Source organism: Musca domestica, unplaced genomic scaffold (genome assembly GCF_030504385.1).
Source record: "Musca domestica strain aabys unplaced genomic scaffold, Musca_domestica.polishedcontigs.V.1.1 34, whole genome shotgun sequence".
Lineage (NCBI taxonomy): Eukaryota > Metazoa > Arthropoda > Insecta > Diptera > Muscidae > Musca > Musca domestica.
Genome location: NW_026712313.1, coordinates 8,128,626 through 8,254,277, shown reverse-complemented (window position 1 = coordinate 8,254,277; position 125,652 = coordinate 8,128,626). Strand labels below are relative to the sequence as shown.

The 125,652-nt window shown below is 36.4% G+C and overlaps 4 protein-coding genes across 7 annotated transcripts; 2 read left to right on the top strand and 2 right to left on the bottom strand.

Annotated features, from left to right (window-relative positions):
- Window positions 1–5,876: 5,876 nt before the first annotated feature.
- Window positions 5,877–113,256, bottom strand: LOC101891848 (serine/threonine-protein kinase grp). 3 transcript variants are annotated; one of them, XM_059125614.1, is made up of 8 exons: window positions 112,974–113,256; window positions 74,086–74,109; window positions 45,098–46,694; window positions 37,565–37,788; window positions 17,492–17,669; window positions 16,980–17,122; window positions 11,181–11,390; window positions 5,877–9,390 (listed from the first exon to the last, which is right to left on the bottom strand). In XM_059125614.1, exons 3-8 carry the CDS (start codon window positions 45,259–45,261, stop codon window positions 8,726–8,728), a joined length of 1,584 nt encoding a protein of 527 aa, XP_058981597.1. In that variant the 5' UTR covers window positions 45,262–46,694; window positions 74,086–74,109; window positions 112,974–113,256; the 3' UTR covers window positions 5,877–8,725. The 3 variants fall into 3 exon arrangements, with proteins under 3 accessions (XP_058981597.1, XP_058981599.1, XP_058981600.1); XM_059125616.1 differs by lacking the exon at window positions 112,974–113,256 and adding an exon at window positions 78,339–79,099; XM_059125617.1 differs by lacking the exons at window positions 37,565–37,788; window positions 45,098–46,694; window positions 74,086–74,109; window positions 112,974–113,256 and adding an exon at window positions 23,557–23,786.
- LOC131803826 (uncharacterized) lies at window positions 56,416–69,181 on the top strand. Its single transcript, XM_059125547.1, has 3 exons — window positions 56,416–61,852; window positions 62,081–62,749; window positions 68,943–69,181. Exons 1-3 carry the CDS (start codon window positions 56,416–56,418, stop codon window positions 69,179–69,181), a joined length of 6,345 nt encoding a protein of 2,114 aa, XP_058981530.1.
- LOC131800335 (putative uncharacterized protein DDB_G0282133) lies at window positions 108,080–111,449 on the bottom strand. Of its 2 annotated transcripts, XM_059125618.1 has the most exons (3): window positions 111,147–111,233; window positions 110,933–111,089; window positions 108,080–109,652 (listed from the first exon to the last, which is right to left on the bottom strand). In XM_059125618.1, exon 3 carries the CDS (start codon window positions 109,573–109,575, stop codon window positions 108,268–108,270), a length of 1,308 nt encoding a protein of 435 aa, XP_058981601.1. In that variant the 5' UTR covers window positions 109,576–109,652; window positions 110,933–111,089; window positions 111,147–111,233; the 3' UTR covers window positions 108,080–108,267. The 2 variants fall into 2 exon arrangements, with proteins under 2 accessions (XP_058981601.1, XP_058981602.1); XM_059125619.1 differs by lacking the exons at window positions 110,933–111,089; window positions 111,147–111,233 and adding an exon at window positions 111,344–111,449.
- Window positions 113,257–114,970: 1,714 nt separating the features above from the next.
- Window positions 114,971–117,449, top strand: LOC131803851 (WW domain-binding protein 11-like). The gene is made up of 5 exons (XM_059125621.1): window positions 114,971–115,155; window positions 115,253–115,378; window positions 115,444–115,541; window positions 115,601–116,763; window positions 117,186–117,449. The coding sequence occupies exons 1-5, from the start codon at window positions 115,092–115,094 to the stop codon at window positions 117,373–117,375; spliced, it is 1,641 nt and encodes a 546-aa protein (XP_058981604.1). The 5' UTR covers window positions 114,971–115,091; the 3' UTR covers window positions 117,376–117,449.
- The last annotated feature ends 8,203 nt before the right edge of the window (window positions 117,450–125,652 follow it).

Below are 125,652 nucleotides of genomic sequence, written 5' to 3'. Positions count from 1 at the left end.
TCAATCAGTGCGCCTAATTCGTATTTTACGCCAAAAGCAACAAACTTACAAAATCAGTTAAAAAATTACAGTTTGAGAGAAAGGAAGGAAGGAGCCCAGCTATTTTATTTATTAACCCTTTCAGTGTTTTTGTCAAATATATTTGACATTTAAAAGTACTCTCTTTCTTTGCCATTTTTTGTTTTTCTTACGAACCGTTATTTTTGATATTTTTTAATAACAGACACGTTCGCTATTTAAAAATATTGCAGTTCTATTCTATTAGTTTCGTTTTCGAATTTCTGAGCACATTTTAGTAAATTAGTACGGAATTTCAGATTTTTATCTCGACAAAAATTTTCATTGACACTGAAAGGGTTAACGAAACAACGACGGAGTAAACTTCAATGTAATAGGCATACAGAATTTTAGAAATGGGTATAAACCCTAAAAATCTTCTCATACAATCTTGCGAACCTATGACAGTGGTGGCTTAATCTATAACTCAGTATGATATATAAAAACATACTTGGTAAAGTAAGTGTTGTTGTTTCTTGTGGTACCAATGTGTTAGCCCCATAGACTAGGTACCTGTAATGAGGAGATAATTAAAAATTATCAGGAGCACAGAAAAATTCTAATGAACAAGTAAGCAGTTGTAAATTGGCATTTTCCTCATTCTGCTGACCTAGTAATTCGCCTGAATTTCTCAATGCGAATATAAATTATTAGAGAGAGGTTTAGTTTAATTTGTTTAATGTCAGTAAATCTTAATTATTTTTTGTCCCTCTATTAGGTATTTAGATTTCTTAAATAATTTCCAAAAATTAATGAAAATGGCCGTTTTGAGGGAACACAAACAGCATTTACAACAAAGCGAGCAAGTGATAGATACAACATCAATGTAATAGGGCCACAGAACTTACAATGTACTAAACCTAAGAAGCTTCTAATTCACAATGCTGTACTCCTGTTACAAAAGGGGTTTAACAAATAAATTAGTAGAGGGATGGATGGAGATGAAGGATACATACATACATCAAAAAGTCATGAAAGATCAATATGAGTAGCACAGGTGTCGTTGTTTCTTCTGGTGCCGATCTTAGCCGTAACGGCTAGGTGATCATAATAAAGAAAGATTGAAAATGATACACAGAAAAAGTCAAGTGAAGAAACAAGTACACCTTTATACCATTTGCTTTTTTCTGCGACCCTGGTATTTCACTTCCAGTTTTCACTAGGAATAATTTGGTGTAAAAACATATCTATTTTGTTGTGGCGTTATCTGGAAATTGGCCAAGTTTCAACTTTCTAAAACCAAAAAAAACTTTCTAACTTATTCTGTATCCCTATTACGTTTTTAGATTTAAAAAGAAAAACCGTCCAAAATATGGAGAAGAAGTCGTTCGTGTACCACCAAATCGGATCCGATTTTTTTTGTAACGTAACAGGAATACACAACTGCCAGACAGTTGCTACAATGAATGAATAAATAAATTCTTAATACCATTCATTAATTCTGATCACCAAACAAAACAAACAACCAAGTGTGCCGATGGTGGAACAGGGTCACAGAATTTTCAAAATAGTAATAACAACAAATAAGCCTCTTACTCGCAATCCTGCGTTCCTAATACAGGACGGACTAACGAATTCACTTTTAAAACAGTAAGAGAGGAAAGAATGAGGATATGTATGTATCAACCAATCAATCAATGTTTGTGGGAAGTGTAAAAATAGCTTTTTGCTAATTCTGGGCGCCGGATGTTTTGATAAGATCTTATGATTTTTTGGGCCTTATGCCTACAAAGGGTTAAATAAATATAATTTAATACGACCAAAAGTGCCTCATCGCTAACGATTTTTGTTTGTCACTCAAAAATCAATCAGTATTTGAAAATTTTTATTGATAAATATTCATTAAACAACCCATGGCACAAAAATCGAAAACTGAATATATTTTTTAATACAAAATTATTACGCTTTTTACGAATTCAAATCTTGGCAACACTGATTGAGACCCCTAAAACCATAACAAACACATAAAAACACTGCCAACATCCATATTTTTCTGAATGCCTATTATTATAATGGCAACATAATCAAATTCAAGTTTATTTAAAAAATCTCAATCAATGTTTGCGGGAAGTGTAAAGAAATTGTCTTTTGCTAATTCTGGACGCCTGTTATATTTATAAGATTTTAAGATCTTTTAGGTCTGCCTGCCTACAAAGGGTTAAATATTATTTGATATGACCCAAAGTGCCTCAACGTTAACAAGGATTTTTGTCAAATTCTCCAAATTAGACTTTAAGAGCACCAGGCGTGCAGAATTTTAAAGGAGATTTGATTTGCAACTAAGCACCGCAATTGACTTGAACTACAATTGACTTGGGCTCCGAGCAATGCTTGTGCGAGGTGAGTGGAAAATGGACGAATCAAATGTTTTTTTAAGAACAAAAGATTTATTTTGGGCGCCTGGTAATATTCACAAATATTTCATAAACAAACCATGAGTGTGACTCAAAAAATCGAAAATCAGTAAGTAAGTAACTAAGAATATTTTTCACTCCAATTATTACGATCTTACAAAACAAAATATTGGCAACACTGTTTTAGGCTCCCAAAGAGCATAACAAACACATACAAACATTTTGGCAATATTCATATTTTTCTGAATGCCTATTATAATAGCAAAAAAGTCAAATGCCATCTATACATTTTTTATTCAAATTATCGTCAATGAACAATCAATCTTTTGCTAATTCTGGGCTCCTGGTATATTTATAAAATTGTATGATTTTTTGGGCCTTATTTATGCCTACCTGGCGTACAGAAAGTTAAAGGAAATTCGATTTAATTTCTGAACTCCTAGCAATTCGTGGCTCAAAAAATCGAGCCGTCGCTCAAAAAATCGAAAACTGAAAATATTGTTTCATACAATTATGACGCTTTTTACGATGTCAAAAATTGGCAACACTGATTGAGACCCCTAAAAGCATAACGAACACATAAAAAACACTTTGCCAACATCCATATTTTTCTGAATGCCTATTATTATAATAGCAACATAATCGAATTCAAGTTTATTAAAATAATCTCAATCTTTGCGGGCGCCTGGTATTTTCATAAGATTTTAAGATTTGTAAGGTATTATGCCTACAAATGTTAATTTAAAATATCATTTGATACGACTGAAAAGTGCCTCATCGTCAACGATTTTTGTCGGTAACTCAAAAAATAAGTTAGAGGTACAACAGGTATCTTCGGACGAAATCCGTCTCAGAACATTGGCAGTCGACCGTACAGTGATTATACAATTTGTTCCAAACTTGGTATATCTCAATATTTTTTACAAAAATTATATTAGATTTAGAGATGGGCAATATCGGTCCACTCCTTCTGTTACCTTCCCCTAGAAAAGTTGGAAATTTTGAATTAATACAAATGTTATACTGGGGGATGGAATAATAGACAACATTAGTCCACTTATACTTGTACGCTTCCCTCAAAAGGTGAACCAACGTTCGGAGTAAGTATAACTCCCTTAACCCCATTCATTCAGGCATGTCACAGAATGTAAAATCGTTCAAGAGTGAAAACGAAAACGGTTTTAGCTTCTCTAAAAAACGGAAAACGCAAAAATTTTGCGTTTTGATATCACTTTCAAAAAGCAGGGTGAAATTGAAATGTTTAGTGATTTTAATGTAAAAAATAAACAGAAGACTCATACATTTAACAGAAAATATTGTATTAACCAAATTCTCTTAGAATGAACATGTTTTTGGAATTTATTTTACAAAAAATTTATTATTTTTCTAATCCATGATGAAAAATAATAAAAAGGACTTGGGAGGAACTGGTGGTGGTGATATCAATCAATATGTTTTCAGTGAACACGAGAACAGTTTAATCAGAATTTGCGGATTGTATAAAAGTGTCGATGGAGTTGGTGGTGCAGTAAGCTTTGCGGATTTTGTAAGTGAATTAGACCTTAGTTGTTCTGAAAAAGAAAACTTTGATTCGTCATCATCTACACATATTCCAAGAACTCGAAAATCAAGTCAATTAGTTTTAAGTGAATCTGAAAACGAAGAGCTTAATTTTTCACCCTCAACTTCAAAGCAGACCACTTCGATTTTAAATAAAAAAGATAGACCAAGATCATGCATTCCAGCTGCTTTTAAAAATGTTTCTACATTGGCAATTGATCCAAGAACACCAACATTGGAAGAAAACCGTTCGCGAACACCTATTCAAAAACGACTTAGAAATAAAAGCTTATCGTGTTCTCCGCCATCTACACCAATAAGACAAGTGTCGGGCAGCCTAACAAAAGCAAAACCCACGCCTGCAGTAAAAAGACCCCGGGCAAGAACTCCCTCAAAGCAAGATCTAAATGCGCTTTTAGTTGAGGAAAATTCTCATTTACAAAACTTGGAAAAAATTTGTAAAATTCTAGAAGATAACAGTAAGGAAATGAAAAAACAAACTGAAAAGTTGGACAGACTTTGTAACATCCTGGAAAAAAAGTATGTGGAAGAGCAGTTACATAATATTGAAATGCAAAAGAGAATGCGTGAACGGAACGAAATGAAACTCAAAATAGTTGAACTTGAAACTCTTAAATATGCTGTAGAACAGGAAAAAGCAAATACGACTCGTTCTTAACTTTACATTATTTTACACAATGGACTAAAAATGGTGGATCCTTACTCTGCATTTGAGTGAGATAAAGGATCTGATGCGTTCCTCAATGTCCGGGGACGAATTTTTTCAGTAGACCGCTGATTTATTTCTTCATCCATTACAGCAAGTATTGAAGCTCCAGGCATTTTTACTTTTGGTGTTTATATTATAAAAAACTATTTAAACTCCTTTTTTAATTGTCAATAATTTGTTTACGACTTTTTTTTTTCATGGAGTTACCATATTTTTATTTCAAAAATGTGAAATGATTTTTTTTCCGGATTAGTCAAAACGTACGAGTGCTGAAGAAGCAAAATCAAATCGTAACGATTTGGAAAAGGTGAAATAAATCGATTTCGTAAAACTTCTGTGACATGCCTGATTGAAATGGCATTATCTTTCGATTTTTATCACGTTCCACGACCTCACGATTTTGGCCTGCTGATTGAAAGTGGTAACATATCGGACCGTCGTAGCAATTGTATAATTGTGGGAAATAAATGTCCTATTTTCTTCCATTTTTTAACAAACCTATTCTTTTGTGACTGTTAGAGCAAGCGTTCAAACGATAAATAATTTTGGACCTTTCTCCAAAAATTTAAAAAAAAATTACTATTGGCTCCCTATCTTACACCATAATTTCTCTGGGAAATTTGTAAAAAAAATGTGAGAAGGTATTGCAAGAGGAAAATCTACCCCTTCTTGATATCCTAAAATGTGGTGATAGCCCTTTCGTTTGAAAATATATTTAGTCCTCAGAAGATCTAAAATTTACCCACATTAATTGCAGAACAAAGATAGGAAACCCTTATTTTAATCTAGGCTTATAGTAGTAGTCTTTCTCATAACGATATGTGGGGATTATTCGAAAACATGTACAGCTATATCCCGCTCTAATACCTAACATCCTATTTGTAATTTAAATGTCTGTAAAGCTATAGCTTAAATATTTAAAACACTTTTGGGATTTCAATTGCTGGTCCCAGAGACAAATAACAAAAATGTCTACGTAAATCAAAATATATACATTATTGGGTTTTCGAAGAATATTTTGAGGATTTACAAACAGGATGATAAAATGAATTAGTACATAAAATTATTAAATAAATAAAATTACGTTGATTGCACTTCTATTCTAAGTGAACGACTTACCTCCACCTAACAATTGTTTATAAATAATAAAATGGTATAGCTTTATTTATTTATAAAAAAATACATTTTTTATTTGTTCACAGTTCACTATATAAATAAGATTCGTACACGACAAAAAAACAACGAGTCTACATTTAAGGCATTTCTGTAGTTCAGATACATTTAGGGGCAAAGGACATAAATATTAAAGGAAATATAAGTAAAGAATTTATCGGTTATAAGAAATTGCCCTTAATCAACATTACATAATATAATATAGGAGAGAATTATACGGCAATATTCGCATTTGAAGCTAACAAATAATTGTCTCTTATATTCAAGCAGAACCAATTGGTTGTGACATTAAACCAATCAATAAATAATAGAAATATAAAATGAAAACCACAAAGAATAACATTGAAGCATTGTGAAAGACAGTAGACTATAACCTAAATCTATTTCAGAACAATGATGAATAAATAAAACGGGGTTTACAGAATTAAAAACAAATTACTTCAAGAGTGGACTATCGGACAACTAATTGATCCATCGTAAAGATAAGTTCTCGATTTCTAATCGTCTATGCATGTAATATTCTTGACTGGCTCCTTTGAACTCGACTTGCACCCTGTCAATCACAAATAATTTTACAAAGATGATTCTGGACGACATATTTTATGCATATTTAGACTTTTTTGATTTTCTTTTTGTTTAAGGATCGTGCCTCAAAAACTTTCTTTTGGTATCAGTCGTTTATAAAAAATGTTGAGCTTCTGTTCAAATAATCGTTGGCCATCTTTTTTTTGTCTAAAAAAATTCTGGACGACATATTTTATGCATATTTAGACTTTTTTGATTTTCTTTTTTTTTAAGGATCGTGCCTCAAGACTTTCTTTTGGTATCAGTCGTTTATAAAAAATATTAAGCTTCTGTTCAAATAATCGTTGGCCATCTTTTTTGGTCTAAAACTCCTATTATAATTCGCCTAAAAACTCCCTAGCTCTAGTTGTATACAAAGACACCCTTCGCATATGTTTCAGGATTTCTTGTTGGTCTATGTAGACTCCATCTGTTGGTCTACAAGACTTCTTCTGGTCGTCTATAAACCGAAAATAAAGGGAAAAAAAGCATCACTTCTATCTGATTTAACAAAATTGGAAACAGACATAGATTTTTTTCTTTTTCTTTCGCATTCTTGTTTTTCGAAAATAATATTAGAGCCCCTTAAACTTCCCTCAGAGGTTTTCTGTAAAGACTCCTCTTCTCCATTCTGAAAACACTTCTTTCAAGTTGCTTATAAAGATACCATTGAGGTCTTTTTAAAATATGCTTTTTTGATAGTCTATAAAGACGCTTTTCTGATCGGCTCTAAGGACACCTTTCTGAATAGAATTTTTTTGGTGGATGTTAAATAAAACTTCATGGCCGACTTCAGTGATCAAGTCGAAATAACTTTCGGAGCTCTCTTCTGGGTGTTTGCAAAGTCATTGGGACCCTGTAAAGACGACTTTCTTTAGTGTCACTTCTATGTGATTTAAAAAAATTGGAAAAAAAAAAAAAACATAGATTTTTTTTCTATTTCTTTCACATTCTTGCTTTTCGAAAAGAATATTACAGCCCCTTAAACTTTCCTCAGACGTTTTCTTTAAAGACTCCTCTTCTTCCTTCTGAAAATACTTTTTTCAAGTTGCTCATAAAGATACCATGGAGGTCTTTTTAAAATATGTAATTTTGATTGTCTATAAAGACACTCTTCTGATCGTCTCTAAGGATACCTTTCTGAATAAAATTGTTTTTGGTGGATGTTAAATAAAACTTCATGGCCGACTTCAGTGATCAAGGCGAAATAACTTTCGGAGCTCTCTTCGGGATGTTCGTAAAGTTATTTGGGATCCTGTAAAGACGACCTTCTTCAGCGTCACTTCTATGCGATTTAAAAAAATGGGAAACAAACATAGAATTTTTTTCTTTTCCTTTCACATTCTTATTTTTCGAAAATAATATTACAGCCCCTTCAACATCCCTCAGATGTTTTCTGTAAAGACTCCTCTTCTCCCTTCTGAAAATACTTCTTTCAAGTTGCTTACAAAGATACCATTGAGGTCTTTTTAAAAAATGCCATTTTGATAGTCTATAAAGACGCTTTTCTGATCGGCTCTAAGGACACCTTTCTGAATAGAATTTTTTTGGTGGATGTTAAATAAAACTTCATGGCCGACTTCAGTGATCAAGTCGAAATAACTTTCGGAGCTCTCTTCTGGGAGTTTGCAAAGTCATTGGGATCCTGTAAAGACGACTTTCTTTAGCGTCACTTCTATGTGATTTTAAAAAATGGGAAACAGACATAGATTTTTTTTCTTTTTCTTTCACATTCTTGTTTTTCGAAAATAATATTACAGCCCTGTGAAGGCTCCTATTTTCCCTTCTGAAAATACTTCTTTCAAGTTACTTATAAAGATACCATTGAGGTCTTTTTAAAATATGCCATTTTGAAAATCTATAAAGACGCTCTTCTGATCTAAGGACACCTTTCTGAATAGACAATTTTTTGGTGCCTATTAAATAAAACCTCATGACCGACTTCAGCGATCAGGTCGAAACAACTTTCGGAACTCTCTTCGGGATCTTTTGGAAAGTTATTGGGATCCTGTAAATATGACTTCCTTGACGTCTATAAAGTCCATATTTTAAACTTTATTAGTTGACAGTCACTTAAAAATTATCATAAATCGTAGTCCACTCTGCAAGTAATTTTCTCTGAACCTCCTATTTAAGACAGACTTTAAGGAAATATAGAATATATGAATACAAAATTTTCTTTAAAAATTAATAGAAAAGAGAGAAAACAAAAAAACGTTTAAATCTAGACATTACATTCTTCTTAGCATAAAACGAAAAAAAAACCTTATTTTTCTCCTTCCCTCATCTAGGGCACACAATTCGTTGCAATGGCTATGGGCCATGTCACTGGACCCTTTTGCACAATATCCTCCATAAGCTGTTTGATTCGTATGAAACGCCGTTTAAATTCCAAACCACAACCCTTCGAGAGACGGAAATCTAACAGGATTTTACCATCCATTTCAATGAGATGAGCCTTAAATACTAAATTCAATTTCGACTTATCAATCGTACTGATGGTCACAACCAGATTATCTTCACAAATTTTATAGGTATAGCCCAGCTTTTCGATGATGGCCACCAAACGTTTGAGCGTATCATCGTGTCGCGTCGAAACAAAGAATCGTGTCATGCGTCGCACCAAACGTTGGAAGAGATTCTGTGATGCGGATTGAGTTTGATTCATTTGGGTGCATAGCAGTAGATCATCCAACATGGCTGGTTGTGAGAAACAGAAACCCAAACGATGTTCACGTGCTGCGGCGGGGAGGTTATCAACTTCTTGAGGATTAGCAGGAGCTTCAAAATCATTGCGGAACACTGGCAGGGGTTGTGAGCAATAGTTGCGTGATATGGAATCGTCGAGATTGTTACTGCCACTGTGATTACTTGACATTTGCCGGGGCCTCTTGGCCTTGGGTGAACGTATCTCTAAGGCTGCTGCGGAATCGACCAAATCACGAGCACGATCTGTAGGATAGACAAGTGGATGGAAGTTAGTTTCGAAATTGTAGTTCTTTTTGAAAGAGAGATTATTTTTAAAAAATTTAAAAAACGAAACAAAATTGCTGAACATAAAACGCAAAAATCATTTGGTTTTTGGTAATAAAGCTCTATGGAATCTGAAACGCACCATACAGCTAAAATCACCAAAGATCAAATAACATGCAAACTCAAAATAAAAAGCAAAAACACAGGCACACAAAAGCTAAATTATAAAATGCAAGACAATATTTAATAAAAAAAACCAAAACTAAAACAGTTGGAATTTAAAATTAAAAATCTTGAAAACGCCCTTCATAGAGACGCCTTTTCCAGGACGTCTATAGAGACGCCCTTCACAGAACGTCTATAGAGACGCCCTTCAGGACGTCTATAGAGACGCCTTTCACAGGACGTCTATAGAGACGCCTTTCACAAGACGTCTATAAAGACGCCTTTCACAGGATGTCTATAGGACACCTTTCTTAGGACTGCTATAGAGACGTCTTTCACGGAACATCTATAGAGACGCCTTTCACAGGACGTCTATAAAGACGCCCCTCAGGACGTCTATAGAGAAGCCCTTCACAGGACGTCTATAGAGACGCCTTTCAAAGGACGTCTATAGAGACAGTCTTCAGACATCTTCAGGACTTCTATAGAGACGCCTTTTAAGTCGTCTATAGAGACGCCTTTCATGACGTCTATAGGACGCCTTTCAAGACGTCCATAGAGAAGCCTTTCAAGACGTCTATAGAGACGCCTTTCAAGACGTCTGTAGAGACGCCTTTCAAGACGTCTGTAGAGCGCCTTTCAGGACGTCAATATAAACGCCTTTCATAGGACGTCTATAGAGACGCCTTAAGAACGCCTACAGAGATGCCTTTCAGAACGTCTACAGAGACGCCCTTCAGGACGACTATAGAGACAGCCTTCAGACATCTTCAGGACTTCTATGAAGACGCCTTTTAAGTCGTCTATAGAGATGCTCTTTAGGACGTATATAGACACGCCCTTTATGTTGTCTATAGAGACACCCTATCAGACGTCTATAGCGACGCCTTTAAAGCGTATATAGTTGAGAAGTTATAGAGTCCCTTTTCAAGGCGCCTATAGGGACTCCCTTTAGGAGCTCAATACACATGCCTCTCACGTCTATAGGACGCCTTTCCGAACGTCTATAGAGATGTCTTTCAAGTCGTCCTCTTTCAGAGGTCTTTCAAGGCACCTACACATACGACTTTGAAGCCTTAAGTAAAGAATCCTCCCAAGAGTGCTCCCTTCAAATCGTTGTCAAATGTGTGTTTTTTTTTTTATTTTTTTCCGGCTGTTTCAGCGCATTTTCAATGCTTTGGTAATCTAGCTTTATGAAGGTATCAAATCTATCATACAGCTAAAGCGCCAAAGCTATGATAAGATGCGCATATCTGTAGAGAATTTGGTTTCTACTCACGTTCATGAAAAGATTTCACAATTATTTTCAAATTTAATTTGAGTTCTGGGAAAACGTTAGGCAAGGTACAAAGTGAACCCCAGATTTTTGGAAAATAACATTGAGAGTCACTAAGTACCTGAACAAAAGTTTTCCGATCAGATGAAAGAAAATCAAGTTTCGATAGGACATCCCATACATGTTTTCGATATAGAACTTCAAAATCCTCTATTACAACAATAAATATTTCACATCACAAATATTGTTATTAATTTTTCAATAATTTTACACTTCACTTTTAAATTAAAAAAGTAGAATTTTGAAAATTCCCTCCCACATATCTTACCATTATCGGCGAATTCCATGTGACACCATTTGTGGGCCATAATTTTGTCCAGGGTCAGACGATGGCTGGGATTAGTGGCCAGCACTTTGCGCAGCAGGGAAATAGCTAATGTATCCAATTTACTCCAGGGTGTTTGGGTGGACCAACGATCATTATCCTTCCAATTGATAAACTCCTGGCACTGGACAGAGGGTTCATCCCACGGCAATTCTAAATTGAAAATAAAAAACAATTATTACTATATGAGTTTAAAATCCATAACAAATACATTTTTTTTAATAATTTGATGAGCGGTGATATGCGGGGTTTGCAACGAGAGGTGTTATTTCTCCGGTATGAAAATTAACATATAATAATTTATCTGAAGAATTTATATTTTTTTAAATACCAAAATAACACCCCTTATTGAAAATATTATTATCATATTATGATGCTGATTGCATTGCAATTGCTGGGTGAGAAGGGTGATGACGTCCATGGTGGTTAAGATTTTCAATTTTATTGATATTTTTGTTATTATTAAATATTTTTTTTTTAATTTCATTTGATGGTGCAGTAGTAGTTTAGTTGGTGGTGGTTGGCAAGCAATTTAAGCTGGAGCTTTGGTATAAAAGCTTTAGATGATATTTAAAAATTATTTTCCAAACAAGAAAATCTACAGCTAGAATACCAAAGAAACAGCAAAAATGAACGATTTTGTGAATAGAACCAAACAATAATTTATAAAAAACATAAATGTTAATGGTGATTTATTTATTTATTTTTTTTTTTTTTTGCATTACTTTCTTTTAAGTCATATTTTTTGCTTTGATTTAGCTAGTGATTCTTTTTTTTATTTGGCCATATAACAGTGATGAACGACAATGGTGACACACACAATGATAACATATAATAAGTATAATATATATAAAATGTATTGAAATAAAAATAACACAAGTTTAACGATTTTTGAAACTAAAAATTGTAAAATTATGTTGGCATTGATTTTAATATATTAAGAGCACAAAACTAAACAATCTTTACGCAAATGAGATCAGGGAACCCCTATGCACAAATTTAACACTCCCTGGGGACAATTTTTTTCGGCATGGACTGAAAATGTGTCTGACACAACCTGCAAGAATCTATCATTACTACAATTTTATTTTGGTCAAACCTTTAATATTCCAAATCTAAATATAAAGTGTGTTTAGGACGTTCAAAAACTAATTTTATTTTCAGTTTCAATTCCTAACGCTGTAAATTTCAAGACGGGACGTGTATTAAAATCGTAGGGGAATTTGGCATCCACTACGAAAATATGAATCTAAACTACAGATTATGAGGATAGAAATTGTACCTGAAACCCTATACGAGAGCCTATCGAGATGCTAGAGCTTTATATAGGGAAATATTCCTACATAAATAGTTATGTTCTCTTATTAAGGAATAAATTCTAACTATAAAAATAATACATGTGAGTACCAGGGGGCTGCAATGAGTATGATTGAGTAGGATCAAACTTAGTAAAAAGACAATCAAACTAAGTCAGCCAGTGAGATATAACAAGTTTATTCAAGTTGAGCAATTCGAATAAACATTTTGCATCTGATCCGCGAAACGAAAAATGCGTGAACAAACTGATCAAAGCAGCTTACATAGGTGATTTATTTACGAATTATTTTGAAAAAAAAAAAAAAAAAGATTTACTTAAAAAAAAAATTAAAATATCTATTAAAAAATTCAGGACTCGACACCACATTTAAAAAAATATATATTTTTAGAAAATTTTCGTTTTTGAGCCTTAAGGAATTCAAAAATGTACATTTAAAGAATGTAAGATTCTGGTGTTTTGGAGTCTTTGGACCAAATATTTGTGAAAAATATACGTTCCTGACTTTTAAAAATGTTCCAAAGATTTTCCAAAGACATCTACAAAGGTGTCTTTCAGGACGCCTATAAGGACGTCTATATATAAGCATTTCTAGAGACGCCTTCCAAGATCAGGACTTCTATAGAAACGCCATTCAGTACGCCAAAAACATTTAATTATGTCTATAAAAACATTTTTAGGGACGTCTATCAGGAGCTAATTTAAAAAAAAGCCAATTTTTTGTAATTTTTAGAACATTTTAGATTTTTAGGACAAATTAACATGGACAGACGGACATACATAGCTAGATCGACTCAGCTCGGCGAGATAGGAAGATCCATATATAGTTTCCTATGACGGAGACCAATATTTGGAGGTGTTACATAATTGTTGGTCCAATCAAACTTATAATACCTTCAAGATATAGTGTTGTAGGGTATAAAAATCATGCTAGTCTTCAAAAAATAATTTAAGAAAATATCCGTTTCCGATCTCAAAAATCTATATTTAAAGAATCCAAGATTCTGGTCTTTTGGTGTCTTTTATAAAAATTATACGTTTCTGACTTTGGCCTTCGATTATGACCCCTTAAGCCCATTCAGGACGTCTATTGAGACACCTTCCAGGACGTCTATTGGGACAGCTTTCAGGACGTCTATAGACCACGTTGATTCTGGGTCTTAAGTTGAAAAAAAAAAACAATTTTTTTTTGTATTTTTTTTTTATTTTAGTACTTTAAGGCATTTAGGACTTTATTTTCTAAAAAATCTGCGAAAACAAGTTTATAAAACCGTGTGTATTGAGCCTATTTAAAAAATATATAATTTTCTTCTTATTCGAATATATATTTTTGTTGTTTCAAAAATATTTGTAAAAAATATATTCCTACTTTATATGTATATTTTTTGAAAATTAACGATACCAAAAAAAATAGATTTTTGACTTTAAAGTTTTAAACACTAATAAAACATTTTAAAAAGATCGACGATTGCTATGACGTAGAGTATAAAATTGTAAATAGGGGCTAAATTAATTATGCTATTTACTTTAAATTTTCGTTCATATTTTGGCTTAACGTAAAAATACATTTCCCGTTAAAGCTTCCTCAAGTTTGTCAACTTGTGTAAATGTAATAGAGCATGGCATAATATTATACACACATACATTTATTTATATTTTATTTGTAGCAATACCCAAAAAAGTGCTTCCGGCACAGATAAATGAAGAAGAAGACTATAGACAGACACATCGTTGCAACTATCTTTAAAACTGATGGAGGAAGTTAAAGAGATGTGGCACAAAAACAGCATATGAAGATGGAGATGGAAAAGGGGGTTGATATATTTTTAGATTAATAAAAATTGCACTTTTATAGATTTTCTGGCCAGTACTTTGTAGTTTAATATTAAGTTCTTTACAATAACACATTTATGATGTAAGATCTTATTTTGTATACAAATGGTGGAAGACATGCAAAGTGCTATGTTATTTTTGAAGGACTTTTTTTTAATGCAATAAATATAAAAGATAATTTAAACAAAATTTTAATTGGATTTGGAAAGTAAATTATTAAAATAAGAGGTGTTTATTGGTGCACAATAAACCTGTTATCGGATAATTAAATATATATGGGAGCTATATTTGATCCGACCTCGATTAAATTTGACAGAGGTATTTTTGAGCTCCATAAGTTGTCTGATACCGAATATCATTCTTGTGGGGTGCATATTGCAAACGTGAGGAACTTAAAACCCCAAATCGGATGAAACATATATATGGGAGCTATAGCTGTATCTGAACCAATTTTCACCAAGTTTTTAGTATTTGTTTCTAGGATGAATTCAGTCGGATGTGACAAAATTCAGGTCATTTGGGCTGATATTGGTCTTTTGGAGCACATTTAACCCGAAATCGCTTAAATATATATATATATATATATATATATATATATATATATACATATATATATATATATATATATATATATATATATATATATATATATATATATATATATATATATATATTTAACCGATTTCGGGTTAATTGTGTGGGTTATGGGAGCTATATCTAAATTTGAATCGGTCTTCACCTTGTCCTTGGAAATTTTTGTGAGTGTACCGTACCTGCCAAATTTAACAGAAACAAAAAACCTCAAACAAATAATTAAAAGTACAACAACAATGATAGCACACAAATCCAATCAAACAATGCAAGAGATTTTCAAACGCACAAAAACAAAAGAAGACAAACAAAAACAACACAACGTTGTATATGAAATTACATGCAAAGGCAATGAGAAAGAGAAATGCGGGAAAGTTTATGTGGGCACAACAAAAAGAATGCTTGGTGTAAGAATAGGAGAACATCAAAATGATATCAATAAAGGATTAGCAAAAACAGCACTGTCACAACACACAACGGAGAGTGGCCACACAGCTGATCTAACAAATGTCAAAATTTTAGATAGGGAAAATAAGGAGAACAAAAGATATACATTGGAAAGCCTACGAATACAGCAAAGGATTGCCAGATCAATAAATACCAAAGAAGACAAAGATAATACTAAACTACAGTATTCTATTGCGATTATTTAGAAACGGTTCTGTGATTTAGCTTAAGTTTAACTGTGATTCTTATTTTATTGATTATTTATTTTTACTTTATATTAATTAAATGTTGTGGAGTCCCGTTTTATTAATATTAATAAGAAATAAATAATGCATAATTATTGATGTAAGTTAAATTTAAAGTGCAATATGTCACAAAACAAAATTCTAATAATGAAATATGTTTCTCATTTATAAACAGAATTCAATAAAAAACGCTCTTGAAAAAGTTGGAAACAAGCCAACGAAACGTTGAGCAAAATATGAAATAAATTCGTTTATTTTCATTTGATTAACTTGACCATAAAAGCCCAATAAAACCCATATTGAATAATCTCAACATTGGTCAACAAAATACATTCCCAAATAAATATTGTTTGAAAAATTTCATCTATATCGGATAATAAACGCGATCTGCATTTTGTTCACAAAAATACATGGCCAGACGACTCAGAAAGTGATTCTATGGAGATCCTCATTAGTAACTATGGGTCTATCACGCTTCCTTCTCCATGTTACAAACAAATGCATAAAGACATAATACCCTTACCACTATGTGGTCTAGGGTATAAAAATTAGAAGTTTCCTTTTAGTTTGAAAATCAATGTGGGCGCCTACAAGTATGCTATAAAAATGCTAAGATAATGGTTGAAAATACCACCTTACTAATGTCTCTAATCTGGCCTTTTTAATGACGCGATTATTTGCCTCAGTCCTTTGGGTAAAAACATTTTTTTTTCAGAAAAGTTTTCTAAGTTTTCTTAAAACATCCTTAAACTCTTCTATAACCATTATTCTATTTTTCCAAATATTTCTGGTACTCGATGAAATTTTAATTAAAATTTAAACATTTAACCTCAAAATGCCATAAACTATGTCCCTAGAAAAACAAAGTTAAACAAAATTCCTTAAAATAAGCCACTCTGTGAAAACAAATACACAAAAACAAAAAAAAAAAACAATTAGAAATCCAAAAAAAAAAAAACAAACTTGACAAAGAAATAAAACACAACACTTGAAGTTTTCTCCATAGAACGATGGATGTTAAAATGATGATAATGATGATACGACGCACTTCTATTTTTTAAATGCCATGCTGGAAAGTTGATTGCTCAAGTTGGTGTGGTGTGGTGGTGAGCCAATCAACTAGTTTTCCACATCCAACCGAGCCGAAACAACAAAACATCAGTAGTGCGGATAAGTGCAAGTAAGTAAGGAAGGAAAACATGAAGAAAATTAATGGAAACTGAAAAGTTAAGATGAGAGCCGCAAGCAAGCAGCTAATGAAGATAATGCCAAGTAAGAGAAGAAGATAACGAAGAAGTCATACAAACTTACCACCAGCCAACATTGTAACCAGGATAATGCCACACGACCAAATATCTGCTGGCTGGGCATGATAGGGCTTTAGCAGGACCTCAGGGGCCACATACGGTAGGGTGCCACAGCGTTTGTCCAACAACCGCTCTTTGCCTTTGCATCTAAAAAAGGAGAAATAAAAACAATTAATTAAATTTGTTTAAAGGAAAAACAATTTGAAATATACGATAAGAGAAACTATCGATTACGGCAAGGGAATATAGATTGTGCATAAAAATATTGCGTATTTTAATATAAAATGAAAACCATAAATATTAACAGAGTTATCGATTATTTAAAATATTGAAAAAGTTTAGTGATTTGTAACATAAATTGAAAATATTTTGAATTGTCCGTGTCAATTCAATATTTTCTTTTCAGCCGTAATCGATATTTTTCCCTTACTCCTTTGATATTCGTATTTAAATATTTTCTAACTTTTAATTCTTCTATTTTCTTCTTAGGTGATAATTTGTAGTGTACCTAAATACCTAAACATGGTGGCCATTCCAAAATCGGATATCTTGATATTGTCATGTTCGTCCAGTAAAAGGTTTTCCGGTTTCAAATCACGATGTGTAATGCCACGTTGATGCAGATACTGGACACCGGACAGGAGCTGTGTGAAATACCGCTGAGCTTCGTGTTGCGGCATCCCGACATCGGGTTCTGTAAAAAAATAAAAAAAACAAAATTAATTAATTGTAGGTAAGAGTGGATTTCTTCACGATTGTTCCTGAGGGACCCATTTTTTAGAATTGTTACTGGAGACTAACCTGGATTTTTTAGGATTTTTGTTTTTGTGGGACTACCAGTGCTCAAAACGCGGACTTTTTATCAGGGAATAATCGTTGATTTTCATGATTTTCTTCTAAGGGACTATTAGCGCTCTAAACGTGGATTTTTCCAGGATTTTCCTAAAAGGGTCTATCAAGACTATAAGCGTGGTTTTTTTTAGGAATTTTTCTCAGGGAATAAGCGTTGATTTTTATGATTTTCTTCTAAGGGATTATTAGCGCTGTAAGAGGGGATTTTTATGATTTTCTGTTAAGGGATTATTAGCGCTGTAAGCGTGGAATCATCCACGTTTAGAGAGCTGATAGTCTCTGCGAAGAAGTCCTAAAAAATCCACGCTTATAGTCCTGATAGACCCTTGAAGGAAAATCCCTGCGAAGGGACGATCAGCGCTCTAAACGTGGATTTTTAGGATTTTCCTTCAAGGGTCTATCAGGACTATAAGCGTGGATTTTTTAGGACTTCTTCGCAGAGACTATCAGCTCTCTAAACGTGGATTTTTCAGGATTTTCTTCTGAGGAATATCAGCGTTCTTAGCGTGAATTTTTTAGGATTTTCCTCTAAGGGTCTAACAGGACTGTAAGCGTGGATTTTTTTAAGATTTCCCTCCAAGGGTCTATCAGGACTATAAGCGTGGATTTTTTAGGACTTTTTCGCAGAGACTATCAGCGCTCTAAGCGTGGATTTTTCAGGATTTTCATCTGAGGGGCTATCGGCGTTTTTAGCGTGAATTTTTAGCATTTTCCACTGAGGGACAATCAGAACTCTAATAGTGGATTTTTTAGGATTTTTTTCTAAAGGGGTCTTCGGATTTTTTTCTAAGAGCTAAGCCTGGATTTTTATGGATTTCAGGAGGAATTAAGCGTGGAATTTTCAAGTTTTTTTGTTTTTGTTTTAGTTTTTTTTTTTTTTTTTTTTTTTTTTGAACGAAATTTTTTTCTGACGAACTAAGCGAGGACTCAAGTTTTTTTGTGGATTTTTAAGATATTATTCTGAAAACAATTGGCGTTCTATGGCTTTTTCGATAGTCTACAAGTGTTCTAAGAGGGCATTTTAAATTTCTTTTTTATAGATTTTTTTTTTTGGATTTTTAAGATTTTTTGCCTTTCCCAAAAATCATAAAAATATTGTAAAGCTACCTAATTTTTTTTAATCGTTATATTTTATTTTTTTTCTAAAGGAATTTTTTAACGATTTTTCTAGGGAACTAAGAGTGGATTTTAATTTTTTTCCTGATGAAATATTCATGATTATTATTATTATTTATTTTTTTTTCGAGAAGCTATTAAAATTGTGTTAATATATTTTGAAAAGTTTGGTTGTGATTGTAAAAAATTGAAAACCAAACGCCAACTTCAAACTCAAACAAAACATTATCAATATCCTGTCGTTGTTGGAGATGTGTTGTGGTGAGCAAACTTTTTTCCGAACAGGAAACCAAAGCTGAAAAAACGTTTATTAGTTTGCTGCGCGTGTTGTCATGTTTGTACAAAGGATATTTTATGCCAATACAAAATCATGCAATAACAAGGACGCACAAGGACTCGTCGACAAAACGTTAAAAATGTAATTTTTTCGCAAATAGCCAGCAGTAGTAGTAGTAGTTTTAACGACTTGTAACATAACCAGCCAAATAACCAACCAGTCAATGGTCATTTTCGGGGAAGGGTAATAGTTAGTAGATGACTAGGTATTAGGGATGTTGATGGGGAATTTTAAAATGATGGGAAAAATAACTTCCAGATTTGTTTTCTTTATATTTTTTAAATTAAAAAATAAAAAAATTTTATAAAATTGAGCTCGAGGTTATTAAACTTACATTGGAATAACTTAAAATAAAGGTCGAATAAAATAACTAAAAATCAGAAAAATATATATTCAACCTTTTTTATTTTAAAAGGCAATTCTGGGCAACATATATATAAAAAACATATATATAAAAAAGCCTCATAAGAAATCCACAATTTTTTTCGATATTTGGACAAGGCAAATTTGGGAAATCTTTAAATTTATCAAAGGAATTCAAAACCCTTCAAATGTTTACAAAATTTTACAAAAGTTCTATAATATTTTTTTAATATTTTAAGAAAATGCTAAAATTAAATTTTTATTTTAAATAGTTGTAAATTTCATATCGACAACCCTATCAACCATTCACACACACACACATGATCCATACCAACAAAAAAGTAATTCGCCGAAAATTTAATATAATTTTTAATTTGTTTGCTGCGTGATATTACACAAAATAGAATTTGGAGAAGGTCATCATATGATGAAACCCTAACTGGCAACCCATAACATTTCGAGCAGCAGATGTGATGAGATTTGAGATGAGAGAAACAACAACAATTGCTTTAATTATTTTTTTCGAAAATATCAAATGTTTTAAACACACATGACCATAATTTAATAAAAATTGGTTGATAAGTTTCATTATCATGTTTCGTCGTTTAGATTGTGCCGTGTCCTTTTTAATGAGGATATTATTTTTAGAAATTTTTCAATTTTCCAAATTGATACAGTAAAGGAAAATGTTAATTTTTGGAATGGAATCTAGTGGAAAATATAAAGAGCCTTATCGATGGGTTATTACGTGTAATAATACATGATATTTTTAATATATTACGAATACAAAATCCGTAAATAAAGTCTAAAAGTCAGGCGGGACCGACTTTATGATACCCATGCATATTTAGTAGAGCTTAATATAACAAATAAAAAATTAAAAATATAACAAATCGGATGAACAATGTATATGGCAGCTATAGCTATATCTGAACCGATTTAAATTGAACATACTTCTTTCTAGGCTCAATTTGGTCGTAAGTGCCAAATTCCATCCCATTTGGTCGAATATTACATCATTGGTGCGTAATAAAATACAAATCGGAAGGCATATATGGGAGTTATCTCCCAATTTTCTCCAATTTCAATAGGTCGTCCTTGGGTCAAACAAATGACTTGTGCAATATTTCATCTTGATAAGGCAGTAAATGTGACCTGTACTTTGTTTACAAAAGTACATGGACAGATGGAGGGACATGCATAAATCGATCATCAAAAGGAACTATGGGTCTATCTCGTTTACTTTTGCCTGTTACAAACAAATGTACAAAGACATAATACCCTGACTATCTTGTGGTGTAGGGTATAAAGACTTGGTCAGTCTTTCAAAATGGAAAATAATTCAGATATCAAAATATCAAATCATGGCCTTTGTGTCTTGAACATTTTCCGAGGATTTTGAAAACACCTAAATACATCGCTATAAAAGGACACACTGTGTATTTTTCCGGCTAAATCCCCCATTTCTTTTTACATAAAAATCACCCACGCTATAAACAAAGAGGGACTTTCAGCACCATTTTTAAGAATTTTTTCTGAAAGGCCATCGGGAATTCAGTTTGGTGGATATGTCAATTTTTAATTTTTTTTCAATTTTTAAAAATTTTCAAAGGTTTAAAAAAATTGGGGAACTCAGCGTAGAATATTAAAAGGAGAAAATAAATGACGAGTATTTTTATACCCTCAACCACATGGCTTGATACAGCCAAAACGAATCTCATCGCAATAACGGTTTTAGACCCTACGGCGCTTTGGACCAAATCCGTTTCAGAACATTTGGAGTCGATCTTGCGATGTCCGTCCATCTGTCTGTCTGTTTGGCAGGTGCGCACGATAACTCTCGAAGGGAGTATCCGATTTGATCAAAACTTCGTACATCGTAATATTATCGTCAAACTTAGATCGAGTTCGGAGATGGCCAATATCGGTTCACTCCTTCTGGTGCCTCTCCCACAATAAAAAAAAAAATAATTTACTGCACAGAAAGAGAAAAGATAATCCGATTTTGTCCCAACTTTGCAAATCCTAATATCTGCATGAGTGCTAGGTCAGGTGCCAAAATGGACAATATCGGTCCACTCCATCAAGTACCTCCCCCACAAAGGGTCAAAATTTCGAATAACTGTGACTCTTATAAAATGTGATGTATGTGCCCGATTGTCATCAAATTACACAAAGCACAATTTTTTTATTGACCCAAAGTCTGGTGTGAAGATGGAATATATCGGTCCACTCCTTCTGGCTTCTTCCCCACATAGGGTCAAAATTGTGAATATCCACGAAGCTCATATAAAGCGAAATTAATATCCGATTTCATTAATACTTTGCGCATCTCAATATTTCCATCAACATAAGATCTGTTATAAAAATGGTAGATATCGGACCATTTGTTCAGGTACCTCCCCGACAAAGGGTTCTGAATAATCAAAATGATTGTAAAATCCGAAATAATCATCCGGTTCTCTTCTAATTTCTCCCACATTCCATTTGTTCTACTTGCACAAGATTTGCTGTGTGAAGATGGAATATCTTGGTCCACCCCTTTTGGTACCTCCTCCACAAAGGGCCAAAATTTTGAATATCCATGAAGATCATAAAACGCGAAATAAACATCCGATTCCCTTCAGACTTGGTACACCACAATATTATATTAAATTGTCTGAATTTTGACTTATCCGACCGAATTCAGTCTAAAAGCAAGTATAGCAAATTTGGTGAAAATCGGTTCAGATATAGCTGTAGCTTCCATTTATATATTTCATCCGATATCAGTTTTAAATCTCTCGCATGCTCCACAACAATGATCTTTGATACTAGATATCAGAAATAAGTATTTAAAATTTTATCAAGATCGGTTCAGATTTGGATATAGCTCCTATATATATATATATATATATATATATATATATATATATTTGGGCCATTTGGTGTACAATAAACCTGAAATCGGACAGATATATATATATATATATATATATATATATATATATATATATATATATATATATATATATATATATATATATATATATATATATATATATATATATATCTGTCCGATTTCAGGTTTATTGTACACCAAATGGCCCAAATGGACTGAATTTTGGCACATCCGAGGGAATTCAATCTAAAAGCAAGTACATCAAATTTGGTGAAAATCGGTTCAGATAGAGCTATAGCTCCCAAAAATATGTTTGGGGTTTTAAGTACCTCACATGCGTAATATACACTCCACAACAATGATATTTGATACCGGACATCAGATACGGTTAAAAAATACCTCTGCCAAATTTTATCGATATCGGTTCAGATTTTATATACCTTCGATATACATCTTCATTCGATTTTACGATTATCGCTCACCATAAATGTAATATCAACCCAAATGGAGTACATTTTTTCATATTCCACCGAATTTTACCATTTGATGAAACTTCGGTCCGATATATCTATTGCCGCAATAAAGATTTTTTAATATATTCCTTATCGAAGTCATATTATGCGCTATACAGCAATGTTATTTGGTACTAGAGGGATAACAAAAGCCTCCGTCAAATTTGTTGAAAATCGATTCAGAGTTGAATATAGTTCCCAAATTGTACGCAATCAAATAAGGTTCATAGTTGGTACGATCTACTTCACATAAATGCCCAATATCAACTTTTTTTGTTACGGGAGTTCTACTAAATACGCATGGTGGCATAGGGCGTCATAAAGTCGGTCCGGCCCGACTTTTGACCTTTTATGCTGCTTTCATTTTATATATGCTTTTTTAGCCTTTCGACTAATTGCCTGCCAAGCTCACATGTTCCACTGTACTCTCACATCATCTAATCACAAACAGAAGGTATCGACTGAAAAACGGCCATCCAAAATGTAAAAGAATAAATCTTGAAAATAAAAAAATACAAACCATTTTATGGATAATTTATTAACGTCATACACAGAGAGGGCAATGGACGGACATATTCCCACCCCATCTCCAAATGGCTGGCAGTAAAGGATGCCACACATGGGGGGATGACAAACATGCTGCTGATGGTGGGATTTTGTTAAATAATTTCAACACTTATTTCCAAGATTTATTAACCCTTTTGTTGTTGTTATACAATTCAAACCAATTAACCTGAAGTGTCAGCTTTTTTTTTACTCCACATTTTAAGGAAGCTCTTCTTGGGTCAAAAAAATTGCCCAAAGGGCACTTCCGGATGCTGGATTAACACAAAATAATTTGTTGGCAAATTCAACACACATTCCGTTACAAATTAACACCGTTCCGAAACACTAAATAAATTCCGATTTATTGCTGGGCAGAGAATCCGCTTAAAATGACAGTTGAACAGAAACTAAATCGGTTGCTGTGATTCGAGCACTAAAATGAAGAGAATTAAAATTCGGCAAAAAAAAGAACAGGAATATCCAAGGCGAAGGAAGACCGACCGACCGGTGAACAAGGTCATCACAATCATCATCAGCAGCAGAAGCAGCATCGTAAAAAGGATCAAAAAAGCAGGTAAAACAAAGGGACAGACGATAAACCGGCTTAACAAAAAAGGATGATTTCGAAATGATTATACAATGAGTGAGCATCCCCTACAAAGGCACTTGCTACTCTGTACCGGTACTACCACTACCAATACTATTACGCACACACACAGAGACACAGTGGCAAGAATATCCTGTGCCTGTCTAAACACAAAACCTGTTTTACAACGCAAAATTAAAAGAAAATATTTCTTTGTGTTGTTGCACAGGTTCAAAATGGACCTAAATAATAAAAAAACAACAACAATAATTATTATGGTAAAATAACACACACACATTGTTGCATGAAGACCAGCTGATAGGAGATAGGGTATTTTTCTAAAATTTTATGATTTTCTCAGCTTTGTTGTAATTATAGATTTTAAATAGTAGTTACCCCTAAAAAAAAGATGTGTGGGCATTTTGAGAATTTCCTGGCCAAAACAAGTTTGTATGTTAAAGCGGAAAAATTTGAAATGGTCTCTTTAATTGTTAGTATGTCCTTAAGAGGAGAGGAACCTATAAAAAATCAAAAAGGATGTTATGTTCGGTCTAGTCCAAATTTGATACGGTCAAAAAGTGCCTCATCGAAATAACGGTTTTGGACCCTATGCATCTTTGGCACAAATCCGTTTCCGGACATTTTGAGAGGATATAGTGATGTCCGTAGGTGCGTCGGTCTGTCCGTGTGACTGGCTGCCTGGTGCACACAATAACTCTCGAAGGGAGTATCCGGTTTGATCCAAACTTGGTACATCGTAATATTATAGTCAAACTTAGATCGAGTTCGGAGATGGGCAATATCTGTCCACTCCTCCTGGTAACTCCTCCACAAAGTTTCGACATTTTTAAAGAAAATATTTTACTGCACAGAAATGATAATCCGACTTTACTCCAACTTTGCACATCCTAAAATTTGCATCACTTCTAGGCCATGGAAGACCTGTGGAAGGTCTTCAACATAGAACAAATATATGGGAGGTCTGGATTCTATGGAAGATTGATATTTGGATTTCTAAACATAGATGATCATTGAAAGGTATTGGAAACATCAAAGAGTTGTGAATGGTTTTCATTTTATAGAAGGTCTGCCAAAAATCTTCCATCCACAAAAGACCTGCAAAATTTCTCATACCCGTAAAAGACATCTTAAGAGTCCTTTATCAATAAAACACTTTTAACCATAGACGATCCGAGGAAGGTATTTTTCATCAATAGAAGGATTAATTTCGATACATAGGCTTGCCTTTATTTTACAGAAGACCTGCAAAAGGTCTTCTTTGCATGGGAGGCCTGATGCATAGAAAATCTGTGGGAAATCCGTGGAAGAACATTTTCCATATATGGATAATGGGATATTTTCTTTTCTTAGAATATGCTTGGAGGCTGAAGCTTACCAAAGATAAGTGAAGTATATCTATCCGTGGAAGGACCTGCGAAAAATCTTCCATCAGGGGATGACTTATGACAGGCCTACTATCCTATTAATCAAGGTCTTTGGAAAAACTTCAATACGTGAGAAACCTGTGGAAGGTCTCATGTCTACAGAAGACCTGTCCTGCATGGAGGATCTGTAAAATGTCCTCATATATTGAAAATCTGTGGAAAATCCGTAAAAGAACATTTTCCATAGAAGTATAGTTTTCATAGTCTTTTCACAGAAAATGTTTGGAAGCTGAAGCTTGCCGAATATCAGTGAAGAAATTATCTCCATGAAGGGACTTGCAGTAAGTCTTCAATCAGAGGAAGACTTGTGACAGGCCTTCCATCCAAAGAACTCCACTGAAAGGTCTTTTATCAATAGAATTCCTGTGGAAGGACTTCTATCTATGGAATTCCGGTATCTGGCCATAGAATACCTGCAGATTGTGTTTTCTTTACAGAAGGCCTATGAAAGATTTTCTGATTATAGAATACCTGTAGGACGTTTCTTTTTTTTTTTGCAGAATCTATGAAATATCAATATATAGAACACCTATGAAAAATATGTTCTCTAGAGACCCTTGGAAGGTCATTTGGACATATACGATCAGTCGTAGGTCTCCTCTCTTTAGAAGAAACGTTTAAGCCTTTTATCCTCAAGTAATCTGTGAAAGGTATTCTGTCCATATAAGATATGTGGAATATCTCCTAACCATAGATAATCTACGAAAAGCCTTACAGGATGTTACTCAATGAATGGAAGACGATTACCAGGTCTTCCCTTATATTTTTAGAAGACCTATGACAGTATTTGATCTATATAAGGAAGACCTATCAAGGATTTTCTTTTAAAAGAAAATTCTTATACCAATGAGATGTTATACCTCAATTTAGAAAAAGTTTGGAAAAATCTTGTGTTTATAAAAGACCTGTGAAGGATATCCTATCAATAAATAGATTACGTTTCTATTTTTAAAGCCTTTCCTCAAATTGAAGGTTGTTTTCTTCTATGGATCCAATTGTAGACTTATCTCTGTGTCCTTCCTTCATTTGCATCCATTATGTGATTGAATAATGACGTTGATTCGATCCGATTTAACATGTTTCCCTCCCAAAAAAGGACAAATTGCAATGCATTGCAAATTCACTTCTCAGATTGTCTCACATTCGCATATCTAATGAAGATGTTTATCCTGTCACAAAGGGTGATTGGAGGAGCTGAGCATTTGTACCTTTGACTGACAGTGATAAGTTCATAGGAGAAATGGCAGCCAAAAATAGTTTCAGCTTCGTCTTGTTGAATAGTGTTAAGGTTTTAAGGTGGGTGGGTGAAGATGAGTTGCTGCAGGCAGAAAAAATCTTCAAATTCTTTAAGATTTAATTTTCAATTTTAATTAGTAATGCAAGAATTTCAATTTTTCACCAAAAAATTTAAAAAGTCTTAACCTTTTTCTCTGGTTTGGATATTGATTGTTCAATATTTCATCAAAATTTAAATATCGAAGAAGATTTTTCAATATTTCCGTTCCAAAAATCTAACATATTTATTGCCCTTCCTACTCCGTTTTTCCTACAACAGCACACCTCTCTTATTTCACATGTTCTCTTCATGCTTTCTTTTCTCTCTCACAAAGAATGTATAAACTCAAAAGTCATCTGTAATGACTAGAAATTCCATTACCAAATCACAGGTACCACACAGTTGTCCCAATAAATAACAACAACCACAACACCTATCCTCCTGCAAATGGACACCATAAAATACACCACCACCACCTCCCATAGACCGAAGATAACCAACCAAAAATTTATTTTTGCACAGTCACCATGGCCGTCCAAAAAATCTCCAGTCATGCTAGACCTTTTTGAATCCCTCCCTGTGAACTAGGGTGGCATGTTATTTTTATTACATCCCACATGGTCATCCTTCTAGCTTCAGATTTCATTAGGTAGGTGCAACTAGCTAGCTAGCCAGCTACCTACCTGTATGCGTGTGTTACACACTCACGCAAAACAATACTAACCCTCCTTCGACAGCAGCCGGAGTTAGTCACTAATGAAAATTAACAATGACTTGGAACAAAAAAAAAAAAAAAAACAACAAAATACGATTACTAAATCTTACTGAGGTCCGGTGTGTGGTATTAAATTTAGTGTTGTTATGGCGCATTGCTCCTGTGGTCCATGTAAATGGGAATCACTATTTAGTACCGGCCATAGGCAACTTGTTTTCTCTCTCTGTGCGTTTGTGTGTGTGTGTGTGTGTGGAAACATAAATAATTTATGATTGCACCTTTTACAAAATTTTCGTTAATGGTATTCCTTGAAACCCTTGTTCAAAAAATATCATTATCCTTTCTCCATCCCTCTCTCACTCTTTTCATCACTAATTATGAACAGGAATATACATCTAGCTACAAATTTTAATGGTCTTATACAAATATAGACCTCCAAATAAATAAACGACTTTATGACCACCATAAATTCTTGTGGAAGATTTGAAAATCTCTTCTGGGCCGTAAGGAAAAATTTGAAAACTTTTTAAAATCCTATAAATTTCTTTATGGTACCCACCCTTCAATTCTTTGATTTTTTTCAGAACTTTTCAATATTCAATACCTCTTTTAAATCATTTAATCTCTGTAGATGGAAATGCTTTCCTAAGCCGTATTGCTGAGGATTTACTGTATGTCGTCTTTGAGAAGAAGACTCTTGAAAGGACTTTTTTATGGTCAGAGGGCCTTGGACTTGAATTCTTTGGAGGCAAGGCTGCACAGGTGTTTTCTTTCGATACAAAAATTTCTACAAGGTTTGAAAACCTCTTCTGTGCCATAGGGAAAACTTCAAAACATTTTTAAAATCCTATAAACTTTTTTATGGTATCCACCAGTTCTTTGAATTTTTCAGACTTTTTCGAATATTCAACATCCCTTTTAAATCCTTTAAGCTTCCGTAGATTGAAATTATTTCCAAGACCGTCCTGCTTTCTGTAGGTTATCTTTGAGAAGAAGTCCCTTGAAAGGACTTTTTTATGGCCAGAATTTGAGTTCTATGAAGGCAAGGCCTTTCACAGGTCTTTTATGGATAGGGAACTTTCCACAAGTCTTGTGTGGATGGAAGACCGACCATTGGTCTAATGTACATTTGTGGAAAAATACGCCTATGGTCTCTTTCGATACCAGAGCTTTCAAAGGCTTCCACAAAAACAATTTAAAAAGTATAAGTCAGTGAAATTTGAAGAGAGTTGGATGCTTAAATCACTTTCTTTGAGCGTTTTGTTCTTCAAAATCTTGAACCCTGTGTGGGGGAGGTACCAGAAGAAATCGGCCGATCTCTACCATCTTTACAACAGATCATGTGATGATGGAAATATTGAGATTTACCAAGTCTTAATGGAATCGAATGTTAATTTCGCGTTCTATGAGCTTCGTGGATATTCAAAATTTTGACCTTTTGTGGGGGAGGTACCAGAAGGAGTGCACCGATATATTCCATTTTCACAGCAGCTCCTGTGCTAATAAAAATCATGGGATATATGAAATACGAAGAGAACCGGAAAAATTATATGTAAGGTCTGGATTCTATGGAAAATTTCTAAACATAGAAAATTATTGAATGGTACTGAAAGCATCGAAGAGTTGCGACAGGTATTCAGTTTCTAGAAGGCCTGCCAAAAATCTTTCATCCATAGGAACCTGTAGAAGACGTGTGAAGAATCGTCTATAAATAAATGGATAGTCTCTCATTCATAGAAGACTTTAAAGGCCCTTGAAAGATCTTAGAAGGTCAAAGTCCATAGCAGAGCTGTGAAAAGTATAATTAGAATGTCTTAGAAGACCTGTAAAAAGCTTTGAGTTTATAGAGAACTTGTGCAAGATCTTGAATCCATAATATACTTGTAAAAAATTTCCTGTCCATAGACGTTTGGATGTATTTTTAACCATGGAAAATCCGAGGAATGTATTTTTTGTCAATCGAAGGAAGAATTTCGATACATAGGCCCATATTTATTTTATAGAAGACCCGTAAAAGGTTATCTTTACATGAAAGACCTGTAATATATTTATAGAAATTCTGTTAAAAATATGTGGAAGAACATTTTCCTTATATGAGTAGTGGGATTTGTTCTTTTCACAGAAGATGTTTGGAAGTAGGAGCTTACCGAAGATCAGTGAAGAAATTCTAACCATGGAAGGAAGGAATAGTAGTCTATCGCAGGTCCTTCCATGTCCTTCTATCCTATTTATCAAGGTCTTTGAAAAAACGCCGATACGTGGGAAGCATGTGGAAGGTCTTATGTCTACAGAAGAACTGTCCTGCATGGAAGATTTGAAAAAGGTCCTCATGTATAGAAAATCTGTGGAAAGTCCGTAGAAGATCATTTTTCATACAAAGATAGTGGAGGGTTTTCTTCGCACAGAAGATGTTTGGAAGCTGAAGCTTACCAAAGATCAGTGAAGGAATTCTAACCGTGAAAGGACCTGCAGAAAGTCTTCAATCAGGCGAAGACTTGTGACAGGCCTTCTATTCATAGAACTCCTCTGAAAGGTCTTTTATAAATAGAATTCCTGTGGTAGGATGGTCTTCCGATCTCTACCAGCTTTATAGAAGATAATGTGTTGATGGAAATATTGAGATGTGCCAAGTCTGACTGAAATCGAATGTTAATTTCGTGTTTTATTTGCTTCATGGATATTCTAAATTTTGACCCCTTGCGGGGCAGTTACCAGAAGGAGTGGGCTGATATACCTCATCTTCACAGCAGATCTTGTGTTAGTAGAAATAATAGGATGTGTGAAGTATAAAGAGAATTGGATACTAATTTCCGATTTTATGATCGTTTTGGTTATTCAAAACTTTGACCCTTTATGGGCGAAGTACCAGAAGAAATGTTCCGATCTCTATTATCTTTATAACATATCTTGCATTGATGGAAATATTGAGCTGTACCAAGTCTGAATAGAATCGAATGTTAATTTCACGTTTTATGAGATTTATGTATATTCAAAATGTTTACGCTTTGTGGGGGAGGTACCAGAAAGAGTGGACCGATACATTGCATCTTCTCACAAGACCTTGGGTTAGTAAAAATAGCATGATGTGTGTAATTTAAAGACAATCGGACTCTTACTTCATATTTTATAAGAGTTATAATTATTCAAAATTTTGACCCTTTATGGTGGAGGTACTTGATGGAGTGAACCGATCTTGTCTATTTTCATACCTGAGCTAACACTGATGCAAATATTACGATTTGCAAAGTTGGATCAAAATCGGATTATCCCTCTTCTTTCTGTGCAGTAAAATACTTTTTTTGGAAAATGTCGAACTTATGTGGGGGAGGTAAAAGGAGTGGATCGATATTACCCATCTCGAACTCGAAGTTTGGACCTAATCGGTAACTACCTTCGAGAGTTATCGTACGCCCCATCGCTAGATCGGTCCTGAAACGGAGTTGGTCCAAAGAGACCTAGGGTCTAAAACCGTTATTTCGATGAGGCACGTTTTGGCCGTATCAAATGATATATACCCTCTCTAGCCATATGGCTAAGGCTATAATAATTCGGGCCTAAAATACATTTGAGTAAAATTTTTATGAACCTCCTTAATTTCTTTCGAAAGCCACATTAATATCCATGGATAAGCCTAAATTTTATGTTGAACAAGAATATATTTACTTTGTGGGGTACAAAATTCTTTTGAGGTGTTACAAACGGAATGAAAACTTAATATACCGTCCTCCATATTACGGTAGAGAGTATAGCAAAAGCGAAAAAAGAAATCTCCAATTGTTTACAATATCTCAGGATAAAAACCAATCACCTTGTTTTTATTTCACCCCCCTTCTTTTAATGTTGACAACTTAAAAGGATATGAAAAAGGGAATCATAAAAAAGGGGAAAAAAAAGATAAATGCAACCAAAAAACGCAGGGAATTTCTGAAGCCAGCCAGCTTAGCAGCAATATGCCAGTTCAAATCGTGTACACAACCTAATAAGTGCCAGCAATTGGCTGATATTTATGATCCTGGGGACTTTTGAGGCACAGATGCGCTTCGCATACTTGACAGCAGTAGCAGCAGAGGCAACAGGAATCAAGTAAGAGTGCCACTTTTCAATGTTATTGTTGCTGTTTCTGTTGCTTTTTTCTGTGAAATATTATAGCTCATAACTTTGATAAACCACATTCGTAAGCGCTAGTGCGCTAAGAGGAGTAGTACTTCATCTTGTACTCCATCGTCTACTCTTTTTTTCATTCTTGCTTTTTCACATTAAATCCTTTGGCAAAAATAAACAACAACAACAACCACCGCAAAAAGTAAATATGTTTACCTTTAAAGGAACGGAAAAAAGGTGTGAGTGATAAGTGGGTGGTGGCTTGGGTGGTAAATGTAGGTTCTCCATGGCTCCCACAAGCAACAAATGTTTTATGTCAGTATTACGACGGCTGTCGTCTCTCTTCACCTCCTTTCTTATGCTCTTCGTTTTTTTATTTTCTTAGCAGGAAATGCATTTCTTTCGATAGAAAGCCATGATTCATCAAGTCTTCCACCCACCCACATCGTCCACCACCATATCCTTGTCTACTTCCCAATTGTCTTCTTCCCCTTTCCCCCTCTTAAATAAGTGGAAATGGTACTACCATGTGTTGCAAAATATATTTAATGGAAATTTTAGTTTCATTTAAAGTTGTCCGTTTTTGTCGAGGCGTTAAAAGGGAAGTTCCATCAAATTACATTATCATAATGAAAACTTCAAGAAGAAAGAGATAATGGGCCAGAGTCCTTAATGGAGTACATTTTTTGTTCATTTTTAATCTGTAAAATTATTTTAAGGCAGTGAGTCTTTATGATGTGATTTGGAACGAAAAATTCGGAGAAGGATATAATCTACACTGTGCAAATTGGGTAAGCACATATGCTATAATTTGCATTACAAGTAATGACAACTGCATGCCCTATTCATTACCAGTAAGCTAAAATACACAAATTCAACTCTAGTACTATTGGTGACAATATGGTAAGTACTTACTTTCTATCATAGGCCAAAATGTAATAATTTAATTCATTATTCAGATTTTTTGCATTGATAGGTTTCGATTGATCGAATTTCTGGACTTTCGGATATGAAAGTCCAGTTTGAGTTTTAATTTTGAGATGACAGATTTGTGTTGATTTTTATACCACCAAACAAATGCATAAGGACTCATATGTTTTAAGCTATAATTTTCTATTCTTTTAACAACTTCCATCGAAAGGTCTAAAAAAATGATCTTCAGGGATATGCAGTCGAAAAAAGTCGACTTATATACTTTTCGGACTTTTGACAATAATTACGAGTTTTTGGATTCTGTCCGACTTTCGTAATCGATTTTAAATTCTAAGTTTATAGTTAGCAATTTTTGAAGATTTAATCTGTTAAGGACATGTAGATGCATTCTATTAATAAAAGACCAGTAGAAGACCTATGGTAGATATTTGAAGTTTATAAAGGGTGTTTTTTAAGCATGGATAGAACTTTAAATTGTAAAAAGTAACACAAAAAATTAAATTTTGATGAAACTTTTTTTATTTGTTTCAGTATACTCTGACAAATCATCATGAATAGATTCACTTGAACAACGCTACGAAATTATCCAAATTTACTTTGAAAATCAGGCTCAAGAGTTTGGCAAATGCAAATGACCCGTTGTTTTATCGCAAAATTGTGTTCAGCGATTAGGCGCATTTTTTGGCTTAACGGGTTTGTTAATAAGCAAAATTGCCGCACATGGAGTGAGACCAATCCACAAGAGACCCTACAGACTGTGCACTAATGCATGGTGCGGTTTTCACGCTTGTGGCATCATTGGACCTTATTTCTTCAAAAATGAGGCCGGAGCTCGCGTTACGGTCAATGGAGATCGTTACCGCACCATGATCAATGATTTTTTGTTTAAAAATATGGATGACATTGATCCGGAGGAGATGTGGTTTCAACAGGATGGCGCTACGTGCCATACGGCGAACGCAACCATCTACTTATTGAAATAAAAATTTGTCGATAAGTTGATTTCAAGAAGTGGACCTGTCGATTGGCCTCCAAGGTCGTGCGATTTGACACCTCTCGATTATTTCCTGTGGGGCTACGTGAAGTCACTGGTTTATGCTGATAAACCAGCAACAATTGACACCTTGGTGGCCAGCATTGTTCTTGCTATTCGTAACAAACGGCTAGCAGTGCTCGAAAAAGTGGCTAAAAATTGGACGTCCAGAATGCACTTCGCCAAGAACAGCCGCGGTGCCCATATGCCCGAAATCATTTTCAAATGTTAATGTCACATTGATCTTTCGAATAAAAAAAATTTTGATTAAAATTTAATTTTTTGCGTTATGTTTTATAATTTCAAGTTCTATCGGGCTTAAAAAACATCCGATAAAATCAGTTTGAGGTCTTCCACGTTTAGAAATCCTGTGGAAACTCTTCTGTCTTGAGAACAACTTTAAATAGTCTTTAATCTAAGAAATGCTATGACAGACCTTTTATCGATAGAAAATCTTTAAAATCTGAAGATTGAAAGAGGTATTTATGTATCGAAAAACGGTTGAAGCCCTCGTCTTCGAAAAGCTCATAAAAACCATTCCATTTAAGGCAGTTTTTTTAGAATATTTTTTTACCCTCTGCAATAGTATGGAGGGTATAATGTTTGTCATTCCGATCCTTTTTTATACCCTCAGCCATATGGCTAGAGAGGGTATATATCATTTGATACGGCCAAACAGCCCTTATCGAAATAAAGGTTTTAGGGTCGTAGTCCTGGACCAAATACGTTTCAGGACATTTGGAGTCGATATAGCGATGTTCGTCCCTCCGTCTGTCTGGCTGCTGCGCACGATAACTCTTGAAGGGAGTATCCGATTTGGTCCAAACTTGGTACATCGTGATATTATTATCAAACTTAGATCGAGTTCGGAGATGGGCAATATAGGTCCACTTCTTCTGGTACCTACCCAAAAAAATGTCAACATTCTCAATAAAAAAATTACCGCACAGAAACAGAAAGGATAATCCGGTTTTGCTCCAACTTTGCAAATCATAATATTTGCATCAGTGCTAGGTCAGATGCGAAAATGGACTATATCGGTCCACAGTACCTCCCCCACAAATGGTGAATAATTATAACTCTTATAAAATATGGCATAAGAGTTCGATTGTCTTCAACTTTCACACATCCCAATAATTTTATTAACCCAAGATCTGCAGTTAAAATGGAATGTAAAGGTCCACTCCTTCCTGGTACCTCCCCCACAAAAGGTAGAAATTTGAAATATATAGTAAGCTTTTAAAACGCGAAATGAACATCCGATTCTATTTAATTAACATTCGATTCCATTCCTTGGCACATCTGAATATTTCAATTAACATAGGATCTGTCATAAAAAAAATAGAGATCGGACCATTCCTTTTGGTACCTCTCCACAAAGAATCAAAGTTTTGAATAATCAAAACTTTTATAAAATTCGAAATAAGCATCAGGTTCTCTTTTTATATCAGACATCCCTTTATTTCCACTACGTCTCCCGCAAAGGGTCAAAATTTTGAGTATCCATGAAATTAAAATCCGATTCCATTCAGACTTGGTACATCTCAACATTTCCATCAACACAAGATCTATTATAAAGATGGTAGAGATCGGACCATTCCTTCTGGTACCTCCCCCACAAAGGGTTAAAGTTTTGAAAAACCAAAACTATCATAAAATCGGAAATAGGCATCCGGTTCTCTTCAAATTACACACATCACAATATTTTTATTAACCCAAAATCAGCTGTGAAGATGGGATTCATCGGCCGACTCCTTCTGGTACCTTCCCTACAAAGGGTCAACATTTTGAATATCCATGAAGCTCATAAAACTTTAAATAAACATCCAACTCCATTCAGACTTGGTACTTATCAATATTTCCCTCAACACAAGATCGGTTATTAAGATGGTAGAGATCGAGTCATTCCTTCTGGTACTTCCCCCACAAAGGGTCAAAGTTTTAAATGACCAAAACGATAATAAAATCCCAAATAAGCAACGGACAATTACTTTCCATCAACGCAATTTCCATCAACGCAAGATCTGTTATAAAAATGATCATGACCATTTCTTCTGATACCTCCTTCACACAGGGTTCAAGATTTTGAAAAACAAAACGCTCCAAGAAAGCGAAATAAGCATCCAAATCCATCCATCCATCTTCTCAAATTTCAGAAACACACAAACATTTTTGCTAACACAAGATCTGCTGTGAAGATGATGTACATCTGCCAACCCCTTCTGGTACCTCACCCACAAAGGGTCACAATTTCCAAAGTTTATATCTGTCATAACTTGCGAAAAAAGTAGGCGATTTTTTACAACTTGCTATATCTAAACATTTCTCTTAACCGGAAATCTGATATGAATATGTACTTTATCGAAGTTTTTGATTTCGCATAAAATTTGATATAAATGTTTGATTTCCTTCAAATTTTGCACATACCAATAATTTTATCTGCATTCGATGAAGTCTGAAAATGGAGTACTTTGGGCCGATATATGTGTTACCTCTCGCATATTTCCTCATTTTCCAAAAATTTGCAAATATTTCATATAAAGTATAGAAAGTACTCGATATAGTCCAAATCTGGCACTTTGTAATATTTAGGTAAGATATGAATTGGTCAATATTGGCCAAGTGCTTCGGAACCTCCCCCATATAAAGGGTCAATAGTTTGAATAATCATAACTCAAGGCTGGGAGTATACATCTGTCGGCAAAACCCACTGATACTATTTTACTTGGTTCAGATATATTTGGGATGGAGGTTTGAAATTTGATAGAGAGCTTTGTATTGTTTTAAGAATCATAGGTTTAGTAAATAGGTCATGTAGGTCCACTTTTTGGTGGAGTATATATATAAAGGAAAGCCTCGATTTCAAGACTGGGGTTTTTTCGTATAGAGGACCTGTAGAATAAACGAAAAGAATATCTCTTCTCCCCAAATTGTCTTTTTCCTAATCCAAATTGATTTCCACCCAATAGTTATTTCCGCTCAAAGTTATTTCAACCATTTAGTTTATATAAGTTTCCACAAAAGAAACCTCTCTTCTTGTGTTTAGATAATTATTCAAAGTTTTAATGCGATTTGCATTGCATATTCTATTCAAAATCAAACACTTCAAAAGCAATAACAATTGGGAAATAATGATTGAACGGCGAATGAAAAATGTCGATGATTCGATAATGAACCACAAAGCTCATTACAAACAAACAACAACAACAACAACGACAAAAAGAGAGGAAAAAACTTAGTCAAATGAATTTTCCATTGATTTCAACTTTATGATGGCTTCATTAAGCAGCCGTAGCAGTTAGTTTAGAGGAGGATGTGGGGCAGGGCAAAAACAACTACGGCGACTGCACAGAACGAATACATTAAACAAACAATTGAAAAACCTGTTATAATTGGTGGGAGGTGGGAGGAGGAGGAAGAATAATGATGATGCTGCCAATGCTGCTATTGACGCTGTTGATGGTGATGATGATGATGGCGATGGCGATGAATGTATCAATCAATCCAATCCAAACAAATAAACAATTGAAATCAATACCCTGCTAGTTAGGATTGATTGGATAGATGAACGGAGAGACCGGGGAAGGATGTGAGCTGGATGCTGGGCTCACTCTACGTAGTTAGCAATTGCTTGCCATAATTTATTGTGGGGAGAACTTAGGGGGACAAATTTCCAAGGGATTTGAATTAAAATATGCTGTAGATACACATACACACTTACACACAAACACACACTTTCATCAAACACCGGTTGAAGATTACAAACTTTGAAAGGATTTCAAACACTTTTGCAAATCAACACGTCCTTTGTTAAAAGTTTTCATATTTTTTCCACTACATTTTCTTTTATTTTTAGTTTTAGAAATTATCTTAGCTTAACTTCACAAACTTACCGATTCGATCGAACAGCTCGCCACCGGCTGCATATTCCAGAAATATGTATTCAATATGACCATGTGAACGATTACCGAAAAATCTCAGGATGTGCTGGTCCTGTAACATTTTCTGTATGCAAATTTCTTTACGCACCGACATGATGGCATCCGAATGTTTTTTCAAATCGACCATTTTCATAGCAACAGCTTCACCGGTTTGACGATTAATCAACAATTTTACTCTGTAATGAGAAAGAGCGAGAGAGGGAGAACGTGACAAGAGAGATGTTGAAATAACAAAAGCATTGTTGCAATAAACTTGAGGGAAACTTGTGATACTATACAGCAGTGTAGCGAGAGAGAGAGCGAGTTCATGTAACAAAACTCTCTTCAATGTTGTTACAACAACTCTGACGATTATTTAATTCAATTCAAAAACGTGGGCGTTCTATTGAAACAGTTCTCAAACTAAAACACGTTGTGTGTGGTGTATCCTTTAGGAGCAGAGTTACCATTGCAGATTTTTTTTATAAATTTTTTGAAGGGAAAGTTTTTGAAAACACCAGAAAAATAAAACAAAAAATAATGTATTTCAGCCTGCTGAAGATGAGGACGCACTAATTTTGATATAACCTTTCCGACTTTTCGAAATAGATTTTTGATTCTTGGATCATATATTCGTTGTATTATTATTTTTAATTTCCATACGATCCAAAAAGTATGCAACGATTAAAGTACTTTTAGTATTCTACTCTCTTAATGCTAAATTAAGGTCCCATTACACATGATGTTACATTCAGATATAAAGGGACTATTTCACATTTTTATAACCTCAGCCATATGGCTACCCCCAGCCTTGAGTTATAAATGTGACAGATTTGGACTATATCGACTATTTCTTTACTTTAATTGAGATGTGTGCACATTTTCGGAAAATGGAAATATGTGTCAGGTAACAGATATAGCGGACCGCAGTATTCCATTTTAATACTTCATGTAATACAGATAAAAAATATTGGTATGTGCAATATTTGAAGGAAAGCGAACATTTGTATTCAATTTTTATGCGAAATCATAGATTCCGACAAATTACATACTCATATCAGAATACTGGTTAAGAGAAATATTTAGATATAGCAAGTTGTAAAGAATCGCCGACTTGTTTCGCAAGTTTTGACAGATATAAGTATTGGAAATTGTGACCCTTTGTGGCTGAGGTACCAGAGAGGGTTGGCAGGTGTATATCATCTTCACAACAGATCTTGTGTTAGCAATAATGTTTGTATGTGGGAAATTTGAGGAGATGGATGGATGCATTTAGATGCTTCTTTCGAATTCTTCGAGCGTTTTTTTCTTGTTTAAATGTTGAACCCTATGTGGGGAGGCACCAGAAGAAATGGTCCGATCTCTTTATCTTTATAACAGATCTTGTGTTGATGAAAATATTGAGATACACCAAGTCTGAATGGAATCGGATGTTAATTTAAATTGATATTCAAAATTTCGACCATTTGTGGGAAGGTACTTGATGGACTGGACCGATATTATCCATTTTTGCACCTGACCTAGAACTGACGTAAATATCAGGTTTTTCAAAGTTGGAACAAAATCGAATTAACTATTCTCTTTCTGAGCAGAAAAAAAAATTCTTTTGAAAATTTCGACCGATTGTGGGCGAGGTACCAAAAGGAGTGGACCGATATATTCCATTCCGAGATGTGAACCAATCGGACTCTTATATCACATTTTATTAGAGTTGTAATTATTCAAAATGTTGGCCATTTGTGGGGGAGGTACTTGATGGAGTGGACCGATATTGTCCATTTTCACACCTGACCTAGCACTAACGCAAAAATTTAGATTTGCAAAGTTGGAGCAAAATCGGATTATTGTTTCTCTTTCTGTGCAAAAAAATAAAGTTTTTGATAATTTCGACCTATTGTGGGGGAGATACCAGAAGGAGTGCACCGATATTACCCATCTCCGAACTTGATCTAAGTTTGACAAAAATATTACAATGTACCAACTTTTGATCAATTCGGATACTCCCTTCGAGAGTTATCGTGCGCACCAGCCAGGCAGACAGACAGACGGACGGACATCGCTAGATCGACTCCAAATGTTCTGATACGGATTTGGTCCAAAGAGACCTAGGGTCTAAAACCGTTATTTCGACTAGGCACGTTTTGACCGTATCAAATGATATATACCTGTAGCCATATGGCTGAGGATATAAAAAAAAATATTTTACTCCACAGAAACAGAAAGGATAATCCAATTTTGCTCCAACTTTGGAAGTCCTAATATTTGCACTAGTGTTAGCTCAGGTGCGGTGTACTCCAAAAGTACTTCCCGCACAAAGGGTCGAAATTTTGAATAATTCTAACTCGTATAAAATGTGATGTCTGATTGTCTTCAAATTACACATAACCCAATATTTTTAAGATCAATAAGATCTGGTGTCAAGATGAAATATACCGGTCTACTCCCTCTGGTACCTCCCCTCACAAAGGGTCAAAATTTTGAACATTCATTCAGACTTAGCACATCTCAATAATTCCATCAACACAAGATCTGCCATAAAGATGGTAGGGATCGGATCATTCCTTCTGAAACCTCCCCCACATAGGGTTCAATTTTCAAACATCCAAATATTTTTGCTAACGCAATATCTGTTGTGATGATGATATATATCTGCAAATCCCTTCTGGTACCTCACCCACAAAGGGTCACAATTTCCAATACTTGTATCTGTCAAAACTTGCGAAACAAGTCGGCGATTCTTAACAACTGGCTATATCTAAATATTTCTCTTAACCAGAAACCTGAGATGAATATGTAATTTATCGAAATTTGATTTCGCATAAAATCGGTTTCCTTCAAATTCTACAAAAATTATTACATATCTCATATAACGTGAAGGAAGTAGTCGATATAGTCCAAATCTTTGACGTTGTCACATAAGTGTTAATTTAATATTTATATAAGTCTTAATTGTTATAGAAGAGTTCAGAATGGTCTTCAGTATGGAGAGAAGTTATCCTATCTACCAAACATCTTAGAAGTATCTTCGTTTTATAAGTGATCAAAAGGGTCTACACTATATCGAAGACCTCAGGAAGGAATCTCATCCTTAAGAAATCTTATAATGGTTTTAAGACTAAAAAAACGTCAATAGAGTCTTCTATCTATCTTCTATTGAAGGTTCTGTATCCATAGAAAAATTTAAAACTGCTTTCTGTCTATAGAAAACTTTAGAAGGGTATTTTATCTATCAACAGATATATCTCTATATGCAGATATGTCTCTATCTATAGATATATCTCTATCTACAGATATATATCTACAGATATACTCTATCAATAGAATAGACGTTTACCTATTGTAGTCCTCAAAAGAATTTTCTAATTATAACAACCCATATAGAAAGCTTCAAGAGATAATTATTTTTAGGGAAGACCTCAAACGATAATTTTCTCTACAGAAGACATCAGAAGATGGTTCTCTCTATAAAATACCCATGAAAGGAATCCCATAACTACAGAAATTCTTATAAAATCAGACATTTGAAGAACACCAAATGTACAAAGAAATATTCTCTGCAATAATAATATTGTAAGTCTGCAGAAAAGCTCACAAAAATATTCCGTCTATGGAAAGGTGTAAAAGACCCCGGGATAATTTTGGACAAAGGCATTTGAAGAGTATATCCATAGAAGGACTCAAAAAAATCTGACCAAACCCCCCAAATCCGACAACTCTATTCTCTATACAAATCATCAATACACGTTGAAGATGAGTTCAATAAAACCATGCATTGCTCTCTCCCATCAAACATGCTCTATCACAACAACACGAAATGCGACAACACAAAACACCTCTAAGGTTTCATTGTTAAAATCCAATACAACTTTCTCTCCATTTATCTCTCTTTTGTGTGGTATCACATCTTATCACAACTCTAAACTACTGACCTGCGCACTTTTATTCTATGATAGAGACACATTTTCTTGTTTGACACAGAGAGAGATGGGGAGAGATATAGTCGCCCTCCCACACTCCTACACATCACACAAACACTCTTCATGTCCGTCCGTCTGAGATATTGGACAAAAGATGAGCACAGAAAAAAATGGTTTTGAAATGCCGGAAGGAAGTTGTTCATAGGTTTCCGGTTTATTGACTTGATTGTGTGAGTGTGTGTGCGAGTCTGTTTATTTTTGCATTTTGTCATTTGTTCCTCCTCCTTTGTGCTGAAATAGAATTCCGTTAAAAGTTTTCAATTCAGGCGTTTAGTTCAAATGACAACAACAACTAATAGTTTTGTAGAATTTAATATTTAATTTTGTAATGCAAAAAACAAAAATTAGTGCGGCTAAATATTGGCACCACAGATAATAATATTTAATACCACCTGAAGAATAAAAGAAGAAATAAAGAAGAACAAAAATACAAACAAATCCTAAAGCACGAATAAAAGTTCACAAATTTTTGAATAAAAAAATTCTAAATGTTTCAATATTTGATATCAATATATGGTGAACGTTTTCTGTTTCACAGCATATCTTTGTGTCTTGAAATAAAAAGGACATAAAAAATCTGAAAATCGATATCAGAAGGTGGAAGAACTTCCGAGGTGGGAAATTTTGGAAGACCTGGTACTGCGCAAATTTCTTAATTTAAAAAAAATCGTAGTTAATTTGAAACAAGTTAAAAAATATCAGTTGGTTTTGTCGACAGATGTATACCCTCAGCCAATGTTAGATTATTTAAATATATTTTGTTGACTTCTGTTATGATTATTCAAATTGTTGAACCTCAATGAAGTAGGTTCCGAAGAAATGGAAATTCGAACTTTGTATCGGACCAAAATAAACATGGCATTAATATTGCGATGTGTCAGGTTTGGACTATATTTGTTACTTCCTTCACTGTATATGAGATATGCAATAATTTTCAGAAAATGTTAAAATGAGCGTAAGATGCCAGATAGAGTAGACCGAAGTATTGCATTTTCAAACTTCATCTAATACAGATAAAAATATTGGTATGGAAAAAATTACAAGAAAATCGAACATTTATATTCAATTTTACACGAAATCATAAATTTCATACTTGCAAAAAGAGTTGGATGCTTATCCCGCTTTCTTTAAGCGTTTTGTTTTCAAAAATCTTGAACCCTATGTGCGGTCCGATCTCTACCATCTTTATAACAGATCTTGTGCTAATGGAAATATTGAGATGTACTAAGCTGAAAAGAATCGGATGTTAATTTCCCGTTTTATGAACTTCATGGATATTCAAAATTTTGACCCTTTGTGGGGGAGGTACCGAAGGAATTGTCCGATCTATACCATATCTTTTATTAATGGAAATATTGAGATGTACCTAGTCTGTATGGGATCGGATGTGAATTTCCCGTTTTATGAGCTTCATGGATATTCAAAATTGTAACCCTTTGTTGGGGAGGTACCAGAAGGTGTGGGCCGTGTTAATACAAATATTGTGATGTGTGTAATTTGAATAAGACCGGATGTCTCTTTTATGGTCATTTTTCTTATCTAAAACTTTGACCCTTTGTGGGTGAGACATCAGAAGGAATGGTCCGATCTCTACCATCTTTATAACAGATCTTGTGTTGATGAAAATATTGAGATGTGCCAAGTCAGAATGGAATCGGATGTTAATTACGTTTTTTATGAGCTTCATGAATATTCAAAATGTTGACCCTTTGTAGAGGAGGTACCAGAAGGAATCGTCTGATCTCTATCAGCTTTATAACAGATCTTGTGTTAGTAGAAATAATGGGATATATGAAATATGAAGAGAACCGGATGTCTATTTCGGATTTTATGATCATTTTTGTTATTCAAAACTTTGACCCTTTGTGGGGGAGACATCAGAAGGAATGGACCGATCTCGATCTGATAGAAATATTGAGATGGGCTTAGTCTGAATGAAAGCGGATGTTTTTTAGCGTTTTATGAGCTTCATGAATATTCAAAATTGTTACCCTTTGTGGGCGAGGTACCAGAAAGAATGAACCGATTTATCCCATCTTCTTACCAGACCTTGGGTTGATAAAAATATTGCGATCTGTGAAATATGAAGACAATCGGACTCTTACATCACATTTTATAAGAGTTGTAATTATTCAAAATTTTGTGGAGAGGTACCAGAAGGAATGGACCGATCTCGATCTGATAGAAATATTGAGATGTGCTTAGGCTGAATGAAATCGGATGCTTATTTCGCGTTTTATGAGCTTCATGAATATTCAAAACTTCTACCCTTTGTGGGGGAGGTACCAGAAGGAATGAACCGATATATCTCATCTTCTCACCAGACCTTGGGTTGATACAAATATTGGGATCTGTGAAATATGAAGACAATCGGACTCTTACATCACATTTTATTAGAGTTGTAATTATTCAAAATTTTGATCCTTTGTGGGGAAGGTACTTGATGGAGTGGACCGATATTGTCCATTTTCCCATATGGCGTAGCACTGACGCAAATATTAGGATTTGCAAAGTTGGAACAAAATCGGATTATCCTTTCTCTTTCTGTGCAAAAGGAGTGGACCGATATTGCCCATCTCCGAACTCGATCTAAGTTTGACAATAATATTACGTTGTACAAAGTTTGGACCAAATCGGATACTCCCTTCGAGAGTTATTGTGCGCACCAGCCAGACAGACGGACGAACATCGCTATAACGACAATAAATGTCCTGAAACAATTTTGGTCCAATGAGACCTAGGGTCTAAAACAAGAATCAAAGCCGAACGACATAACGCAACGCAGAATTTTTGGTGAAACAGTATCTAAGGAAATTGTTCAAAGTGCCACTTTTTATTTATTGAAAAACTGAAGCTCATTTTTGGTTCAACAGGTACGTAAGCAGAATTGTGGATTTGGGAATGAAAATCAGGCAATAGCATTACAAAAGGTACCAATTCATCCAGATGTCACAGTTTCGTGTGGTTAATGGGCTGGTACTTCTTCAAAGTTGCGGCGAATTGTAACGCAACTGTGAATGGTGATCGCAATCGTGAAATAATATCCAAATTTTCCCCTGGATGGGATTCGTGAACATTTCATTTCCAGTTCGGGACCGAACTATTGACCTCCAAGACCGTGCCATTTAACACCTTTAGACTAATTTGTGGGACAATGTTAAAGCCCATTTTTATACAGACAAGTCCCCTTCAATCCACGCATTGAAAGAAAACATTTATTCGTGAGATACCGACCGAAATGTTGGAAAGAGTATGTCAGAAATGTACTAAGCGGAAGGACCATTTTTGCTGCAGTTGCGGTCAACATTTGCATGAGATATTCTTCAAACATTAAATTATAAGGATATAGGTAGGAGATCATTTGCCCATGCACATCCTGGAATTTCTATCCTAGAACTGAACCAGGTTTCATCAAATTTCGACCTTAATCCCGTTTCAAGTTCCTCACAACACGCTCTTTAAAACAAAACATACACAATTAAACACATTCTAATACAACTAATTTCCATGTGGACTATTAAATACTTACTCGCCATAGGCACCTTCACCCAGTGTCTGAGCCAATGTCCAACCTTCGACAAATTCACGATTAGATGATGATGGAGGCGGAGGATTATGATTATCGGTGGTGTTGCCACTGCCACCATTGCCATTAGAGGATGATGATAAGGCGGCTAATATTGAGGTAGACATATTTTTGCTTTGAGCTTTGCTCTCACACTCAGTGCTAGGGCGAACGACGAACGAAACGTGTTAAAAGTTTGCCGGTCGTGACCACAAAAAAGCAGCACAGGACACTCGTTGTCGTCGTCGTCGTCGTTTTGTTAATGACCAAAGTTTGGACAAAGATGCTGCTGCTGCCGAATGAATATTTGGGCAGTGGTGAAACTTGTTTTATGTCGTTTTCGTTGTTTCCTTTTATGGAAAATGGTGGTGGTGGTGCTGGTCTCCTCTCCTCTCTTCTTTATTTTTTTGGCAAATATCCAATGACGTCGATGATAACAAGTTTTGCTGAGTTGGGAACGAATGGGGGAAGACAGGCAGGGGAGAGCCGGTAGGTAGCCTGTTGTGTCTCTGTGTGTATTGGCTCTGGCTGGCTAGCTGCTCCAAAGGAAAGTTGAATTTTTGTTCGTGTGGTGTTGTTTCGGCTTTTGAAGTTATATGGAAATGAAATGATTGTCGAGAGAAGATATGTTAAGTTTTTGGCTTTTCTGGTTGATTTTTGTTGTTTTCCTGGTAAATGACCGGCTTGCTGGGTTGTTGTTTGGTGGTTCACTTGGCTAGGTTACTACTGCTGCTGCTGTTGGCTGGTTGGTTGGTGATGATGGTTGAATAATGTGTCTGGCCTTCAAGTCATAACGTCGTACGTTAATAAAGCAACACCAACAACCTCAAAAAAATTACCATATACAGATGGTTGGCTGATGGATGGATGGTTGGTTGGGTTGGCTGTTTGGTCTGTCGGTCGGTCTGGTTGGCTTGGCTGATTGCTACTATGGCTATGGCTTTTCGAGTTGCTGCTGTTGCTGGTTGCTCGGACTCATGTGTTGTTGCTGGCTGGCTGGCTAACTTGATTGAATGCTGTTTGCTGTTGTTGCTGCTACTCCTCTGCGAGGACGAGTTGGGTTTAGGGCTATTTATATTTGTATATTTCTCTGTTGATTTGGTTTCCTTTTTGTTTTTTGCGTTTTCTTTTGACTTCGAGTTTGGTTGCCAGGCTTGAATTTTGAGGTAGGTTGTATGGGTTCGAGTGTGTGTTGGAATTACTTGGCTTGTCGGCGTTTTTTTTTTTTTTTTTGTTTATTTAAACAAACAAAGGACAATACGTGTTGCTATTTATGACCCCCAAAAAAAAACGTGAACGACAAGTATCCGTTGTTCTTGTTCTGCTTAGCTATGCATTTCTGGCTTTGATTGTTTCATAATTTATTACTGGATGTGCCACCACCGCCACACAACACCAACGACCACGATTGATGTTGACATTCGTTTATATCCTCCTCATATCCTTTTTTTTCTCCGTGTTGTTATCTTCTCTTCTGATTCGTCTCTATCAGCATTAATTTGTGTGTTTCCACGGCCACCTTTTTTGTTGTTATCCTCCTCCTCCTGATTAGCTGCTAAATCTACAATAAACGGGAAAAAAGAGGATGAAAAAAGTTATCATGGCATGAAATTGAATTTGTTTTGAAATGAATGAGGCTGCTGCCTCGCCTTGTTATTATATTAAAGGATAAATTGGCCTCAATGCAAGAATATCCATCCATCCTAATCAAATAGAATGTTAATTAATTGTTAGTCAAATATCCGGCCAAAATAAAAAAACAAGAAATTTCTGTTCATTTTTTTTGTCCACGTAATTTATTTAAATGTAATCTATTTGAATTAAGGACAGCAAAAGGAAGTAAGGAAGAATTATGTCAGGTTTTTTCTAACCCCCTTCCCCTCCCTCCAGGAAAATAACAAAAAACAATCCCAATAAGCAATTTAAAGACAGATTTCGCAATATCGGGTATATTTAGATAGTTTCAATTTGATATCATCGTTTTAAGGCGAATTGAATTATAGAATGGATTTAGAATAATTTTCGCTGTATGATCTGAAAAAAAATACATTTTCTTATAAAGGACATTCTTTAAAAAACAATTGCGTTATTGAATTTTTACTTTAAGAAGAAGTCAATAATTTTCTTTACTTATGTCGATTTTGTGCTGTTTTAAATCTACTTATTAAAGAAGTTTTCAATACGAAGAGACCTATAGAAGTAGATGTTCGAAGCATCCTTCCACCAGACGAAATAGTGTCAACTTGCCTTCCGATTAAGAAAAGACTTCCTACAAACCGCTATAGTAAAGGGAAAGAGAAAACGCCTCACTGGACCTCAAAGTTCTAAAGAGGAGTTCAGTTTTGATACTTTTTTAAGAGAGTGCGAGTTTCTATGAGGGTTACTTCTGTTTGAGAAATTAAAATGTGAATCGAAATGCTCGAAATAGAGTGAGAGTTTACTTTTAGTGTGAAGACCTGAAGATCTTCTCAAAAAAGGTCTCCTCAGCTAAAGATCTTCTCATACAAGACCAGAAGGTCTCCCGATAGAAGACCACAAGGTCTTCTCATAGAAGACCTAAAGATCTCCTCACAGAAGACCTAAAGATCACCTCAAGAAGACCTAAAGATCTCCTCAAAAAAGATCTCACCATAGAAGACAACAAGGTCTTCTCATAGAAAACTTAAAAATCTCCTCATAGAAAACCAGAAGGTCGACTGATAGAAGACCACAAGGTCTTCTCAAAGAAGAACTAAAGATCTCCTCAAAAAAGGACTCATCATATATAACCATGAGGTCTTCTCATAGAAGACCTAAAGAACTTTTCATAGAAGACCACAGGGTATTCTCATAGAATACCTAAAGATCTCCTCAGAAAAGGTCTCATCATAGAAGACCACATAGTCTTCTCATAGAAAACCCAAAGATCTCCTCATGTCTCCTGATAGAAGGACACAAGGTGATCTCCTAATAGAAGACCACAAGGCCTTCTCATAGAAACCCTAAAGATCCCCTCATAGAAGACCAAAATGTCTCCTGATAGAAGAAGGACACAAGGTGATCTCCTAATAGAAGACCACATGATCTTCTCATAAAAAAAACCCAAAGATCTCCTCATAGAAGACCACAATGTCTTCAGATATAAGAAGACAAGGTGTTCTCATAGAAGACCTAAATATCTCCTCATAGAAGACCACAAGGCCTTCTCATAGAAAACCTAAAGATCTCCTCATAGAAAACCAGAAGGTCTTCTCATAGAAGGCAAAGTCTTCTCTTGGAAGACATTAAGGCCTCCTTTTAGAAGACAGGAAGGTCTTCTCTAGGAGGACTGGAAGGTCTTCTCCTAAAAGGCAGGAGGATCTTCTCTTGTTGATATAGATCTACACTGTGGGTTGAGAAAATACACATACATACAAAAAAATACAACGAGGGTATGATAAAAACTGATAGAGTACTCGGCAGAGACCAGAATTCGGTCGATTTCAAGGGAATTTAAGTTCCATTCGAAAAGGAGAAAAACATGGTCTCTCTCTCTCTGTCGTTGGAGTGACATTGAAAAGACCTAAAGATCTCCTCATAGAAGACATAAAGATCTCCTCAAAAAAGACGAGAAAGTCTTCTCATAGAAGGCACAGTGTTCTCTTAGAAGACATGAATGACTTCTCTTAGAATACAGGAAGGTCTTCTCTTGGAAGACTGAAAGATCTTCTCTTAGAGGACTGGAAGGTATTCTCCTAAAAGGAAGGAAGGTCTTCTCATGGAAGAAGAGAAGGTCTGGTTGATATAGATTTACGACAATACTCTTCAAAGTGTTTGGCCTAAAAGGCAGGAAGGTCTTCTAATGGAGGAAGAGAATGTCTTGTTGGTATAGATTTACGACAATACTCTTTAAAGTGTTTGGTTCTGCTTCCTTTGCAGCTTTGGGTTGAGAAAATACGCATACTAACAAATAAATACAACGATGGTTTGATAAAAACTAATAGAGTACTCGGCAATGACCAGAATTCGGTCGATTTTAAGGGAATTTAAGTTTTACTCGAAAAGGACCAAAACACGCACCCTCTGAAAATAAAAATACCCTCTGACATTGAAAAATAGAGTATATTCGGTTTTTTGTTCTACTTCCGGAGAGGTTCCCACTCGAATTCGAGTAGAGACTGAAACTCTCTCAATCCAATTATGGTCGGGGAAGTAGTAGTATCCCAAAAATCGAATACTACGTGGTTAATGACAATCTGTACATTCAAAGCCACAAAATATCCGCACCTTGCAACCTTTAGTTTTCTCCGTTTCTCGGCAGAATACCAACGGTCTTGGCGATTTTGGTCAGATATGGATTTTGGTAATCTAAAAAAGCAGACCTTCTTTTCTAAGAGAGAAGACTATACTCTGTTCTATGAAAGAATTCAAGATTACACGAGGAACACCTTCTGGTATGCTATCTCAGGTGAAAGTATACCTTCAGGTTTTTTATGGAAAAATATATTCTGTTCTTCCATGAAAATACCTTCTGTTCTTTAACGAAAAAAGGCCTTCTGAAAAAATACCTTGTCTTGTATGAGTGGACTCTCTTGTCTTCAATAAGAGAAGTTGTTACGGAAGAAGAACTTCCGCTCTTCTATGGAATATAATACGACCTACTAGTCTTTGAGTAGAGATGATCTCAGGTCCTATAAAGCAGATGAAGTAGATCTTCTTGTCTTTTATGGAAGAGGAAGAAGACCTTAAGGTCTTATGTGGAAGAACCTGTTCTGTTATTCAATAATAAGGCGTTAGAGACCACAAAGTATATTATTTTAAATTTCGTATTTGCACTTCGTAATAGGTACTACAGCCTATGACATAAAATTGTCTGTGCAGGTCCACGACTTCGTGCAGCCCCCCATATTGGTACCTCCCTATATTCGGGATTATGATGATTTTAGCTACATTCTTCACTGGAATCGTTTCAAATTTCGTGTTGGGAGATCTTAATGGTTACTACAACCTATGGAAAAAAACGTATGCACGTCCACGTCTTCGTATAGCCCCTATATTCGGTCTTTTTATGGTTTTAGCAACATTATTTACCGGAATTATTTCAAATTTACAGCCTATGACAAACATTTTTGTATGCAGGTCCACATCTTTGTACAGCCCCCATATGACGGTACCTCTCAAGACACTGTATTTTTATGATTTGTGTGACATTATTCACCGGAATTGTAACAAAATTCGTATTTAAAGTTCGTAATGGGTACTACAGCCTATGACAAAAAATCGGTTAACGTTTTGTATTTTGATTATTTTATCGACATTATTCACTGGAATTGTTTCAAATTTGGTATTTGAAGTTCGTAATAGGTACCTATGAGAAAAAATTTCGTAAGTAGGTCCACGTCTTTGGAAATTTGACATTTTTCAAGTTCCTTCCAAATGGTGGAAGGTATTAAAAGTTCGGCCCGGCCAATCTTAGCTGCTTTTTACTTGTTTTCCCCCGTTCTTCCTTTCATATTTCTTAATTTCTTCTTTCTTCATTTTTTCCTTACTTTATTTATGTATTTATTACTTCCTTCCGTCTTTTCAGTCTTCCGTCCGCTCTTCTTTTTACCCTTTCATTCTTTATTATTCCATTATTTGTCTTTCGTTTTCTCCTTTATATATTTCCTTGTTTCATCTTTATGTCCTTCTTCCTTCTGTCCCTTTCGACCTTTCTTTCATTGTTCATTCTTTTCTTTTTCTTTACTGCAATCGTTCGTACTTTTCTGCTCTATGGAAAACAACATCCTGCTCTGCTGGAAGAAGGCTATGGAAGACAAATATCGGTCTTACACAAAAAAGTTTCGGACCTCCTACTACAGATTTTCATGGCTTCTATGGAAATCGACATCTGCGTAGCTTCTGGCCTTCTACTGAAGGTAAGGCGTTTTTCAGTAGAAGACCTTTTGATCTTCTTTGAAAGATGGCCGTTTAGTCTTTTTTTTTTTTTTTGAAAGAAGAAGGCTTTCATGAAGAATTCAGGACCTTCTGATATTCTACGAGAGAAGATCTGTTTCCTTTTCTAAAAGAAGATCTCCTGGTACTGTACGATAGAAGACTTTCTGGCCTTTTAAGAAAAAATAACTTGCCCTCTAAGAAGATGGTTTCTATGAAAGAAGGCTTTGCATTCTCCTATAAAAGAAGACTTACTAGTATTCTGACATGATTGGATAAGACTTCAGAGTCTTCCATCAAATATTCCCTTCTATTGTTCTGTCAGGAAAGACTTTCTCCTATAAAAAATATTCTTTTCGTTCTCTATAAAGCATTATGTTCCGGTCTTCTATGAAAACGATTATCTGATTTTCTACAAATAAATCCTGCCTAGTCTTCTATTAAAGAAGACCACGTTGTCTTCTAAGAAAGAAGGCCTCATTCGGAGTCTTCTGAGAAAATAAAAACCATCTGGTCTTTTGTGAGTTATTATTATTATTAAGGAGCCTGTATTGGTCTTCTGTGAAAAAATACTTATTAATCTTAAAGTCTCTCTTTCTCTTCTCTCTTTAGAGAAAAGGACCTAATGGAACCTACACCAAATATTTAGTACAACCATTAGATAGCAACAATTTTCTCCCAAAAATTTTTTGTTAATTTTTGTGATTGATGCTGCTGCAACCATTTACTTCTTCTTTTTTGGTATTTAAGGGATGCTGTTGTGAGGGTGTGGCATCTATGAAAAAAAAAAACATGGCTTAAGACGAAGATGAAAACAAAAATAGATATGAATACCAAAGATATGAAATTCATTATCTACAGAGATTCCGTTTTTGTTTTGTATATCCACCACATTGCATTGGATTGATGCTAAATGAGGGAACATTTAGTAACAAATCATGTCAGGGGATTCCGCAGGACAAGAGCGCGAGGGGGGGAGGTGGGGGGAGAAGTTCAAAGTTTTCTTCTTTGTCAAACAACAACAGAAAAAAAAAAGAAAGAAGTTCCCATTTTCCGGTGTTTATGTTAGGAAAATTGTGAAATGATACGTTTATGTTATGTATACGACCGAACGACCGACCTCACAGAGCAGGTTGTTTAGTTACAAATATACACCCTCTGGAAGGTATGTCACACTATATACCCCACCATTTCGAAAAAATAAACTTCCATTTTTGCCACAGCTTGATTTGATGGTGTTCTGTTGACTTCTAGGCGCTTGGTTTTTTTCCTCATCAATTGCATGGGGAGGGGGTCTGAAGTTTTGCAATAGGAGGAGGTGTCCCCTAACTTCCATCCCTATAGTTTTGCTGACCCCCTGCATTCCCATTTTAGTCCTCTAACTCCAGTATTCACCAAACTCTCTTCATATCCCAGTATCCCCCACTTCCCAAAAATTCGCAAGGATATTTTGCGCATGACCTTCTATCGTTTCGGTGGCTTCCCTTTGGGAGAGTTGTAGGAAAATGCGTAAAAAACGCCACAATGTTTTACTATGGAAGAGTCATGACGATTTGGAAAAACCATGACCATGCCAAAACCGGGAATTATTGCGAGAAGAAAACATGTCGGGAAAAACAAGCACTGCGCGCCTCTCCCGGTGAGGTTCTCTCATTTCGTTCGGTTCATGATGAAATGTTGCCCTTTGCAAATATTTGCTTAGAGTTTTGGGTGTTGGAGGGGATTTGGAGGTCCTGATGAATATGGAGTCTTGTTGCAAAATACAACACACCGACCAGGGGGGTTGTTCATGAGCGAGCATGTTTTGTAAATGACCCGTAATACTCTTTACTCCAACATTGCCGTATCGTTTTTGCGTTTGCGGCTTTATGGTATACACATAGCTTTGCAAGCGTTTACCGTACTTGTTACATCGTACACATTTGTTTTGGCTTTGTTTGCACTCCTCTCGGCCACCCCCTACCCTATCTGGGGGGGTGAAAAAGAAATAATTTAAAGAAGGCAACAAAAAAGGAGATTTCTATAAAAAAGAAACTGTAATGGCCTCCTAGGTTCAGGGACCAACAAATAGTCTTCCTTTGAAAGTCGATCTAGTAGCCGACCTTTAATGAAGACGAGGATCCATTGGCCGACCAACCTTCTAAGAGCCGAAGAGGTCCTCCTAATGATTCAGGCAGAAGTCCAAACATTTGGTGATGAGGTACAATTCCGAATCGGCTTTTATGGAGATTTTACGTAACTAGACCAGAAGACACGTCTTGAATATTTGCAAGACTACAAATCTGGAAAGGCGTACTAAAATTATAACACAGATGACCAGAAGGTCCTTTTATTCCTCCATAGAAGGCCAGATGGTCTTCTTCGCCTTTCATAGAAGAGCAGAAGGCACTCTTAACATTGCATAGAGGAAGAGGTCTTTTCTCTCTTTCGACGGCAGGACTTAACATTTGCGAGGCTGTATATTTGGAAAAGCGTACTAAACAGTACTAAAACGTACTAAAATTATATAAATAAACGTTTACTTATTTAAATCTACAAATCTGAAAAGTGTTATAACAAACAATCCGGTATATGAAAATTCGTACCGAAAAGGGTACGAAAAGTACCAAATAAAAAAAGAAAGAAGTCCAAAAACCTCTAATGAAGTACTTTTCCCAATGATTTACAATGGGGATGATGAGAAACTAGACCCGAATACACGGCTTAAATATTTGCAAACTTTGAAATGCGTATTAAAATATAAAAATGTACTTAAAATCTACCTAAGGACCCATATTCGAAAACAAAACTAGGAAAATGTTTACATTTTTTCATTTTCTAGTTTATCGAGAAGGATAATAGTAAAGCAATTGCACAATCCAAAACTATTTCAACATCTCCACATGTAAACCCTGGAAACCAACAGTGACCTCTATCCCTTTATCTTTTACCCAATACAAAATTTAGTTATTTTCGTACAGTTAAAGTTATAAAAATCCCCATAACTCATCATCTGATACCAACAGAGACCATAATGTCAAATTTCAGGATTTTTGCTCTTTAATCCAATTACCAAATTTAGTACCATTTAGTACGCATATCCGAAACCAGCTCCTTCTCTCAACAACAGACACCAACAGAGACACCCGCTAATTTCATGATTCCAGCTCTGTCCCTTAACAAAATAACTAATTTAGTACCACTTAGTACTTTTCGAACAATTATAGTACACATTTCCAAAACCACCACACCAAATTTCAATTTCAGGATTTCAGCTTTTCCATCACGCGGTACAAAATTTAGTACTATTTAGTACTTTTCGTACAGTTATAGTACAAATTTCCGAAACCAACTCCATATCTGAATTCCAGATACCAACAGAAACATCAATATCAAATTTGAGGATTACAGCACTATCCCTTCACCCAATACCAAATTTATTACCATTTAGTACTTTTCGTACCAATGTAGAACACCTTTTTAAACCACCATTAAATCTCAAAACACAAATACCACAAGTAATCTAAATATCAAATTTCAGAATTTTATCCTTATACCTTCACCCAATACCAAGTATAGTACCATTCCGTACTTTTCGTACAATTATTGTACACTTTTCGGAAACCATCTCCATATCTTAATTCCAGATACCAAAAAAGACTTATATATTAAATTTGAGGATTTCAGCCCTATCCCTTCACTAAGACCAAATTTAGTACCATTTGGTACATTTCGTACAATTATGGTAGACATTTCAAAAATGAAAATGATATGTCCAGACTACACACAAACAGCGACACTAAACCAAATTTCAGATTTCAATCAATATATATTCACACAATACCAAATTGTTCGAAATATGGTACTATTTAGTACTTTTCGTGCACTTACCACAAACAGGGGCCCCAGACAAAACCTCCAAACCGAACTGTTCCAAATTTATTTCTCATACCAAATTTAGCTTTTAGCTCTATCCGTTCACATTGTACAAAATGGTACCATTTAGCTCCAAACCGTGCCATGGTACCATTTAATCCGCAACCTTTAAGTTCGAATTTTCCAAAACCCTTTGGTACATCCATCCTGCACTCCATCAGTGACTCACATTTCAAATTTTAGAACTAACAAGTTAAAAAGCGGTAAGTTCGGCTGGGCCAAACTTTGAATACCCTCCACCATTTGAACGAATTTGGAAATGTTCAAAAAATACAAGTTAAACAAGTTAAAAAGCAGTAAGTTCGGCCGGGCCGAACTTTTAATACCCTCCACCATTTGCAACGAATTTGGAAATTTTCAAAAAATGAAATCCTTAAAAAATTCTGTTTAAATTTTGAAAATACCGAATATAACCGTTTTATTGGGTTCTATACGACGTGGACGTACAAAGGCATTGTTTATCATAAGCCATTATCATATTCAAATTCGATAACTTGAAATATACGGTGAATAATGTAGCTAAAATCATCAAAATATCGTATATAGGGAGGTACCGAAACATCGGAGTTGTGTGAAGACCTGGACCAGCCAGACAATTTTCTGTCAGAGGCTGTAGCATTCACTACGAAGTTTAAATACGACATCTCAAACAATATCGGTGGGCATTGTACCAAAACTTGTCAAAACACCGAATATAGGGAGGTACTGCTATATGGGGCCTATATGAAGACGTGGACCTACATGGCTCATTTTCCGTCATAGGCTGTAGTATCCATTACGAACTTCAAATACCAAATTTTAAACAATTCCGGTCATCAAAATACCGAATATAGGGAGGTACAGTTATGTGGGGATTATACGAAGACGTGGAGCTGCGTAGACAATTTTCTGTCATAGCCTGTAGTATCTGTTCAAAAGAACATATTTTACTAACACATTTTTTAATTTTGTTTTTATTATTATTTTATTCTATGTCAGCATATAACTGACCTATATAATTATTGTTTGCCTTATGCAGGCCAATAGCCTAAATAAAGAAACACCTCGATTGGTTTCACATTGCATGGGTTATTGGCTGAAGTAAATTATTGCTTAGTTAACTTTAAATGCTAGTTTTAATGAATTCAAAAATGTATAAATAGAAAGCAAAAATAAATATTCTTGGTAGATTACAAGAAATTGTAAACATACCAAGGTTACACAATTCAAGTGTTGTGTATATCTGCTTTAATTAATATTAATAAACATTTTTTGGTGACCCCGACGTGATCCTGACAAGGATTACTTGATTCACTCATAAATTTCGAATTTCCCCCCACCAGTGGTAAGGAATTTGAAATATTTATTTGTGAAAGGAGCTAGTTACGTACAACTAGTAGCACCATCTAAGAGCCAGAAACATCTGGAGAAGAAGCCAGTACCTACATCAAGAATCTGAATCAACTGATAGCTAATCACCGTAAGGCGGATACAGTATGGATCTAGCTACAGTAATCGAGCAACAACAAGCAGCAATTGCCGAGTTGAGGAAGGCAATTGCGAACGTAAAAAAGGCTCCATTGGAAAGAAGAACGGTGGAGTTCTACAGCAAAAAGCTCAAGGAAATGGAAGCACTCTGGGCAGAGATCGATCGCAATGAAAACAAAATTCGTGCAGATCCTGCGGCAGAGTCACATCTCCATATCACCAATAACGAATACCAAGTCATTGGTGAAGAGTACAGAGCTGCAATCGACAACATCGAGGCAGACATCAAAAGGGGCAAAGAACAAATGCCTCAGAAACCGCTTCCCGCAACAAGGGAGGGGGTGCAAAAACAATCAGGCCAGTTTACTGCAACCAGCAGCGTGACTGCATTAGTGAGACGTCAGAGGGCTCTAATGCAGTCCATACAAACGTTAATAAGGGGCAATTCAGGCCAAGCTGCTCCCTGTCAGACAGTGGCTGCAATTGAAAAACTGTGGACACACGTGGAAGATATCCACTTCAAAATGTTCGAGGACTTTGATGACCCAACGTTGGTGGGGTACGATGCATCAGCCTACGTTCTCTTAGAGGAAGAGACGTTAAAGTTCAAAGAAAAAATATCGACGCTAACACAGGTCGATCATTCGTCGTCTCAGCAGAGATCAGGCGGAACCTTGGCAAATCAAGTTAATCTGCCAAAAATTACAATCCCTCAATTTAATGGGGATTATTCGAAGTGGCAGACGTTTGCTGACATTTTTGGGAAAATGATCAACGAGCAAGCCTTGCCACAAGTGCAAAAAATGTGGTATCTCAAGGCCAACGTGACTGGGGAAGCCGAGAAACTCATAAGGCACCTCAAGTTGACCGAGGCGAATTACGACATTGCCTGGAAGACACTCCAAGACAGGTACAATAACAAGAGAGCTCAAGTGTCAACTATACTTGAGAGAATGCTAAACCTGCCCAACATGTCTGGCGATAGCAGATCAGTGAAGGACTTTCATGATAGTCTTCATGAATCGTTATTGGCATTGGAGGGTCTTGGAGTAAGGCCAAAGGAATGGGATCCACTCTTAATCCACATCCTAACAAAGAGGATGGACAAGACTACTCATGTGTTGTATGAGCAGTCGATTGTAGATTCGAAAGAACTCCAAACGATGGATCATTTCATGAAATGTTTGAGGAGTCGTTTCGAATCATTAGAAGCTGTCAATGGGATTCAGAAGAGCAAACCGTCAGCAACGACTGCTTCCACCACGATCCGTAGATGTCACATGTGCAAAGGTGACCACCCCCTATATTACTGCAAACAGTTCTTGGCAATGACAGTGCCCGAAAGACAGAAATGGGTTGCTAGACACAAGATGTGTCTAAATTGCTTCAAGGATGACCATCAGGCAAAAACGTGTACAAGTGGGAAGTGCAGGAAGTGTCAACAAAAACACAATACACTTTTGCATTTTTCAACGAGGCCACAAGTAGAGAACAAGTCAGCAGATTTGTCGGTTCAACAGCCGCCAACAGTAGCATCGGCGAATAGATCCCAATCATACGTACTTCTTGCAACCGCACGTGTTGCGATCAAGGCAAATAATGGAAGAAGCTATGAGTTTAAGGCGATTCTGGATTCCGGTTCACAAATTAATCTGGTGTCAGAGCGACTAGTGCAGAGGTTGGGTATCGAACCCATTCAAACATCTCTCTGTATCGAAGGTGTTGGAGGTAGATCAAGAACCGCAAACCACAGGGTCAACGTGGAGCTTAAGTCACTCACCAGCAAATTCAGAACACGCCTAGAAGCCTTTGTGTTACCAAATATAGTGCCACCCCAACCAAGCACTGAGATCGACATCACATCATGGCCTATTCCAGAAAACATAAAACTAGCAGATCCCTATTTTTATCAAACGACCAGGATTGACGTACTACTTGGAGCAGAGTTCTACTTCAACCTGATTCTCTCACAAGAACTTCGAATGTCCAAAGAGCTTCCTATATTGAAGAACTCAAAACTAGGATGGATTGCTAGTGGAAGAGTTCAGGCTGAATCAGAAACTGTGACATGCGCCGTTTTCGGAGAAGATGAACATGCTTTAGAAGATTTATTAAAGATGTTCTGGGAACAAGACGATGTTTGTGAAGACCAGAAGTTGACAATAGCAGAGGAACAGTGTGAAAATCACTTCAACCAAAATACAACAGTGAATGAGAATGGTCGGTTTGTGGTGCGATTACCGTTTGCAGACGGCCCTGAGAAAATTTCTGAATCCTTGAATATTGCAGCATCAAGATTCTTTGCGTTGGAACGTCGCTTATCTAAGGATGCAAGTCTTCACGAGCAGTATGCTAAATTTATGAAGGAGTATGAGGATCTGGGACATATGACGAAAATACAATCAAGAGAGGTGCGTGGTAATCATTACTATATCCCGCATCATTGTGTCCTACGCCCAAATAGCAGCACAACAAAACTGAGGGTTGTGTTCGATGCGTCTTGCAAGTCATCATCTGGATGGTCACTCAATGATATTTTGCATTCAGGTCCCAGGGTTCAAGGAGATCTGTTTGGAATGCTGTTGCGGTTTAGACTGCCGAGATTTGTGTTTACAACAGACATTGAAAAGATGTACAGACAAGTGCTAGTCGACAAAAGAGATCGCAAATATCAACTAATCGTATGGAGAAACACTCCAGACAAGGAACTCGAACATTACATGTTGAATACGTTAACATATGGTACGACGTGTGCCCCATATCTTGCTACAAGATGTCTGAAAAGGCTAGCAGATACGAACATACAAAGATATCCATTGGGGGCGATGGTATTGCAAAAGAATTTTTACGTTGACGATTGCATGTGCGGGTCTGACAGTTTAACAACGGCAATTGAGATGCAGAAACAAGTTAATATGTTACTACTGGAAGCTGGATTTAGACTACGAAAATGGTGTGCTAACCACTTAAAACTGCTGCATGGAATTCCTCCAGAAGATAGAGAAGTAGATCTCAATTTTGACAAATCATCAACCAAGGTTTTGGGATTAACATGGATTCCTCAAGCAGACCGATTTTGTTTGAAGAGTGATGTGAACGAATGCACCAAGGTCACCAAGCGGAAGGTCACATCTGATTTGGCAAGATTGTTTGACCCCTTAGGAATTGCGGGTCCTGTGGTGTCAGCAGCTAAGATCTTTATTCAGCAACTGTGGAAGAATAAACTTGGCTGGGACGAGGAACTGCCAGCAGAAAGGGCAGCATATTTGCTATCGTTCCGAGAAGGTCTGAAGATGTTAAATGATTTCAGGTTACCCAGACACATGTTTGATGGAGAGAAACCAACAAAAATTGAGATACATACTTTCGTGGACGCGTCAGAAAAGGCATATGGTGCTGTGGTGTATCTTCGAGCTATGCTGCCAGACGGCAGGCATATAGTCAGACTTCTTTGTTCAAAATCAAAAATAGCACCAATAAAGGAGATCACGCTGCCACGGTTAGAGCTTTGTGCCGCTGAATTGGGAACAAAACTTACTGCTAAGGTCAAAGCCGAATTGGGTTACGAAGATCTAAGGACTATTTATTGGTCAGACTCAGAGATTACATTGTACTGGATCAATTCAGAACCATCAGCTCTAAAGACGTTCGTTGCCAACAAAGTAAAAAATATACAAGGCAGATCGATAAACACTCAATGGCGACATGTGGGGACGAAGGATAATCCTGCCGATTATATATCCAGAGGTATGAAACCAGATCGTCTGTCGGGATGTCTGATGTGGTTTTATGGACCCACGTATCTACATGGAAATGAATCTCTCTGGCCGGGGCCCTTCTCAAAGAATAGAGAAAATCAATCCGATCTTGAATTCAAGACAAAATCTACAGTATCAGCAATTGCCTCACAGAGTGGGTTACAGGATATGATCTATGGAATCAACCACAAGGGTTCATTTAGACGATTACAACGTATTGTCGGTTATGTCCTGCGATTTTCAGAAAGGATAAAGGGACGCAAGCATGGAAGGTCGACAGATGTATTGACACCTATGGAGTTGAATCAGGCGATGCAACTAATAGTCAAGACCGTACAGGTGGCAGATTTTGCGAAAGAAATTCAGCAATTGAGGAAACATGGAGCATTGGACAAATCAAGCTCCATACATAGTTTAACTCCGTTTCTTGATGACAGAGGAATACTTAGAGTCGGTGGCAGGTTGGAAGAGGCAACCTTAGCATACGACACAAAACACCCGATGTTGTTACCATACAACGATCCAATTGTGAAACTCATTCTTAGCATGATCCATTTAGAGAATAGCCACTGTGGCTCACAACTATTACTGGCAACATCAAGACAAAAATATTGGATAATCAAGGGGAAGGCTATGGCTCGCAACATTGTGCAAAATTGCGTAAGGTGCACCCGGGCGAAGCCAAAGTTATACAACCAAATCATGGGAAATCTCCCACCGAGCAGAGTCACACCAGCAAGGCCGTTTATTGTCTCCGGCGTTGACTATTGCGGACCGTTATGGGTCCACTACAAAATACGAGGCAAGAGACCACACAAGGTTTACATCGCTGTCTTTGTCTGCTTCGCAACAAAGGCTGTACATTTGGAAGTAGTTACAGACCTAACAACGGAAGCATTCATTGGAGCATTGAAGAGATTTATCTCTCGGCGAGGAAAATGTCAAACCCTATATTCAGACAACGCGACTAACTTTGTAGGTGCTAAAAATCAGCTCGATGAATTCAATAAGGCTGTCTTTGGGGAGAAAGGCAAAAAAATAATAGCGGAGACGTGTTCAAGAGAAGGGATCGATTTCCAGTTTATTCCCCCAAGAGCACCACATTTTGGTGGCTTATGGGAAGCCGCGGTGAAGTCAGCCAAGCAACTGTTGCTTCGCACCACTAATAGTGCATCATTAACCCACGAAGAGTTGGAAACAGTTGTTATTGAAATAGAAGCAATCCTGAATTCCAGACCGTTGACTCCTATTTCTGACGATCCAAATGATCTAGCTGCATTAACACCTGGTCATTTTCTTGTGGGAGAACCGTTAACGGCACAGGTTGACCCATCAGCGAACCAATGGTCAACATCATTGACAAGCAGATGGAAGGTCGTATCTCAAATTAGGCATGAGTTCTGGAAACGTTGGTCCACGGAGTACTTAAATACTCTGCAAGAAAGAAGGAAATGGAGTACACCATCTCCAAACGTGGAACCTGGTCAATTGGTCATTATTAAGGAAGATAACATGCCTGTAATGCAGTGGCCGCTAGGCAGAATAACCCGAACATATAAGGGCAACGATGGAGCCGTTCGTGTAGTCGACGTAAAGACACAAAACGGCGAAATTAAAAGAGCTATAACCAGATTAGCTCCTTTATGGAAAAAGGAAAAGGAACCTCTTCCGCCTATAGAGACCAAGAGTAGGAGTGAAGAGCCATCTCCAAAGCGATTGAAGACGTCAAGCAGCATGCTAGTATCGATGATGCTTGTGGCTTTACTATTTTTACCTCTATGCTTGTGTCATTCGTTCAACATACACAAGTTTGAGAATAAGCCCGGCATCTATTTTGAAGGAATTGGAATCACAAAAGTAGTAACAGCAGAGTGGAAACTGATCACTTATTATGATCTTTCCCCATTTTGGGCAGATATGGATGGCTTTTCTACCGGGATAGGAACCCTTCAGAAGTTGTGTAAGATAGCAGTTGAGAACAGAAGCTGTGAGATACTTTCAGAAAATCTTATTCAAGTACAAAAGCAGTTGGAATCAAATACACTGAACATATTCCCCAGGCGCATCAGGAGAGGAGCTCTAAACATAGTCGGGAACCTCGCACACTCGTTATTTGGTGTCTTGGATTCGGAATATGCGGAGCAAATGACTGTGACAATTGAGAAGGCAAATGAAGACAAGCAACATTTGTTGGATCTTCTAAAAAATCAGACATCTATTATCGATTCAACAATCAACATAATTAGAAAGGACGAAGATACGAGCCAAAGGAACTTCGGCAACATGCAAGTGGAATTGAACCTTTTGGCAAATAAGGTGAAGAAAGAAGAAGATGTTGTAAAGACAACACAATCAATTATGTTTCTCACTTCACAGCTCATGCTACTTTCATCAAGGTTGAAACATATAGAAGATAACTTAATCGACGTTTTAACGGATGCTCATCATGGTCGGATAAGTCCGTTGCTACTTACGCCACATCAATTGCTACAAGAGCTCCAAACCATCAAGGCTCACATTCCTCCATCTCGTGCTCTACCCGTTCGCGAAGATAATGTTTCGGATTTCTTCAAATTAATGAAGAGTAAGGGAAGGGTTATTAAGAACCATATCATATTCGAGATTCGCCTTCCATTAGTGGATCTCCAGCAGTATGATTTATTCAAAATGATCCCCGTACCTATGCTACGATCCGGTCGATTTATTTCAATAGCTTTGAAATCAACATTATTGGCAGCTAACGTCCATCGGGATGAGTTCATATCGCTAACCGCAGAAGAAATGAACAGCTGCATACATACCACAAATGACGTTTTTATTTGCGACAACCAAGCGAAATTTAGCAAAGGCGATCGATCACATTTATGCGAGGTGATTTTCTTATTGAACAAATCGTCAGAAGCGTGCGACTTGCAATCGACCATGCACCACCAAACTTGGAGACAAATGGAACAAAAGAATAAATGGATGTTTACTCTAGCCAATTTAACAGAATTGTCCTTTGTTTGTGGTACAAAAATGACACACCTGGAGGTGCAAGGAGCTGGAACTTTAGAAATTGGGCCAGGCTGCATTTTCAAAGACAACACATTTACAATATACGGTCACTACGAAAACAAAACAACAGTGCACACATCATATCTGAGACTTAAGCCACTGGATTCCATAATCTCAAGCAGTAAGCTTGTCTTGCTCAACAAAACATTAAACAGCACCTATGAAACACATGCTGCTGAACTCGTCACCTTACACCAACAGCTAAAAACTATTGAAATCGGACGCCTTCCACAATTAATGAAATCGACGGCCATTCACCATCATACCATCAGCTATCTAGCTCTTTGCATTGGAATTGGAGTAGCCATATACGTCATCGTCAAGTTTCGCCACCACAGAACTTCCAACAATAACATGAACCCAACACCTACCCCTCGGCAGTCAGTCTCATCATCATACGTCATTGACCAGACAGTTTCTTGAACGTTCCTCGTTCAACGTGGGGGAGAATGTTCAAAAGAACATATTTTACTAACACATTTTTTAATTTTGTTTTTATTATTATTTTATTCTATGTCAGCATATAACTGACCTATATAATTATTGTTTGCCTTATGCAGGCCAATAGCCTAAATAAAGAAACACCTCGATTGGTTTCACATTGCATGGGTTATTGGCTGAAGTAAATTATTGCTTAGTTAACTTTAAATGCTAGTTTTAATGAATTCAAAAATGTATAAATAGAAAGCAAAAATAAATATTCTTGGTAGATTACAAGAAATTGTAAACATACCAAGGTTACACAATTCAAGTGTTGTGTATATCTGCTTTAATTAATATTAATAAACAGTATCCATTACGAACTTCAAATATCAAATTTGAAACAATTCCGGTGAATAATGTCGCTAAAATCATCAAAATACCGAATATCGGGAGGTACCGTTATATTGGGCCTATATGAAAACGTAGACCTACATGGCCCATTTACGCTGATCAAGAATATATATACTTCGTTGGGTCTGACATGAGTATTTCGAGGATTCACAAACGGAATGACAAAGTTAATATACCCTCCATAGTATGGTGGAGGGTATAAATTTTAAATTTAATTTTTGGTGCATTTTAGTACTTTTCGTACGAATTTCCAAAATCCCAGCCTTATCACACACCATCGAACCAAGTCTGGCCCTCGTGCAAAATTTCAAGATTCTAGCTTCAGTAGTTTCATCTGAGCGTTGATTCTCTTTCAGTCAGTCAATTATTTCACTAAGTGGTACTAAATGTGGTACCATTGTTATTTACTGATAAGGAATGGAGCATGAGCTAAAATTGTTGGTCGAAGATCAGGTACTTAAAAAGGTACGAAATATGTTAAATGGTACTAAATTTGGTACATCATTGTAATTGACTTATAAATAAGAGATGGACCTGTAAATTATTCTATAAAGTAATGAAAATGGTGTACAGGAACATGTTTTAAACATTCTTAGTAAAGAGTACGAAAATGTGGTACTACATATGGTTCCGTTGGGGCTATGCGGTCGGAACGGTCTATAACTTGAAATTTTGGTATGTAAAATTATCTGCGATTATCGTACTAAAGAGTACGACATATGTTATGTCGTACTGAATATGGTTTTGCAATTGGAAGGTCTATAGCTACACATTTTCGTATGCGGCTACATGTTCGATAAATGAAATTGTGTACGAAAGGGTACAGGCAAAAAAGGGACAGATAAAAAGTGGTTAAATAGTACGAAGTATTGTTCAGTTGTTGTATTATTGAACAAACCAAAGCTCTTAATTATCTAAACATAGGGGTTTTTTATGTAGAAAATTTCCCCTCCTGCAATTTTTTGACATTACTGGATTAAGATTCCTTGTAATCCTCGCCCTTTAAGACTGGTACTAAAAAAGACTTTAATTTGTCGAAGACCCGCCTAAAAATTGACTTTTTGTACCAAATATATTCAAAGATACATTCAAGAACCATTAGAAAACATTCCATCTGCAATTTTGGAGCTATCGATAACATTGTTTATACAATTGCATTGTTGTAAATCAACTTAATAGTTGTAAACCTAGACAAGCTGTTTCGATAAGCGACTATCTAGAAAATTTTCCCCCAGGCACTCAACCTTTCCTCTCTTCTCTCACACACACACACACACCATTGCCACACATTAAATGTCATGTTAAAGTGTAAATTTGTGAAAAGCAAAAAAAAAAGAAGAACATTTTCCTACAGATATGTTGTGGAAAACTGTTCATGTTTTACATGGATGTACATCCGTCCTGGTTGGTTGAATATTATCTCCTGTTGCTGCTGCTCCTTTGGTCATGATCCTTGAAACGAGCAATCATCGACAAGCAAACAAACATGTTTCCTCATTTTTTCGGTTTTTCTCTAAAAATGATTCCCAAATGTATTATCCTTTTTGTGTGTGTGCCATTGTTGGTGTTGTTGCTGTAGTGTTGTTAACATGTTTCCGTATCAACAACAATCTCCTTCGAATTACACCTTGTTTGCTTGCTGTTGTGTCTCATGTTCCTGGCACATAAATATTTAACGTCTCATCTCTCGCTCCTTTCTCCCAAGGCAGGCTCAAGGTTTTTCTTGCGCCTTTCGGTTGAAGGGGTGGGGGATGTATTCCGGCAGATAAATGCCTTCCAAAAATTTTCCTATTTTCCTTAAAATGGCCAATTTATATGCAAAACACTGTGAAAATGAATATGATAATGGCATTTGGTATTGTTTTAAGGTCGTCGTTTACGGTTCGAAGGATGTGGATGTATTGCGGTGCAACAAGAATATTTTTAAGGGTTGTACGTGGGACCGTCTGATTTTTTTCTAACAAACCAAACACTTCTTATTTTTTTTTATTTTGAATGCCGTGCGGCGCCTTTACCCATTACTTGATAAGATAAAAGTAAGTTATCTTATCTTGTAAATATAACTCATTATTCGTTGGCTTCCTGGTAAAGTAGAATATATGCAGTTAGGCCTACTGAAAATTTAGAGAGTACAATTTGTCATTACTTCACATCCAAAAACTCATTACATAAAGCATTGTTTTAACAAGGCTATGACACCAGAAGTAAGTTAAGTTATTCCTTGGAACCAAATAAACCGAAACAAGTAAAATAGCAGTAAGTTCGGCCGGCCGAACTTTGAATTCCATCCACCATTTGGAACGAATTTGGATATTTTCACAAAAAATTGGTCCAAAATACAGCAGAGCAACATTCGGGCAGCGTGCGATGGTTTCATTGCCGTTTGAAGGCCACAATTCGTGCCAAATATGGCCAATTCTAATAAATCCAAACTTATTCTAAAATTTGATGCAATTTCCGACATTTTTTACTTGAATTCAATAAAATTTAAAAAAAAAAATGTAAAAACTATGTCGTTTGACTTTGTTGCAGTTTTTTATCACACCCTGTATATGGGGGCCTATACGAAAACGTGAACGGCCATAGCTCTAGACGATGCTATGTCCCAGAAAATAGAACCCACTACAAACTTCAAATAACAAATTTTAAACATTTTCGTAAGAAATGTGGCTAAAATAATAGAATACCAAACATCGAAAGGTACGGTTATATGGCGTCTCGAGGAGCGAGCGAAGAAGGGCTTAAATGCACTTTACTCCCGCAAAAACTCCATAGGAAGGAGTTGGGGGCTTAAACCCCATATTATCCGATGGATATATGAGTCAGTCGTCCGCCCAATCCTAACCTATGGGGGACTTGTTTGGTGGCATTCCTTAAGGAAAACCACCTTCAGCAAGAATATTGATAAAGTCCAAAGAGCTGCATCGCTACTAATTACAGGTGCGGTCAGGAGCACGCTACAATCCGCTCTAGATACCCTACTCAATATAAAGCCGTTAGGCTTATTTGTAGAGGAACTAGCTGCTAGGTGTGCCCTGCGACTCAATGAACTGGGACAATGGCGGAGTCAATCCTTCGGACACTCTGTCATTCTTACGTATGTAAAGAACGTAAGTAATCAGGCTATAGCTAGTGACTATATACTCCCTAGGCACAGCTTTGAATAACTCGACATCCGCATACCAAACAGGGATATCTGGTCCCGTGGCACTCCACCTTTTAACGGTATATACTGATGGTTCAAAGATGGAAAGTGGAACTGGCGCTGGGGTCTACTGTGAAAGTTTAAGTACCAAAGATCCTTCAGGCTAAACAGTGATTGTAGCGTTTTTCAGGCAGAAACATTTACTGTCAGAATGGCCATAGAGCTGCTGGAAAACAGAATCAACGAACGGGATGGACCGGTGACTATATATGTCGATAGTCAAGCGGCCCTAAAAGCTCTAAATTCTTTTATAATCAAATCTATGGCTGTTCTGGAGTGCAAGAATGCCCTGGAAAAGTTTAAGTCGGTTGTCAAGCTCTGTTGGTTCCTGGACACTGCAATATATCTGGCAATGAATTTGCCGATGAATTGGCCAGACGCGGATCTGAGTCAGTAGATCTAGAGATTGAAAGCTCAGTGTAGCCACCTTTACGTCACTTCTTTCAAGTACTGCATAATCACTATCTTGGGAAATTGCAAACAGAACTGGCTATCTGGAAGGGGATGTAACATCTCCAAAAAAATTTAACCGGTGAACTCTGAAAGGAGACCACGGACACTCACATCCATGACGAAGTTGGACTTGAAGCTGGTGGGTCTAATCACAGGTCATTGCAACATAGAGGCCATGACTTCAAAATGGGGAGGTGACGACACTGAATACTGCAGGCTTTGCCAAGATGAGAAAGAAACAGAAACGGTGGAACACTTACTCTGTCACTGTCCTACCCTTATCGGAGTAAAACATAGGCTTCTGGGTAAGCAAATTCTGCCCGGCTTGTCATGCCTCTCCGAAACCGAGCCAGCAGTTATTCTTAGCCAGAAGACTAAAATGGCTAAGGCAACACGCTGACTACACCGTGGATGCAAACTATTCTATTCTATTCCCTATCTATATTCTACTCTAACACCCTAACTTATTTCACTTTCATTTTTTCTAAATTAGGATGATCACAATGGGTCAATAGGTATCCGAGTGGAGTGGTGGAGTGGTGACGTCTGTAAGAAAACGAGGACCCATATAAGCAGTTGTCTAACGTGACTCTTGGTATCTATTGCGAACATCAAATATTAAATTTGCAATATCTTCGTTGATAAAGGTGTCCGAAATCATTAACATAATACATGAATAAATGGTGGTACCGTTATATGGGGCCTATAGGGGTCTAACGAAAACGTGGACCAAAATACCTCATCTTCAATACCAATCATCCTATATACAATACATATTATTTTGTCAAATTTAGAATTTTATACTGATCATGAATATATGTACCTTATAGGGTGTCCGACGAATATTTTGAGGTTTTGCAAACGGAGTGACAAACAAACAAACATAATATACCCTCCATTCTATGGCGGAGTGTATGAAAGTGCAACATTTTAAAATGTTCGTAAAAATACTCTATGCCTCCAAAATCATGCACAAAGCAGTGCAAATTTCAACTAAAATAGACGTTTATAAAGTCTTTTTATTTATCTTCCATAACTTGCAATCTCTAAATCACATTTTATTGAAAATAAATAAATAAATTCACAAATAGGCGTGTAAAAATTGTTTAACTAAAATTTGTAGAAAAAAAACATCCTCAAAGCTTTTGACTGTAACAACTGTTATTAAATCGGTAGATATGGAGGCATTCCGAAAAAACACCGTGCTCTCTTTGCACCACATTCCAAGCAAGGCGGCAGCTCATTTACAGCATCCATAAAATCCATTATCATTTGGCAACACCCTGTGATGCTATTACCGCCATTACTATTATTACGACGACGACGGCCAGCCACATCAACAAAACACAACATTATGAAGATGATGAGGAGGAGATGACGATGGGTGGTGGTGATGGTGGTTGGGTGGATCAGGATGCCTGTAGCATCCCCCCAACGCCACCATGGTCATCAACACCATCCTTGTAAGGGAACACATGCTGCTGATGAGTGTTTTGTGCTGCCGTTGTAACTGTTACTGAACTTTGTCAGTCAAGTCAGTTCATGTAACAGCAGTCAAAACAACATTTAAATGAAGAAGCAACACCACCACCAACAACAACCACAACAACAAAGAACGATGACATTTGAACAAAAAAAAAACGTCCATACAGCCAGCAAAATAGAAAAGTCAAAGAAAATTCATAAAAAGAGGCCGCGCATCAAACATGGATTTGAGGGTGGGGGAGTGTTGTGACACCACCACCACCAACCGGCAGCTTCATTAACGTCGTCGTTGAGACGAACGCATGTCAATCGTATTTACGCCACGAATGTTGTAAAACAAATGACGCTACATTATAAATCCCCTCATGCCTGGAGCTTCAACTTACACCAAGTGTGTTTGCAACAGTTTTGTGTTGCCTGCCGCCGCCACACATACCTACACACAAAACAGCGAGGAAAAATGTGTGTTTCAAAGACGAAAGTTTTATTTTTCTGTTTATTGTGGAGTGAGAAGGCCGCAGTTGTAGAAAAATACCACAGACACCACCTCCAAAGAAACAATTTGTTCCAAGGACTTTTTGTTGACTGTTATTTTCTTTAGCATGCATATTTTTATAGCATACTTTTAGGCACTACGGAGAATTTTAACTGCAAATTAAAGGTTTATAATCTATATATAACTTAGTATCTGGCGGTGGTTTGGAATAATTCAGGAATCCCGAAATTTTTTATTGAGGTCTCCGATCTATGTTTGTACGAAAAGTACTAAATGGTACTATATTTGGCATTGGGTGAACGGATAGGGCGGTAATAATGTTTGTTGTTGAGGTCTCTGTTGACACTTGGAACCAAATTTTTCAATGAAATTGTCTGAAAATCCACACAAAAAGTTATTTCTAAGAACTTTAGCCCCTGGAAGAGAATTGTCCATGTAGGTGAAAGTCTTCGTATAGCTCCCGTACAACAGTACCAACGATATTCGGTATTTTGATGAGTTTAGGTGCATTATTAACCGGAAATGTTTCAAATTTCGTATTTGAAGTTCGTTATGGGCACTATAGGCCCCATATATAAGTACCTCCCTATATTCGGTATTTTGACGATTTTGGGTATAATTCACCGAAATTGTTTGAAATGTCGTATTTGAAGTTCCTAATAGGTACTACAGCCTATGACAGAAAATTGTCTATGTAGATAAAGGGCGTATAGGGCCCACATATCGGTACCCCCGATATTCGGTATTTTGATGAATTTAGCGACTTTATTCACCGGAATTTTTTCATATTTCGTAATTCCACTTCGTAAAGGGTATTACAGCCAGTGACAGAAAATTGTCTATGCAGGTCCAGGTCTTCGTATAGCCCCCAGATTTTAGCTACATATTATGCACCGGATTTTTTTCAAGTTTCGTATTTGAATATTGTAATGGCCTATGACAAAAGTTGCCTATGCAGGTCCACGTCTTCGAATACAATCCAATATGGCTATATTGGGTATTTTTTTAAGATTTAAACATAATTTTTAACGATTTTATTAATTCTTTTAATTTCCAAATTCGTTCCAAATGGTGAAGGGTACACAAAGCTTGGGCCTGCCGAACTTACTGCTTTTTTACTTGTAATTTTTGTTGTGTCCATAACACTACCTAACACCTGACAATCCCTCATACCAGAGAAAAAATCATAAATCATATCTCAAAGCTGATTTTCTTCTATGGAAATTTCCACCTCCACACTCTAGCATGGCATTCCAACGTGAGATCAAAGATCAAGTCTAGGTGTTGCTATTTTTTTCCCTTCCTCTCTCGCTCTTATACTTCAAGCTTTCTTTTCCCAGAGATATTTAAATTTTAACGTCTTTTTGTGAGCATCAAGAAAATCCCAGTTTACCCTCTTGTCCCTTCTTTGTTGCTATGCAGCCCCGTTAATGCACTCGATCCGTCAGTCAGTCAGTTGGTGCATGTCTCGTCGACTTTTCGCGTACAGCAGCAGCAGCAGCAACTTTGACAATGGCATTAAGAAATAGCAAACGAAGAATGTGGCACAATAAAATATAAATTCAAGGAAGTCAAGTTGTGGCAGTGACAACCGCCATGGATTCAACTCTTTTCACGTACGCACTCAGCGAAGCAGGCACACAACTCGTCAGATCTTTGGTAAGCAGCATCACCAACTTAATGCTTGGCAGCAAACCAAAAAAAAACAAAAAAAAAAGATGAAATGGATTTCATTTTTATGTGTTTGTGGCAGCAGGATTGCAACAAGCTAAGCAGAAAGACAAACCAAAGGTGATGGTAAAAGGAGGCATAAATAAATGTTGGCGGTTTAATGCCAAAACGTGTGGCAGCTAACAGAGATGGTTGGGTGGAAAAAGAGGAACGTCATTTGGTACGTTTTAGTTGAAGGTAAAGGAAGTGGTGGACACAATAACAAATCTGCCTTCTGGGCTTCTATGAGAACATCCTGTAGACTTTTCTTGGAAGAAGACCACACAATCATCTCTGAGAAGATGATCTTCTCGTCTTCTCTTCTATAGGAAGACCTTCTGGTCTTCTATAGGAAGACATTCTGGTCTTCTATAGGAAGACCTTCCAGTCTTCTATAAGAAGACCTTCCAGTCTTCTATAAGAAGACCTTCCAGTCTTCTATAAGAAGACCTTCTGGTCTTCTATAGGAAGACCTTCTGGTCTTCTATAGGAAGACCTTCTGGTCTTCTACGAGGAGACCTTCTGGTCTTCTATGAGGAGAACTTCTCGTCTTCTATGAGGAGAACTTCTCATCTTCTATGAGAAGACCTTCTGGTCTTCTATGAGAAGACCTTCTGGTCTTCTATGAGAAGACCTTCTGGTCTTCTATGAGAAGACCTTCTGGTCTTCTATGAGAAGACCTTCTGGTCTTCTATGAGAAGACCTTCTGGTCTTCTATGAGAAGACCTTCTGGTCTTCTATGAGAAGACCTTCTGGTCTTCTATAGGAAGACCTTCTGGTCTTCTATAGAACGACCTTCTGGTCTTCTATAGGAAGACCTTCTGGTCTTCTATAGGAAGACCTTCTGATCTTCTATAGGAAGACCTTCTGGTCTTCTGATCTTCTGTTTTCTATAAGAAGACCTTCTGGTCTTCTATTAGGAGAGCTTCTGGTTTTGTATGTAGTAACTTTCTGGTCTTCTCTGAGAAGAAGACCTTCTGGTCTTTCACTGAGAAGTCCTTCTCGTCTTCCATATGAAGACCTTCTGGTCTTCTATAGGCAGACCTTCTGGTATTCTGTAAGAAGACCTTCTGGTATTCTGTAGGAAGATCTTCTGGTCTTCTATAGGAAGACCATCTGGCCATCATTCCCTGAAAGGACGCCTTTTAGTATTCTCTAAAAAAAAGTCCGTCTGGTCAAAGATCTGAAAAGAAGAACATCTGGTTTTCTATGAAAGGAAGACCTGCGGGTCTTCTCTGAAAAGAAGACCTTCTGGTCTTCCCTGAAAAGAAGACATTCTTGTATTATCTGAGAAGAGGACCTTCTGTCTTCTATGAGAAGACCTTTTGGTCCTCCATAATAAAATAAATTTATTGTCTTCAATGTGAAGAAATTGTTAAAATTCTCATACAGTCCATCTCTGCTGGCTATTCCAACACCAACAAAGATTCTCATTGCCTACCTTAACAACCAACCGAGTAGCCAGCCACCCAAACATATGACAGACAACGAGTGGTTGGTTAGGTTTAGGAAACGCGCAGTGCAGCGCCGCAATTTAAAAGGAACCCCAAATAAATGTCGCCGACTCCATTGGCGGCTTGTGCACCATTACCCATGCTGCAGCAGCGGCCACAGCATCGCTTTGTTAACTCGTTATGAAAGGGTGTAAGGAGTCTGACAAGCTGTTAAACCAGCCATTCAGGTTTCGGGGGTTTTGTCTTTTTTCTCTCCTCTCTTTCCTCTGTCGTTTTGCAATTCCTTGGACTGTAGTTTTATGTGGTGCAGTGCGATTACTGCTACACCAACAACGTGCAAGAAATTGAATAAAAAAGCAAGGTAAGGAAAATATTTGCACATTTTGCCGGTTAAAAAAAAGAAACGACCAACAAGAGCAACCAAAAAAAATATGAAAGGAAATGCATTTAATGTCGTTACATTTTTTTAGGCATTAAACATTTTTGAAGATTTTTTTTTGCTACAGCTCAGCATAAAATTTTTAACAAATGTGTGTTGATTACTCTATTTTCGAAATTAATGAAACATTGATCACTTGTTCAATAGGAAGTGAGTATGTAGGACCTACACTACATAAGCAAGCATAAAAAGGTAGATGTAAGAAGCTGCAATCTTTAAAATTATACGAAATGTGAAGGTGAATATCCTTTTTTAATTCTGGAAATTTTACCTCAAAATGCACGTATATTAAATATATTATCGTACTTTATATACTTTAATCTTTGATAAAAATTTAATTATATACTATAAAATAAATCCAAATTAATTTTTTAAATTTAATTTTTTTTTAAATCTCGATTTTTTTTTTACTTTTAGGCGCTACATGAGGAAATAAGTTGATGAGTAAAAAGCTATTCAAAGCGAGGCAGAATAGTCGGAAGAAATTTTTCAATAAAGAAATCTGAGCTTCTGAAATTAGGCTCTATATCTAAGTTATTACAAAATTGATATTCAATTTGGCACAGAAGTATTTTGTGGGCAAAAAACAAAATTGGAGCTAACTTAAATGTTCAGATTAACTGGAAATGGAAAGTATAGTGATTTAAGTATTGAATGCATTAAAGCAGTCATAGTTAATCTTTTGGGATTCTAATAAATTTTCCTTTTTTCTACTTTATAAACAAAATTTCTTGAACATTTTTTTAATTGAATAAATTTCATTTTTGATTCCATATAAAATACATACCGTTACAATGACTTTCTGTTATATCTGAAAAAAAAAAATAAAAAGAGATTTTATTAGTCAATTGTTTGGAATAAAATATATTTTGAATTAAAATTGGTTCGAGTTAGACCGATATATCACATACCAAGCCTTTCTTACACTCATCTATATCTTCCATACACCCAAAAACCTTTCTTTAATATTTTAAATAAAATTCTCTTCGAGGTATTAAAGTGTTTTTTATGTCAATTGATATGAGTATTACCGAAATAACGTATGTCTGTCTGGCTGGTGCCCACAATAACTCTCGAAGGGAGTATCTGATTTCGTCCAAACTTGGTACATCGTATTAATATTATAAAATTTAGATCGAGTTTGGAGATGGGCAATATTTGTCCACTACTCCTGTTACCTCCGACACAAAATGTCAAAATTTTCAAAGAAAAAATTTATTGCGCAGAAAGAGAAGAGATAATCCGATTTTGCCCAATCCTAAAATTTTCATCAGTGCTAGGTCAGATGCGAAAATGGACAATATCGGTCCACTCCATCAGGTACCTCCCCCACAAATTGTCAAAATTTTGAATAATTATAACTCTTATAAAATGTGGTCCGATTGTCTTCAAATTACACAACTCCATCAAGTACCTCCCCCACAAAATGTCAAAACTTTGAATATTCATGATGCTCATAAAACACGATATTAACATCCGATTGCATTCAGACTTGCTTCATCTCAATATTTCCATCAACACAAGTTCTGTTATAAATATGGCAGAGATCGGACCATTCCTTGGGGTACCTAACCCACAAAGGGTCAAAGTTTTGAAGAAACAAAACGATCATAGAATCCGAAATAAGCATCCGGTTCTCTTCAAACGACACACATCACAATGTCTTTATTAACCCAAGGTCTGGTGAGAAGATAGAATATATCGGTCCGCTGTAACAGGTACATCCCCCACAAAAGGGTTAACATTTTGAATATCCTTAAAGCTCATAAAACGCTAGACTAATCTCCGATTTCATTCAGACTTGTCACATCTGAATATTTCCATCAACACAAAATCTGTCATAAAGATGTTAGATATCGGGTTATTTCTTCTGGTACGTCCCCCTTATAGAGTTCAAGATTTTGAAAAACAAAACACTCAAACTCTCTTCAAATTTCACAGATACCAATATTTTTGCTAACGCAAGATATGTTGCGAAAATGATATTTATCTGTCAACCCCTTCTGGTACCTCACGCACAAAGGATCATAATTTCCAATACTTATATCTGTCATAATTTGCGAAACAATTCGGTAATTCTTTACAACTTGTTATATCTAAATATATCTCTTATCCAGAAATTTGATATGAATTTATCGGACTTTATGATTTCGCATAAAATTGGATATAAATGTTCGATTTTCTTGAAATTTTGCCCATACCCATATGTTTATCTGTATAAAAGTGGAATACTTTCGCTATATATCCTAACGCATATTTCCCCATTTTCCAAAAATTTGCACATATCTTATATGAAATATAGGAAGTAGTCCAAATCTGGTACGTTGTAATATTTATATCAGTCTTAGGTCAATAAAGGGTCAACAGATTGAATAATCAATCTGTTTATATCGATTACGATTTTTTAATATTTTCAAATCTTAAGCAAATCAAGTTAGAAAGTTTCAGTGGGCGCTCCGACAGATATATACCCCTCAGCATTTGACCATGTATTTATGTAGGGAATATACCTCAAATATTGGAATTACATATTATATTTTTAATTTAGATATGGTGTTAGCACATTTTGCAGCATAGGAACTTTGGAGAGAATTATTAAAGATTTTGACCATTTGCCTGAGAGGTACCAAGGAGAAGGTGCCGACACATCCTAAGGCTGTTGTCTAATTGGGATATGCAAAGATGAGAGTTATGTATTATCGAATGTTGACTTTTTTAGTGAGTGGGCCAATATTTTTCATTGTGTGGCTTCTGACCTAATCCTGATATAAATATAACCACGGAGTGAGTTTGGATTATATCGGGTAATCGGTACTTTTTATATGAGCGATATGTATGATTCTTTTTTTAGGGAAGGTAAGAAAAGAGACTTCGGACATATTTTGTTTTCACACTAGATCCAATGTAGACTAAAATATTGGGATGTGCAACATTTTGTAGAAAATCGAACATCGATATTCCTCTTTTTTTAAAGAAACTACATGAATGACTGGACCATTGCAGACAATTTTCTAAGGATTATGAAAATATTCCATTGTGCCATATTTGAACCATATCGGGTAGTCCTCCTGCTCAATACTAGATTTTAATTTTTGTTTTTTTTTCAAAAAATGTGAGTTTTTGGGGGATGTACCAGAAATAGCGGACCGATGTATTCCATTCTCATACTTGGTTTGATATTGAAAAATTTCACATTTTGCAAGATTTATATATTATTCAATTTTGATCTTTGTTGGACAGCGTGGTAATATTTTCCCAACTGACGTAGGTTGCAAAATTTTGAGGAACTTAAGAGGTGTGGACTAATATCAATATAAATAAATATCAATAGTCCTAGGTAAAATGTTTGATGACCAATATGTCTAAGTAATTACAAGATCTCACCGACACAGAATCAAAAGACAGGCCGATCGGTTTAACAAAAATTGAGTGTGGAACTATTATTTCGGGGTGTTACATATTCTGAATCAGAATTTCACAGGGATTAAGCCTGACCATTTTGCAACAACAAAATTTCACAAAATAGTGAAAAATTATGCCTTGATAATCTCCCCTAAAATTTCAAAATCCTACCTTCAACCTTCCGGAAACTTGTCTACCTTTTCCTAATATTTATTCCCTTTTTCTCAATTCTAACCTCTCCTATACAGGGAGATAAAAAAAACTGCAACCAACTTCAGACTTCTGACATTTCTAAGACAGCCCATTATATTGTTTACAAGCGTACAAAACATTTTGGTGAGAATTTTCCGGAAAAAATGTTATTCGTGATGGAATTCAAGCAGCAAAATCAGCAGAAATGGTTCGAAAAGTAAGGAGGCGACTTGATCGAAACTCGCGTCGCAGTGGCCGAAAAATTAACATATTGCAATGTTCTATTCGGCAAATATTGAAAAATGAGCTCGGGATAAAGCCATTTAAATTCCAAAAAGTACAAGAACTTACACCGCAACTGAAAGAAAATAGACTCAAAAGAGCTAGAGTTGCTTCGCTTGGCCGAAAGTGGTGAACTGTCAAATGATGGTGTTTACTTGTCAAAGAGGTCAGCTGAAAATATGGGCCACCATAAAAGTCGATGGTCGCTCTCCGCTCGTATTAATTGACCATGTCATCAGATTAAATGCCGAATATTATCGCGAAAATATTCTGGAGGGTGTATTAAAGCCTTGGGCACGCAAACATTTTGGCCGTAGACCTTGGACATTCCAAAAGGACTCAGCACCATCGCACTCAAGAATGGTTACAAAATTAGGTTCCTCGCTTCATTTCCAGCGCACAATGGCCACCAAAATCTCCGGATACCAAGCCGTTGGACTATTGTGTCTAGAGTATTTTGGAAAGCAAGGTTGGGACTAAAAAAAATACCAAAGTGTCGATCACCTCAAGCAAGCGCTTTGCCGGGAATGGACTAAAATACCGCAGAGCAATATTTGGGCAGCGTGTGACGGTTTCATTGGCCGTTTGAAGGCCATAATTCGTGCCAAAGGTGACCAAATCGAACCAAACTAAACTTATTCTAAAATTTGATGATATTTCGACATTTTTTGCTTTCATTCAATAAAATTTAAAAAAAAAATGTAAAAATTATGGCGTTTGACTTTGTTGCAGTTTTTTTTATCTCACCCTGTATATTATATGAAATGGAGTTTTAAATCTATGTCTAAATATTTGAAGATTTGTTTTTTATGTTCTCGACAACGTAAAATGACTAATTTTTATACGAGATTACTATTTTATGCTGATGAGATACTAGATCCTCCAATATTCTCAAATTCCTTTAAGATATTTTCAAATAATATAGAATTGGATACTTGTCCCTCGAAAGATGGCAACAAATTTGAGGTTATAAATACACACATACACACAAAGCGACATACAAGCCAAGGGAGCACAGGTACACAACATAATGTCTACTGGAAATTTTGTCAATACATAAAAAAAGTTGATTGACTATATGGAAAAGAAACAAAAGAGACCAAAAAAATTAAACGAAAATTTCAAAAAAAAAAAAAATGAAACAACAAATCAAGTTGGGCTTACATTTGATCAACCATTTTCTGTTCTGAAAACTTTTGGCTGGAAAATCCGTTAACTTAACGAAGACTAAGTTTTCATCGTTCGTTTGGCTGGATGTTATATTCATTATTTCATAAATCCATGGATGCTGCTCATCAAGTGACAACATCTTTCCAAAAATTGTAAATCCATAATTGTTTCGAGCACTTTTTTCTCCAATAAAAGATTCCAAAAGAGTTTAGCGACTTTAATTTAATTTCGAAAAAATTGTATTGCATTGTATTTTTGTTCTTGTGCAAATTCAAAACTGGAATGAGCGCCATTTGATGATGACGACAATGTCCGCCAAAGAAGTAATTAATCAAAAATTATACACACGCACGCACACACTCCTTCCTAAAATGCTACGCGATTTAAATGTTACTTCAATTTTCAATTTTTTAAAGGGGAACACCCAAAAAACTGGATGCTTGGTTCGCTGTTAGCTGGGATGCTTGGCAATTTTGAGTGGTCACCACAAAAAGTCAAGACGAAAAAAAAAATATCCAGCCAGACGATGGTATCTATAACAGAACCGGACTGACGAAGAATTATAAGTTCCAAAGTTTTAATGGTGGTTGTTATTTCTTTTAAATATTTTTTTGTAGGATTTTTTAATTTTTTTCTTCACAAATCACATGTGTTGATTTTTTTATAATTGTTTTAAATTTGATTTATTTCATTTAAAATTTTTTGTTTCCAATTTCTTTTTTTCATTTGCAAATTTTAGTCTGATTTCCTTTGATGCTGAAAGCTAAAATTAAACTGCAAAACCGCCACTTTAACGAACGCCAAATAACCCGAAAGCCAGCCAGCCATCCAGCCCGGTTTTTTTCGTTTGTCTGACCAAAGAGCGCAGAGAGAGAGCCGAAAATTAACCAACACAATTTTAAAGACAGGCAAAAAATCAAGAAACCAAGAAACTCCAACAAGAACACCAACAAATATGCAGCAGCAATATCCAAGTTTTTAAGTACATACATTTCCTTTCCTGGTTCGGCTCTTCTCCTTCGTCTTTATCTCTGTAGCATGTACACATAAGGCTACATGTACTTTGTCTCCTTTGTTGAGAAATACTCGTTCAATGGTTTGGTTTGGCCATGTGAAAGAGTTTACCGGTATATTCTTGCTCCCTCTCTCTTTCATTTAATTACAAGGAGAACACTCAATATATTTTGTGGTGGAGAGGAATTTTGCTCACATTTTAAACCGCAATTTTGGGGGGAATTTTTTTTAATCAAAACAGTGTTTCAAAAGATATTTCTTATTAAATATCCAATTTGTTAAGCTTAGGAAGTTAATTTTCTTTATGGCGTATCTCTGTCAACTATGTTGCGGCGTTACAAACGGAATTGCTTGATGAATATGCCCATCATTTTCTGATGGAAAATAATCAACCGAGTTTGAAAAATTGATGCCGACGATTATAAAATTAAGAATTATTAAATATGTTGACATTTTCGGCTAAGTACGTTCAGGAGGCACCGAGAGAATAAACTTTTGAACTTAATCTACTGATGTGGATATATTAAGTATTTGTAAATATACTCGTAAGCCTTGTGGCTAGAGAGATATCTTTGATAACTCTGGACGAATTCCGTTTAAGGACATTTGAGTATCCAATTTAGACAAAATATAATAGATCATAATATTTCTTCCAAACTTACATGACTTCAGGGGTGGGCCGAATAGGGCCAATGCTACCGATATCTCCTCCAGAAAAATTCGACATTTTGCAAACAAAACAAGTAAAATAATCTCAGTGACCAATATTGATCAACTCGTATCTGACCTAAGACAGATAAAAATATTACAACGTGCAGGATTTGGACTACATCGACTACTTCTTCCTAGACTTTATATGAGAAATGTGGAAATTTTTGGAAAACGTGAAAATATATGCGTGATGTAACAGATATAACAGATATAGTGAAATCATAAATGTCGATAAATTACATATTCATATCCGATTTCTGGTTAAAAGAAAAATTTAGATATAGCACGTTGTAAAGAATCTCCGACATGTTTCGCAAGTTACGACAGATATAAGTATTACAAATTGTGACCCTTCCAAGTCTCAATGGAATCGGAGGTTAATTTCGCGTTTTATGAGCTTCATGGATATTCAAAATGTTGGCCCTTTGTGGGGGAAGTACCAGAAGGAGTTCGCCGATATATCCCATCTTCACAGCAGAACTTGGGTTAATAAAAATATTGTGATGTGTGTAATTTGAAGACAATAGGGTTCACACATTTGAAACTTTCGACGTTTTGTGGAGGATGTACCAGGAGGAGTGCACCGATATTGTCAATCTCCGAAATCGATGTAAGTTTGACAATAATATTAAGATGTACCAAGTTTGGATCAAATCGGATACTCCCTTAGAGAGTTATCGTGCGCACCAGCCAGACAGACGGATGGACGGATGGATATCTCTAGATCAACTCCAAACGTCTTGAAACGGATTTATCCAAAGAGACCTAGGGTCGAAAACCGTTATTTCGATGAGGCAGGTTTTGGCCATATGAAATTATATATACCCTCACTAGCCAATGGCCAAGGGTATAACAAAGACCTTATTATCAAATTTCGGTATTTCAGGTCTATACCTTCGACCAATACCAAATTTAGTACTATTTAGTACTTTCGTGCTTTGGTACCCATTTCCGAAACCACTTGCATATCTCAATTCCAGATATCAGCAGAGACCTAAATATCAAAGTTGGGAAATTCAGTCCTATCCCTTCACCTTATACCAAATTTAGTACTTTTCGATCAAATATGGTACACATATCCGAAACCAACAGCAAATCTCAACATGAGATACTAGCAGTGACATCTACATCTGGTGTCAGGATTTCAGCTGTTTCAGTTCTATATTTTCACCCGATATCAAATTTACTACAATTTAGTACTTTTCGAGCTATTTTAGTGTACAGTTCCAAAACAACCGCCAAAACTCAACGTTAGATATCAAGAGAGATACAAATATTTATTTGAGGATTCCCGCCATATCCCTTCGTCAAACACCAAAAGTTAGTACCATTTAGTACTTTTCTTACAAATATTGGACACATTTCCAAACCACCGCCAAATCTCAAACACAGATACCATCAGTAGTCTAAATATCAAATTTGAAAATTCCAGCCCCATCGCTTCTCCAAATACCAAATTTAGAACATTTAGAACTTTTCGAACAATTATAGTACACATTTCCAGACTACACAAGAACAGCGACCCTAATATAGTTCGCACACTTAGTACATATTTACTAAACCAACTTCAAATATCAAACTTATTTTCCAATCTTGATTCTCATACCAAATTTCAAGTTTTTAGCTCTATCCGTTCACATAATACCAAATCGTACCAATTAAGAAGTTTAGTACCATTTTTCACCTTTTTGTAACCTTAAAGTTTGAATTTCCACAAACCCTTCCGTACGTCTATCCTGCACTCCATCAGTAAATCTCATTATCACATGCCCACGCACCAAGACTGGCCTGCCTGCAAAATTTTAGGGTACCAGCTTCAGCGGTTTCGTCTGAACCTTGATTGTCTGTCAATTAATTCAACCTCTGATTTAATACACTTGTTTAGGAAATAAGGTAGGCCACTTTTGCTATTCTCTATTGTGAATATGTTATCAATCAAATAAATCACGATAGAGTACTTTTTCAACATAAAAAGGGTAAACATGATATAAGTGATTAATGTACCATGGTTTAAAAATGTCCATCCCTGCACACAACATTAATATGCCCATCGTATTCATGTTCTCTCCATGCGCAATGTCACTTTGTCATTTGCCAACTCTCTCAGCAACAATGTAAAGAGAAATTACCTACGACAACATACACTGAGATAGAAAGAGTGACATTGTCAATGTTCTCCCAAGTTCTTCCTGGGGCTCCAATATTTTTTTGGTTACTCAAACGAAAAAAAAATGAGAAAGCCGGCGCAACAAGAAATCGTTGCTTGCTGAAATACCGGCCGACAAAATGGACTTGCGGACACGCAAGAACGACAAAAAAGGAAGAAATGAAATATACAAAGAAGCAACACCTCATATATCAGTGGTATGATGCCAATGCTGCCGGATTTGGGGAAACAGCGGCAATAGCATCAACGTCAAAAGAGGAGAATTTGGTGCTGCGCAAGGAAGACCAGCAACAGCATCTCATATTCAGCTACACACACACACACACCACATCCCTTCCTTAGGTACACACGTAGGTGCCAAAGACAAGGACAAGGAGACAAGGAAATGAAAATGGCATAAAGGAACAATGTAATAGGTGAATAAAGTGCCAAAGATAGGTGCATAAATGTACACATAACTTTTTATCAAGTTGTACTTTTGTTGTTGTTGCTAAATATATTTATGTCGCTTTCAAAGTTGTTGAGTTTGTTGCCTACACTCGTCGCATCGTTGGCTTTATCTGAGGTTCTTTGGGTTTCGTTCTTGATGGTCATTATTTGGTTTTATTTGTTTAGTTTTTTCTTTTGGTTTGTTTTATAGTCATCTTGTTGTACTCCATATTCTTAAATCACTTTCAGGCAGATATCCTCCAAAGATGTATTTTAATTTGAAGAGTTTTTTTGGGTGCACACTGGGGTAAGGGGCTATATGGTAAGGAATTTAGTGTTTGATTAAACAATTTGCAAATGCAAAACCAGTCCTTCTTTAAACCACAGACACCAACAGCAAGGTCTTCAATAGAAGAGCTTGAAGTCTTCACTAGAGGATCATGAGGTCTCCACTAGAAGACCTTGAGGTCCTCTTCACTAGAAGACCTTGAGGTCACTTCACTAGAAGACCTTGAGGTCTTCTTCACTAGAAGACCTTGAGGTCTTCTTCACTAGAAGACCTTGAGGTCTTCTTCACTAGAAGACCTTGAGGTCTTCTTCACTAGAAGACCTTGAGGTCTTCTTCACTAGAAGACCTTGAGGTCTTCTTCACTAGAAGACCTTGAGGTCTTCTTCACTAGAAGACCTTGAGGTCTTCTTCACTAGAAGACCTTGAGGTCTTCTTCAATAGAAGACCTTGAGGTCTTCTTCACTAGAAGACCTTGAGGTCTTCTTCACTAGAAGACCTTGAGGTCTTCTTCACTAGAAGACCTTGAGGTCTTCTTCACTAGAAGACCTTGAGGTCTTCTTCACTAGAAGACCTTGAGGTCTTCTTCACTAGAAGACCTTGAGGTCTTCTTCACTAGAAGACCTTGAGGTCTTCTTCACTAGAAGACCTTGAGGTCTTCTTCACTAGAAGACCTTGAGATCTTCTTCACTAGAAGACCTTGAGGTCTTCACTAGAAGACCATGAGGTCTTCCATAGAAGAGCTTGAGGTCTTCACTAGAAGAGCTTGAGGTCTTCCATAGAAGAGCTTGAGGTCTTCCATAGAAGAGCTTGAGGTCTTCCATAGAAGAGCTTGAGGTCTTCCATAGAAGAGCTTGAGGTCTTCCATAGAAGAGCTTGAGGTCTTCATTAGAATAGCTTAAGGTCTTCATTAGAATAGCTTAAGGTCTTCATTAGAATAGCTTAAGGTCTTCACTAGAAGAGCTTAAGGTCTTCACTAGAAGAGCTTGAGGTCTTCACTAGAAGAGCTTAAGGTCTTCACTAGAAGAGCTTAAGGTCTTCACTAGAAGAGCTTGAGGTCTTCATTAGAAGAGCTTAAGGTCTTCACTAGAAGAGCTTGAGGTCTTCATTAGAAGAGCTTAAGGTCTTCACTAGATGAGCTTAAGGTCTTCACTAGAAGAGCTTGAGGTCTTCACTAGAAGAGCTTAAGGTCTTCACTAGAAGAGCTTAAGGTCTTCACTAAAAGAGCTTGAGGTCTTCACTAGAAGAGCTTAAGGTCTTCACTAGAAGAGCTTGAGGTCTTCACTAGAAGAGCTTGAGGTCTTCACTAGAAGAGCTTGAGGTCTTCACTAGAAGAGCTTGAGGTCTTCACTAGAAGAGCTTAAGGTCTTCACTAGAAGAGCTTGAGGTCTTCACTAGAAAAGCTTGAGGTCTTCACTAGAAGAGCTTGAGGTCTTCACTAGAAGAGCTTGAGGTCTTCAGTAGAAGAGCTTGAGGTCTTCCATAAAAGAGCTTGAGGTCTTCCATAAAAGAGCTTGAGGTCTTCACTAGAAGAGCTTGAGGTCTTCCATAGAAGAGCTTGAGGTCTTCAATAGAACAGCTTGAGGTCTTCCATAGAAGAGCTTGAGGTCTTCACCAGAAGAGCTTGAGGTCTTCCATAGAAGAGCTTGAGGTCTTCCATAGAAGAGCTTGAGGTCTTCACCAGAAGAGCTTGAGGTCTTCAATAGAAGAGCTAGAGGTCTTCAATAGAAGAGCTAGAGGTCTTCAATAGAAGAGCTAGAGGTCTTCAATAGAAGAGCTAGAGGTCTTCAATAGAAGAGCTAGAGGTCTTCAATAGAAGAGCTAGAGGTCTTCAATAGAAGAGCTAGAGGTCTTCAATAGAAGAGCTAGAGGTCTTCAATAGAAGAGCTAGAGGTCTTCAATAGAAGAGCTAGAGGTCTTCAATAGAACGAGCTAGAGTCTTCAATAGAAGAGCTAGAGGTCTTCAATAGAAGAGCTAGAGGTCTTCAATAGAAGAGCTAGAGGTCTTCAATAGAGAGCTAGAGGTCTTCAATAGAAGAGCTAGAGGTCTTCATAGAAGAGCTAGAGGTCTTCATAGAAAGAGCTAGAGGGCTTCAATAGAGCTAGAGGTCTTCAATAGAAGAGCTAGAGGTCTTCAATAGAAGAGCTAGAGGTCTTCAATAGAAGAGCTAGAGGTCTTCAATAGAAGAGCTAGAGGTCTTCAATAGAAGAGCTAGAGGTCTTCAATAGAAGAGCTAGAGGTCTTCAATAGAAGAGCTAGAGGTCTTCAATAGAAGAGCTTGAGGTCTTCCATAGAAGACCATGAGGTCTTCACTAGAAGACCATGAGGTCTTCACTAGAAGACCATGAAGTCTTCACTTGAATAGCTTGAGGTCTTCACTAGAAGACCATGAGGTCTTTACAACGAAGTCTTCAATAGAAGACCACGAGGTCGTTGATTCTCATACGAAATTTCAAATTTTTATCCGTTCACATAATACGAAGTGGCAAAATTTCTAGAACTTTTCGTAAGCTTAAAGTTCGAACTTCCAAAAACCGCTTTGGCAAAATTTCTAGAACTTTTCGTAAGCTTAAAGTTCGAACTTCCAAAAAACCCTTTGATACATCTACCCAACAATCCATAAGTGACTCTGTTTGCAAATGTCAGAATTCTATCTTATTCCGTCTAATACGTGGTTTTAATTATACCCTCAGCCATATGGCTAGAGAGAATATATATCATTTGATACGGTAATAGGGGCCTCATTGAAATAACGGTTTAAGACCCCAAGTCTCTTTAGACCAAATCCGTTTCAGGAAATATCAGGTGAGAAGAAAATAGAAAATATCGGCCATCTCCATCAAGTACCTCCCCCACAAAGGGTCAAAATTTTGAAAAATTATGTCTTATAAAATTTGATGTAGGAGTCCTATTACCTCCAAATCACACAGATCACAATATTTTGTGATCTGTCTGGTGTGAAAATGGAATATATCGGTCGACTCCTTCTGGTACCTCCCTCACAAAGGGTCAAGATTTTGAATATCCATAAAGCTCATAAAAAGCGAAATTAAAATCCGATTCCATTCAGACATGGTACATATTAACACAATACCTGTTATAAATATGGAATAGATCGGACCATTTCTTCTGGTACCTCCCCCACAAAGGGTCAAAGTTTCTAATAACCAAAACGATTATAAAATCCTTTGCTTTACCATTCCCTAAAAATGCACCCACTGTGCCCCGTGAATCTATTTTTATCAGAGTCTGTCTTTTGCCTCCTTAATGAATGTACATAGAAATAAGCACATGCCTACCTACCTACCTACAAACATTTCTAAAGAAGGACAGAAGACACACGACATATCCCCAATAACGAGCGACAACGCCAACAAGAACAACAGCAAAAGCTATTACAACAACATGGATCCACGTAAGATTTACTTTTCTCTGCAGCTATTCTTTCACAACTTGAATTTCGATTTTGATTTGTACTTTTTATCCCCCGTTCCATGCGTGTTTTTTTTCATTTATTTTTCTTCAATCCTCCATCGTGAGTTATTCCTTCTTTGGTGCGTTCGTTTTAATGTTGATGACGATGATGGGTTTAGCAGCAGCAGCATTTTGTCGCTTGAGTTGCGCGGCAAAATGTGTTAAATAAGTGCGCGCGCCATTTTTTCGTTGCTCCTTCGTTTGGTTCGCTTTTTTTGTCATAACTTCTCCTTTCCAGATCTGTTGCTAGAGAAGAATAAAAGTTGTCGTTGTTGTTGTAAAGATGCTGTTGCTTTTTCAATTTGAAATTCGTTGGCGTTTCTTCATTTCGTTTCGTGGCTGTTGCTCTTTGAAATTGTCTTTTGCTGCCTCCTCCTCTCCTTTTGTTGTGGTTGTTGTTAGTTGTGTAATATATTGGTTGCCCTTCGTTGTATTGAGTAGGGGTTAACCACTCTCGTGCTCTCTGTTTGTTTCTCTCCAACAGAATGTCTCTTAAGCCGAGCATTCAAAACTTAAAGAATGCAACAACAAATCATCAAATGCGAATTATTAAAATCGACAATAAAGGAGGCGAGGAATGTTTAGGGGAAGATACCATGATTTTGGCAGATTGTTATTGCAATTAAATGTCAGGGTTAAGATTTAGACCGGATTAAACGAAAAAAAGATGACTGAAAGAAAAGTGGAATATTAGGTCTCAATGGATGACCATTGGCTTTTTACTAGAAAATGATAAAATCTTCACCGAAAGACCAGGCGGTTTTCACTTAAAGACCCTAGTTTAAACTGGAAGACCGGAAGATTGTTATTTACAAGAAGACCAAAAGAGCTTGAGGTCTACACTAGAAGACCTTGAGGTCTTCACCAGAAGACCGTGGGATATCACCAGAAGAGCTTGAGGTCTTCACCAAAAGAGCTTGAGGTCTTCACCAAAAGAGCTTGAGGTCTCTTCACCAGAAGAGCTTGAGGTCTCTTCTCCAGAAGAGCTTGAGGTCTCTTCACCAGAAGAGCTTGAGGTCTCTTCCCCAGAAGAGCTTGAGGTCTCTTCACCAGAAGAGCTTGAGGTCTCTTCACCAGAAGAGCTTGAGGTCTCTTCACCAGAAGAGCTTGAGGTCTCTTCACCAGAAGAGCTTGAGGTCTCTTCACCAGAAGAGCTTGAGGTCTCTTCACCAGAAGAGCTTGGGGTCTCTTCACCAGAAGAGCTTGAGGTCTCTTTACCAGAAGAGCTTGAGGTCTCTTCACCAGAAGAGCTTGAGGTCTCTTCACCAGAAGAGCTTGAGGTCTCTTCACCAGAAGAGCCTGAGGTCTCTTCACCAGAAGAGCTTGAGGTCTCTTCACCAGAAGAGGTTGAGGTCTTCACCAGAAGAGCTTGAGGTCTTCACCAGAAGACCTAGAGGTCTTCACTAGAAGACCTTGAGGTCTACACTAGAAGACCTTTAGGTATTCACTAGAAGAGCATGAAGTCTCCACTGGAAAACCTTGAGGTCTTCATCAGAAGAGCATGAAGTCTCCACTAGAAGACCGTGAGGTCTCCAATCGAAGTCGAAGTGAGGCCTTTACTATAAGACCTTGAAGTCTACAGGAGATCTTTTATTGTTTGAAAAACGCAGAAACTCCCAACTGAAACCCGTCAAAAGACCAGGGTTTGCAAAAACCACCTACTTTCTTATTTCCCCTTCCTGAAATTCTTATCTCCCCCAATCCGCCTCGTTGTTGTGTTTGCTTTTCCCTGCTGCGTACCAAAGAACATTTAACTTAATTTTATTCAGTTTTTTGTCGCTTAGCAACCAAAGCTCGGCAACGTGACACAAAGAACGCGTACTCAAAAAATAATGAATGAATTGGATTTGAGTAAAAAGCAAAGCAGAAAACACACAAAATAAGGAAAAAAGTGCAAAAAAACACACAAGCCATGGAATGCCAGCAAAGAGAATGAAAGGTGGTGGCACAAAACCGGCAAAACCTCAGCAGGAAAAAACGGCAAACGAATGGACGACGTTGAACACCACCACATATCTCAAAAAAATGAAAAAAAAAAAACTCATAACAAGTATTTTAGTTTTTTTTCATTCCATTCCTTTTTTCGGATGGATGGACGCATGGATAAGTTGCCGATGGATGAACGAACATGTTCGTGTGGATGTTGATGGTGTCTTAGCTCCAAACTTGCTGGCTGGCACGCCAGTAAAGGTTAAGTCCACAGCCAACGGCCGCCTTCAAGGTGGAAGCGTGGATGGATGCTGTAGAGATTCGTTTTTGTTCTTCGTTTTATTTTATATATATATTTTTTTTTTTGTAAATTCTTTTTCAACTTTTCATTGTCAAAGAGGATTGTCGTCATCATCACATAGCCATTATCGGAAGGCAAGGGGTTTTTTGTTTTTTGCTTTCAGGGTAGACAAGTTGTGTAGGACGACAGTCTGCCTTTGCAAAATAATATGGCCCGGGTAATGACTGAAAAATTCCTTCCATAAAAATCTGAATCTGTAGAGGCTCCCTGCTACCATAAGTTTAAGTGAAGACCTCAAGTTCTTCGAGTGTAGACCTCTGGGTCTTCTACTGAAGACCTTTGGATCCTCTAGTGAAGACCTCTGGGTCTACTAGTGAAGACCTCAAGGTCTTATAGTGAAGACCTCAAGGTCTTATAGTGAAGACCTCAGGGTTTTCATGTGAAGACCTCAGGGTTTTCATGTGAAGACCTCAAGGGTCTTCCAGTGAAGATCTCAAGGGTCTTCCAGTGAAGACCTCATGGTCTTCTATTGAAGACCTCAAAGGTCTTCCAGCGAAAACCTCAAAGGTATTCCAATGAAAACCTCAAATGACTTCTAGTGAAGAGCTCAAGGTCTTCTAGTGAAGAAGATGTCTAGGTCTCCTAGTGAAGAGGAACTCTAGAAGACCTCTTCTAGTGTAGAAGACCTCAAGGTCTTCTAGTGTAGAAGACTTCAAGGTCTTCTAGTGTAGAAGACCTCTAGAAGACCTCTTCTAGTGTAGAAGACCTCAAGGTCTTCTAGTGTAGAAGACCTCTAGAAGACCTCTTGTACAAGTTCCTATACGGTCGAAAGGACTTGTAGGGATTCTAATTCTACTGAGTAGATTTAGAATCGAAGATTATTGTTGAACAGGACGGACAACAATATAAATTTGCAAACTACGACAACACAACAAGTATTCTGACGATACTTACGTTTGTTGTCTGCAAATAAAACACAAAGAAATAAACTTTTAAATTCAAACGTATGACGCTGGCGGTCAATTTATTCGTAATTTAATAGATCTGGCGATCGACACTTTTATTTCTTTTTACTTCAAGAAGAAGAGTGGTAGGTTTTTTATTGTTGGTGGTGATGGGACCTCATCGATTAATTATTTATCCAGGTCGATGAGGTCCATTTCGATATCATCATCCAAGGGGTTGGGAAGATTCCCAACATGCCGGGCCCCTTGCACTGGTGCAACTGATAGTGCAGTCGCTATCCTCTCCAGCACATCTAAAACCCTATCCAATCTAACAGGTTGTTGTTGAGCTTCCGAAATGTTGTGATCTTGCTCAGTTTGTTGTTGCTGATTTTTATTCTCTTTTTTGGATAGTTGACTTTTTGAATGTGGATTTTTGTTGGCTGTCTGTTCTTTGCCTCGATTTTGCTGCATTTGGCCTTGTTGCTGAATCTTTTTAGCTTGGTTTTGCAGAACCCTCGCCTTCTTCTGGAGTTTTTTGGCTTCCTGTTGAAGTCTTTTTGCTTCTTGTTGTGAAGTTGAATTTCTTATCTGCTCTGGTGTATAATTTCTTTGCAGACCACTTAGTATTTGTTGTTGTTGTCGGCGTTGTGCGTCCCTTTGATTGGCGTATGGATGAAATTTTGTTGCCGGTAAGTTTCCAATTATGAAGTTATTGCCACGTTCTATTTTTGTTGGTTGCGATGAATGGTGAAGCAGAGTGTTGTGCCGAGCACCACACAGTCTACAATTGCCTGGCCATAAACAATTGCGGACAAAATGATTTTGCCCCAAGCAATTAATGCAGTACTTTCGGGATAGTACTACGCTCTCTCTCTGCTCCACAGACATCATCTTGAAGGCTGCGCAAAATCTCAATGGATGCATGCCAAAGCACACCCTGCATTGTTCCATTTGGCCCATATTCATGATTATACAACTGTAATTAATGTAAAGAGAGAAGACAATACAGACGAAAAGGGTGCCATTTAAGGCATGACATGTTAGTCAGAGTTATATCTTTTCGAAACACACACACTACTTTCTACTAACAACCACTGACTGGAAGTACACACAATTTAACAATTGGACGAGATATGATACCTGTTGTAGTTTTTACATCAACTACTCTTACGTGGTCATCATGTCCCTTATATACTTTTAAAACTCGTCCCATCTTCCAGTCATTCGATGGCAAAAGTTCATCTTTTATCAAAACCATGTCGTTTTCCTTCAGACTCCGTTGGGGATACTGCCATTTATATCGCTTATGCAGCTCTTGAATATATTCATTTTTCCATCTCTTGCTGAACATGTGGTGAAGAGCTTTAATCTTTTCCCACCGATTTATAAGTGATAAATCTTCCGTTGGCATTTCTGGAGCAAATATCAGTGACCCTCCTCTCAGAAAGTGCGCTGGTGTTAAAGCTTCCAAATCCTCTGGATCTTCAGATAACGGTGTTAACGGTCTCGTATTTAAGACACTTTCAATTCTGACTAAAATCGTTGAAAATTCCTCAAAATTGAATTTTCTATCTTTCATTATCTTTTGGAAATGAGATTTAAAACTTTTAACACCTGCTTCCCATAATCCTCCCATATGTGGAGCACTGGGAGGGATAAATTTCCATTCGAAGCCATTGACTATGTACTTTTCACATACTTCTTTGGAGCATTTTTTAAGAAATTCTTGATATTCTCTCATAAGTATACTATTCGCCCCCACAAAATTTGTTCCATTATCAGACATTAAACATCTGGGCAAACCTCGTCTACCTATGAATCTCGCAAATGTCGCAAGAAAAGCATCACTTGTTAATGCTGAACAAGCTTCGAGGTGAATCGCCTTTGTCGAAAAGCATACAAATATACAAACATATGACTTTTGGTAAGGGGAATTTCTTAAAGAACCTGCCTTAATCTGAAATGGGCCTGCGAAATCTGCTCCCACATATGTAAAAGGAAGAGTGAAAGACGTTCGTTCCAAAGGTAGTGCTGCCATTATCTGTGATTTAACCTTATGTTTATATCTTGTACAAATCAAGCACTCATGAACAATTTTCTTTATTGTCCGTCTTAAACTTGGAATGTAAAACTGGCTTCGAACGGTTGACATCATTAACGATATGTCTGCGTGCAGCATAGTTTTATGGATGAATTCTAAAAATATTTTACAGAAATGCGACGAATTTGGCAATATTATTGGGAATCGTTCATCATAGGAAATGTTAGCGTTCGCTAATCGACCATTCACTCTTATTATGCCATCTTTATCCAAAAACGGATTTAGTGCGCGCAATGTGCTTTGACGTGAAATGTCTTTCGAATTGCTTAAATCATTATACTCTTGCGGATAATGAAACATTTGGGTTGTTCGGACAAGAACCAATTTTGCATGATTTAACTCATCGCGTGACAGAATCTTACCATTTGACAACTCAGACTTTTCATTTTTTTCTTTACGCTTTTTCATACGAAATATGTATCCTACTACCCACAATGCTTTGTTGTAAGAAGAAAACTTGTTTATTATCAAATTATCTTTATCAATAATTGGTGCACAATGAACAACTATTTTTCGTTGTTCTGGTGGATCTTGTAGAATTATACTTGATTTTGGCCAATTATTTTCAGTACTAAGTAACCATATTGGACCATTCCACCATAGCGAATTACTACATAAATCTTCAGTACTGGAACCTCTAGTTCCAAGATCTGCTGGATTACACTTTGTAGAAACGTGTCTCCATTTACCATTTTCAACATTCTGAAATATTAATGCAGTTCTGTTTGCAACATACGTATTCCATGTGGATGGATGTTTTTGCAACCATCCCAATACAATTGTTGAATCTGTCCATAAATGAACAGAATAATTTTTAATAGTCAAATTTGAGACAACATATTTTACCAAAGATGAGAGCAATACGGCACCACAAAGCTCTAGTCTTGGTAAACTTATTTTTTTCAATGGCGCAACTTTGCTCTTGGCCATCAATAATTTTACAGTTGTGCTGTTCTCTGTATTCATACGAATATATATTGTAGCACAATAGGCTTTCTCAGATGCATCACAAAAACCATGTATTTGAATTGTGCCCTCTAGGCAAAAATTAATCCATCTTGGGATTTGTATTGAATCAATTTTTGAAAATTGTTCCACAAAATTTTTCCATTTAATCAATGTGGATGATGACACTTTATCATCCCAATTAATGCCTTCTAACCAAAGGTCTTGCAACAAAATTTTAGCTTGTACGATTAAAGGCGTTAACCACCCTGCTGGGTCAAATAATTTTGAAACTGTTGACAAGATTTTCCTTTTAGTTATTTGGCCAGTCACCTCTAGTGACTTCATACTATAAGAAAATGAGTCGGTAATGGCATTCCACCGAATACCTAATGTTTTTGTTGAACTCATATCTTCAATTCTCAAAAATTCTTCATTTAATAAATCCTCTGATCGGACGTTTGAAAGCAAACTCGGATGATTTGCCGTTATCTTTTTTAACGGAAATCCTGCCGAATGCAATGTATCAATTAGTTGTTTTTGCGCCTCTAGCGCTGAAGCAATAGTATGACCTCCAGTCAAAACATCATCTACATATAGCTCGTTTTTTATTATTTTAGACGCAATTGGACTTTTTTCACTTGACTCTTCTGCCAATTGCAACAATGTGCGAATCGCCAAATAAGGAGCACAATTTATACCAAAGGTAACTGTGCATAACTCATAATCTTTAACTTCTTCATTAACGTCTTTCCTGAATAATATTCTTTGATACTGCCGATCAGAAGGATGCACATAGATCTGTCGGTACATTTTCTCAATGTCACCGTTAAACACATACTTATACAAGCGCCAATTTAAAATTACAGATACTAAATCATTTTGTAATATTGGCCCTGTATGCAAAACATCATTTAAGGAATACGAGCTTTTCGTTTTACTCGATCCATTAAAGACCACTCTCACTTTTGTGCTAGTACTTTCTGGTCGAAAGACAGCATGGTGTGGTAAATAATATGAATAATATTTTCCATCGTTACAAATTTCTTTTGAATTGGTAGGCTTCATGTGTCCTAATGACAAATACTCATTCAAAACATCATTATACGATTTTTCTACTTCTTTATTTTTCCTCAATTTTGCTTCCATATGCTCATATTGCCTCTTTGCTTTAAATCTGGACGAATCTAAATATTTTTTATTGGGAAATTCATCTTTAAATGGTAATTTTACAACGAACTTTCCATCTGAACGACGGTAAGTCGTATTTGCGTAAAATTCCTCACAATAGTTGTCCGATTCTGTAGCAATTGGAACGTTATTGACTTCTTCTTGTTCCCAGAATTTCTTTAAGGCGGAACTAATGTCATCTTCGCTATGTTCTTCTACTTCTACTGAAGCTAAACAAATTTCATTTGATTTTATTGGCCCATAGATGTACCAACCATAAATGGAATTTTGAGCTACCATGTTTCCCAATATGTTCTTCTTAACACCTTCCAATATTATTTGTGGGATAACATCGCTCCCAATTAGCATATCTACTTGGGCAGAAATCATAAACCCAGGATCTGCTAATTTTAATTCTTTTATACTTCCTAAGTCCGAAATTGATACTGTTTGTGTCGGCAACAAACTCGTTAAATTTTGAACAATTAATGCTTCAGTTTCAATTTCGTTGTTGATTGTGTCTGAACACAGCGTCAGCATACATTTTTTATTGGAGTTTGCAACGACTGTTCCACTCAGACCACTTATTTTAAAATTTGCCTTTTCTGTGCAAAGTCCAATTCTTTTTACAATTTTCTGGGTTATAAATGTTCGCTTAGAAGCAGAGTCAATGAGCGCTCTAACAGTAAATAGTTCCCCAGCATGTTTAACTTTTACTAATGCTGTTGGCAACATAATGTCATCATGACACACTGAAACATGTGTTTCCACATTGGAAGCTTGAACTATCGAACTAGATGAACAAGGCATTTCATCAATAGTATTGTCAGTGGTAACAAGAGTATTTGTTTGACGCCCATTTGCTGAACGGACAGGTGCTTGGTTATCCCTTGTTACATTTCTTGGTTGTATAGATCTCTCCTGCCCATTACTTTGTAGGTGCAATTTAGTATGATGTTTCTTTTTGCAAAACATACACCTATGCACACTCACGCATTCCTGCGAAATATGTCCACTTGTTAGACAATTATTACACAACCTCTTTTCTCTTGCGAACTCTATTCTCTGATTAACAGTCATATTATTAAATCTCATACAATTTTTCAAAATATGGTTCTTATAACACATGACACATCTGTTTGATTGTGTCAAATGAGCATTTTGATGCGATATATGATCATTGCTAAATGAAGTTGAAGCTGTTTGACTTCTGAGACCATCTATTCGCTCTAGAACCCGATGTCTGTTCTTAAGAAAATCTTCCATTTGCGACCATTTGGGTAGCTCTGAATGTGATTCGAGTGATTGTTCCCATAGGGTCAGCGTATCAACCGGAAGCTTAGTTGAACATAAATATATTAAAATTGGATCCCATTGATCCACCTTTACACTATGAGCTCTCAATATAGCCAAGCAGTCACTAACTGTCGATTGAATTCTTTTAATATCTTTGCTAGATTCAACCGTTGCTGCAGAAAGATTGAATAATATCTTCAGTTGGTTATCAACTAGTACCCTAACATTTTCGTATCGCACCGATAATGCTTCCCATGCTAACGAAAAATTTTGATCAGATAAAGGGTACCGATCTACAATTCTACCAGCCTCACCTTTAGTTTTATTACGCAAATGATAAAGCTTTTGCGCTGGTGTGAGTCTGGGATGATTTCCATAAATAGCCGTAAACATATCTCTAAATGTTGGCCATTCTTCATAACTTCCGTAGAAGTCTTGAGTGTCACAAGGTGGCACTTTAATACAAATCTCAGACATATCAAACGTTGTACCCGGAGGATAAACAGCTGAGCTGTGAAACAACGATGGATTTGTAACTTCGCCTCTAGCGTTATTACTTTGGCTCTGCGCCTTTCGATTTTTTAATATTTCCAATAATGTAGCTTTAGTCACTTGGTAATTATCTCTGACTGACTCATAATATTTTTTTTACCTTTATTTTATATTGTTTATCTTCCTCATCTTCTGTGCCCGCAAAAAATACACTCTCAAACGCACTACGTAAATTTTGCCAATCTTCATCAAGCGATTCTAATTTTGTTTCTATTAAAGAATCGCTTAAATCCTTTTCTGGCATATTTCTCAATTTTTGCATTCTTCCAAAAGGTTGTCCGCTTCATACTCGAACTTAGCACAACTTACTGACTCCATATTTGATTATTTTTTTTTTTTTTTCAAAATGTTATCTAAATTTTTTTAATTTATGAATTTTATTAATTTATTAGTATTTATTTTTTAAACGTTTTATGATAGTTATATCGTATTTGCTTATACTTGTTATTATTTATATTACACTTTCAAACTTTAACGTTCAATTTATTTACTAATTAATAAATAAATGAAGTTATTCCACATAGATTTCTAAATGTTTGAAGTATAATTATATTTGTTTCTCAATAAATATTTAATATATAAAAATTTATTGAAAAATTATTAATATGTTTTAAATTTTGTTTTTAATTAAATATATATTTTTTTTTATTTTTAATTTATTATTTTTATTGTATTTGTTCTTGTATTTTATTGTTATTATTAGTTTTATTTCTATTCAATATCAATTTATGATACGTTCAGTACTTGTGCTACGTTAAGATACGTTTACGACAACCTTTCGTTACGTTTCACTAACTTGCTCACTTTTCCTGAACACTTCCTAAAATAATCGATGGTCAGTATGACAGCTGACAGATGTAAACAACAAGGAACAGGTGATAATGACTTGTTCGATGTTGTAAAATGGCAGATGATCAAAACAAAGAGCAAATGCCAAAATGATGGAAAAAATAAATGGAGTGAGAGTGATCTTTATAAATGTGTTAGTGTATATGTGTTATTTTAAAGCGGAACACCGCTATCAAAGTATTTCACAAATTACTTCAATTTGTTGTATGTATTAGTGACAACAAACAACACAAAGCCGCCACTTTCAAATGCAAATTACAAAACAACAACACTTCTCACTACTTTACAATTAATTTTAAATTATTATTTTTTTTATGATTTTGTTGGCAAATCAGCCGATTCTTATTTTTTTGGACTCGAAGGACCATGTACAAGTTCCTATACGGTCGAAAGGACTTGTAGGGATTCTAATTCTACTGAGTAGATTTAGAATCGAAGATTATTGTTGAACAGGACGGACAACAATATAAATTTGCAAACTACGACAACACAACAAGTATTCTGACGATACTTACGTTTGTTGTCTGCAAATAAAACACAAAGAAATAAACTTTTAAATTCAAACGTATGACGCTGGCGGTCAATTTATTCGTAATTTAATAGATCTGGCGATCGACACTTTTATTTCTTTTTACTTCAAGAAGAAGAGTGGTAGGTTTTTTATTGTTGGTGGTGATGGGACCTCATCGATTAATTATTTATCCAGGTCGATGAGGTCCATTTCGATATCATCATCCAAGGGGTTGGGAAGATTCCCAACACCTCTTCTAGTGTAGAAGATCTCAAGGTCTTCTAGTGTAGAAGACCTCAAGGTCTTCTAGTGTAGAAGACCTCAAGGTCTTCTAGTGTAGAAGACCTCAAGGTCTTCTAGTGTAGAAGACCTCAAGGTCTTCTAGTGTAGAAGACCTCAAGGTCTTCTAGTGTATAAGACCTCAAGGTCTCCTAGTGTAGAAGACCTCAAGGTCTCCTAGTGTAGAAGACCTCAAGGTCTTCTAGTGTAGAAGACCTCAAGGTCTTCTAGTGTAGAAGACCTCAAGGTCTTCTAGTGTAGTCAAGGCCTCAAAGTCTTCTAGTGTAGAAGACCTCAAGGCCTTCTAGTGTAGAAGACCTCAAGGCCTCCTAGTGTAGAAGACCTCAAGGTCTACTAGTGTAGAAGACCTCAAGGCCTTCTAGTGTAGAAGACCTCAAGGCCTCCTAGTGTAGAAGACCTCAAGGTCTTCTAGTGTAGAAGACCTCAAGGTCTTCTAGTGTAGAAGACCTCAAGGTCTTCTAGTGTAGAAGACCTCAAGGTCTTCTAGTGTAGAAGACCTCAAGGCCTCCTAGTGTAGAAGACCTCAAGGTCTTCTAGTGTAGAAGACCTCAAGGTCTTCTAGTGTAGAAGACCTCAAGGTCTTCTAGTGTAGAAGACCTCAAGGTCTTCTAGTGTAGAAGACCTCAAGGTCTTCTAGTGTAGAAGACCTCAAGGTCTTCCTAGTGTAGAAGACCTCAAGGTCTTCTAGTGTAGAAGACCTCAAGGTCTTCTAGTGTAGAAGACCTCAAGGTCTTCTAGTGTAGAAGACCTCAAGGTCTTCTAGTGTAGAAGACCTCAAGGTCTTCTAGTGTAGAAGACCTCAAGGTCTTCTAGTGTAGAAGACCTCAAGGTCTTCTAGTGTAGAAGACCTCAAGGTCTTCTAGTGTAGAAGACCTCAAGGTCTTCTAGTGTAGAAGACCTCAAGGTCTTCTAGTGTAGAAGACCTCAAGGTCTTCTAGTGTAGAAGACCTCAAGGTCTTCTAGTGTAGAAGACCTCAAGGTCTTCTAGTGTAGAAGACCTCAAGGTCTTCTAGTGTAGAAGACCTCAAGGTCTTCTAGTGTAGAAGACCTCAAGGTCTTCTAGTGTAGAAGACCTCAAGGTCTTCTAGTGTAGAAGACCTCAAGGTCTTCTAGTGTAGAAGACCTCAAGGTCTTCTAGTGTAGAAGACCTCAAGGTCTTCTAGTGTAGAAGACCTCAAGGTCTTCTAGTGTAGAAGACCTCAAGGTCTTCTAGTGTAGAAGACCTCAAGGTCTTCTAGTGTAGAAGACCTCAAGGTCTTCTAGTGTAGAAGACCTCAAGGTCTTCTAGTGTAGAAGACCTCAAGGTCTTCTAGTGTAGAAGACCTCAAGGTCTTCTAGTGTAGAAGACCTCAAGGTCTTCTAGTGTAGAAGACCTCAAGGTCTTCTAGTGTAGAAGACCTCAGGTCTTCTAGTGTAGAAGACCTCAAGGTCTTCTAGTGTAGAAGACCTCAAGGTCTTCTAGTGTAGAAGACCTCAAGGTCTTCTAGTGTAGAAGACCTCAAGGTCTTCTAGTGTAGAAGACCTCAAGGTCTTCTAGTGTAGAAGACCTCAAGGTCTTCTAGTGTAGAAGACCTCAAGGTCTTCTAGTGTAGAAGACCTCAAGGTCTTCTAGTGTAGAAGACCTCAAGGTCTTCTAGTGTAGAAGACCTCAAGGTCTTCTAGTGTAGAAGACCTCAAGGTCTTCTAGTGTAGAAGACCTCAAGGTCTTCTAGTGTAGAAGACCTCAAGGTCTTCTAGTGTAGAAGACCTCAAGGTCTTCTAGTGTAGAAGACCTCAAGGTCTTCTAGTGTAGAAGACCTCAAGGTCTTCTAGTGTAGAAGACCTCAAGGTCTTCTAGTGTAGAAGACCTCAAGGTCTTCTAGTGTAGAAGACCTCAAGGTCTTCTAGTGTAGAAGACCTCAAGGTCTTCTAGTGTAAAGACCTCAAGGTCATCTGGTGTAGACCTCATGGTCTTCTAGAAAAGACCGCAGGGTCCTCTGGTAAAGATCTCAAGGTCATCTGGTGTAGACCTCATGGTCTTCTAATGAAGACCTTAGGGTCTTCTAGAAAAGACACCAGGGTCTTCTAGAGAAGACCTCAGGGTCTTCTAGTGAAGTCAAAATGGCTACATGGTTTTCCAAGGAAGAGGTCATGGTGACGACCTCATGGTTTTCTAGTGAAGACCTCATGTTAAGGGCTTCATGGTTTACAAGCGAAGACCTCTTGATCTACTGGTGAAGACCACTGGTTTTCTTTTATAACCCTGTGTATTTGAGAGAACAACAACAAACGCTCTCTTGATATATCACACCAACAAAACCCAGACACTATCATTGTCCCCTCTGAAGTAATGGTGACCACAAACAATTTTTATAAAGAAAAAACTTGTTTCATACGACGAAAAGAGAAAATGGAAAAGGAAAGAGAAACAGACAATGTCAGCTCTCATTGTTCTTAACTGTCAATTACAACTTCACTCTCTGTCTTTATTTCTTCTGTTTTCTGCCTATCTCTCTTGAAGTATTAAATCTCTTTGCCAAACAATCAGACCCAACCTTGTGGGGAGATTTGTTAATTGTTGCTTCTTTTTTCAATTTCAACCGAGGAGTACCCTACCGCTCTTTGCAAAATGAAAGTTCAACCCCTAAAAATCGTCACCAAACAATTGGAGAATATTCCAGCAAATACAAATAGCAATGCCTGCCAACAACTGGAGAGTAGAATGCGTGCGCTTTTAAGGAATGTATGTGTGGATGGACGGATGATAAACCCCAATGGAGAAGAGATACTTGCACCGGGAGGTTAACGTTCGATTTACGTTGGCATTTTTTTCTGTTTCTTTTTTTTGCAAAAAATATTTTACCAAATCCAACAACAAACAACGGGTGGTCGGTTGGTTGGTCGGTCAGAACTCATGCCATCGGCAAAGTATCACATTGTTATGTCTCAATGTGTTTTGTGTACATCAACATTGCCGCCAAGCACCAGAGCCGCGCCACCACCCCACCACCATGGGCCATTGTAAATATTTTCCGTTTGCTTCGATTTCATTCCTTTACAATTACAAACAAAACTGGAGTTTTTTCAATATTATTTCCAGGAGGGGGGAGAAGGGGGGAGTTTTGTAATAGAAACCCAAAAGGAATACAGCTTTTGGGAGACAAGAAAGAAATCTTTGAGGAAGACCGATGGGGAGCCGTGAGAAATCTATATCTTTGAGAATGGGAATCTCTATAAGTGAGCAAAACTGGCTATAGCCAGGGGACGATTTTTTTAGAAGAGAAGATTTCAGTCTTTTTGGACGGGCCAATGCTATGAAGGGAGTCTTCTTTGTAGACGAGATCTGAAAAATATTTTTAAAAGATTTTCAAAGGAAATTCTGAGATTCTGAATCCTGGTATTTTAAGAGTTTTTCAACAGCTAGGGTGGATAAAGGATATGCTGAGTTTTTTTAAAGAATTTTGAGCTCCTGTAAACGAGGATTTTTTAAGAATTTTCAAAGGATATACTGGGTTTCTATAACTAGTAGTTTATACCAATTTTTCAAACAATATCCTGGGATCCTAATTCGTGTATTTTTTAAAACAAATTCAAGTGTCGAAATTTGTCAAATAACTTTCTTTAAGATTTTTAGATATTATATAGGGTATACAGAGTGAGATGAAAAAACTGCAACCAACATCAGACTGCTGTCATTTCTAAGCCACTCGTCCGACAGCTGTTAAAATTATTCCAGTGACAGCTCATTATATTTTCTACAAGCGTACAAAAGCATTTTGGTGAAAATTTTCCAGAAAAAAATTCATTTGTGATGGAATTCAAGCGTGATAGTGTGATTTCTTTATATTTGGCTGGAAAACCACAACTTGTTATCGTTAGAGCATTCCCGCATTTAAATGTGAATAAATCGTTTGTGTCTCGTACCATCGCCCGTGATACTGGTAGCCTAGGCCGACCTCAAGGAAGTGGACGGAAGAAAACAGCAACATCAGCAGAAATGGTTCGAAAAGTAGAGAAACGACTTGATCGAAACCCGCATCGCAGTGGCCGAAAAATGAACATATCGCAATAATCCATTCGGCAAATATTGGAAAATGAGCTCGGGGTAAAGCCATTGAAATTCCAAAAAGTGCAAGAACTTACACCGCAAAAGAAAGAAAATGGACTCAAAACAGCTAAAGAGTTGCTTTGCTTGGCCGAAAGTGCTGAACTGCCGAATTTGGTTTGCTCCGATGAGAAAAATTCGTAATCCTGTCCAGCAGTTTGTAAACAAACAAAATGATCGTGTTTCCTTGCCAAAGAGGTCAGCTGAAAATGTGCACCTTCGGTTGGCCAACAGAAGTCAAGCGCCGGCCATGGTGATGGTGTGGCCCACCACTATCAGTCGATGGTTGCTCTCCGCTCGTATTAATTGACCGTGGCATCAGAATAAATGCCAAATATTATCGCGAAAATATTCTGGAGGGTGTATTAAAGCATTGGGCACGCAAACATTTTACCCGCAGACCTTGGTCATTCCTACGGGACTCGGCACCATCGCACTCAGCACGCTCAAACCAAAAATGGATACAAAATGAGGTTCTTCACCAAAATCTCTTGATACCAATCCGTTGGACTATTGTGTCTGGAGTATTTTGGAAAGCAAGGTTGGCACTAAAAAATACCAAAGTGTCAATCACCTCAAGTAAGCGCTTCACCGAGAATGGGCCAAAATACAGCAGAGCAACATTCATTGACCGTTTGAAGGCCATAATTCGTGCCAAAGGTGACCAATTCGAACAAATCTAATCTTATTCTAAAATTTTATGCTATTTCCGACATTTTTGCTTTCATACAATAAAATTAAAAAAAATGTAAAAATTATTGCTTTTTTTATCTCATCCTGTAGTATGGTGGACGATATAAAATCCAATATAACTAGATCGAAAATTATTTACGAAGAGGCCACAGGATATGAATGCTCCATAGATTCAATATGTTGTTGATTTATGTGAAAATCCAAGCAAAAAAGGCTGTAACTTTTGAGTTCTACATATATTAACATGAATACTTGACAGAAGATAAAGGAATACTCTTAGAAGATAAGGAGGAATACTAACTAGTCTCCAAGTTACTTTGAAACTTGAAATAATAAAGAAACAAAGTTTTCATTTTTTTTTTAATAAAATTTATTTAAAAAATAGTTTAATAACTTGTTGACACAATTGTATTTGTAACCTATACCGAAGATTTATTCGGGGATTTTATTGCTCTTGGTGGTATATTTTTAAGCATAAATATTTATTTTATTATTTTTTTAATATATTTTTTTTTTTATTTTTAAATGTCCCGATTGTATAAACTTGTCCTACAGTAGATAATATTTAGAACGAACAACTTAAACAATCTGGTTTAATTCATTTATTTGTTAAAAGATTAGATAATTCATAGACATTGCTTGATAAAAAAATAATAAAATAATATACATTTAAAATAAATTAAAACAATTCGAAATACAGCATAAATGAATATTGAACAATTAAAAAATGTATTAAGTTCGCAGGGCCGAGTTTTGAATAACCTCCACCATTTGGTAAAGAAAACATTTTTATAAAAAAGTATTTGGATTCAAACGTGTTCCGTTTTAAACTACAAATATCAATTAGACCGTTCGGATAATGCTCTTACACTTTTCAAAAAAGGCCGTTGTATTGGGCTTATACAAAAACGGGAACCTCATAGACAATTTTTATACTAAAAGGATTGTTATCTATTGCGAGTCTTAAATACCAAATTTGAAAGACCTTTGTGGATAAGTGTGACTAGGATTATCAAAATACCGAATATCGGTGGGCAATACCGTTGTATGTGAGCTATACAGGATGTTCCGCCACCAGAGTTAGAACCTATTACGAACAAGTGCCAATTTTTGCACAAATTCGTGGACCAATATATCGCATTTTCAATACCAACCATTCTAGACATAATACAAATTGTTGTGCCAAATTTTGAAGCTCTACGGCAAATAATGTGGGTTGTATCCTGATTTCAACAGACAGACGGACATCATTAAGTCAATTAAGAAATTTATGCTGTTACAAACAGAGTGACAAAGTTAATATACCCTACCCTCCTTTGATAGTGGAGGGTGTAAAAATATGAAAACATTTAAAGAGAGATATATATAAATTGTGATTGTAAGTGGCGTTAGCATCCACCATACTATGGAGGGTATATTAACTTCGTCATTCCGTTTGTAACTCCTCGAAATACTCATGTCAGACCCAGCAAAGTATTTATATATATTCTTGATCTATGTCTGTCTTTTTGTTGTAATAACGCTATCTTTCGAACGAATTGAGATAGAAGGCTAAAATTTTGCACACATTTTTATTTTGCCAGTAGGCAGGGCCATGTAGGTTCACGTTTTCATGGAATCGGATGTTAATTTCGCGTTTTATGAGCTTCATGGATACTCAAAATTTTGACCCTTTGTGGCGGAGGTACAAGGAGTAGATAGATATATCCTATTTTCACACCAGACCTTGTGTTGATAAAGGTATCATATAGCCCCCATACTTTGGACACAATCGCACACTTACATCATATTTTATAAGAGTTCTAATTATTCAAAATATTGACCGTTTGAGTGGACCGATATTGTCCATTTTCACACCTGACGTAGAGCAATGTTGCAAATATCCTTTCTCTTTCTGCTCCGTAAAATATTTTGTTTGATAATTTTGTATGGGAGGTACCAATAGAAGTGGACCGATATTGCACAAGTTTGGACCAAATCGGATACTCCCTTCGAGAGTTATCGTGCACACCAGCCAGCCAGACGACGGACATCGCTAGATCGACTCCAAATGTCCTGAAACGGTCCACGGTTCCCATGTAGGTCCACGTTTTCATATAGCCCCCATATAACGGTACCTCAGGATATTCGGTATTTTGATGATTTTAGCGACATCATTCACCGGAATTGTTTCCAATTTGATAATTGAAGTTCGTAATGGATACTACAATCTATGACAGAAAATTGTCTGTGCAGGTCCAGGTCTTCGTATAGCCCCCATATAATGGTACCTCCTGATATTCGGTACTTGGATGATTTTAGCGACATTTTTCACAGGAATTGTTTCAAATTTGGTGTTTGAAGTTCGTAATGGATACTGCAGCCTATGACAGAAAATTGTCTGTGCAGGTCCACGTTTCGTATAGGCCCCATATACCGGCACCTCCCTATATTCGGTATTTTGACGATTTTAAGTACAATGCTCACCGAAATTGTTTGAGATGCCGTATTTAAAGTTCGTAATGGATGCTACAGCCTACGACAGAAAATTGTCTGTGCTGGTCCACGTCTTCGTATTGCTCCGATATAATGGATCAATGCCTATGTAGGTCCACGTCGTATAGACCCCAATATAACGGCTATATTCGATTTTTTTTAAGATTTAACAGAATTTGTAACGGACTTTATTGTTTTTGAGAATTGTCAAATACGTTCCAAATGGAGGAAGGTATTCAAAGTTCGGCCCGGTCAAACTTATTTTTTTTAACTTTTTCTATTTTAACTTATGTCCAGATTTCTCTGGGCAAGGGGAAATATTTAACATCTCATTAGTGGAATAATTGATTAAAAACTATAATAGTTTGAAAAAAAGTTTTTCTTGGTTTGTTAAGGAAGTTCAAACATTAATGTATCGAAAAACCTAGATTAACTTGGTATTCGTTGATTTCATATAATATTTGCGAAGAGCATATATATAAAGCTAATTCGCTGCCTCTCATCTCCTGATGAGGATCAATAAAAAAACTTCCAGATTTTAGATAACGTAACGTAATGGTTGTCGTCGTCGTCGCAAAATGAAGTCGAAGCGTCCTTTGTGGCCATTATCATTGTCGATACAACAGTCGACATAAAGTCGTTTTTAGAGAATATCTGTCGCCGTAAAAAATGTGACGACATTGTATTTTTTAGTTGACGTTGATATTTTATCCATTTTGTATTTGACATTTGACCATGAAAATAACAACAGCAAAACAATTTGGAAATATTGAAGTCATTTCCGCCACTGGTCTACTAGATCCTAAAAACCTGGGGCCCTTTGTATATGCTTAAGGCTATATATAATAGGCCCTAAAAAAGTTTAGCCTGGTAACCCAAAAACCTTTTTGGGATTTTGAACTACTAACCGAATACTGAATACAGTCAGAATTTTCCAAACCCCAGATTGGGTGCTGCGCAATGTCATTACTCGCTTTAGCGTATAGTCCACCGCAAAACGGTGCCTGTGATTTAAGTATATTGAAGGTTTTGAAAAAAATATTTGGATAATATAAATCATTGTCCTACTAAATTTCAATTCGCTCCACCATTTTCTGTAATCAGCATGGGCACTGCACTTCTTGTATTCGGTATTGCACAGATTGTAGTCGCTATGAATTTTCCTGTTTTAATTCTCATTGGACTTGGATTATTGTCGCATTAAAGAAGTACCCAACATACCAAAAATTTATTAGAGGACAATACAGCTTGAGGATAATATTATAACAACTTCGATTTTTGCTAACAGATGTATACCCTCAGCCAAATTTTCGATTATTGAATATATTTATGATTGTTTGAATTATTGACCCTCTATGGAGTAGGTTCCGAAGGAATGGGCCAATATTGTCTATTTCGTATCGGACCTAAATAAATTTCATATAAATATTGCAAAGTGCCAGGTTTGGACTATATTAACTATTTCCTATACTTTAAAATATATGCGTCAGGTAACAGAAATAGCGGAGAGAAGTATTCCATTATCATACCTCATCCAATACAGAAAAAAATATGTTAGTATTGGAAAATTACAAGAAAATTGAACATTTATATCCGATTTTATGCGAAATCATAAATTCCATATTTATCTCAGACTTCCGGCTATGAAAAATATTCAGATATAGCAAGTTGTAAAGAATCGCTGACTTCTTTGGATGTGTGAAATCTGAGGAGAGTTGTGTACTTATTTCTCTTTCTTTGAGCGTTTTGTTTTTCAAAAATCTTGAACACTTTCTGAGGAAGATACCAGAAGTAATGGTCCGATCTCAACCATCTTTATAACAGGTCTTATGTTGATAGAAATATTGAGATGTGCCAAGTCTGTATGAAATCGGATGTTCATTTTGCGTATTATGAGCTTCATGAATACTCAAAATTTTGACCCTTTTGGGGGGGGAGGTACCAGAAGGAGTTTACTGATATATCCTATTTTCACACCAGACCTTGGGTTAATAAAAATATTGTGATGTGTGTAATATGAAGAGAACCGGATGCTTATTTCGTATTTTATGATGCTTTTGTTTATTCAAACTTTGACCCTTTGTGGGGGAGATACCAGAAGATATGGTCCGATCTGTACCATCTTAATAACAGATCTTTTGTTGATTAAAATATTGAGATGTGCCAAGTCTGAATGGAATCAGATGTTAATTTCAAGTTTTATAAGCTTTATGGATACCGAAAATTTTGACCCTTTGTGGGGGAGGTTCCAGAAGGGGTGGACTGATATATCGTATTTTCACACCAGACCTTGGATTAGTAAAACTATTGTGATTTGTGTAATTTGAAGAGAACCGGATGCTTATTTTGGATTTTATGATCGTTTTTTGTTATTCAAACTTTGACCCTTTGTGGGGGAGGTACTAGAAGGAATGGCCCGATCTCTACCATCTTTATAACAGATCTTGTGTTGATAGAAATATTGAGATGTGCCAAGTCTGAATGGAATCGAATGTTAATTTCGTGTTTTATAAGCTTCAAGAATATTCAAAATTTTGACCCTTTGTGGGGGAGGTAGCAGAAGGTGTGAACCGATATATTCCATAAAATATTGAAATGTGTGAAATTTGAAGATAATCGAGAATAATCAAAGTCGGTTTACTTTTCTCTTTCTGTGCAAGAAATATCTTTTTTGAAAATTTCGACCTTTTGTGGGTTATGTACCAGAAGGAATGGTCCGATCTCTACCAGCTTTATAACAGATCTTGAGTTAAAATAAATATTGGGATGTATTTCATAAGAGTTTTAATTACTCAAAGAGTTGTGGACCGATATTGTCAATTTTCGCACCTGACCTAGAACTAACGCAAGTATTAGGATTTGAAAAGTTAGAGCAAAATCGGATTATCGTTTCTCTTTCCGGTAGAAAATATATATATATATATATTTTTTTGCAAATTTCGACCTTTTGTGGGGGGAGGTACCAGAGGGATATTGCCCATCTCCGAACTCGATCTATGTTTGACAAAAATATTACGATGTACCAAGTTTGGACCAAATCGGATACTCCCTTCGAGAGTTATCGTGCGCACCAGCCAGTCAGGCAGACGGACGGACATCTTGATCGACTCCAGATGTCCTAAAACGGATTTGGTCTAAAGAGACCTAGGGTCTAAAACCGTATGCCTGAGGGTATAAAAATAAGCTTAATTTAATATTAAGCTTATTCTTCAATTACAAGTATAAACTTGCAAATAAGGGTTCAATTGTGATTATTCTATATTTGTTACACAAATTTTTTTGTTTGTTTTCTATAGATTTTCTCAAGCTTAAGGTTTATGTACTTAAGTTTATTGTAATATTATTCTCAAACCGTTTTGGTAAGTTGGGATACTTGATGGTGCAAGAAAAAGGTTTTTTGTTGAGTATATGCTTGTCTTGTTTCAGTATGTTTTGAAAACGAAATTTTCGAAATATTTTTAAAATATTTTTAAAATGTGAGTGTAAATTGCAGTTGCATCTAATTTTAAATAATTCTGGGCATAGCTTCAGAGCTGTATTTCAGTAGCTTTACGAGGCTGTTCGAACTCCTTATTGTACCATGGATGTCGCATACCATGACATTAAATTAAAAAAATATTATAAGTAAATAAAATTCCATAATACGAAAAAAAAAACAATTAAGTTGTCTAAAAGAAAAATTGTAATACTAGTGCAGAGCAGATGCAGTTCCACGTCTTCTTTCATAGACTTGCCGTGGCGTATAAAAACGTAAATTATTATTGGTAATTCGGCCAGAAGTCCCTTGCTGTGACAAAGGTGGAAAATTTGCATCACTTGGTTGTTTTGAAACTCTGTTGGCTTTGCTATTCGCTTCTTCTTCTGCGGCTAATGGTTTCCTGGCCATATTTGCATAGGTGGGAGGCATTTGATTTGGTTGAGGTTCAGCAGATGTACAATTCTTCTTAGTTTTGTTTGGCAAATCATTTTCTGATAGTTTAAGAAAACGCGGCAGAAATGAGGGGGCTTGGATTGTTAGGGAATTATCCTCAGAAGTGGCATTCCTATTTACACTGTGGTTGATACTGCTACCGCTACTGCTAAAGTTACCATTATATCTTGAATATGGTACAAATTCGAAAGCATTTGGATTCAATTTTGAGGTACTACAACTTGAGGTAGCCGTTTCATAGCCATCACTTTGTCCACAAGTGGAATAGTTTGGAGAATAACAACTGCTGCTTTGAGTACATGAACTGATATTGTGTTGATCAGGTTCTCTTGTATCTTCTTCGTTATGTAACTTGCGATAATCAAACATGTCATTTTCTTGTTTCTTCTCATATTTTCCAAATGCATTATCAATGGAATCATCATCTCGACTTGGTGTATGGAAGGAATATGAATTTGTATCACAGCTATTTGTCGATGATGTAGTATTCAAGTCACCATTGCTTGAGGTAGAGTTATTGTTATTGCGGTTACTATTACCACATGCACTATCGAAACTATTTGAAGAATTCGATGAGCTCGATTCTTTGGGTTTCAATTTAAACAGATTATCATCGAAGATAAGTGGTATCTTTTTACATCTATTTTGTACAATTTCCACACCATTCCTAATGGGATAGGTGGCTATGGTGAGTTTTTCGTTTAGCGGCTCCTCAACACTTGGACCCAAACCGAAATGCCGCATCATAGCCACAATTTCTTTTTCAGTATTTTTATTATTATTCCAATCATCCAAGGTGGGTTGTTGGCCCAGCGGTTTTGTACCAGCTATGCGCTGTACTTGCGCTATAGCATGCAAACGATTATTAATTCTTCCCGTCTCTTCGTATTCCTGCTGTTGTTGGCGTGTTTGTTTCTTTTTTGTGGCCGCATATTCGATATGTGATTGTGGTCGGGGATAAAACGGTTGTGGTTCCGGCTCGGACAGGGCACCAAATATAAAATCATGATCGGGTTGTAAGTTGACAATTTCTTCTTCGAAATCTGTTGAAGGTTTCCAAGGCATGGTGGTTATCACAGTTTAGTACGAATGAATCTCGTTGTAAGAATGACGTAGATTTTCGCTTGGGTAGTAGTGGGTGTCTGTAAATTAGATTTATATATTAAGCGCTTGAGGGGGATGATATTGAATTGGTGAAAATTTTTGAAATCGATTTTTGTTTTATTTGCAAAATATAACTCTAACACTACCCCTTAATCTCTTGATGAAATCCTCCCTATGACAAATTATTTTTCTACTGTCAAAGGGAAATCGCATAGTGGAGAAACTTTACGCTCGTATGGTCCAGAGTAGAACAATGGAAAAACTGTTTTAGATCTTTGTTTCAGACTAGTCTCACATTGTTTTGACATTCCCCTTTCTCTCTTCGAATTTCGAAAAGATGGATCCTTGACCAAAGCGGAATAGAAGCTTCAGAAGCCACCCAAGCCAAGTTCGGTGTAGCCAAGATTTTCTGACGTAAGTTGGGTAGGTTTATCGGAACAGTTTAAGGGATGTATTCCTGGGAGAAGAGGGGCGGGCCTTGTTTGCCTTTGTCACATGATGGGCGACAGATAGGAATGCACCATCCTGGACTTTTGTCTAGGTAGCCGACGTTCTGTAGCTGCAATGGATGGGGTGCGAACTCGAGGACCCCATTCATACCATAATGATTGGTACCATAGGTGACAGCATCAGTATGAACGCCATGCAGACCTGACTGTAGGCTTCCTGAAGAAAAGACTCTCACTTATATGGCTGGAGGTCCCTCTCTAAATCGTGTAGGTCCTTTGCATATGCATATAATGTTTATTCCTAGGTCTAGACCACTGCGTAAGTCTAATTGCATAAAAAACTTTTGCATCGAGGGATTTACGTACTCCGAGGGGTACCCTGAGGTAAAATGTTGAAAATAATCGGCGACCCTGAATCCTACTTGTTCCAAATTGTACATCAATACAGAACGTTTAGCGCCTATATACGGTTTTCCTTATAGCTGACCACTGATAGGCATATCGAATTATAATAGGTCAACAAGGTTTCCTTATCAACTCCATAGACACTGCTGAGAAAATACATGAGAATTTTTTTCGCTTATGCACTTATCGCATAGAACTCGGACATGCGCATACGACTTAAAAGGGTTGTGTGAATATGACCTTCATTACCGTGAGGTGATCAGTAGTTGGAATTAAAGAAATTGATTATTGGCTTAGTGATGGATGGACAATTGCTGTCCACATGGACATAACCTACTATATTGCCTGACGCTTGACGGGTGCGTGAATACCCACATATGTTTTAAATTCGACACAGTAACGAAGGACATGAAATTGTAGAAAGTTTGAGGTTAAACAGTTTCGGAGATATCACACGCACACACCTTGGGAAATGCCCTGTTTCACTCTATGGATCTTCGACTTCTTGTTTCTAAATTCCACGTACAACTGGCGTCCGTACATACAATTGATGGCTGAACTCTTAAAAATCTTCGCTTTTCCTTTCGTGTATATGACGGAAGTCTACTTAGATCTCTGCAACTTAAAAAAAGACAATATTTTAACAACTGAGATAATTATAGATCTTTGAGCAATTACCTTTTAATTTAAAATTAAAATATTTTGTTTTAAATATTCTATGTTTCACATAACCTTAAATGGAAGCCGCTTCCTATAGATCATGTTGTCTTGTTCAAAAGTCTAAGCGCGACACTCTTCAATTTGTATTACATTCCTTTTATTACAAATGTAATCGATTTCAAAAACCTTCGAGAAAAGTTAACGGTACTACTTACGGTATGCGTTTCTTTTTTTAATTTAACAACAAGAACAAGCCCGACTTTGCTGCAGTTTTGTTCAACTGATCGTTGTGCCACCAAAAAAAATCGTTCGGTCTACCTGATGTAGCGACAAAGGCACACAATTCAATTCAGCGTATCTTATTACAATTAACCAATTTTTATGCTTACTTCAACATTTTTGTAAAATATTGCAAAATATTTTGAAATACACCACTCGCTGGCTGGCACACAATCGAAATCAACAAAATGGTTTTATTTTTTGTAAATAGTTGATTTGTTTTATTTAAATTATGTTTTTTATTGATCCATTTAATTGTTTATCTAATTTTTTTCTTTTTAAAAACTGCTAAAACAAAACCAAACACAATTGTAAAAGAAAATAAAATAGTTATTTTTTATTTGCCGCTCATGTATTTGTGTGTGCGTGCATAACAAAGAAATTGAGAGAGAGAGCTCTGTTGCTGTTGTTCAGTGAACTCACACAGGGTTGTAAAGGTAGTAGAAAATCGTTGTCGCTCAATAAAAAGTGAACGGCGTTAAATATTAGTGATTGAGCATGGACGGTCGTTTTTATTTATGGTTTGGAAGGTATTTAGTAAAACTTAAATATTAACAAAATAAAGCTGAAAGCAATAAGTATTTTAGATAAAATTCAATTACAAACAGCAATATGCTCCACAGGGTAGAGTAAAAGTACGTCAACATACAAAAATCTCTGCCCGAATTAACCCCGCTTATTGACCAATCACAATAGATTTAAAATACATTTTGCATCGTCAGATTTATTGTGATCGGTCAATAATTAGTCTTAATCCGGATAGGGACTTATTACCAAACAAATTTTGGAATTGTCCAAAAAAATTGATTTTAAAATAATGCAAAACAATTGTATATTAATATATATTTGTTATGATTGTATAATTTTAAATTACTCCTTTGCCGACATCTCATTGTCAAATTTTATATTCATAAATCCATTTTATATACCCAAATCATTGTCAAAATTTATATTCATAAATCCATTTTATATACATACATAATTTCCTTTTTTTACACCGGCTAGTTAAACTGAACGCCGTTGCAATTTTCCCACCAACTTCGTTTTCCAATTGTCTTTTGCTTTGTTTTCCTTTTGCTTTTTTTGCATGCCATTGCAAATTTATGGATGAATACCGGCAAATATGTCGACAAAAGAAAAACACACAATAAAGGTACACAACAAAGGAAACCAGCTGAAAACATTGTTGCACATAAGAATAAAAAAATAAAAAGCACTATATTGGGGTATTGAACTGTTGCCTGCTCACTCATACCCATACAGAGGTACATACTGACAACATTCGTTCTCTTTCGCACAACCAGTGAAAATTGCGCCAAAAAGTTAAACAAAAAAATTTACATGCCCAAAGAATGGAGAACAAAAAAGATAAAAGACCGCACAAAAGAAACCAAGTCATCAAAACGATACACATAAATTTAAGCAAACTTCAGCATTTTATTAACACAAATTATCAATTGGAAATTCCTCCCCTCGAAATATCGTTAACGACCAATGATGTGGTGCTGCTATGCGATTTGCAATTTATCAATATGTAAATGTTTACTTTGTTCTTGTGACACTCACCACAATAATTTCGCAAACTCTCCTCTGCAGTCTGTATGTCAAGTTTTTTGGTTCTTTTTGTTTCTTAGAAAAACACACTTAATTTGGCACTAGGTATTTGTTTTTCACAGCGTTATTATTTACTAAATTGTTTTTATACTATTGATTTGTTTATTTAGAATCAATTTGAAAATTTGGAATACAAAAAGGGGTACACTTTTGGGAGAATGACAGCACAGCAAAAAACCCAAAAACCGTTTACTTCAACTTTTGCCAGTTGCTTTACGGGAGTGCAGTGCCCTCTATTGATTAATGAACGTCGTTGAACTGTCAAATTTTAATAACGGCGATCGACGTGTGTTTTGATACGCCGCCGTTATAAACGCTCTGTTCAAGCAAATTTGTAGCCCGGATTTTTTCAACATAAGTAAATGTAGACGAATGACATTCGTGGTCAAAGAAAATTACTATACAAATTTGGCCAAGTAAAAAACGGAGGCATTATCAACAGCTTCTGATTTGTTGATTTTGAAGAAAAAGGGACAAACTAAAAGTTTTACCAAAAAGAAGTGTTTTTCTTGGTATTCAAAGAAATATGTCGTTAGGCAAATGATTTCATAATAAGAAATAAAAAATGCCGTTAATAATGAAGAACAATATCAGCTACTTGTCTACGTGTTCTATGTCCTCGATAGCCTCACGAATGCGATATTTGAAAAATATATAATCAGTTCCCTGCTTTCACCCGTCCGTCAAAAGACATATCAAAGTATGACAGTTCGGTGGTCAATTATTAGATCCAACGATTTTTGGCCACCACGATGCGCTTGCCAGAAACATATCCTATTCCTGAAATTTTGCATTACGAAATCGCCAAGTGCCAGGCTGTTCTGTGTCCTAGACAGATTCACGGATTCTATTTTGAGGTTATAGAATCATAGCTGGGGGTGCTCTGGCCCTTAGGGATAGCAGTTGTACTGTGTCAAGTCATGGTCCCCTCCGCCTTTGAAGAGCAGGTTGCGGATAGTGGAAACCTGTTATATGGGTGCTTCGTTTACTGGTATGCGGTCCTCAAAGCTATCAAGTCAAGTGCCATTAAATCGAGAGTGTTAAACCCAAAATACGCTATTATGTCAGCTGCTTCAAGAAATCTTCTATCACTTAGTAGGTCTGATCTGCGAATCGTGGTAGGGATACTGGCTGCAGTATCAAATATCTCCTCCTTCTTGACAGGAGGGAGATAGAAACTCTTACGTTCTTCTCAGACATAGATCCCATAATAATTTATAAGTTTGCCACAGGCATTCCCTCACTACCCTACTAACATTTTATTCCGAATTCGGACAGAAACTCTGCTGAAATTTCTTCCGATTTCGATGCAAACGTTGTGTGGATGTGGTCACTGAAATCGGAAAATTTTTCTAAATCGGTCTATTATCTTAAAGAAATTTAGGGAATAGGCAAATTTCTAAAAAAGATTTAAAATTTTCCGAAAAATATAAAATCATTTCCCTCGGCAAAAATCTTTAGCTGGGTGGGCAGACCATCCTGTTAACTATACTTCTCTCTAAAAATATATCATCGCTTCTATCCCCAAAAAAATTTATTTCTTCCTAGGATGAACACAATGGACCAAAAGTATCTAAGTGCAGCAGTTGCCGATTCGCGTGCAGCTGCGCAAGTATAATCACTCGAACGGTAGAAGAATACAGGTAGTCACATCAACGCTGGGGAACCTTGATACTTAAAAATTTTAATTTTTTTCAAAAGCAAGTAGATATTTATATACTTTTTCTTTTGCGATGCAAATCGGAGGTTGTTCTGATATGCATTTTTCAAACATTTTTACAAATTGCCACATTTTCACCTGTATTCTTGGTAGAAAAGTATAAATGTCTATTAAAAGTGGTTTGTATCTCCGCTTCAACAGCTGTTAAATGAAACACAATGCTTAAAGCACCCTTGTACCCTTTTTGTCACGGTTTCGATTTCAGCAATGGCCCTAAGCTTATCGATAACACTGTTATCGTTAAAACCTGGCCACCACGAAAAAAACTAAACAAATTCACAACAGAGAGAAAATTGTAAATTTTATTAAGTTTTTCGCTTACAAAGTCAATAAAAGACAATACCAACAGGATGGGGCGACGCTCCATTAATACCACAAAAAGTGGTAAATACATGAATCCCACGGATCAAGCAAGTAAGTCCCAAATACATTGAAGCTATCCCGGCACAATGTGCCCAAGATTTGGAGGTATTCCCAAAACTCATTTGGAATATTATTGAATAATTTTCAGGAAAGGAAGCCCGCAAAAAGGAGCTGAAAAAGAACAAGAAACAAAGGCAAATGGTAAGGGCGGCCGTACTCAAGAATAAAGATCCTAGTCAAATTTTGGAGGAAATGGAGAAAATCGATGAAATGGGTATGTACGCTAAGGAAACTTTTAATATTTATTCTGTTACTGGCGATTTTCTAACTTGCCCCCAGAATATAATGTGCTCCAGCCATCACCCCTGAACGAGAAGGTCTTGCGGGACAAACGGAAAAAGTTGAAGGAAACATTTGAACGTGTCATGCGGCTTTATGTGGGTATTTTGTCTTTCATTTTAAGTTCTGTTTTAATATAGCTCTTGTCCTTTTCCAGTACAACGATGATCCGGAACACTGGTCAGAGTTGAAACGCAAAGAGGTGGAATATGAAAAGAAACGTTTAAAAAAGCAACAATACTACGAAAGTGTCAAACATGCTCAAAGTGTACAAATCGATGAAATTCCTCTGCCCTCTAGCACCCAAACACCGGCAAGTGGTGGGACTGCTACCGCCGCTTTCCCATCAGGTCCCAAACGGTTACCACCTCCACCCACGGCTTTGTCTTTGCCGCCATTTGCACCGGGTGCCCCTCCCGGTACCCTAAAGAAACTCAATGAACCAAGTGCAAAGCCACCCGAAAAGCCGGAAGAGATAAAACGCAAAGAAGTGTTAGGTGTTCCCATTGGTCCCCCTCCCACGCTGGCTGATATGTCCGATTTGGATACGGATGCTGAGGACGATGAGGTGGTACTGAAAAAATATGTCTCCAAATCGAAGTCATCCAAGACGGTGCCCAAACCCAATTCCCTGCAACAACGTATGCTGGCTATATCAGGTCAAAATATTGACGATTTCATGAAGGAAATGGAAAATGTTCACAAGAAAAAAGTGGCTGCAAGTAGGGGTGAGAAAGAAGCCGCCAAAGATGTTGGAAAAAAAGATGATCATATCGACAACGAGGATGATGATGCTGACGACGACGATGATGAGGAGAACAAAAGTGATTTGTCGGAGTGTAGTTTTAGTGATGAAGAAGCCAATGATGATGACAACGATGCCGAAGATGCAGCCAAACGTAGGCGGACACATTCATCTGGCGATATTGATACGGCTGCAATACCCACACCTGCCCAAATTCCTCCTGTGGCCATAGCTTTACCTAATATACCAGCACCTCCACAACCACACATATCACTGCATGGTCATCCAGTACCTCCACCGCTGGCCGGCATGGCTCCACCACCACCTATGATGTTTAGACCGCCACCTAGGCCACCAGGTATGCATGGCTTTGGTATTCGCATGCCTCCGGGACCACCACCAGGACCCCGGCCACCAGGTATGGGTGGTATGCCACGCATGGGAATACGTATACCAGGTCCACCACCCGGAATGCCACCGCGTATGGCCCATCACAAAATGCAACAGCAACAACAACTGCAGCAGAAACAGGACAGTAAGGGTGTGACGACCATTACGGCCAAACCGCAAATTAGGTGAGCACAATGGAAGAGATATAATCAAATAGGCGAGGATCTTGAAGACCATGTCCTTGAGAGGATTTCCCCATGCATTAATGACCTGTTATTTTATGACGATTCGAAATTGAACTCGAAAGGAAAAGCAAACATTCCTTGCTTTTTTTAAATTATGATTTGTATTTACTTTATACAACCCACATGGAATTGGGTCTTCCTTCTGAGTTCGCTTTCGTATCATCTTACGGAATCAGGCCCTGAATCTCGATTTTATTGTTTAATATAGGTCTGGTTTTTGTGTGTCGAAAGCGAACGAAAAATACACTCCGAAATGTGTTTTTCATGCGCGTTTGCTTTCGCATAGTCACACAGAATCGAGCCCATATATTTTGGTTCCTTAAAATGAAAACCTATTAAGATTTTGATTTTTTTCTTTCCAGAAATTTAAGTGCCGATGTGACACGTTTTGTTCCCTCCACGTTGCGTGTTAAACGTGATGACGCCCGTAAACCCAATCGTACAAAACCTTTCACTCAAGAACCTTTAACACGGCCGACCGAAACAAATAATGCCGCCTCAAAGGATGATGCTTATATTCAGTTTATGAATGAAATGCAAGGATTACTGTAATTTTTGAAAATAGAGAGAATACCCATGAAGATAAAACACAGACACACACATGAAAGAGTTATGGATAATAAAACCAAAACATTTTTAATAAAATCTAAAGAAATGTCAAGGATTTTCTTCACAGGAAAACCTAGATGAATATTATGGATGTACGCGTGTCGTAACAGAGTAAAACAATTGCACATCTGAAGGAAGATCTAGAGATTTTCTTGGGTAATTTCGAAGAACAGAAGATTTGTAGAGCTATTGCTATATAAGAAGTAGAGATACCGGATAGAATACTTGTAGTTCTTCTCAAAGTAGATACGTAGATTTTCCTTACAAAGATTTGTAAAACTTCCAATCCAATAGATTATCTGTGGATCGTCCTATAGTAAATGTGCACATTTTCATATGGGCAATCTCTATAGATGATCTTTACAACTTCTCAGAAAATAAACTGTAGATATTATGGCAGATCTATGGATAATTTGTTGATCTTCAAATGAAACATATGTGAATTTTCCAACCTAGTCTTCCAATATAAAATATATGGATCTTTCAATAGAAGATATTTAAATCTTTCCAGGGAAGATGTATTGATCTATAAGAACTATTCCAATTGAAGACATGTTAATCTTTTGCTGGAAGATCTGCTGATTTTCTAATGAAAGATTTGTTGATCCTCGAATGGAGAATTGGACAATCTTCCTATTGAAATCTGTAGATCTTTCTTAGCAGATTTGTAACTTGTACTATTGGAGATCTTTGGATCTTTTAATGGACGATTTGTTGATCTTGCAATGAAAGATTTCTTGATCTTCGAATGGATAATTGGTCAATCTTCCTATTGAAGATCTGTTGAATTTTCAGTGAATGGTCTGATGATCTTTCCATGAAAGATGTGTAAATTTTATTTCCTATAGAAAATATATTGCCCTTTGATTTCCTAATGGACGATTTGTTGATCTTCGAATGGAAGATTAACTGATCTGCGGATGGAAGATTTGATCATCTTCTAATGGAAGAGTTAATGATCTTCTTATTGAAGATTTTTTGATCTTCCTATCAAAGGTTGGTTGATTTTCTAATGGAAGGTTAGTTGATCCTCGAATGGAGAATTGGCCAATCTTCCTATTGCAGATCTGTTAATTTTTCAATGAATGGTCTGATGGTTTTCATGGAAGTTGTGTAAATTGTATCTCCAATTGAAAATCTATTGCTCTTCTAACAAATAATCTGTTGACCTTCTGGTGGGAGATTTGATGACCTCATAAAAGATTCATTGGTCTTCAATTAGAAGATCAAAATTTGCTCCTATAGAAAATATGTAGATCTTTTTAAAGAAGATCTATAGATCTTACTAAAGACTCTCTTAAACTTTATATATGTAGATCTATTGAACTTTTTAAGATCTTTCGAACTTGTTTTCGAAGATTTGTAGATTTTTTTAAGATTTCCGAATCTTTATATTGATCTGAACGATGTAAGATCGTTCTGAACCTTCGAGGGTTTTTATATATTGGAAATACTCTAATAAGACTTTTCCAGGTGGAAAATCATTGGAAAGCCTTATACAGATGCAGGATATTTCTGTGGACCTTTAAAGATATATACCTTTTCTACTATTTCTTCCGTCCTGAGTCTTTAATAGATAAAAAGAAGAATTCTATTAATAAAAACATTTACCGAGGTCTCTCTTTGAGAGAAGACACTCAAGGGTAATCCCCAGAAGAAGACATCCTTCCGAGTTGTATATTAAGGGAAGATCCTCTTCAGATCTTCTCTTGATAGAATATAAGGAGTTCCCTCTGAGTACGTTAACCCCTGGAAGAGAATTTTTTAAATAGGTCCACGATATCGTATATCCCACATATAACCATACCTCCCGACATCAGGTATTTTGATGATTTTAGTGACATTTTTCAATCGCATTGTCTGAAATTCAACACAAGAAGTTCTCTGTGAGTACTTTACCGCCTGCAACAGAATTGTATGCATGATCTAAGTTTTAGCATAGCACCCATATCGTTACCTCCCAACATTCCGTACTTTGATGATTTTAGTCTCATTTTTCAATGGAATTGTTTGAAAATCCACACAAGGAGTTCCCTCTGAGTACTTTACCCCCTGGAACAGAATTGTTTATATAGGTCTACGTTTTAGTATAGCACACTTATATAACGTTAGTTTCCAATATTTGGTATTTTAATGATTTTAGCGACATTATTCACCGGAATTGTTTCAAATTTGGTGTATGAAGTTCGTAATGGATACTACAGCCTATGACAGAAAATTGTCTATGCAGGTCCAGGTCTTAGTATAGCTCCCATATAATGGTAACTCCCGATATTCGGTATTTGGATGATTTTAGCGACATTATTCACCGATCTAGTTTCGAATTTCATATTTGAAGTTCGGTATCGTTACTACAGCCTATGACAAAAAATTACATATCCAGCACCACGACTTCGTATAGCCCACATATAAAGGTTTTCATATGAGCGGTATTTTTCGAAGGAATTTTTTATGAAATTTTTTAAGTTCCTTCAGATTGTTGGAGGGTATAACTTTTTTCTCAATTTTATCTTAAAAAATTTATTTTCAATAAATTTTCCATAAAAAATTACAAACAAATGGAAACCTTAAAGCAATATTTTATATCACAAACTACTTAAACACTAAACAAATAATATCGCATGCTACAAAATAAAAATATAATAATGCCTTTAATAACTATGTTATCATTACGACAAGGAACCATGTTCCGAATATCCAACTAAAAATCATCACTTATTTGATTTGGATCGATGTGTTTCAAACCCATCTTTTCCAGTTTTCGTATTTTATACATTTTCGAGAACAAACGTTTTTTGTACTGCATTTGTTCGTTGATATTTATCACTTCGGCCACATCGTATTTGGTGATATTTTGTATGGTGTTGACAATCAAATTGTCGGTGAGGTGCAGCTTGACCTTGGACAGGCGCATGAATTCGTCACGTCCCTTGCGCAGCTCTTGGCGGTAAATGAAAATCGTATAAGGAATGGAATAGTTTGAAGATGACATCGATGATGGTGTGCCGGAGGAGGTTGAAGCTGCCAACGATGATGATGAGCCGGAACGTTCACGTTTAAGACTTTTTGTTGCCATGGTGAGCGAGCGAGCGAGTGCGTGAGTGAGTCTTGTGCTGTTTTCACCAGAAATGACACTTGGCTAATGATGCTGCCATTGTTCGCTGACCTATATTTTATAGTGGTAAAAAACGGATTATGGCCAGGTAAAAAAAAAAAAAACTTCCCACACCCATCCCTCAGTTTTTTAGTAGATTAGCGATGTGGATTGGAATTTCCATTGATTCGTTGTAACTTCATTGTTGGGTTCATGTTTGCTCGGGCTAATTACAGCGGAATTTTCTCCTACAATTTTGTTCAAGCAGGTCATTAATTTTATGAGCCATGATTCCTACTAACCTTTCTCTTTTTTTTCAATGGAAATGCATATCCTTGTGCAAAAATAAATCCAATAACTTAAGCCTTTGTAGAAATGTAGGTTTTTATATAACCACACGTCGTGCCGCACAAACTCAAACCGATGCCATAGGACTGAGGTATCGAATTTATTGTTCAATTTTCATTTATTAGCGAAAATATTTGCTGATCGTTCTCAGAATATGGTTCTGTAAAATTTTTTTCATGGGAATTTCAGAAAATCCTCCCAGAAATATACGGAGGCAGAAATAAGGTATGGTTTTACTACCGCAAAAAAAGTTGCAAATACATGCATGAAATTCCGCTCTATAAAATTTTGGAAAAAAATCATAAAAATATATTGAGGTTTTTATGATTCAATCGAAGAGTGCTGCTGTTTCTGTTGGAGGATTTCATAAACAAATATTCTATGAAATCCGAACATTAAAGCGAAAATAATAAAATTGATCGGGAAAATGTTCTTCCCCCATTGTATTTTTATACCCTCCAATGTAGTATGGAAGTATGAAAGCAATAATATCGGAAATATCATCAAATTTTAGAATAAGTTTAGATTTGATCGAATTGGCCAGCTTTGGCAAGAATTATGTCCTTCAAACGGCCAATGAAACCGTCACCCGCTGCCCGAATGTTGCTCTGCGGTATTTTGGCCCATTCACGGGTTCACAAACGTGGATTTTTAAAAAAATATTTTTTTTTTCAAAGGATTCACAAATTTGGATTTTTTCAAAATATTTTTTTTTTTCAAAGGATCCACAAACGTGGATATTTTAAAAACATTTTTTCCACAGGTAATCACGACGTGGATTTTTAAAAACATTTTTTTCCACAGGAAATCACGACGTAGATTTTTTAAAAATATTTTTTCCAAAGGATATCTAGGCGTGGATTTTTTTTTCAAAAATATTTTTTTCAAAGGATATCTAGGCGTGGATTTTTTTCAAAATATTTTTTCCGAAGAATATCTTGGCGTGCATTTTTTTAAATATATTTTTTCCAAAGGATATCTAGGCGTGGATTTTTTTCAAAGGATCTACAAACGTGGATTTTTTAAAAACATTTTTCCCACAGGAAATCAAGACGTAGATTTTTTAAAAACATTTTTTTCAACGGACATCTGGCAATGGATTTTTATATTTTTTCCAAAGGATATCTAGGCGTGGATTTTTTAAAATATTTTTCCAAAGGATATCTAGGCGTGGATTTTTTTAAAAATATTTTTCCAAAGGATATCTAGGCGTGGATTTTTTTAAAAACATTTTTCCCACAGGAAATCAAGACGTAGATTTTTTAAAAATATTTTTTTCGACGGACGACTGGACATGGATATTTATATTTTTTCCAAAGGACATCTAGACGTGGATTTTTTAAAAATATTTTTTCCAAAGGAGATACAGGCGTGGATTTTTAAGAACACTTTTTAAAAAGGACGTTTTTTTGGTTTGGAGTACTTTTTGGAGGTCGTTGAAAAGTCTTCTACAGGGTGAGATAGAAAAGCTGCAACAAAGTCATACGCCATAATTTTGACATTTTTTTTTAAATTTTATTAAGTGAAAGCAAAAAAAAAAGTCGGAAATAGCATCAAATTTTAGAATAAGTTTAGATTTGCTCGAAATGGTCACCTTTGGTACGAATTATGGCCTTAAAACGTGCAATGAAACCGTCACACGCTGCCCGAATGTTGTTCTGAGGTATTTTGGCCCATTCCCGGCGAAGAGCTTGCTTGAGATGATCGACACTTTGGTATTTTTTAGTGCCAACCTTGTCTTCCAAAATACTCCAGACACAATAGTCCAACGGATTGGTATCCGGAGATTTTGGTGGCCATTGTTCGCTGGAAATGAAGCGAGGAACCTCATTTTGTAACCATTCTTGGGTGGCGTGTGCTGAGTGCGATGGTGCTGAATCCTTTTGGAATGTCCAAAGTCTGCGGCCAAAATGTTTGCTTGCCCAAGGCTTTAATACACCCTCCAGAATATTTCCGCTATAATATTCGGCAATTATTCTGATGCCACGGTCGATTAATATGTGCGGAAAGCTGTTATGGCGGCCCACACCATCACCATGACCGGCGCTTGAGTTCCGGTGGCCAACCGAAGGTGCATATTTTCAGCTGACCTCTTTGGCAAGTAAACACGATCATTTAGTTTGTTTACAAACTGCCGGACAACGAATGTTTTATCATCGGAGAAAACCAAATTCGGCAGTTCATCACTTTCGGCAAAGCGAAGCAACGCTTTAGCTCTTTTGAGTGTACATTTTTTTTCCGCTGCGATGTAAGTTCTTGCACTTTTTGGAATTTCAATGGCTTTATCCCGAGCTCATTTTTCAATATTTGCCGAATGAAATATTGCGATATGTTCAGGTCACGAGCAATTTTTCGGCCACTGCGACGCGGGTTTCGATCAAATCGCTTCTTTACTTTTCGAACCATTTCTGAGTGGCTTAGAAATGACAGCCGTTTGAAGTTGGTTGCAGTTTATTCATCTCACCCTGTATATATTCTTAATTAGGGTAAAAATTTAAAATAAAATCGATTTTCTTTAAAAATGTAGGATTTTTTTTAAATTAAATTTTTTTTTAAAAATTGAGATTTTATTAAATATTAATAAATATTTCTGTCCGTATGTTGCAATCACACTATCGCAAAATTCTAAGTCGATTTTACGATGTAAAAATTAAAAAAAAAAACTCGAAAAATATTCAAAAATCTAGGTTTTTTTTAAATTGATTTTTTTAAATTTGATAGTTTTTTAAAAATTTGAGATTTTATAAAAGATTAATAAATATTTATGCAATTAAGCTATCGTAAAAATTAAAAAAATGAACATTTTTATAAGAATTTAGAATTTTTTTAAATTAAATTTTTTTTCGAAAAAAATTGGGATTTTTTTAAAAATTAATATCTTTGGAACGAATAAAGATAACAGGCTAAAATTTTGCACTCATGTGTATTTTGCCAGCAGGCAGGTTAAGTTCGTAAATGGGTCATGTCGGTCCACGTTCTCGTATATCCGCCATATATCGATACCTCCGATATTCGGTATTTCGTTGATTATGGCGACATTATAGACCGGAAATGTTTCAAATTTCGTATTTGAAGTTTGAAAGCGGTACTACAACCTATGAGAAAAAATTACTTATGCCGATCCACGCCTTCGTATAGCCCACATATACCGATACCTCCTGATATTCGGTACTTTTAAGGTATTAGCGACATTATATGCCGGAATTGTTTCAAATTTCGTAATCAGTCCTACAGCCTAAGGCAGAAAATTGTCTATGCACTTCCATGACTTCGTGTAGCCCACATATAACGGTACCTCTCTTTATTCTATATTTTGATGATTTTAGCGATATTATTTACCAGAATTATTCCAAATTTCGTATTTGAAGTTCGGAAGCGGTACTATAGCCTATGAAAAAAATTACTTATGAAGGTCCTTGTCTTCGTATATCTTCATATAACGGTTTTTATTTAGGCGGTAATTTTCGACGGATTTTTTTTTCGAAAACGTTCAACTTCCATTCAAATGGTGGTTGGTATTAGAACTTCGAACCGGACGAACTTAACTATTTTTTACAGGTTATTTATAATTTTGTGAATCATATTTATATGGTTTATGCTAAAGGTGCAGATAAAGTTGCAGGTCCTTACATTAAAAAATTGAACATTTGGCTGGGCAACATCACTGAACACAAGAAAAAAATGTTCTAAGATTGGGCGGTGCCTACAATTTGACAAAATTCAGATCGCCTAAACTATAAAACATATCCGAAAAACCGATGATGGCCAAATATTTTTGAAAACAAAGAAGAAAGGTCTGGGAGAAGTTTGACACATTCTTTAAAGACAAAATATCAAACCTCAACAACACCACAAATTCTTTTGGTATAAAAAGTTCGGCCCGGCTGTACTTAGCTGCTTTTTTACTTGTTATTGATTACACACCGTTCTAAAACCCCTTTGATATCATCAATTAGACTAACTCTTACTCTTTATTGTCCATCCAAAACATTGAGTGTCCTTTGTGCAATCATTTTAATATCAAAATAGAGTATCTATAGGTTTCCGTTTTACTGGCGTAAAAATTATCGATTCAAATAAAAAAAAAAACAATAAGGCAAAATTTTTGAGGTAGATCCAAATGAAAGGTGAAACAACTTATAAAACCAAAAAAAAAAAAATTAAATGAATTAAAAAAATTTTTGAAGAAAAAAAACAAATTTGTTGGGGAAACACCAAAAGAATTTACCAACAATTTTGAGATAAAGCAAACATTCAATGTCTAAAAACTATTCCCATTTTCAGGGCTTGTTGAGATTATGACAGAAGGTTAAATTGTTTTTAGAAAATCCGGATATTTCCGATTCATTTGTAGGAAAATTCTGCTGAGATGGTGAGGAATTGTTTGTCTTTTCCAGCAGATCGAATTTCCCAATTACTTATTTAAGTTGCGCAATGTGTGAAATTCATTCGAACGGTGGAAAATCCTTTCGGTTATTTCCTCCCGCATCGTTTCTTTTAAGGTATTTCTATAAACAAGCGTTTCGTGGACAAGAATGTTTTCCACTTTTGAAGGAGTGACATCCTTAGAAACAACACAAAATTTGTGGGATGGGATTTGATATTAAAACTGTTGGAGGATTTGTAGTTCACATAACAGCTTCTTATAACGCCAAATTTGGAGAATTAAGCTTTCAATGTTTGTATGTTAGGCTGTTGAAATCAGTAAGGAGGCATGATTATTTGATGTAGAGCATTGAAGTTTGGCAAGTGTTTTTGTATTGTGGTATTGAAAACGG

Coding starts and splice junctions, on each gene's coding strand:
- LOC101891848 (XM_059125614.1), bottom strand. CDS start 45,261: ATGTCTACCTCAATATTAGCCGCCTTATCATCATCCTCTAATGGCAAT. Junction 17,670..37,564: donor CGAGCTGTTCGATCGAATCG/GTAAGTTTGTGA, acceptor ATTTTTTTACAG/AACCCGATGTCGGGATGCCG. Junction 11,391..16,979: donor GGTTACAATGTTGGCTGGTG/GTAAGTTTGTAT, acceptor TTTTCAATTTAG/AATTGCCGTGGGATGAACCC.
- LOC131803826 (XM_059125547.1), top strand. CDS start 56,416: ATGGATCTAGCTACAGTAATCGAGCAACAACAAGCAGCAATTGCCGAG. Junction 61,853..62,080: donor TCCGCCTATAGAGACCAAGA/GTAGGAGTGAAG, acceptor CATTTTGGGCAG/ATATGGATGGCTTTTCTACC. Junction 62,750..68,942: donor TTTCTTCAAATTAATGAAGA/GTAAGGGAAGGG, acceptor CCACATTCCAAG/CAAGGCGGCAGCTCATTTAC.
- LOC131800335 (XM_059125619.1), bottom strand. CDS start 109,575: ATGCCTTGGAAACCTTCAACAGATTTCGAAGAAGAAATTGTCAACTTA.
- LOC131803851 (XM_059125621.1), top strand. CDS start 115,092: ATGGGGCGACGCTCCATTAATACCACAAAAAGTGGTAAATACATGAAT. Junction 115,156..115,252: donor GAATCCCACGGATCAAGCAA/GTAAGTCCCAAA, acceptor AATAATTTTCAG/GAAAGGAAGCCCGCAAAAAG. Junction 115,542..115,600: donor AACGTGTCATGCGGCTTTAT/GTGGGTATTTTG, acceptor GTCCTTTTCCAG/TACAACGATGATCCGGAACA.